This window comes from Salminus brasiliensis, chromosome 22, assembly GCF_030463535.1.
Source record: "Salminus brasiliensis chromosome 22, fSalBra1.hap2, whole genome shotgun sequence".
In the NCBI taxonomy this organism is placed as follows: domain Eukaryota; kingdom Metazoa; phylum Chordata; class Actinopteri; order Characiformes; family Bryconidae; genus Salminus; species Salminus brasiliensis.
Genome location: NC_132899.1, coordinates 19,671,890 through 19,793,785, shown reverse-complemented (window position 1 = coordinate 19,793,785; position 121,896 = coordinate 19,671,890). Strand labels below are relative to the sequence as shown.

At 39.1% G+C, this 121,896-nt stretch overlaps 9 protein-coding genes across 9 annotated transcripts; 8 read left to right on the top strand and 1 right to left on the bottom strand.

Annotated features, from left to right (window-relative positions):
• Positions 1–1,163: 1,163 nt before the first annotated feature.
• On the top strand, positions 1,164–18,334 carry hoxb5b (homeobox B5b). The gene is made up of 4 exons (XM_072667439.1): positions 1,164–1,257; positions 14,519–14,571; positions 16,208–16,722; positions 17,462–18,334. Exons 3-4 carry the CDS (start codon positions 16,290–16,292, stop codon positions 17,983–17,985), a joined length of 957 nt encoding a protein of 318 aa, XP_072523540.1. The 5' UTR covers positions 1,164–1,257; positions 14,519–14,571; positions 16,208–16,289; the 3' UTR covers positions 17,986–18,334.
• hoxb6b (homeobox B6b) lies at positions 4,061–5,199 on the top strand. Its single transcript, XM_072667438.1, has 2 exons — positions 4,061–4,457; positions 4,936–5,199. The coding sequence occupies exons 1-2, from the start codon at positions 4,061–4,063 to the stop codon at positions 5,187–5,189; spliced, it is 651 nt and encodes a 216-aa protein (XP_072523539.1). The 3' UTR covers positions 5,190–5,199.
• Positions 6,579–7,984, top strand: LOC140544033 (homeobox protein Hox-B5b-like). The gene is made up of 3 exons (XM_072667381.1): positions 6,579–6,910; positions 6,956–7,182; positions 7,659–7,984. The coding sequence occupies exons 1-3, from the start codon at positions 6,579–6,581 to the stop codon at positions 7,904–7,906; spliced, it is 807 nt and encodes a 268-aa protein (XP_072523482.1). The 3' UTR covers positions 7,907–7,984.
• Positions 18,335–18,353: 19 nt separating the features above from the next.
• hoxb1b (homeobox B1b) lies at positions 18,354–20,926 on the top strand. The gene is made up of 2 exons (XM_072667437.1): positions 18,354–20,110; positions 20,230–20,926. The coding sequence occupies exons 1-2, from the start codon at positions 19,522–19,524 to the stop codon at positions 20,562–20,564; spliced, it is 924 nt and encodes a 307-aa protein (XP_072523538.1). The 5' UTR covers positions 18,354–19,521; the 3' UTR covers positions 20,565–20,926.
• A 5,045-nt stretch (positions 20,927–25,971) lies between these two features.
• Positions 25,972–68,855, top strand: skap1 (src kinase associated phosphoprotein 1). Its single transcript, XM_072667110.1, has 12 exons — positions 25,972–26,177; positions 27,362–27,467; positions 28,290–28,315; positions 31,900–32,016; positions 48,077–48,157; positions 48,246–48,329; positions 48,995–49,119; positions 49,305–49,368; positions 51,787–52,023; positions 54,103–54,156; positions 55,828–55,937; positions 67,863–68,855. Exons 1-12 carry the CDS (start codon positions 26,138–26,140, stop codon positions 67,953–67,955), a joined length of 1,137 nt encoding a protein of 378 aa, XP_072523211.1. The 5' UTR covers positions 25,972–26,137; the 3' UTR covers positions 67,956–68,855.
• Positions 68,856–69,475: 620 nt separating this feature from the next.
• Positions 69,476–73,692, bottom strand: psme3 (proteasome activator subunit 3). The gene is made up of 11 exons (XM_072667134.1): positions 73,545–73,692; positions 72,876–72,908; positions 72,721–72,783; positions 72,478–72,582; positions 72,229–72,277; positions 72,031–72,149; positions 71,855–71,923; positions 71,548–71,615; positions 71,187–71,241; positions 70,425–70,511; positions 69,476–70,321 (listed from the first exon to the last, which is right to left on the bottom strand). The coding sequence occupies exons 1-11, from the start codon at positions 73,584–73,586 to the stop codon at positions 70,241–70,243; spliced, it is 771 nt and encodes a 256-aa protein (XP_072523235.1). The 5' UTR covers positions 73,587–73,692; the 3' UTR covers positions 69,476–70,240.
• A 202-nt stretch (positions 73,693–73,894) lies between these two features.
• On the top strand, positions 73,895–84,869 carry nbr1a (NBR1 autophagy cargo receptor a). Its single transcript, XM_072667108.1, has 21 exons — positions 73,895–74,211; positions 74,576–74,638; positions 74,834–74,852; positions 74,980–75,002; positions 75,169–75,351; positions 75,477–75,554; positions 76,050–76,267; positions 76,377–76,496; positions 76,644–76,895; positions 77,154–77,313; positions 77,500–77,748; positions 78,898–79,026; positions 79,113–79,188; positions 79,291–79,401; positions 79,543–79,719; positions 79,812–79,946; positions 81,034–81,475; positions 81,607–81,689; positions 81,774–81,840; positions 83,407–83,509; positions 83,907–84,869. Exons 1-21 carry the CDS (start codon positions 74,110–74,112, stop codon positions 84,084–84,086), a joined length of 2,970 nt encoding a protein of 989 aa, XP_072523209.1. The 5' UTR covers positions 73,895–74,109; the 3' UTR covers positions 84,087–84,869.
• Positions 84,870–88,572: 3,703 nt separating this feature from the next.
• tmem106a (transmembrane protein 106A) lies at positions 88,573–93,743 on the top strand. The gene is made up of 8 exons (XM_072667128.1): positions 88,573–88,726; positions 89,542–89,717; positions 89,814–89,877; positions 90,255–90,408; positions 90,709–90,849; positions 91,639–91,682; positions 92,302–92,355; positions 93,250–93,743. The coding sequence occupies exons 2-8, from the start codon at positions 89,594–89,596 to the stop codon at positions 93,365–93,367; spliced, it is 699 nt and encodes a 232-aa protein (XP_072523229.1). The 5' UTR covers positions 88,573–88,726; positions 89,542–89,593; the 3' UTR covers positions 93,368–93,743.
• Positions 93,744–100,214: 6,471 nt separating this feature from the next.
• Positions 100,215–103,325, top strand: arl4d (ADP-ribosylation factor-like 4D). The gene is made up of 2 exons (XM_072666940.1): positions 100,215–100,350; positions 101,315–103,325. The coding sequence occupies exon 2, from the start codon at positions 101,446–101,448 to the stop codon at positions 102,046–102,048; it is 603 nt and encodes a 200-aa protein (XP_072523041.1). The 5' UTR covers positions 100,215–100,350; positions 101,315–101,445; the 3' UTR covers positions 102,049–103,325.
• Positions 103,326–121,896: the final 18,571 nt, after the last annotated feature.

Genomic DNA, 121,896 nt, shown 5'->3' with positions numbered 1-121,896 from the left:
AAGACAGAAAAACACAATTTTTATAAATTGTGACGGGTATTTCTTTTCAGTGTCTGCAGTTTAAACAGAGGACCGATTGAGCTGTTGGTCGCAATCCGAAAATATAAATTACAAACGTTGCGATTTTCGATCAAATTGTGTTTTATTGTTATGCTCTAGGAATAACATTTCTCTAGAAAACACACTTCATGAGCCGGTTACAGTCTACGTGTCTTAGTTTTACGCTGGCCTGCACATTTGTGCCGGCAGATTGCCTTATTTTGGGAGTTTCTGTGATAACCTGTGGGTCGCTTTTGGGTTATTTGGTTTTATTGCCCCAATAAATGTCGGAAATAAGTGTTTACTCTTACAGGAAGTCATTGTTTCCGCCAAGCATGTTTAGTGCTATAAAAGGTTTTACACTGTCCGTTTGTCTGTATCTGTTGTGTACCAGTCTGCTCATCCGGCTAAACAAGACAATGAAGAGGATAAACCAGCACTTCCTTTCTTTTTCATTCAGTGCTCGTTTTCCTTCTTAAATTAAGCCTAGTCTAAATTTTAGTCTTAATGGTATAATCTTGCACCCCGTCAAAGAGGTCTAAACAGGAGCTAAGAGACACTTTATGCGTGGTGCCAATGTCCCAAGTCCTTTTACTGAAACATTACAGAATATGAACATTGTCTAAAAAGGGGGGAAAAAATGTTGAACCAGTTTCCAGATTTAACCAGAATCGTTTTATCCTTTCATTTTAACGGAAAAAGATGGCGGCTACCAAGCTACTGCTGGGGAAAAGCAATAAACTCCCAGTTGTTTATGAAAATTTACAACTTTGTGATAGAAGTTTATGTGTGGCTGCGGCCTGGGATTGGCTGGGCGCGGTCACGTGACCAGCTCCCTGTGAACATGAACTTTTTATGATTTCCCAAGTGGTTATAATGCAGCATTCTTTTGGTCAGGGCGCAGTCAGTAACACCTCTGTCTTCCTCTGCGTTGTTAACATTGAGCACCAGACATTTTTAACTTTTAACTGGTCGAGTTGTGTGTGTAAAGATGGCTGGAGACACACCATCTCCAACGCAGTGCTAGTAAGGATTCTCCCTCAGAGAAGAGGACATGGGTCAAAACTCACAGGCTCTGGGCTTTCCTTTTCCGTTTCGTTTACTTGCCGTCTTTGCTCGTCGTACTGGATCATTCGTTTACACACCAGGAATCGGAGAATTGATGAAATCGCCTAATTCATGTGGAAAATCCTCCAAACTGCTGAAGAACGCAAAAAGGTAGGGCCCCCTGTGTTTCTTGTGATGCTAACCAGTGCGTGTGTGTTTTATGTAACCCAGGAGAAGGATTGGCCTGCTATCTTGGGGAGGCATGTTTAGTGTAAAACATTGTCATATTGGAGAATAACATATCTTACTCTTTAAAGCTGAATCGAAGTGCAATTTTGGATCCCGCTGAATGCTAGTATGTGTTTCTCAGATCATTAGATGTTCGAGCTGTAATGTGTACTGTGTATTGCTCAGATGTTGCTCAGAGATTGCTCACGAATCGTTAGAAACGAAGCTAACGAAGGTAAAGTGATAATCATTCTAAATGGAACATTTGTGATTGTAGACACATAAAGACCTTCTTACAGTTTGGATACCGCAGTGATAAGTGGCTAGACATCAATTCTAGAAGTAAGAATATTGTAAAGGTAAAGCTGAGTCAGATCGGTAGTCTGTACAACTGACTTGTTTTCTGGAAATAAAAATCCACTGAATTCACTGGCGTTTTCCAACAAATCATTGATGATTTATAATCTGAATGACTGAGACAATGCTGAACAGTCCCTAGTTTGAGGGACATTTGTCTTTTCTGGGTGCTATTGAACTTTGTATTGTTTGTTATTAAGATTTTTGGTTGAATTGCATGTCATTGTGATCTCTTTATGCATTAATTAGTGTTGCTTCGTAATGCATATTTTTAGCAGTCCTTCATCATGAACCAATCGCAGTGGTGGCTTCAGGCATCTGGGAATAATGACAGTATTTCAGAAAGTAATCAAAGCATCTTACTGTTTTGGTAGCATTTTAAAGATGTCCTGTTTTATTATTAGGAACAGCTTCGAATGTTTTTATTTTTGCTCCACTGAATAATCTATTAATTCATTATCCAATTTAGGATATTTTATAAACTGAAGCACTGATCAGTGGTTGTTAGATTTTGACATTTGAAACTGATCTACATTTCTAGGCTTCGATTACTTTAATATGTGTGTTAACACAAACAAGAAAAAGACGGTGTCGTAATGGCGCAGTGTATCTGATTTCTTGCTCTGGGATGCCATCTAGTGACGAAGAAGCCCTTAACGAAGCTGATAGTGCCCATTGCCTTTGAATATATGAAGGTTTTTTAGGAAAATCCTTGTGTCTATTGCCCATTATTTTCTGTACCCCTGTAAGGGTATTTTGTGTGGCCGTGGTCTGAAGATCAGACAACACCAAGAGAAGCCTGTGCTAACGTTTCTTTCAAATAAAATCTTATCGGCCTGTGTTTTTTTGTGGTCTGATTTTAGGCATCATTTCAAAGACCTGAAGTACATCCTCTGTATGTGCAGCTATATGTAGTGGCATTCAGCTGTAGGTAGTGGAATTTAGATGGATGTTAGGACAACTGTAATTTCCTTCGTTTCCAGTTAGCTGACCTTGCACAAGGCTGTCTTGCTTTGATTGCTTAGGCTGCAGGAGAATACGCCAGTAAGGTGTTGTTTGATTTGGCGTTGGCTAGTCTTAGCCTCTGTGTGTCTGTTAAACAAATACACCCTTATGGGGTCTTAGTCACAGTCTACATTGTAAAAATGAAAAGCTACAGTAATGAAGGGGGCAAGACTTTAGTGGGGAGACTTGTATTATTTGAAAAGCACAGGCCTATAAACTGTGAATTTCAAAACCATATTCATAACCCACTTAACCTCTCGTGAGAAAAAAATAAGCTCATATAACAAAATAAAAGTGAAAAAGCCAGATCGGATATGTGGAAGGTCATTTTTTGTCATTTTTGTCATCAATGATTAACGCTGTGTGACCGACTATATGCAATATTTGTTTGAATGGGATGTTTAAAGCAAATATATGAACTTTAATTTTCTCTACGTGTATGGTGGGACAACTAATTTGATGGTGGATGGTGCATTATTCTTAATGACCCTTAAACAGATTAGGCTATCGAATTCCAATGCTAGTCCTCTTAGCTGGCTCTTCATTCTGCTGTACATCCAGTTTCTAAATTCTGTTTGAATTCTTCAGTATATAAACATTTATTTGCAGTTTCGTTTGAGGCACATTTTTAATCTGAATTTGGCGTTTCTTCCCCACAAGTTTTTTGTAGTTGTTTTTTGTGCAGTTTTTGTTAAGAATTACCCCATTTAAAGGAATGTGGTGTATATATATATATATATATATATATATATATATATATATATATATATATATCGATGTGTAATAAATTCTAATGTAACTATACTGTAAACCTAAAGGCTGTTGGTAAATTGGGTTTGTGCTTTACAACGTAAATGTCCACGCGTGGGTTCGAATTTTGAGCACCACGCGATTGGGTTAAATGGTTATCAACAGCCCTTTACATATACCATTGTTCATTTTTTTTCACTTTTTAAGATATACATAACTGAATTGTAATAGATTTTTGGCGAACTTTTGAGGGACTCAAAACTCAGAATAGTAGATGATAGTAGATAATCTAAACAGACGAAAATAAAGCGTATAAAATGATAAACCATCGTATCTACATTTTCTCTATATTAGTTTAAACGACAACAATCTCTTAAATCTGAGAGATTTTATACGCCTTGGGGATTCCATCCAACGCAACAAGAGCTCCCCCCTCCCTAAAATGCTCTTCTGCCAGAGATGCTCACGATTGGCCAGACCTTGATCAGCTGGTGCGTCTCCGTGAGCACTCACATTGGCACCTCGCCACCCCCCTCCGGCTAAAAGCAAACCACAGATAAAGTAATGGCAAAGCACACTTGGACTATAAAACACAACAAATCATAAACCCTCGGACAAGAACCGTGGCCACCCAATGAGTTCCTACTTCGTCAACTCAACTTTTCCTGTGTCTCTGCCCGGGGGACAGGAGTCTTTCTTGGGCCAGATCCCGTTATATTCATCAGGATATACGGACTCTTTAAGGCACTACCCGAGTGCTGCGTTCGGAGCCACCAATGTTCAGGAGAAGGTGTACACGCCCTCGTACTACCAGCAGGCTGCGGGTGTGTTCGGGAGGAATGGCACGGGTGCGTGCGACTACACCGCTGACCGCGCGTGTGCTCTCGGAGGGCTGGAGGACTCGCTGGTGCTGAGCCAGGAGCACTGCAAGACGGACTGCACAGAGCAAAGCTCAGACAGATACTCTTACAGTGAGGACAAGCCGTGCGCCCCGGTCTACCCGTGGATGCAGAGGATGAACTCATGTAACGGTAAGACCTCAGCTTGAAATTTGCGTTACACTTTTTGAGCGTAACAAAGATACGATGTAGACACACTAAAACACTGGAAAACTAGCGTTGATGGACAAAATAAAGGTTACATTTAGAACATTTGAGAAACGACATTATTAACATTTGTAACTGCTGGTGTGGTATAGTGATTGTGTTTTGCCATGCTCTTTAATGTTCACATTACAAAGTAGCATATAGTCTGTACAATATCTGATCCCTTTTCTTTTCTATGCTTCTGTTGTCAATAAAATCTGTTAGCATTTCCAGTCAATATTGGAATTAAGAATGCGCAAAAAGTTCCTAGCCAATAAGACGCAGCTAAATAATGGCAATACTACTGCAACCATCAGTTCTACTTCTGTTTCTATTACTGCTAATAGTAATAATAATAATGGAATTAATTTCACGTCTAATCTGTACATTTCTAAACCTGTTTATCTTTCCCCTGTTTTGACAGGCATGCCTGGAAACACTGGCCGCAGGGGTCGTCAGACTTACACTCGCTTTCAGACTCTCGAGCTGGAGAAGGAGTTTCATTTCAACAGATATTTGACCAGAAGACGCAGAATCGAGATCTCGCATGCACTGTGTCTGACTGAGCGGCAAATAAAGATCTGGTTCCAGAACCGCAGGATGAAGTGGAAGAAGGAGAATAAAGTAATGAACTCTGCAAAGGCCAGCGAAGAAGAGGATGATGGCAAGGCGGGATAGACGCTTATATATGTGCAGATCATATAAGCGAGTTCAGCATTTTTACCCCCCACACAGTGTGTAGCCTGTAGTATTCCATGTAGATGTATAAAACGTACCCAACAGAAAGGAGCTACCTGTTTAAGGTTTTGTTAAAACGCGAAAGCTACAAACAGAGTCCTTCAGACGGCTTTGTGGTTCTAAACCAGGCATCTTTTTAATTCTCACTAAGGGTCGCGATAGGAACAGAACAGGGCAGTTTGATCACCATTGTGTATTTTCTGCAGCTGGGCCTGTTTCATCACCTGACAGAAAACGAATGGCTGCATTACCTGCACCGTTGTTTTTACCTTCTAGCTTTCATAGCGACCTATTGAGGTGAAGGGGGGAGTTAAGGCTGAAGGGGGATATGGCGTGGTTTAAAACTGGTGTGTTTAAATGCTCTTATGCTTAATTTATTTTGTTCGTCACGTTTTGTGTATGTGGTTGCACTAAGAACAATGCATTAGTGAACTTTGTAAGCAATGCCATTTTTGTCAATAAAATAAATGTTTGACCACATTTATCTCCTCGTGTGTGCGTTTAATGCACAACAGTGCTGCAAAAGATTAATGAAATATTGTTTTTAAGGATATATTATACCTAACATATTTTATTTGTATGAATGCAGCAAACCTATTATTCAACCTCTATCAATATCTAAGGCCTGCGATCTGTTTACTGGCTCGAATGAAAATCAGTGTAATGAACACATTAGGAATTGTCTATACAGGCTAAGGAAAACAAATGCAAAAACAACATACGTATACATTTTACTGTTTAATAAACTCTTGAATAAATAGAGCTTAGTTTTCTACTTCTGTCAGGTTTGGCGCCTAAACGTGGCTTCTGATACGTGTTCTATATCCAATAATTTCACGAAGGATAAATAACCTCGTACGTACACAATTTAACTTCCATTTCTCACCATAAAACTAAACATATGCTAATATTTCACGCGCACAATTTAAATAACACAATTGTATCTAGTCCTAAAGCAGTGTGAGACTGGGAAATGCACAGGGCTGTGCAGGTGTTTGGGCAGTTTGCAGTTCTCCCAGTAGGTGACGCCCTCTGCTAACATGGGATGCGGCGCGCAACGGGGAGGCACTGCTGAGTTGAATCTAACGATCATCATTTCGTCATCATTTGTAAGCACGGAGCATGAATTACCTCTTGAAGTCATCAGAGAGAATTTACGACTGGTCAACAAAGGCACGTGACGCCCTAACGCGCTCCCATATTTGGCCGCATACATGGCAAAAACGAAGTACAGTGCATTGCTATAATTCATTTTTCCATCATAAATTGTGCTGCGCGGGATTTTAACGACCGAGATCTGCTCATCAAGACCTTTTTAGAAATCTCCAAATGAGCTCTTATTTTCTAAACTCCTTCTCAGGGCGCTATCCAAATGGGTCCGACTATCAGTTACTAAATTATGGGACTAACGGCGCTATGAACGGCTCTTACAGGGACTCCACGGGCATGCACCCCGGCTCTTTCGGGTACACCTACAATGGAATAGACCTCAGCGTCAACCGCTCCAACAACAGCGACCATTTCGGTGTTGGAGAGAACGGCCGCGCTTTCCAGAGCCCCGGAGCGGACGCACGTTACAGGCAGACGAGCTGCTCGTTGGCGTCACCGGAGCAGTTGTCCTGTGCCAACGAGAGCCTGAGCATCAAAGGCTCCTCTCCTGTGTCTGAGCAGAGCACAACCGGGGGCAACAACAGGCTCTCTGGCAGCAGCGCCAGCGGTGGCGGCGGCAGTCTTGCGAGCACCAACAGCACACACTTCGTGGAAACGGACGTAGAGACGAACGTGGTCTCGGAGTCAGAAGAAGGCACACAGGCGAGCAACCCGAACCCGCGCGCGCAGAAACAAGAAACAGTGGCCACCTCTACCACGGCGCCTGGAGACGGGCAAACGCCGCAGATATTCCCGTGGATGAGGAAACTTCACATTAGTCACGGTAGTAAATATTTCTGCTGCTCTGATTTACACTCAGCGAAAGGGTCCAGGATAAATCTGCACTCCAATCGAAAAGTCGTAAAACGAGAGTCATAAATTGATCGTTAAAATCACTGATGCGAAATGATGTTAAAGATGTGGATTAGATAAACAATCCGATGCAGCAGTGAAATAATTGAGTAATTTGGGCTTTTTTGACATTTACCTTTACATTCAATAGGACATCAATCTGTCGAGGATTGGAGAAGAGAATACTTTCAACTCAGATCAGGTCAAATGTCTTATTTAGATCCATTTCAGATAACCTGTGCAGAGGTGAGATGATGGCACATAGAAACGTTAGGGCGAAATAAGATAATCGTCGTGATGGTGCTGTAGATGTAGTGACCAAAGTCTAGCTATCTCAGCTAATTTATATATATTTTTAAATACCTTTACGGTGTTTACTTAACTTTTCCACCCCTGTCTATGCTATAGATATGACTGGACCTGATGGGAAACGAGCCCGAACTGCCTACACTCGCTATCAGACGCTAGAGCTGGAGAAAGAATTTCATTTCAATAGGTATCTGACCCGGAGGAGGAGGATAGAGATAGCCCACGCGCTGTGCCTCACTGAGAGGCAGATTAAAATCTGGTTCCAGAATCGGAGGATGAAGTGGAAAAAGGACAATAAACTGAAAAGTATGAGTTTGGCCACGGCGGGTAGCGCTTTCCAAAACTGACGATAGTTGAAAATACCCGACTACTGTTGTAGCACTGCACCTTTTTCCCTGCTTGGCATTATCAGGCATCCGATTTCTTCTGTGTATCTGGTGTAAAAACGAAACTTGTCAGCCGTTTATTATCGTTATCCTATAGGCTACTGGTAGCCTTGTTACAGCTGCCAATAAAATAAATGTAAATGCTACGTATCAAGTTTATACTTTCGTGGATAAAAGCATGTTCCATGTAAGCTCTCTGTGTGCAACTCCACACATGTAACAGGAATTGTACAGTAACAACGCGCACTACCTATAACGGAGGCGATAGATCAGAAAAAATACAACTTTGTTGTACTCTTATGAACTTGTATAGAAACGTCAGTGTAGACCGTTTTCCAGTTTTGCAGGACATTTATGCTTGTGCCGCGTTTATTCATTTCGTGCATATAATAGAATAGTCGAATTGCGAAAAAAGTCCTCTATATTCGCACTTAGCCTACATTTGAGTACTTTATGTTGCATCTAAACATTTTGGGGCTTGTAAAAAATGTTCCATAAACGATGAAACTATGTTTGATGTCCAGTCGTGACCAATATTTTATTTGTACAATGTGAGTGGTGTAAGTTCCGTATTAAAAGATGAGGAATTGTTCAACATTTGTTGGGAAATTTGTCAGTTTTTTCTATCTGTGTCTCGACTGAAATAAATGATCTGCTATTCGAACGTGAAAAAATAAAGTTTCTTTCAGTCTTAATACGTGTGAGTGTCTGCTTTCCCAGTAGACCTGTAGAACCAGTGACCAGCGGTGGGTCAAGTTTACAACCACTTTCTTTTTTCAGTGTCCACGTCTGGCTCACAATTACATCGTTTTACAATTATGACATACAGGTCATTCCGAAATACACTAGGTTAAATACACCTAACCTTGAAATGAGCTTCAGGATCGCCTTATTGCGCCTGCACCTGCTTTTTGGTGTGATATCCTAATTTAAATTATTATAAAGATATCTCAAACATTCACAGGAAAAAAAACTCTTTCCACAGTACTGTACTTTTACTTTACAATTGTACTTTAACAATTACTAAACCTATAATAACTTACCTCGTACTGGTCAAATCAGAGGAAGTGCCGCTCTTAGGAACTGTCTATACAATATTCTCTAAATAATCTTACATCAGAAATATCAGACTCGACAACCTTCAGTGATTTCCTCGCGAAGTCCAGTATATAATCTAGCCTTGTAGTTCTCTGTTGCGTTTAAAAAAAAAGTCACGTGAGGTCCATAAAGTTAGTTTTATGGTTTTGGGGGTTGACAATGTGCGACATAATTCACATTCTTGAATGAAAGTGACGGTTTGACTGCTTCAGCGGGATTCTAAAGGTTTTGGACGGCGTGTGGGGTGATCTTGTAGTCAGCCACCTTGGGCAGTCAAAATATTGTACGCACTGGCATGGCTGGTCACTGTTATTTTTCTCTCTTGGCTTTGGACGAGATCGAGAAACAGACCCACAACTCTGAGTAAGTTTTCCATTTATCTGTTTGCAATTCGTTATCACTTATCATGTGGGACGATCATAATTAGGCCCACACATTTTCAGGAGGTGTGATGGTACAAACTCTCCGTTCTGTTATGTTTTAGCGTTGTATACGGTACCTATTTTCACAATGGTTCAGTGTGTTGAGTGGGAAAACACGAATAATTTCGTTTATTCTGTTATTCCCTCATTTGTGAATAAAGCGTTGAATGAATTTTAATATAGTTATTAAATATATGATTTTAATATGAGTGACATCCTTTCTCTAAACCAACCGCTAACTTTTCACTCATCAAAACAGAGTGAAAAAATATGACATTGAAATCACTTGTGTTCGTTTAGACTGTATCAATGGGTTTGCAGAGGACATTGGTAGAGGATTATATGTAGCCTAATGTTCCTGTCTGTATTTTGGTAAAAGCTGATGAAAGTGAATGGAAGTAAAAACATGAAGTAATTGCAACAAATTCGTGCAATACACACGTTTCCACGATTCATGACTATTAAAGTCTCATTGTACTACTATAATGTGTTTTGCATATTGATAGGGGTAATCTGTGCGCTGTTCTCATCAATTATTCATTGGGAAGGGATCACTGCGAGGTCAGGAGACTAGTACTGAACACATGCCTTACCAGAGAGCCACAAGCTCCGTGCCAAGCTGCCAAGACGAGCTATGCAGCCTTCAGAATGCACAGTCCCACTTTAACGCATACTGATCCTGACGGTCATTATGGACCTCAGATTTCTTGTATTGTAATACTGTCTCTATTTAAATATATTTAAACATATTTTGTCGAGACAGGTGAAATGTATATTATTTTTTGGAGATTCGTTTTCTGTGAACAAAACACATTTAGATCTTGATGAATAAATTCATCTTTGACATGACATGTCCTACATAACGATATCAACTGAAGATGTATAAATGTTTAAGCTCTTGTGACGCAGTCTAGACTAGGCTGGTGGTCGTGCTTGTTGTAACGCTGCTTCGTGACCAGCAGAGCCCGCCTTACTCCGAGCTCCTAAGCCGATTGTCCTTCATCTGCCCAGCGCAGATGAAGCCCCTAGATACGGCTGGGTTCAAAATTTTAACAATGGTCGAGCAGTATTCATACGATAAAAAAACAACAGATTTGAATTAAACATATATAAAATATAGAACTATCCTAAATGTTTAAATATTAAACTGCCCTGTAGTTTTCTTTTAAATTCGTTTAGGCTAATGAAGTAGGCTGAGCCAAGCTACTCGGCGCATGCTTAATGGGACCTGAGTTCATTCTGAGGTCACCCAACGACGGTATGATTCTCGTTTTATGGCAGGTCACAACACAGATGCCCACATGGAGTGGGGGGCTTTGAGAGCAGTAAAGTCGTAGCAAAATATTGTCCATAGTAGAGAAATGTTGTCATATGAATTTAACACTTTTACAATATTATATGATTTTGCATATTGATATATAATTATTTCTGTATCTATGATTTGCTCTACAATATATAGTATTCATATATATATATATATATATATATATATATATATATATATATATATATATATATACAATAAATAAGTATTTCGTCTTACAAATTTACCTCGTTTAGCTAGAATTGTATTGATGTACCAGGTGTCACTCATGTACAACGAGCTAAAATGTAAAAGCACCGTATGTTTTTCGTGTTGCCTGTGCAACCAAAGGCAATCTTCCTCATGAAGAACTGTTATCTTAGGTTATGTGTATGTATGTTAGCTACTACTACTACTACTACTGCTTCTAATAAATATAATAAAAATGTATTATGTAGATTTAACACGGCGTATAGAACAAATGGAAGGGTGCGGCAGCACGATGCCTAATGCTGTTGATCAATGATGTCGCGCTTAGGGTTATCTTTAATTTTTCATTCGCTATCGATTGTAATGCGTCCAAACGCGTCTCTGCTATCTCAAAAGCAGCTTGGTTTGTATCCCTGTTGCGGCGATCACGAAACGGCACATCAAGGAAGAAATCCCAGCCTATAAGACACTGCATTCACAAATGGATTTACGGTTTGAACAGGGATATCCCTAAAGATAATATGGATAAAAACAAAATCGCATGGATCAAGAGCGCAGAAACAGTGAAAGGGAAAAAGCAGTAAGTTTGATTGAGTTCCTATTATGATCTATAATTTAATGTTTTATATATGAACAATAAAAACGGCAGTGTATATTGATTAGAATGACGAAACGCGCCGATGTGGAATATGTAGGAAAATTAATTTTAAATAACGCATGCTGCATTGCGTTTTGACTAAGGCCCGGTAATATAGCATGTCATTTTAAGAGAATCATTATCGTTGTTTAGATAGGCTTAGATGCACTCCGATGCAGTATAACAAAAGGCTGTTTTTGTATTCACTTATCTTATCATAGAAGGGCATTAATTGATCAGAACAGTCTTGTTTTCCCGTCTAATGGTTGGTGACATCTGTCATCTATATATACCCTGTAGATCCGAATTTGTGTGAAAAAAAATATTCGCAAATTCGTGTCTTGGGGAGTATGTAGTTGATGTATACGCAGCGTCGATTGGGAAGACTGAAAGTAGATTGTTGGCATCTTATGGTCTTTTCTCAGTTTCCTTCTGCACCTTTTTACCCAAGGCCTATACAGGCTGGCTCTATGGGATCTTTCAGTCTAGTGGCAAACAACTGGATACCATATTTGAACTTCAGTGAAATGCAAATGCTCCATTTTAAGATTTTGGTGTAGTAATTCGTCTTACAAATATGGCTTGAAATGAAGACTTCTTTAGTCTCTGCAAGAAAAACGCTTAAGTGTACTGAAATGCCCGTAAAGGAGATGATACAGCTGGACGAACCCTTTTCACACAGAGGTTTTGTTTTTACGTGACTGATTTTACTCTAACAACGTGACAGATGAAGGATGGGAGTTTTAGTGAGAGCTCATCCACATAAAACTGAGCTGTTGTATGACCTGCTCTCTATCTGAGACATGCTTCAGTAGTTTGACTTGTACGCTGGTTGGCATCGACCTTTTTCTTGTTCAGATAAAGAACTGCTGGAGAAACATGCAGAGAAGCTGGAGTTTCCATAATCTCTATTATTCCGGAACTCATTATCTCACTTTCATTTACATAGATCCATCTTTTTCAAGCATTTGCCTTTCTGTAAAAAATAAGATTTTAGTTCGAATAGGGTTGTGCAACTGGAAGCTTATAAGCTGAATTACGGTTAAAATATATATATTTATGTACCACATATTTCATGCAGCAGCTAATGCTTTACCTGCTTGTCATATTACCACTCAGGTGGCAACATTACAGCTGCTGAGTCTTCCTTTGGTGGGCTATGCAACAGGAAACGCTGAAACGTATATCCTCTCAAACTTTTCAACTTACAAAGCCGAAAAAGGAGCACATGTCCTAGGTCTTAGAGGACAGTGGAATAATTTGAGGACATGACTTTAGTTTAACATACAGGCTAGACACTGTCTACAGTTTCTCCGCTAATTAATTTTTAATTAAAACGCGACATTTTTACAATTATTACAACTGTTTGGACTTTATTCCACATGTGTGTAAACTCTCTTGATGGACGGTGTCTATATGTGTATGACATGGACACGTGTCTGTACATGACAGCAGTGAAGTGTTGAAGTCTTATCGAATTACAGAGTTATGGCCCGCAACCTAATCATCTGCCCATCTTTGATACCTGGGTAATCAGTTCAATCTCAGATTTGTCCACTTTTCTTGTTTTGCGAAGGTCCAAGACTACCTGTAGGCCAGTGCTCGAGACTGGTTGGCCTAGTTAGATATTAACCTTTCTGTAAAAAGCGTGCACGAGCAATAGAACAGATGATCAACTCGAAAGATCAAAGGCCTCTAGGACAATAAGGAATTGATCTGAAACCAGCACTAGACAGCGGCACTCTCTCATCTTCATCCTCAGTAATTACAGTACACTACCAGGCACAGAAAATTTAAGATAGATGATGGCTGAAGACCTTAACACAGTATTGACTGTTTTCTTCATGATGACGAGTTAGTTGTGCAAAAACTACAGATTGTCATTTAAGGAAAACGTAACGATAAGCGTAAGTGAGAGAGGATACGTTTAACTAAGAGATGACCAGTCTTTTAATACATCCAGACCCTTCAGTTGTGTTTGTCAGCTGCTGTATGTTAGAGATTACATGTATTACATTGGTGCATTAATCAATTACCGTCAAACGATGATTGTGAAACGACGGTTAATAATTTAAGAAGATATACTGGATGTTAAATTTATAAGTCAGAATCAACAAAATGGAAATTTAACGATGAATAAAATTAGTATATAGAATAGAACAATATTTAGAACAACCTGTTACATTACTATTTCTACTACTAATAATAATAGTAACAACAACAACAACAACAACAATATACTTTATTTTTAATATAAGCACGTAAACCTTTTTGTTAATTTTTATTAACTATATATATATATATATATATATATATATATATATATATATATATATATATATATATATATATGCTTGCCTATGGATTCCAGAGGCAATAGGGTCAGAATGACTGCCATTCCCTTGTCAAAGGGTTTGCTTGGGTTGGTTAAAGTCGACGCTTAGTCGTTTCGTTATTTTGTCCAGAACGTCGATACTGCTTTAGAAGAACATCCTGATCTAGCTTAATTTTTGTTTAATTCGCAGTTCAATTTATATCGATTGCTTACTCTGAGACACAGCACCATTTGCCTCGCTCAGCTTTTACGTTGCAGCCCTCTCCTTCTTCTCGGTTGCCCTGCAGTCTAACGGGCTAGTATTTCAGCCTGGGCTTCCAGTGATGTGGAGTTTTAATTCGGGTGCACAGTTTATAATATACTTCCATCCCCCATGCGCTTGGTGCATCTTTGATTTGGGGTTTATATGATTTTGATTTAGGCCTTAGGTAATGTATTTTAAAGTGTTTTTGTCTGTTTATTCTTTTTGATTGAAGTCTGTCATACAGGTTTTGATAAAATAGGACAATGTTTGATGCTGATATTACATGCGGCCATTTTTGATTAACTCTTTTTTTTCTTTCTCCAGGCTTTTGTTCTGTGTGGGCCTTTGCAGAAGGTCTCCAAAGGACAGTTTTGCTGGTGAGTAGCAGAAATACACAGCGCTTTGGGGAGCATATTTTTTCCGGGATGAATTACTAAACTAAGTCACTAAGTACTCTCTGTAGCTTTGATCAGGTGAGAGATTAAACGCTTGTCGAATTAAACCTAGTGTATTTGCAAGATACAGTTACGCCACTTCTTTGTGTATCCTAATCGCTGAAATCAAGGGTTGTACTAAAACGTCGCAGGGCTCATACGGCATAATTATGCAACACCAGGCTTCAGAAACACTGTTGCAACCAGAACCGCTATAGAATCATTAGTTAATTCAAAATCCTTTTAATGGCATATATATACATATATATTATCATATTAAATTGTGTCTTTTGGTCATGTTGAGTACCGCGTTTAAACAGAACAATAGATAATTTGAACTAAACTGTAAATGAAAATATGTCTGATAAAAACAGATACTCTTAGATTTTCATCCAAAGCACAATTTTACCATTTACATAAATAAAAACAGGCTCGTATTAATAGTGAATGTAATTATTGGACACAAAAGAGTTTTGATTAAAAAAATAAAAGGAGACATATAATGGGTGCTCAGTGATCTTTCCGGTTATGTGAAGAAGCAGAAGATTGTCTCACTGCACTCACTGGTCTGTGGTCTGGTGTGATTCCAAACGACAAGCTCTCTGTAGCCCTCTCTGATAGGGAAGCTGCACGCAATGAAATAGACTAAGTTTGTGAATGGCGGATATGTCTGGGTGATTTATCACCGTATTACTTCAGCAAGAGTTCACCACGAGTTCAGCAGCCTTTGTTCTTACTTCAGAGTTGCCGTTTCTTTTCCTCTTTTTCTGTCCTTGTGTATTTTTCGCCTCTTTCTCTTCATCTCTTCACTACTTCATTATATTGCCGTAATTATTGCAAGGAACTTAAATCTGAACTATCAACTAATTATTGTTTTATTAATAATGACAGGTGAGTTATTTTTTTCTTGTTATTGTCTTTTCCTCGTTATTCCTTGCGCTATATGAAAATATGCAACGCTTATTAACATTCACGACAAAAAGGCATTAATTATGAGGTGTGAGGTTTATTCATATTTTCTTCTATCCAAATGAATGCTTTTAATCATATTTCAATATTTTGTCAGTAAAACCCCAAGTCAGTAAAACTAAACTTAAGTAATTATATCATTTATGATTAACTTGTGAGAAATATAAGGAATTAAGTAATTTTTTTCGCTTTTGGATACACTACCTTTATTTTGGAAAATTTAATAAAAGCTCTTTTCCAGTGTAATAACAAGTCAACAGAGGAGCATTTGTGAGACACATTTGGGAAGCAAGACATTTTCGCTAGAACATTAACGCGTTTTTAAATCATTTTAGACTGAAATAATAATGCATTGAATTTACCTGAAATACAAATAAACATATTTGTAGGCTATATACTAAGCTATATAACATCAGAACAATTATTTTCAAAGATAAAGAACACAAGATAGAACTTATATACAATTGTGAATCATGCTATATTAATGCATTTTTTTTCAGTGTGTTAAAATATTTTGTGTTGAAGGCACGCTCCTCGCCATGTGCTCTTCCAGTTGTGCAGATGAATTTATGTCTTCCCATTCATACTGTGTGGTACTCTGACCTTTTAGGTCGCCTGTCAAGAGGCCTCTGGAAGGAAGCTGTCACGTGACCTGAGATATCAGTGTTTTGTCAGAAGCTCGAACAGCCCCGATGAAAACCTCACAGGCAATGCAGAACGAGTCATACACCATGAGCTTCAATGACTCGTTTCAGGGTGACAGCACATTAGGACATAGTGACACGACACAATCTTCCCTGTTCATAGTGCCCAGGGAAAACCACCAACAGAAGAATGTTTGCTCATTACTGTACCTTGGAAATGACATCCCGAATCACCTAAAGAAAAACAATAAGGACTGTACTCGACACAGCATTCCCAGTCAGTTTTTCCAAAGCTGCACAGCATCACCCCTTCAGCTCTCCGCACCAGCACCAAACAGCTCCTCTCTGCACACCGACAGTATGAGCACTGCTTTAAAACTCAACTTCACTTTTGACGGCAAGCAGATCTTCCCTTGGATGGCAGGATCCAAGAAAAAATCTAGACAGAAAAATCCATTGTTCTGCGACGCGTCTGTTGATGGTGGGTAAACCAGTTTATTGTAGCCTAGCATTATTAGCATTATTTAATACTTTTAAAACTGACTTGCTTTTTAAAATGCTGTTCGATTTCAGTCACTAAACTGGAAGTACACATTCTTAAAATGAGTTCCAAATAAGGTTCTGTGAAGCAACGCCGTTGGAGAACCACTTCTGATTTATTTAGTTCTTTCAGGAGATGCGTAGAAAATGAAGAAAGATCTTTTAAAATATGTAAAAAAATTCCAGATAATGTAAATATTCTGTAGCTAACGAATGAAAGGTGTTTTCAAGAACCGTACGCCCAAGCAAAAAAAACAAAAACAAAAAAAAACTCCACGAACCTTCATTTTTTAGTGTTTGCTGTTGTTGAGAAGCTGCACTCTAAAAAGGTGGCTTTCATGGCTTCTTTCATACGTTCAGTGGTTCTGTAACTCAAATAACCATTTGAATGTTCGTCACTTGGTTAAATAGTTCTTTATGATGGAAAACCTCTTGTATATGACTCTTTAAAGATCGATAAAAGGGTCCCACTAGCGTTTGAAGTGAAATAAGCATTGTCATGTACTATGTAGAATCCTTTTTGCTGAGAGAACAGATAACAGAGTCTACTATAAAATGTACAGTATTTGTGTAGACGAGGTGCAAATGGAGAAAAGTGTAATACATCAGTTGGTTTATTTTTTGTCTTTTGTCTGTTTCCCAGTGGTGATTGATACGGTGTGCTGGTTATATCTGTGCAGCAGGTGGCTCCAAAAGGATTCGTACTGCGTACACAAGTGCCCAGTTAGTGGAGCTGGAGAAGGAGTTCCACTTCAACCGCTACCTGTGCAGGCCGCGACGCCTGGAAATGGCCAATCTGCTAAACCTCAGTGAGAAGCAAATCAAGATCTGGTTTCAAAATCGAAGGATGAAGCATAAAAAAGCCAACAAACTGAAAAGCCCACATTTTTCACCTAGAACGAACGTTAGAGATACACTTGAGTCACCTAATGATCAATTTTGTATGAGCCAGGTTCTCCAAAATCACGTGGGATCTTGGTGTCACGCGCAGAATCGTGGACCTACAAATGACCCATGCTCTCCGTTCGTGAATAGTCAACATGGTGTGGTCTTCAGGGATCGCGACTGCTCTAGCTATATGGAAGGTCACCGCGGGGCTTTTTTGACTCCCCCTGCGCTCCCGATACATAGGTTTAGTTATTGTACACACATTGTGTCTCATAATCCAGGTAATCAACACAAATTAGCTCTAAATCACAAATAATTGTGCTTTCCTCACTATAGTGGACAGTAAACACAGTCACGAAGGCAGAAATATGCGTTTAATCTTTGTTTTACTTTATATATTAAATTCAGAAAATAAACAAGAATTATTCAAAATGCAAAAAAAACAATGTCACATGGAAATATTTACGTTTGTTTCATCTAGAGGATTGAATACTTATTTTTACTTCTACAAAATCTACAAAATGTGTTATTTGACCAGGGGTGCCCAAACTTATAATATAAAAACGATTCATCCCTTCAGCTAAACTGTTGTTTCGTTGACCATGCTTCTATTCTGGTAAAAATAACAATTAACAATTAGTTTTAATACAACTGCATTTAATATTTCCTCCTGCCAGTTGATTAATTTGTTCATTCATGTAAAATTAATCTCTGATTAATACATTCATAATTTCGTTTAGTTTATATTTCTACTCAGATTGCAGCTTTTTTGTCGTGTCTTTCAAAGTCATTTCACTGTCAGTTGAAAGATGGATCATCACTCAGCAGGCTCTGCACTTCTCTATAAACAGGGAACGCTTAACAGGGTTAAACTAGCCTCTTCTAATTGTTTCAGACTTCGTTTCACAAGCAGCCTACAATAGAATTTATACATGTATAAAATATATCACAACAACACATCTTTTTACTTTTGTCATTAACTATGTTGATTTAATATATTTTACGTATGTAGAAATGATTCAAATACTGCAATTAAATTTAATCAGTGCATCACTTGTTTCGACCTATGACTAAAATAAATTATTACTTTTTGTAAAAAAAAATCGCAGTCATCTGAAATTATCCACAGGAAGCATGACGTGTGTCCGTTGGTCAGTTTCAGTGTCACGTAGGCGAACAGAACCCACTTAAAATGGCCCTTTAATGTACATGATTTAAACGTGAGAAGTCGTTGCAAATGACATAAATGTGTTACATCAACACAATCCCTGCCTGAACTAGGGGACATAAAGACAGCACGTGTGTCGATGTAACACATTTACAACCATTCGTCACATTTAAACCATACAATTCAATGGCCATCTTTTTCATTTTCATTTTCAGCAGCACTGGAGATGTAAAATAGCCCCTCTCGTTAAAAGTAAAGTGAACAGCCTGTAAACAAACTAGTTTAAATACACTCAGGAAACCGTGCGCTATTACCTGCTCTGCAACCAAATGAACAAAGAAAACGCAGTAAAGCCGTAAAACTGTTCTTTCTGCTGTGATAAGAGAGCTTCTCTTCATGTCCTGTTAACGTGTGCGTTTATCTGACTGATGGGTGGATGCCATTGATGTGTTTGTCATGTAAATACGTCTGCTTTGATGGACACTAGCTACGCCCAGGTTGCTGCTGTAGGTGGCACGCCATTGGCGCAGTTTTGGTCACATGACCTGTCACTTGGTTGATATGTAGCCGGATGGAAGTTTTGAGGTTTGACATACTGCTCAGAGGTTGGAGGGCAGTGGGGCAACACTCATATCGGCGTATATTGACCCAATTGAGTAAACCACTGTTTGACAATCATAAATAATGAACTCGTACTTAGACTACACAGTTTACAACCGCGGACCGAACCCTTTAAACGCAAAGGTTGGATGTTTCTCTTTGGATCAAGAATACATGCAGGGGGCCTGTGCTAGCGCCAACAGTTGCATAGCAGAGGGGCGGCCGGTTGGAGGGAACTCGTTTACTCCAGCGCTGCATGAAACTCAAGGCATGAGCTATGCGCACCAACCGTCCCAACCCTACCACATTAATTTGGACCTTGTTACAACGGGACAGACCAGCTACGGCAAGCAGAGCCGCGCGCACTTGGACTATGGTCATCAGAGCATGCTCGGTCAAGGAGAAGACCCCATGTACATGCAGTCCCCTGGCTTTCCTGTTGTAAACATGGGGCCCAACAGTGGAGCACCAGGCGAGGGTAACTGCAGGCCAGGAGCGCTTACCTTGAGCCAATATTCATCATATCCATACGGAGAGAAAGAACAGCATAGCTATGGGGCGTACAGCAAATACTCCAGTCTGATCCATACAGACAACGACTCAAAGAAGAGCCCCAACAACCAAGCACCAACTTTCGACTGGATGAAAGTAAAAAGGAATCCACCCAAAACTGGTCAGTAGCCTACATGTCCTTAATGCTAAACTTTAAAAGGTTGACTCGCGCGCGCGTGTGTGTGATGATATTCTGCAATCTTACAGTCTTCTAATTTTGATACTTTTTGTTTCTTACAGTCAAGGTCGCTGAATATGGAATCCACGGCCAGCAAAACATGATCCGCACGAACTTCACCACGAAGCAGCTCACTGAGCTGGAAAAGGAGTTTCACTTCAACAAGTACCTGACCAGAGCACGGCGAGTAGAAGTGGCCGCTACTCTAGAACTAAACGAAACCCAAGTTAAAATTTGGTTTCAGAATCGCAGAATGAAACAGAAGAAACGCGAGAAGGAAGGCACCATCCCAGTCATTAACCGCGCCTCAGACTCCAACACTGGTCAAAGCCCAAACACTTCCAGTTCCTCATCTCCTGCTGCCTCGCCAAACTCGGACCCTGCAACTCCCAACTGATCACAGCCAATATGGTTGCTTATAATGACTGTCAGTATTTTATGCTTGCATGGCATGGTTACATGTTCCAGTTTTATTGTTGAGGACATATACGTAACTTATTGTTCTTTTGTGGACCAAATGTAAAAGATCTCCTTGTTTTTGCTGCCACTGTTTCTGTATTGAGCAAAACCTCATATATAATCATCTTCTATTATAAAGCATGTTGCTACTTTAATTTGTTCCCAAATACTGAAACATTTGGGTTTAAAATGTGATGCAATAACTTTAAATCATACTGAAATCGTCTGCCACAGAAAGGCAGTTTTGTAATTTGCACTAGAAATGTACTTCGGAGAGAAGGGTTATGCGTTCAGTAATCATCTGGCTTGTGAAATAATAATAATTGAATAAAAGTTGTTTTATTTTTCTGAAATGAGTTCGTTTATCACTGTCATGAAACCAAATGGTTTAAAAATGTTTAGAATCTAGTGTCTGATGTTTGTTAGATTATGTGCTTTGTTAAGGGACATTACAATACAATGGGGTTCATTTAAATCAGTGTTACCCCAGTTTGTATAGTTTGACAAGAGGAATGTTGCAGTACACACCGGGTGGCTTCCTATGACCTTTTCACCTCCCCATGCCTCTAGGCTTTCTAAACATGTAAACACTCCTGCCTGCTCACTACCACAACACTGACTAGTTTTGCAGTTTTACTTGCTACTGCACCATTAAATTTAACCTGAGCTAAAGGAAATGGTTTTAAAATATAGTCCACAGGATTTTAGCATCTTATATTCTCAAGTAGAGACTGAATATGAGTTACATTGAGTTGTCTGTATACTGGCACATGATTTTGCTTAAAATGTGGTTTGATCTGTGTAATAGGTCTTTTTATTAATAATACACATAAGACACTTCAAAACCCAAGAGGAAATGCTAATGATATCCAGTAAATACACACCGATCAAGTGTATTTTGTGATACAGACATAGTTGTAGTTTTAGAAATATAGTTTTTTTCTGTTCCTTTAACCACCAAATATGTTAAAAGTATTTTACAATACATTTACATATTTATTAAACCAAAACTATTAGCATGTGCTGTGATCCTAGCACCATTGCATTGCTATATTTACTATATTACCACATTACTTCCCATATAATTGGTCAAAAAAATGATTTATTATTTATTATTAATTATTTATTATTAATTACAGGAGCACATTGCTTCCTGTGAAGGAATGTTCTTATTTCACAGTAATAATCACTACAGTGTCGCATTATTTGTTTTTTGTTATAAAAATGAAACATTCAGTGATTTGAAAAACAGCCAGTCCTGGAATGTTTTTTGGTCAGCCTCACGTCTGCTAAAAGTTTGCAAGGACTTGACAACCCTGTTTCATTCCCCTGATCATCTGATGGACTGCTCCAATATTTACCCAGGGTGTTGGGTTTGCACAGTTCTTGCCCCAGCAGCACTGCACTGTCAGCACCCTCTCCACTGACCAGGTTCATCCAGAGTTCAGGCCCAAATTAATTCACTGAAGCCATGTGTCTGTCCAGCAAGAGATAGAAGGGTGTCTGAACAAAGGCCACAGATGACTTTATCAACCTACACCTTTAGTCCCTCATCCAGTTTCAGTGTAGACTATAGAAACTAGTTGACATAGATATACAAATGAATTGTTATAAGACCAGGACTGTTATTCTTACCAATGCACAAGGAATGTAGACTGGTAGCGTGCTGTGGAATTTCTCACAAACATAGTCATTCTGAGTCTTTTATTCTACATAATAATATCGCTCAACTCATGTAAATTGTCAACATTGGGGACAAAATAATGATGACCACTGTCTCCTTTATTGTTCATGAAATCAGCTTTAATCCAATTTCCAATTTAAGAGCAGCAATTATCCCATTTTGTGTTGCATAATGGGAGAAATGATCTTCATGTAGATTCATTTGTTGACCAGCTAATTACAAATGGTACACAGGTAATGGAATATGTGATTCACTAGCATTTTGCAGTTTGACTGGATTTGGTCATTAGTGTGTTTTCCCTGCCCTTTTGGATGACTTAGCTTTGGGCTCCCACTGGGTCCCCATCTGCAGGAGTCAGAGCTAGAGCCACTGCTCTGTGGAGACAGATGTTGAGCTTGTCTGCAGGAGGAGGATGTTTTTCACCAGCCTGTCAGCACACAGGGAAACCTTGCACAACTGAAAGTAGGGTAAGAAGAGAAGAAAGACAATCAAGTGAAAATGAAGAGACCAATAGAGACAAGTTTAAAACAAAAAAAGGATGTCTGTTAAGACCAGAAACTTCTGTGGCTGTTACTACTAAATCATAAGTGTCAGAAGGAGCCATGGACTGTGCTGCATAGTTTCTTTTTTTTTGCTGCATCACCCCAAGGAGCAGCTCTAAGAGTATTCTGCGTGCATGCTGCATCCTGCTATCCTCCCTCACCAGGTAAGTAAAGCAGCAAGCCTCAATGTCCTCTGTGCCAGTGAGCCATCATTCATCACCAGCGCAGACAATCCACTTTCCAGCTCCGTAAGACACCAGGGAGGTCAGGAGTCAAGCTAGAAAAGCCACAGCAGAAGTAGTGTAAGTATGATATATGTTTTTGTATGCTACATACTGACAGGTGCAGAGTCAGTAATGTTGAGTCAGGTCGCACATCTCATGTGTGTCCTCTCTCTCTCATGCTGGGTACGGTTGTCACAAGGACTTTTACAAATCAAATGCCTGCCTGGCTTGACTTCCTGAGTCTTGTTCAAGTCCTTCTGAAGCATGTCACACCACAGGGGTACCTGAGCTCAAAGAGATAAAAAGAGGACTGTATACTCTATTCATTGGCTTTAAACATGGGGGTCAAAGGGGCATTTTGTATGTCCCTTTGCTTTTGACAGACACTGCTAAGAGCAAGGGCAGAGGCCTCATGCAAATAGCCTCCACCCCTTGCTGGAAATAGGCATAACAGGAAGGTTTCCTCCTCCACTCTCTGTAGTGTTCTTTCTCAGAGCTCTTCACAACCATCCCCCTCCCAAAAGGTTATGCCCATATAGTACTGCTGCAGTTCATTACTATAAACTGGGTAGGACAGGTTACATGCTTTGGATTCTCAGGGTTTCAGGGATTGCCCCCAAGACCCCTAAGTTGACAAACCAGATAAACCATTACTAAAGAGAACTTTACATGGTCCCATAGGCCAGAGCACAATGATCCAATATTCTGTAAAAAACACTAACAAATGAATGTTGGTGCTTGGCTTTACATAGTTCCAGAGTAAGAAGTGGCACACGTTGATACAGTTTAGTTTTTGTGTATTTTGTGTATTACTACAGGGAAATCCCAAACTATGCTGGATTCTGTCCTTCAGTTCCTGGCCTGTGTTTCATCCCAAAAAGTAGTCACAGGGGTGGCACACCAACCCAGTGTTTGTCAGAGTAATGTAATTTAAAGAAGTCAGTGATGTGCAGCAGTGAGAGAGACAAATGAAAGGTGTGATGTTATGACTTTTCTGTTTCCTCTTTAGACAGTGAAGGCTTAGTGTTTGTTCATGTGCCATACCTTACGACTGCTTCAGAAAAGCTACAAAATTTTACATGAGCATGTTTTGAGTGGAATTTCTGCATGTATTAATAAAAAAGTAACCGTTAATTATGTTTTAAAATATGTGTATCATTTTCATATTTACATAAATGACAACATTGAAAAACATTTATGAAAAGTTTTTACACTGATCTATTGATGTTGCTTCATTTTAAACCACACATATGTACAACCCTTGTTTGGAGGTAACTGCTGATACCTTGAAAATCATCTAGATAAACTGTAATATATTTTCTCCTTTTGGAAATATTTACCACAACGCCTCTTTAGCACTCCCTCAAACCTTTTCTTAGCTATGCCTGCAGATTTATCTTGATGTGTAGGAGAGGAGGTTAGTTAGCAGCAAACAGCAGATTGGGGTTCAAAAGGTCAAGCCAGTAGCAAGAATGAGCCTTGGGCCTTGTATGGATCGAAAGGTGTGATATGTATCTATTTCTCTTCTCTTTATCCAAATTAAGTGAAAACTAAACACCAATTTGTTGATATCTGTATATTAATCGAATTTCATCTGTGAACTGGGCTAACCTTAAACTCTGGACGTGTTTCAGTGCCTTCAAACTGACCCTTTGCTCTCCAGAGGGGTGCAATGCCTGTGTTACAGTGTCATTTTTGTGGAGGGGGTTGATTTACTCAGATGAGAGAGTGGTGCCCCTCCCCCAAGTGAAACGCAAATGAAAAGGAATGCCAAGATGAAAAAGCCTGTGTCTCCAGATAAGCAAAGAGAAGAAAGGAGCCAGCGAATGGCAAAAGAGCTCTCTTGGGGAGATGAGAAGTGCTGATGGCAGTGTTGGTGGTGGGAGATCATAGCAGGTTCCTCTCATCAGCCCAAGACTGTGTTTGATACTGGGTCTTTGTCACCCTTTCAGCTGTGTATTGTTGGGCGGTGTAATCCTGGGCGGATTACAAAGGCTCCTTCCTTTCATATGACCATGCCCAGCAGGCAGGAGGCAGTGCTCATGGAGGGCTGGGAGGCCTTGCTCATTCCTTCTTTTACCTTCTACAGGGGCTGTAGCTACAGGGATAGAGAGGAAGAGGTCAAACGGTCATGTCCTCTTCTTGGAATGCTACCCCCTCTACTCAATGCAGATTTGTTTTTCTCTCAATACCATCCCTCAGTACCTGTCTAGAATTGGTACTGATAAGATAACCTGGGTGACTTTTTTGGAAACCATCTGATTGCTTTCAGTATTACTTAAATACTGAACTATTAACTAAATAGTGTAACAATACCTGTACTGTTATTAGGAATGCCTATAATCTTAATTAAATAAAATACAAAAAATTCCACTTACCAAATATATGGGTGTTTATGTGATAGATTTTCTGTGTTCAGTGCACAAAACTGTGAATTTGATCTGCAAAACATTAAAAATGGGGGGGGGGGGGTAAGAATAGTAAGAATAGACTACAAAATGTAGCTAAATCCAAGCAAAAGTTACTGAATGAGGATTTTGGAGTGACTTTTATACAAAGGACCACAACAATGAGCAGCAATGAAAAATAAATAAAAAAATTTAAATGTTTCCATGACATATGTATTACACAACAGCCAGATAAAAACTGAAAGCTCCCTTCTCCAGCAAACATGATTTAATGATCAAATTAGAAAATTAAACAGGAGTTGCATACAAGAACAAAGTTGTAATAAATGAATTGTGGATTACCCACCTGTAAATGATGACCTTTTTAACGCTAGGCACCACTCTTGTTCCACTGACTCTCACATTTGTTTAACCAAACTAGTTTCAGTTTCACGACACAGATAAAGTGCTGTGTTCTTCCTCTCACACTCATAGAAGAACGTGGATGTATACCATTACCTCACGCTTAGCATCAGTGAGCTAGACTATTGTGTTGAGAACATTCACTATCAAAAGACCTTAAGAAACTCAAAACGAAGACCTAAAAAACATACATAATATTAGAAGGCAGGATAAACAAAAGCTTGCAGTGGATTCTTACATTTATAGGACTAATGGGGACAATTTCTGGTGACATAAGAAGACTTCTCGAAGGTATTGATTCAAGTTACGTTTGCAGTGTTTTATGGAAATGTTTTATCTACTCAGTGAGGACAATATTTCTCTACAAAATGATGTTCAGTGTGGTTTAGAAATACCTATGATTTAAACTTAGTTAATAGGAACTGCTAACATTTAAAAAAGTGGATGCATGTAGAATCAATGGTAAATACACAGTCCAAACAACATTTTTCAGTAAGGCTAAAAATTGGCTAGACATATCAATCAGTTTGTCTTTAATTACCTAGTAGTTTACAATACAATAGCTAACAATGGGAATTTCACATATGTGCAGACAAATATACAACTTTGTCACACGCACATTCAATAACTGAGTGGTAGCATTCCCACACATTCATAAAAAAATAGTGTAAAAAGAATGTATGTAACAAGTATGTTGCAGGTAGTAGGGCAGGATAGACAAAAACACTGACTTGAATAAAATAAAAATGTTTTAATTGAAAGCAAATATTATACATCACTGATGAGCTCCCTAAGAAAATGTGCCATTTATATATATATATATATATATATATATATATATATATATATATAAATCTATATATAAATATAGATATAGCAAGAGATCTAGCAAAAAACACAGAAATAGAAACTGTATATATATATATATACAGTTTCTATTTCTGTGTTTTTTGCTAGATCTTTTGCTATATATATATATATATATATATATATATATATATATATATATATATATATATATATATATATATATATAGCAAGAGATCTATATTTATATGTATATATATATATATACTTATTTATAGATAGATTATATAAATGGCACATTTACAGCTACACTGAGTTTCTATTTCTGTGTTTTGTACTTTTTGTACCTCTTGCTTTTCCATCAGGGATGCCACCTTTAGATGTCTTTATTTGTCCAGACACAAAGGAAACCATTGTCAGTTGCACACATTGCCATTATCATTTGCATTCACCACCTTTTGCAACTTGATCTTTTGGAGAGTTTTTGCATATATATAATAGATATCATTTAAAAGGCAAATATCTGTACGTAGAAAACACATGGACGGCACTGCTGTTTTTTTTTTTACTTATGCATGTTTCCATTTTCCAATTTAGTTGCTCAACTTTGTTTTCTTGTTCTTGGTTGTTCAGTAGGTGTATATAAGTGTGTCACTGATCTTTTTCAGATTGTGAACTGTTTGTTTCAAACATTCTGCAAGATGAGAACCTCAGCAAGCATGCTCGCGAAACAAGGGAAATTCTCCTGAACAACTTTCGAGTCGTCCACAACAAGTACGTTTTAATCAGCCACATCCTCTCTCTGTGATCATATAATCATGATCAGAGTAAAGTGAAGTGCTTTTAATAAGTAAAAAGTTGAAGTGATCTCTTGTATATCATCTTATATCATATCATAAAATTCTAATGCTTGGTTAACCACAATATGAACATTAATTATAAATAAAAAATGCATTTAAAATGAAATGGTATGGTAAAATGTTTGAGTAACGGCAACTTTTGAGAAAAGCTAATGTTCTCCCCAAAATATAAATGAAACAGGATGAACAATGACACAGGAAGTTGCTTTGTTCTCCTTCTTGCAAAGTTAAAAAGAGTGCACTTGCTGTACCGGTTTGCTTGCCCTTGTGGCTTTGTGGTTATGTAGTGCTGAAGATGTTTTGTGCAGCAGTAAAGGCATTTAACTTTTTCCACTGCAGAACTGACTACATTAGGCCATAAACAGACAACAATTTAATGTCAATAGCCAAACCCAGGCCACAGGAGCAACTAAATATGACAATATTTATGTTATAAGGGGGAATGGGAATTCTAAACATAAATAATTCACAACAAATCCTAATCATTATATGATAGTCACATTAAATGTGTCATCTATTTATTTTATTGTCAAAAGCGAATTCATAAAGAATAAGGATAAAACAATGAAGAGTTAGTCGTCAAGCGATTGTGTCGTTAAGAAATAACATCAGATGCACACTATTCAGCAATTCTGCAGTGTGTAATTTAGAAGTTGTGTAATGTTTAAATAATTATTTGTTCTCATGACCTACTCTCTTAGTCATAATTCTATTTTTGTTCCATTTTGTTTTGTAGAAATCCACAGGAATTTCCCTATCGATGTAAGTAACTTCTTGTGTTGTTGGTCAATGTTTTTATTTTAATTGCCATCATGTTATGTTATTTAAAGTTTGTTCCTGGCATAATCATATGCATATCTTATGTAAAGGTTTTGACACCCTTGCTAAACCTTTTGTACCATTTATAATTTTTTTAATTGAGAAAAAGTAAAAACCTTTGTATCTAATTAAACACAAAATTATAAGCAAATCCTAATGCACAGGTACTACATCCTTCAGAACAATAAAAAATAAAAATCATCAGTGTGGTCTGTGTTAAAGGTTGTACACCTTAAGCATTGCATTAGGAAATCAGCTGTAACTAGAAACTTTCAGCTGAATCAAATCTCTGCGTTTTAGACATTTTCTTCTATTCAAACCTTGTACTAACTTTAATAAAACATGGAATCCTCTGAGCAACAGTCTAAAGGTCAGAATATGAATGCAATTGATGACTACAAGTTATAGGAAAGCTATGCAAAGAAGGTCAAGATGAGATCTGTAAGACCAATTAAATTGTCAATGAGAACTGCTCACTGGTAAGAAAGGCAAATCAAAACCTTGTATATGGCTGCCAAGAACTTGAGTGATGCAATGTTCCACTGCAGCATTGCTTATCCAAATATAATCTTCATGGAGGAAGAAGGAAACACTGTATGTGACATCATCACAAAACCCAACATTTAACGTATACTTCAAACTCTCATGTATTTGGAGAAGTATAGTTGGAGAAAAGAACTACCTTTTATGAAAACAACACCTTACATTTTTCCCCCATATGTAAAAAATGCACATTTTTATACACTTAAAATACTTTGTAAAAATAAATACATTTAATTCCAAAATAAATGTAATGGACTAATATAAAACACATATGTAGCATATCTTAAAGTTAAGTATTAGCTAATATTCATTTAACATAGATAGTTTTATAGGTATAGATAAAAAGTAAAGATGCAGTTGGATAATTTAAAATATATCTTGTTCAACCAAACTAAATAAATGTCTTTAAAATTTTTATTAAAAACTTTCATTGGCCAATTTCATACATGCCTAATTTGAATATATGGCTATTTACACACAATGCAAATATATATATATATATATATATATATATATATATATATATATATATATATATATATTTATATATAATGCTTAGTAGTATTGCACGGGTGTAGGAAAGAATGGATTCCATAAAAATACCAACAATTCCTGGATGCAAAAGTCAAACTATTTGTTCAAAGACTGAAGCAAAATGAGGATGTCTTCTACAACCTGATGATGAGGCAAAATGTAAATAAAATCCTAGTCCTTAGACCCTTACAGTCACCTGACCAAAACATCCTGACCTTAAACAAGCTGTGCAAACAGAAATAATATTCTAGAACAAGAGGTCTTCTGCCAAGAAGAGTGGGGGAAACCAACTACAAGAACTGAAAGACTTTTAGCTGGTTTAGCAAACTATGATTTCTGAACAAAGGAATGTTCTGATCCTGTATGGTACCCAAACGTTTGCACAGGCCACACTGATTTTGATTCTTTCATTTTTCATAGTATGCAAAACTCTGTCTGTACATTACAATTTGCTGAAGACATTGTATTTATATTTGATTAGTTACAGAGAACTAATAATAAAAAATAAAAAAATTAATTTGGCAACGGGTGCCCAAAATTATAAGACTGTAATTGACATCATAGGTAGACCTCAACTATGAGAGACAAAATGAGAAAAAAAAATCTGAAAATCACATTGTCTGATTTTTAAAGAATTTATTTGCAAATAATGGTGGAAAATAAGTATTTGGTGGTATGTTGGCCCATTCCTCCATGCAGATCTCCTCTAGAGCAGTGATGTTTTGGGGCTGTCGGCGGGCAACACGGACTTTCAACTCCCTCCAAAGGTTTTCTATGGGGTTGAGATCTGGAGACTGGCTAGGCCACTCCAGGATCTTGAAATGCTTCCTACGAAGCCACTCTTTTGTTGCCCTGGCAGTGTGCTTGGCATTGTCATGCTGAAAGACCCAGCCACGTTTCATCTTCAATGCCCTTGCTGATGGAAGGAGGTTTGCACCCAAAATCTCACAATACATGGCCCCATTCATTCTTTCATGTACACGGACCTAGTCCCTTTGCAGAGAAACAGCCCCAAAGCATGATGTTGCCACCCCCATGCTTCACAGTTGGTAGGGTGTTCTTTGGATGCAACTCAGCATTCACTCTCCTCCAAACACAACGAGTTGCGTCTGACCATACGACATTCTCCCAATACTCTTCCAGAACATCCAAATGCTCTCTAGGAAACTTCAGACGCGCCCGGATATGTACTGGCTTAAGCAGGGGAACACGTCTGGCACTGCAAGATCTGAGTCCCTGGTGGCGTAGTGTGTTACTGACAGTAGCCTTTGTAACGTTGGTCCCAGCTTTCTGCAGGTCATTCACTAGGTCCCCCCGTGTGGTTCTGGGATTTTTGCTCACCGTTCTTGTGATCATTTTGACCCCACAGGCTGAGATTTTGCTTGGAGCCCCTGACCGAGGGAAATTAGCAGTGGTCTTGTAGGTCTCCCATTTTCTGATTATTGCTCCCACAGTAGATTTCTTCACACCAAGCTGCTTGACTATTGCAGATTCAGTCTTCCCAGCCTGGTGCAGGTCTACAATTTTGTAGACAGCTCTTTGGTCTTCACCATAGTGGCGTTTGGAGTGTGACTGTTTGAGGTTGTGGGCAGGTGTCTTTTATACTGTTAACGGGTTCAAACAGGTGCCATTAATACAGGTAATGAGTGGAGGACAGAGAAGCCTCCTAAAGAAGAAGTTACAGGTCTGTGACAGCCAGAAATCTTGCTTGTTTGTAGGTGACCAAATACTTATTTTCCACCATTATTTGCAAATAAATTCTTTAAAAATCAGACAATGTGATTTTCAGAATAATTTTTCTCATTTTGTCTCTCATAGTTGAGGTCTACCAATGATGTCAATGATGTCTCTCATCTTTTTAAGTGGGAGAACTTGCACAATTGGTGACTGACTAAATACTTTTCCCCCCACTGTATATAGTTATGCCTTGAATGAACATGGACCTGTTTATGTGAAATGCTCATTGTTTTCACAATCTGATTTAAGCATTCAGTTGTGTTTTTATCTCATGTGGTAAAGTGGCAATTTAATATGAAAATAAACACTTTATTTGTAACCATTTGCTCAGATTTGTGCTCACACAGACACAAATTGAACAGATATAGATTTAAACATTCATGTGTTGAAAATAAAGTTTTAAAATGAGTGTGGATACATGTTTCTAAGAAAATACTTTAACCAGTATAAAACCTTTAGATTATATGGAGTTTTGAAACATTTTCCATAATCACATCTCATTTTTAAGCATAATGTTTAACAGAACCACCAATCAAATGATACTAAGATAACCAAAAGTCATTATTTGATAACATTGCTCCAAAGACTTTTTGCATATTTATTTATTTGTTTTGTAGTATACAGTACATAATTGTCCTCCATCATTAATATTTATACTTATCAGACTTCATTTGTAACTATCCAAAGATAACCTTTTTTTGTATATGACATAGCTGAATTCCGACATGAGGACAGTTCAGATGACAACCACAGCTCTAGCCTGGGACGCTCTGCTCCCTCTGATGATCTTTCTGTCGCCTCGGACTACCAGGAGGATGCTGCACCCGAATGTAAGTTTAAAACAAAATGTCTTGGACTGTATTTATGGATTGAAATGTGTGCACTGATGGTGTGAGATGGTGTGTGCAGCATGCGGTAAATGTGACAGCAAAAGCAGGTATTGCAGTATTATGAGAGCTGCATTAGTAGCAAACAGGTCAAGTTAAAGGTTATGCCATTCATTTACCCACTTTGTCTTTTCTGACATTTGAGTAAACTATCTCTGACATTAAAGACAGCTTTTCGTTACTGACATGCATGTATGTGGTAAGCTGTATATGTAACCAGGTCATATGAAAGTAGGCATGCAAGATGTACCTAGCCTCTTTAGCACATTAGGGAGCATTATCTTTGAAGGATGTGGAGGTTTTATTGGGCAGACTGATGATAAACTACAGTGTGGTGGAGGTGTTTGGTAACAGATCACCCTCTAGTGGATTCCCACGCCTGTGCTGTGTGCCAGTAGGATATGGAGAGGGAGAAGTGGGGGAGGGGATTGGGTGGTTGTCACTGTTGACGGGAAGCTTAAACAGAAAAGGAATGAAGAGCATCATCTAGTGGTTGGAAAACTGAATTGCTGTAATTACAGACCTTTTGTCTAGCTTTCTGAGTGTAAAAGCTACGGCTTTGGTGTTTGATTATAGTGTTTATTTGTATTTATTCATTGCCTTTATATTGAATCAGCATTTTAAGATGAATGGAACAGAAATAATCCATAATTACCAATTTAAATTCTGTTCCATGAGCATCTACAAAAAGCTTTCTCCTGGAATGTTACCTTTTTGGATAAGTTTTTTTTACAAAGCAATAATGGCATGTTTACAAATATAGTAAGCATGCTTTAATGTGAGATGCTTTAAATGGAGAGGGTACTAAAGACTGACACGGGTTACATGATATAAATCGAAATGTACAGGACTAGTTTTTTTATTTGCATCCAGCATAGTGCATTGACTGTTGTCCATCAGCAGAAACCAGTTTACAGAGACACTGGACTAGCTGTTGCTCCAGGCCAAAGCTATGACTGATCATTGTCCCTTTAGTTTCTCTCTTAGCAGCTGGGCCTGAAACACAAGCTTGTACCTGAGGGCCTGACCCCCCCCCCCCCCCACACACACACACACACTTCACTGATTCCTTATCTGCTACTTGTGTACTTGTGATAGCTAGTTTATAAAGCACCAACCAAATATATTATCTGCCACAAAAGGTAAAATAAAGTTTTGAGGTGAAATTCTGTTCAATCCTCTGAAAAGAACAACAGCATTAACTAGTTTTACACTGGTTACACTGGTATAATCAAAATGTTATGTTAATCTGCAGTGGAGTGGCCTTAACTGATGACCTTGTTACTTCAGTGGAATAATGAAGGTATATATACAATGAAACATGTAAACTTGAAAACTTGAAAAGTCCCAGTTAATTAATAATAAGTATTGACTAACTTTAAGTCTTAGTTTAAGTTTTCTAAGCACAACCAGCCTGTGTCAGCATTGGAACTGAAGTCAGGTGCTATGCTTTTCTTTTTCATTCACTTTGGTCTAAAACAGAAAATAGTAAAATGATAAATGACCAGAGTGATCAGTGTAACCAATCACAAAACACACTGAATGAAAGTAGTAAAAAAGTAAAAGAGCATAAGTGTGACTAGTTACTACCAACCTATATCACTTGCACATGCAGAAAAAAAGAGAGCAATGTAAGTAATAGGAGAGTTGCTCGTGTGGGATTCCACATCATGTCACTCTTTTAATAAATATAATGACCAGAGGGGGCAAGTGCAGTTCAGGGTTCATGTTTAGTTCATCAATGTTGAATCTCATGCCAGGACCTCTGAGAAACTGTTTATGGACGTTTTAGAATTTGAGCAGCGGAGATGAATATAGTTATGGAAATCATGTTCATTCACTTAAATGTGGGACCTTTTTTTTCAGCATTCAAATTCATTTTCCTACCCATTTCAGAAAGCCCATGCTGAGAGCTCCCTCTGGAAAAAGCTTGTTTTTTGGGGGGTTGATTGGAAGAGAATAAATAAATAAAAAGCAAATATGATTTCATATTGTTGTATGTGATATGAGTGAGGCTGAATGAGTCGATAATTTCCCCAGGCTGATATATTCAGAGCAAGTCTATCATAATGCGGGGTAAATATAGTTTAGACATTATTTAGTCTTTTTGTGATGTCACTGTGCCGCTTGTGTGAGCAGGAAGTCGAGTGTGTCTCTCCACGCTGTGTGGAGGACGAGGGCTCTTCTCTGGCTGGCAGGAGGAGTCAGTGTTATTACATTTAGCAAGGACTGCCTTCTCATCTCCAGAGAGAGCAGCCTGACACCAGATTTGTTATGGCTGACAGGAACAGATGGGTGCTCCATTGTCAGGGCCCCTGTCTGTATGGTAATGTGAACTGAGTTTCACCCACAGACCGCACGGTTGACCCGGCCATGCCTGCAGCCTCTCTGCACCACTGTCTGGGTGACAGCAGTCCTTCAGGAAGCCTTTGGTAAAGCAGATTTTTTGCTAGGGTTGAAGTTAGAAATTGGCACGTACTTGATATATCACCCTTACGTTCTCTGATATGATTCTTAAAGAAAAAACATTTAAATTTGATTTTTTAATTAATTACTCTATTATAATTATGCCACCGAGAGATCATTTACGGTTCCCTAAAAAAATCTTTATTGAATTTTGTTAATTGAAACTGTTTAAATGAAAGTTCTTGATAAAACCGAAGATGGTCCCTCCATTGTTTAAAATAATTCTGGGACCTTTGTTTTTTTTGTGTATTGTGTATTTTCTTACTGTAGGATGATTCCCTTGTTTTTTGCTCCATATTCCAGTCAGTATATTGCAAAAATTAAGTGTGTACAGTAAGTCAGATTGGTGGGGGAGTGTTACAGTGGCTGGGTGGTATCAGACGCTGCACATGGCTGGGCCCCTTTGTGCTCACTGACTGATTTATGCTTTGAAACAAAAGCTCCTTCCACTGCTGTTATCTCAGCTCACAGTGGCCCAACAGCAATACAGGAGAAACCAATCAGATTGCAGGAAAGAAATTCTGTTCTGTTGGATGTCTATTGTAAATTAGATCAAGATGTAAATTTGATTTTGTCAGAGGTTTACAGGGCCTTAATTAATGGGTGAGTTGGTTAGTGAATTGATTGCTATAATGAATCCCTGGAGAGTAGAAAAGAGGTTTCATCAATGATGTTTTTAGAAATACTGCCAATGTAGCCTATTTACAGTTGAATGCAAACATTTGGCCATCTCTTTCTCAAATGACCCATTCTCTTGATTTTCTAAGTAAAAATAAGTGCATAACATCGAGTACAGTGTCATCTTACCCAGACATTTTTTGTTTAATCCACTTTTAGTGTTTATTTGTTTAATTAAAAAAAATATGTCACAAAGATTGTGGCACATTTTATGTGTTATGGCTTATTGTTTCAAAATGTTAAATTAAGAAAATAGAAATTGTGCTATAAAATAAGCAGGCATCATATTTAAGTTTGTTGTTTATTGAAGTTTGCCGCTAATTTGTTAACACTTATTTTCAACTAGAAAATTAACAAAAATGTACTTTAAATAGGGCTGTCTCTGCTCTTGCATACAACTATCTGCCAGTATATGAACCTGTTATGTATTGTGTATTATTATGTATGTAAATGACTTCCTTTTTACTTACTTTAATTGTAATATGCAGTGATTGTGTTGGTGTACTATATTCTATTTATTCATAGATTTTGTATCAATTTGAAACAAGTACATTAAGGTGTTTTCTTTTAAATATGTGTGTTTGTCCAAAGCCATGCTGTGGTCTGTTGGTATTTACCATGTCAGCCTCTGTCATCACCATCTAAACCATACAGTTAAAGTCAGTCTCTGTGAGTGTCCAGACTCTAAGTGGAGCTTCTTCCCTGTTATGAACTTTTGACCTCTGAGTGTGCAATGGTCACTGAATGACCTGTCTGAACTCTGTCTGTGGCTGCATTATTGACCTCCACTCCTATAGAAACAGCACAGGTCAAATGAAGTTTCTTTGGGTAGGAAAGGACAATTCATTTGACAGGAAAATGTCCATATTGACTAGATGGGAGGTTTTGTTCTTGATCTGTTTTTGTTTTTATCCATCTATCCATTTTACCATCCATTCATTCATCATCTCCCATACCATGATTATACTCCCATCACTCTTATTTACATTTTGCACAATGCATTCAGTATTGCTTAAATATTGTTTTTTTGTGGCAGTGGCCCTGCTACTTTTCCCATTCCCTTTTTGTGCTCACATTAATGAATTAAAAAACATGTTTGAAAATGTAAACATCCCATGTGCATCACTTCTCTGTGGGTTCAAAAGTTCACTGGCATCCTGCAGTTTCTGAGTTGCTGAAAATGTGAATCTCTCTCTCTCTCCCACCCTCTTTTATTTAACATGCAGTCTTATTGCTTCTTTTTCCACACACATTTATACACACATTCCACACACAGAGGACTGGGATGACAGTTCTCCTTTAGCCACTCATGTATTATATATGAATGGATTTTGATGTACAAAAAGAGTTTTTAAGTGGTTATTGGCTTGGTTGTAAAACTAGGTAGTCTAGATAAAGCTTTGAGTTATTTTTATTTGATTTATCTTTTTTTTTAAGATCCATCCTTTGAAAGGTTCTTTTGAGCCACACATAGTTTATCAAAGAACCTTTTTGGCACCTTTATTTTTAAGAGTAAAGTTCATGTCTGTTTTCTTTCTTTTTGTGTACATTAAGCAATATGTCAAGGGCAAGTAAAATGCACTCTCTTTCATTGTAGATTGAGTTTAGTATTTTGAAGCTCCAGTCAACAGTCAGATTAGATGAGGAAGTGAAAGTCTTTAATGAGGCAGAATGTATACAACAGGCAGAGAAGGAAGTCCCAATCTGCAGTGTCTAATCTTCCTCGTTGGCTGTCAGTATTAAAGACGAATGGCAAAACAATTCAATGCTGTGGGTTCATGGAGAGGTTAGCCTACCCAGGTACCGTCAGCGCCCGCAACCCCCCTCCCCATCTTGCAAATGAGAATTTGATTTTTCTCTCCACTGGATTCCATTTCTCGAGATTGATGAAGTTTCAATGCGAGGCCCAGGTGGCCTGATGCTTTCTTAGGGAAATAAATGAAGACCGTGGAGGTGTGCGAGCCTGTACACACACCGGAAAGGCATTCTGTTTAAATGTCCTCACAGTGTCTGTTTTGAGTTTTAGCTCAGTGCCATTTTGGCAAATGCTACACTAGGCTGAGCCAGTTACATTATGGCTCTGCAGTGGAGGCTGTGAGTTTTTTTGTGCTGTTTGATGCTGCATTAAATAGTGTACATTAAAAGAACGTTATATGTTGTTGAGATACGTAAATAGTTTGCAAATTGAATGGCTTATATAATACTTGTTTATTGATAACAAAAGTAAAAATGTGATCAGTGCCTAACATAGATGTACATTTTGTATTATTATAATTTTGTTTTATTATAATGTTTAGCAGTGGTTCCTGCATTAATGTAGCTTTTTGAACATGTATGACTGTTTTAATTACATTTAGTAACTTGATCAGAGGAGGATTAAGGCCTAACCTTTTGTACAGAAGACAATGGTAAGCACTGCAGCATGTGATTAGCACTATGCCTGGGAGGGCCAGGACAACTGAGAGAGGCCAAGGTGAAAAAGTGATGAGGCTTTACGATGAAGTGATTCCTCATGCTGGGATAGATGCTGGCTGCTGTCCATGGCCAAGCAGAGCCAATACAAACACTGCACTGGGACTTCCCCTGTCCTCCTTCATTTCCACACAGCAGTGTGACTGGAAATACTCACTACAAAGCTTTCAGATTTGTACTTGAACCAGATAAGATATGTAGATATAACTAGAGTATGTGAATAAGTGGAAGATTAGCACCCAGTTGTTATCGTTTTTAGAAGAGCCCTTTCAGCAGAGCAGGATCTGCTAACTGGTTATATTTATGCTGGAAATACTTTAATTTTACAATATATCCAACATGCTGTGTACTGTAACAGAGACCTAGAGCCAATTCTGTTTTATAGTTTTGACCATCTTTTAAAATGACTTCTGAAGCAGCTAGTTATTTTTGCATTCATACATTTTGAACTGAACCTCATTCTGCATATTATATTTGATATAAAAGAGTTTAATAAAATTACTTGTGACTGGCTGTATTTTGTGACAATCATTTAGTTTTTTAAATGGGCTATAATATACATAAATATGATTATTCTATGCAAATAAATATAAATAACGCTCAGGTTGCAGAGCACTGAATAAATTCATTTTCAACCACTGTTTAAATTCACTATATTAACAAATAAAGGCTCACCAAAACGCTTTATCATTACTTAGTTTTGGAATAGTTTAGGAAAAAACGTTAATAACAATAAAAATAAAAACAACAACACAACAATATCATCAACAACAACAACTATTAATAATAATAATAATAATAATAATAATGATAATAATAATAATAACAATAATAATAATAACAATAATAATAATATTCTAGTTTTACAAAACACATATAAACCTTAAACTAACATGACAAATAAAATACACAAGCGGTTTCAAAGTTAAATAATGATGTCTGACCAAACCAGTGAAGTGCGCCCATGCCAACATTATATAAACGACCACATTTAGCCCTTTAAAACAAATAAATGTATAAGCACATACATATATACACACGACCGTCTGGAATAAAATAGGAATTCTTATATAACTACTTTTTAGACTCCACTTGATAAAAGGCAGACTGTTTTCAGAAATAAGGCTTAATTGGAGATACGCTTTATTAGCATATCAAAGGTTTTACACACGCCTCTATAAGCAGTCCATTACGAAATTAATTAATTTACTTCTTAATTTATTCACTTTCCTTATGATGACAGAGAGTTAATGACACAAATCCCTTTCCTTTCCCTTCTGAAAACAGTCAGAACAGAGAAATGTTAAGAACAGAAGGCGAATAATGTTGTATTTCAAATAGTATTTAATCAGGGCAATACATTTAACTTGTTGCTGGAATACTTTTATTTATTTTATGTGAAGCGCTATTATTATTATTATTATTATTATTATTATTATTATTTACTGGCGCTTTTCAGTCTTCCGTGTTTTTTTAGACTGGCTGAAGCATGCAGCTCGCTAACGTTCATTTTCTATTTGGGTCTTGGTGTCTGTCGGTGTTAAAGGCCTTCTGACCCTTTCTGGACTTCAGCTCTGCTCAGACTTAACTCAGACGAAACTTCAGCTCAAAGAAAAGCACCGCGCTAACGAAGAGCCGAGTCACCTTCATTTCTTCTAATGATTATTATAACGTGTCTTCATTTCCTTCTCTCATCGTTTTCTTTATTTACCCACTCTGCGCTGTGGACGAAGTATAAATGCAGCGGGGCAAAGTCTGAAAGTGTGAGGATTCATTCACACACGGACATATCAGTTTAACACGAGACTACAGACAGCAGGACCCGAGTCCCTTCTCACCTTTTAAACAGCTTTCTCAACCTGCAAGAATAAACACTATGTCATCATAACGCGGAAAATACAGGTACTTTAGTTCAGTGACTTCGTTTTAATTTAATTATAATAAGCGATAGGCATAAGATATATTTTTATATTTACCTATATTTTTATTATTCAGTTTTGATGATTAAATTTGTTGGATTAGATTTGAAGACCGAAATCAAGACGTGAATAAAATGAATAAAATGAATTTTATGGTCTATCGTTATGGAGCCAAAAATAATAAAAATCATTATAAAAATCATACATTACAAATCTAACGTTATAAAGTCTTCAACTGTTTATAATTTTTTTTTAGATTTGGTGAATTTGGGATGTATTTGACTTCAGACACACGAAAGCCTTTGATTTTACAAATGAAGAAGTTTTATGTAAAAAAAAACCCAGTTTTTCTATGATCAAATTCATACTGGATGTTTCATCAAGTATTTTAGAAATGTTTACAGTTTGTCTTCTCTTTTACTCTATGGCAGTGTCTATGTTGCTCTGCAATCTCTCTCTCTATGTCTTATTTTCTCTTTCCCCCCCCCCCCCCCCCCCCCCCCCCACACACACACACACACACACACTCACAGTACTTGCAGTTAAACTTTTGACTGGATCTCATAAAGGCTTGAGGGTGAAATTTATAGTGCTTTTACAATCTCTTCACACTGCGTTCCTGTTCTTCAGCCTTCTTAATGCTCCACTATAAATTCTGGCCTTATTTTTGTGAACAAAAGCAGAAAATAATGCAGCAGCTTTGGTACTCGGCAGTGGTTCTCATACAGTGTGTGAGGACTTGCACCATTGCAGCCTTTCACAGACTCAGGGGTCTGGTTTAAACTGTTGCTGGACTGTGGACTGGGCTGGATGGCTGATCGCAGCATCTTTTAGTCTGCATCATATCCACACCATGCCTATGCACATTTGGTGAATAATGGATTTTTGGCAATCAAAACACATCAGCCCATGTTGATGTGGAAAACTGAAGGAATATGACCTCCCATTGTGGCTTCCATGCAGGCATCGCTCTCTCTGTCCAGTTGTATGGCTTTATTTCACTCTCTGTGTTCCCACTGCTGATGTGGAGGCGATGCACAGGGGCCAGTGCTTTGCCTTTAATGAGGAAAAATGTGTCAATTTGCTCTTTGCTGTATGCAGTTCCAGTATTGGTGTGGGTGTGTGTATGTGGGTGTTGGGGGGTGGGGGGGGGGTGGGTTAAGGATGCCCTGAGTAGACCCTTTTTCCTAATCAAGTGCAGCGCAGGAGAGTACGGCAATTCCACTCACTCTCGCCCTGATCAGCATTCCTCCCCAGCCTCTGCCTCAGCCCCCAGGGACCTCGATGCCTTCTGTTTCACCTCATCGTCAGGGTTCATCCTGAGGTCAGCCACCAGTCCAATGTTTGCCTCGCACGGCTAACTCACTTTGCCCATACCTAATTCAGAGCATAGAATTTATTTGGTCAAAATGCAACCAGCTGTTCTGTATATAGAATGTATGTATATAGATGCATCCATGTAGATCAGATTTGAAATTTCAATCACAGACAGTAGAAAGAAACCTGGCATTATAATAGACAAAATAAATTAACGTGTCATTCATGTTAATAATATGATTTTTTGTTCATTAACACTGAATTACCAGCAATTAGATATGACATTTCTGATTGTAGATGTACTTTGTTCATCTAATCATAATGAAAGTTCCAAAAAGGTTTGAAAAGAATGAAATAATCTCACATGACATATTTTCTAAATCTGCTTTTTTATTTTATTTTTTTATGACTGCCTGTCAATCTGAGAACCATATTGAAACCTTAATTGAAGGAAGCAGTGTTACATTTAAATTGCTGTATGTAGGCTAGGTTCTCGATTGTCACATGTTCCCTCTACACACACACTTCTCGCAGCATATTTCAACACCTGCATTTTATACAGGTTTGATTATGTATTGTGGAACTGCTCATAAACATTCAAGATGGGATTTAGTAAATATATCTATATGTCTCACACACTTGAAAATAATAAGTTAACCAGTTTCATTGACATTCCTTGAAAATTGAGATTAAAAACTCATGGGTTTGTTCAACAAATATTTAAAAAAAATATATTTTCAGGCGATAGAACTCATTTTTATACCATCATTTTATACCATTACACTCTAATAATCAAAACAATTACAACCAAAAATAATTTTAACTTGGATGTTAATGTAAAAATAAATAAAATGCATTTTGGAGCATTTCTATTGATGCATTCATCATGAAATTCTGAACCAATATAAATAACTACTGCCAGATTTAAACTGAGATACAATTTTGAATGCATACTGGATGTGATTTATTTAAAATTATTTAAAAAATTTAATTTATATTTTGTGAAAATAAGTAGTAAGTCCAATTTTGCCATTTTCCATGTAAAATTAAACACATAACATTACTTTTTACTTTGCAAATGAACAATACATGTAATTAAACTAGGGTCAGAGGTGGCCAAATATTTTTGGGTGTTTTTAAAACAATTATGCAACTGATTTGATTTAGCTCTATTTTCAAAAAATGTGCGTTCTATACAGCTAGCATAGACTGGACCACCCAAGAAGCCCCACAGCCTCTGGCTTGCTCTTGATCAGGTATTTCTCCTGGTCTCATTCGTCCCATGGCTGTTCCTATTGAGTAAACTCCCTGCTGAGGTTTCCAATAATCTGGCAGTATTACAACCTGCACAATCCTGAAAATAACACGCTCTGGAATGTTTCACCCAGCAGCTAAAGCTCTAAACCTGTACAGAATTTAATGCCTCTCTAACCATTGTTAACTCACTCCCTCCAATGTGGGCCACTTTCTATTGACTGCTATCATTTTATAGCACCTCGGTGCCATGCCATTAATATCTTCACGCTTGTCTCTTTTCATTCAATATGTCATAATATGTTTGTACAGCATTATAAAGTCATATTTACCATGTTATTGATGTCCCAAACATACAAAAGCAGTCCCACCTGACATGTCCTTTTTTGTGATTCAAAGCAGCCTCCTGATTGACTTGTAGCCAAACTAAAGTGGAATATAATGGCAGAGTATATTAACTCCCTCAGGTCATGATAACATCAATCACATTTTTATTGCAGAATCAACCGCTGAGCTCATAACACCTTGCTGAGAGTACAACAATAAGTAGGCTAGGTGAGGGAGTGCTGTCAAATTTACGGCTTCAGATCTTCTCAGTTAATGCAGCTCAGAGCTGCACCAAATAGCCTCTGTTTGATCTGTTGGCATTACGTATAACACCAAAGAATTATGCATCATAAATATATGTCATTCTTTGCCACTCATCACATCTGGCTTCGATACCACTGCAAGTTGACCTTCATTTTCCATGTGTAGAATGAGTTCCTTAAGAGCAATAACTGTAAACTAATGCGAACGTTTATTGTGAAAATGTCTTAGGCCACCTTTGAACACTGTTAAAAAATATGTATCTGGGCAGTAAGTGTGTTTTCTTTTGTGAACACATGTGAGGTAGGGAGTATCTAGTTGCATTCACTCAATTTAATGTACAGTAAAATTCTGCACTTTCCTGAAAATTTGCTTTTAATAATTATATAATACTTAACTCTTGTTTATTTGTGAGAAAAATAAAGTAGCACTACTAGTTTATAATTCCATTTTTTTCTTTTTAACTTGACACATCAGAGTTTTGAGCTTAAGAATTTGACTATTTTAAACTAAAATCCATAAAATTAAATGAAGATGCATAACAAAATTCAGATTCTATGCTGTTGTTAAAGATGCTAGATGTACCTTCAGCTACAATTTTATAAGGTATTCTGTAATCAAGCATATTTTGATCTAATGGTTCAGCATTTTTTTTTTTTTGAAAGGCACTTTTACTTTTACTAGTTGTTATTTTACTGTAGTCACAATACTTTAAATTAGTATGGGTTTGGGCTACTCTAAATATCATAGAAATTACACACTTATCATCTTTAACAATACAACCAATGACTGATGAAGAGAATACCATTGTTGTTATAATATGAGTTGTTATAACATAACACATTAACATATATACACTTGATGTTTATGACTGACCGAAAATATAACTCTTACTATTTGATTTGATTTCTAATACACACTTATATTTCCTTTTTTTATAGTTCTGTATTTAGTAATATAGGTTCTCTTTTAATTTTTTTCTATCTTCACAAAAAATGTAATGTACGAAAAGTTCTTGAGATACTAGGCATTTAATAAATATAAAAATCTTTCATTTTGACCTGACTTTATTGGAAGGTAACTGTAAAAACTGGCCCGTCTTGGGGGAAGGTCTGGATATGGCTCAGTTAACATGATGGCAGACATAAAATCACAATTCACTGCATTACTGTTAATTTGTATTTATTCTAAACACATTAATATTAGTTTTTGTCTGAGCAAATAACATCGTTGTGGCCAGATAAACAGTAGATAGGTTTAAAAATAACTTTCTCAGTTGACTTTTGCTCGGTTCTGTGTGCATTGGGGTAAAATGGCTGGCTCACAGGGTAGTGCATGTAGAGCCAGCAGAGCTACTCTAGTGGCATCACCCACCACTCCGCTGCTGCTATGGCATTGATGAACGCTGCCCTGCGTGGCCCACTCCAAGCCTCGCCCCAACCAATCTTGGCCTGCCACGACGCAGTGGTGGTGCCATACATCACCATGCTGTCTCTGGCAGCAACAGAGAGCGCCCGGGGGAAAGTCATTAGCTTTGTCTCACTCTCCCCATCTCTCTCACTCTTTTCTCCTCCTCATTGTGCAGCTCTGTGTACTCTGTGAGTCAATGAAAAAACAAACAAACAAACAAACAAATAAACAGAGTGAATTCAATATTAAATCCAACAGGATCTCACTTATGTGGCATGTTGTATTTTTTAACATACCTCTGTTATGTTGATTCTGTTCTGATATTTCTGATTATGTATTTATTTATTTATTTTTAGAGTACAGGTCACCCTTTAAAATCCTTTCCACTCCTTATGAACCAAGTCTCATTAAGATCTGAGATTAGATAATCTGTGTGCTGCCGTATCCATCTTAACAGACTCAGTCTGAGAGCATCTATTTGTGTCTTAAATGGGCCACTGATAACCATCTCTAAAATGACTCTAATGTATTGAGATGTGGATTTATTTCCAAATAATTGAATTGAGAAAACATTCTGGCCTTGCAGCCGTACAGTGCTGCTAGGAGCCATTGTGATGTAAGGTGCTGAAATATTCATAGACACCCTTAGCACATTTAAATGGAAATGATTAGCATGATGCTAATTAAAAGAGAGGAATGCTAGTGGTGAAAATTACAAAACCACACTGTTCTGAATAATTAAAAACACAATTTATTGTTAAAATGAAAATGTGAGTCACCATGATTGATTTCATTCTGCATTTTTATGAAGGCCTATTACTTAATTCTGCAGAGGACAGACATGGTTTGTACGTGTCTTTGAGAATTTTTTTAGGCTAATGGTTTTGATGTTTTTCTGCAGAAGAAAAATGTGGTTTCTTGAAGAAGGACTTTTTTGAAAGTTGACCTTTTTGAAAGGTCTGCTTTGGTAGTTCTTTGTTGCCCTATACTTCACAAAGGCCCATTCTGATTGGTCTGTAAAGACAAGATGGCTGAAGGTAAATGCTGTAGTTCTACCAATCAGAATCTTTCATGCATGGGGTGGGATCTGGAATAGAACAGTGTGTCTTTTTTCTTTGGGTCTGAAGGTGAAATTTTAGGTTACACTGCTACCCTGTGGAAGAATAATGGAACATAGTAGCTTTCCACAGTCAGCCCTTTGCCTTCGTCCACTAAAAAGAAGATGGATAATCTATGGGTGCTATAGCCCTATATCCATTCATTTAACAAGCAGTGTGGAATTGTAGGCTTATACCATACTGGGCACTGGGTTGCGTGTCAGTGTGTGTGAAGATGAGAAGAGTCCTCGGTGTCAGCTCATTTTTAGCAATTCTCACCTTTCCTCTGTTTATTCTATTTCCACCAAACTATTAGCAGGGCTCGACCTCTTAGATAAATGAAGAGAAGGGGGGCTGAGATGGATGAGAGGATTAAAAGGTGTCAGAACGAAGAGCAAGAGGAAAAAAATGAACAGAGTGGTGGATGGATCATTTGGTGGACTAAGGGCTCTTTTTGGTGTTGATATATCAAGCTGCACCTGACAAACAGCATGTAGTGCAGTCGTATTTATGACGACATAGTTATTGCTTTGTGTGTAAAACAGGCGGATGTGTCACTGGTGTGAGTGTTTGAAGGTGTCTGTGAGTGTACAAGGGTCAGAGAACTTCCTCCTCATCCATCTGAAGAACAAAGCAGGCAAAGAAGTCTTCCATAAGAGTGTGCTAGTGGTAGTGTCAAGCAAGGGCAACATTTTCAGTTGTGGCGTCAGTATGTAGTTTGATGGCTCAAAAGACTTTTGAACATCATTTATGGAAACAGTGAATACAGCTTGCCACCATCACAAATGCATAAGGTCAACAGCGCTGCATCATTTACAGTGGAACTCTCCATGCTCCACCCACAAAGACTTTCTTTCATTGCAGCATTCAGGTTTGCAGAGGGTTGGCAACCTCTCACTGTACCTATTGAGATGTATTCTTTAAATTGAGATCATTATTTCACCATAAACACATTTCTACATTTTACAAAAAAAAAAAAAACATTTTGTGATTTTGTCAAATTGTGAAGAAAGTAATTACTTCAACATCAAACATCAATCGCAGAGCAGAGTAATCAGAGTGGCACAGAACAGTGTTAGTATGTAAGCAGGCTACATCAAAAAGGAAAACAGTATTGTCTTATATGCATTATATGCATTATATGCATTGTCTTTCTAAAGGGAGGAACAGGACAGTAGACCAGCTTCCTGTGAACAAAGTATATGTTGGGTTGTGGGCCTAACTGTTGAGAGACTTTTAACAGGAGTATTTTATAATCAGTGCAAGGTTCTTTAGTAAAAACAATGGTCCTATACAAGACCATGACTTCTCAAAGAACCATTTGAATGCTTAATTAGTTATTTGCCTGATAAAATGGTTCTTTTTATTTATGAAAACCTCTTTTTATATGGTACCTTGGCACTACATACGCCTTTTGATTGCTGTATAGCAAATAGTTACTCAAAACTTTGCAGACTGGAAAAGACATTATATAGCTGCAAATAATGTACTTGGCTAATAAGAAAAGATTCTGATTATTTCAAAGTGCAAACTTGTTTAGGCCTTCCAGATTACTTGGTACAGTTCCTTATAAATTATACCACAAGTCCACAAGCGTGATGACAGCACATCTGTGCAATTTTAGCTTTGCAGTTACTCAGAGAGTGACTCAGTTCACAAGGTAGTATCCAATGTCATCAGTGAGCTAAAAAGGCATCTGAACATTTATAAATGAGTTTTAAATCAGTGTGGTGGGCTGCTCGGAATCCCACCTGTCTCCAACATAACTCTGTGGCCAGCGGGGGCTCAAAGCTGATGAAAAGTGAAGACGGGGAATTTCAGTATTGTTTACCTGCCCCCGTCATCTGGCCTTGAAAACATGACTTATGCTATACACATGTCTACGAGTTAAGATAGATTTTAGTCTGCTACGCCAAGCATGGCTTAATAAATAAACAAATCCAAATATACTGATTGACATATGGAAGTTTTTGCATATTGAATGCTAAAAGTGGGGGACACCTGCTTTCCAGATGTTTGATGTAAAATAGCTCTGCCAGACTCCTGCTTAATCCTGCTACTCTTCTGTTAACGGAATCGTACTGGACTAGGAATAATATGTTTCTCCTTTAACTTAAAAAAGTAAGCTCTGACCAATACTCTACATGGCTGTAACATGTTCATGACTGACTGGATAGTTTCATTTTTATTCTTAATAGGATTTTTTATTTTTTTATTTATATCACTCCATTTGTCTAAAAGCAGAAGGAGTAAGAGGGGGAGAACTCAGAGAAACATGGGCTCTGCTTGTGCTAGGAGGCCAGATCCTGCTCTGAAAAGTAAAGCTAGGACTGAGAGATATGACTGAGTTAAAGGGAGGAGATGGGGTGTTGGTGGGTCACAAAAACGTTTTCATGAACACAGACGGTCGAAATGGAATTTATAGGATGTTAGACTGGGAAGAGGAGGGGCTTCAGGCATGTTCCTCCTTTCAAAACTCTCTTATTTCATGACTCCAGGAAAAACTGTCAATAAACAATTCTACTAATCTGTCTCACTCTGCTGCATTGCTGGCCCAGTCCACACCACAGTGCAAGTATTGATCCGCCATTTTCCCAGAGCTGCTGTAAAATCTCTAATTCCTGATGAGAGATTAGTTTCATTACTCGACTTCAGTTTTACAGCTCACTTTTGGCCTAACCTGCGAATGAGTGTGTTTTAAAATCTGACACAGCAGTAGTTCAGGTGCATGTTATACAACAGTGTTCTAAACAGCATGTGAATATCTACTACAGCACTTGTAATGGATAAATCTCATTACAGATTTTGGAGATATTCCCACAGTGGCAGCACAAGACCTAAGTAACATCTTAAAGCAAGGATACCTGGAGAAGAAAAGACGCGGTAAGGATTTAGAAAAATCATCAACTTGCTATTGGAATAATACTATATGTGCTTTATATTTTTTTTTTCTTACTTTTACATTTACAAGATCATAGTTTCTTCAGCATGGAGTGGCAGAAAAGGTGGTGCGTCCTGAACAACACCATATTCTACTACTTTGGGAGTGAAAAAGGTTTGTTCATTTAGTTCAGTTTAGTTTAGTTTGTTTGCACAGTCTAAAATACTTTTCAAAAAAGCCTCCAAAACCCCCCCCAAAAAGAATGACATAACATACAGTGTGGGTAGAGGCAAAAATAAATAAATGAAGCCTCCACCTAAATAATATAAAAATTTTACAACATTCTACAAGAGATTAAGATTAATAAATATATTTATATATAAAGCCAATGTGCCCATGTGAACTCCTGTGCAAAAATATCACATTAAAAATAAGTAAACATAGATTTTACATTTTTTGCCAAATGTGAAAGCCCATTCAACAATTTAGATCTAAATCTTATCAGACATTGGCCTCTAGAAGGGAAAAATTTAAGAGGATGAAGATCTAAAGATTGACTGGTTGAATATGAATTAACCTCTGAATTTGTAATTCATAAACTGCTCTGGAATATTCCCCCTATTTTAGTATATCTTAAAAAAAACACATATTTGAAAAATATTTTATCATAAAAATAAAAATCAAAGTTTTGAAATAGAGGAGCAGCACAAGATAATACGCAAAGAGTTACACTGTTTTAGTTGCATGTTTAGTTTTTTTAACTGTTGTCACATAAAGTTCACTGATATGGATGATCACTCTGATGTTCATCACTGTGACTCGTGTTATCGTAATTCCAGACAAGCAGCAGAAAGGCTCCTTTTTTATCAATGGCTACAGTGCTGAGCTGGTATCTAACTTGCGCAAAGACTCCAAGAAAAACTGCTGCTTTGAGATGAGTGCCCCTGGAAGACGTTCTTACCAGGTTCAGTGAACACACACACACACACACACACACACACACACACACACACACACACACACACCATGTTGGTCTTCTTTGACTCATTGCTGTGGTTACTCAGAGTCGTGTTTGTATCGTTACAATGAAGAATGCTTGTTTTCACTGATCATAGCACCCAGTTCACAGATGATGGCTTTTCCCTGCAGTTCACAGCCAGCAGTCCTCGTGAGGCCAGAGAATGGGTGGACCAGATCAATTTTGTCTTAAAAGGTAGGTTAATTATGGTATACGGTGTGTATATCTGTATTTATATATATAGCTTATACACTCTATGTCTTTTTGATACACAATTGTACATGTTTCAGGATTCAGAATAATTCTACCTTCAAGTGCAGTGACTTCTTTCCACCTTGTGATCTAGGCATTCATACCAAGCCAGTTATGTCAAAACAGCAAAAAAAAAAAAAGAGATATGCCTTTGATTTATTTTCAAATTCTCATAAATATCTTTTTTGACCTCAGCCAATCAGACAGAGTGTAGACCTCCTCATGCAGCACGTCACGCAGCTCCTGAGTCCCACGCGCCTCGCTCTGCGTCCTCTTCCGCGTAGAGCAGTGCTCCTTACGGGAAATTGATTGGGAGGCACTCTGGTCATTCTTCAGGGCCATTGATCTGGCCCTGCTTGGCATCCAGGCAGTGAGGATGCGATAGCCTGTGTTACTGAGCTCAGTCACCTGCAATCAGGCACGAGCTCCATCTGAGACAGATCTGGAGCGTGCCCGCTGCTCTAAAATGGGCTCACTGTGAGCCTCCGATTTGCGGGAAGTAATGAACACTCCTGAGATTGTTTACACTCTTCCCATCCCCCTTACCATGACCATGTAAAACCATAATTTATATACTTTATCAAATTAAACATTTCTATTTATGCATTATGTTTTTTACAATAATTACATAACAGGCTCTATATTTGCACCATTCATAACGGATGCATTTATAATTAAAAACATAATAAAGAAATGTAGTCAAATATCAATAAAACTGATACACTGATATAGTTACACTATCAGTCACATGTTTGAACATACTTGATGGAATAGGGCATTATGTATTTCATGGATTTCATTATGGATGGATTTTTTCTTTAGTCATTAAAGCACAGTTTCTTTATATTAGATTAATTTAAAAATAGAAATATTGTGGCATCCCACAAGTTCAGACACCCAAGTTCAGACACCCAACTCAGTCAGTAATGTGAAGTTTAGCTGATACCACATCTAGAAAAAGCTTTTTCTAATCTTGTTAGAAGTGTTTTCACAGGTGTTTTAATTTCTGCGATGTTCATGCTGCACAGAATGATTAAGATATACTCACAGATTTTCAGTGATGTTCAAGTCTGTCACTGTGAAGGTTCAATACTTCTTTGTGCATTTCTCAAAACTGTTCATGTTGAATTCTAAAGTAGGTTTTGGATCATACTTATAGTTCATCTAGATTCTGTATCGTTTTTCACCCACCCCTCATTCGAGAACTATTACGATTTTATTTTTATTTGTATTTCCCTTTATTTGTATTCTTTTTTTGTGAAAATACAAGTGATATTAGACAGTTCTGGTGGTGTGATGAAGACAGGAGCATTACAGTTTGTGGTTTGGCTCTGGGGATCAGTGCTCCGGGGATCATAGCTTGTGTTTGGTGATTATATGATATGATTAATTACTGGTTTAAAAATAGTTGTCCAGACTGAGTCTGAATTTTTATTTTGTTTTTTTAATTGAGTCAGATAATCTTTCCATTTATATGTAATCCATTAGAAATACATTATTAGTAATGGTATTTTTAGACTACTAGTTCATAAAATAGTTTGGCAATGATTAGTGCTATAAAAGGCATAAAGTTGACAGTTATTTTGTCATATTAGTTGCTAATATGTCTAGCAAAAGTTTTATGTTTTCACACATTAATTTGACGTGATCTGCTGTTAATCTTGGTAATCTTCTGTTATATTTATTTATGTGAATACCTTACTGATAATATATATTATCTTTAGAATTTAGTTTTTCTATATTTTCTATACTTTTCTTTGAGTGACATCTTACTTGACTGAAACTCTAACAACTGCTAACATTGTCAACAATTCAAATGAGCTTACTAGCTCTAAAAAAGATGATACAGTTTTGAACATTTTGAAAAAGTGTCTAGACTTGAGCAAATTCCACAATTTCTATTTTATATATTGTTTTTTTTTTGTTATATTAGTTTACTGCAATGGTTGTGTTGTGCTTACTTATTTTTACTTTAAAAATCTTTCCATTTAACTGTATCTTGTGAGAAGCATCCTTAAAATGACAAGACTGTATAAATATACATCAAGATATAGAAGTGGTTGATTGGTTTAACCTGTTTTTGGTCACTGCATATGTGTTATTTTACAGTTTTCATTGCTATTAACTGTTAATCAAAATAAAGTAAGTTGACCTGAAAATTGGTAGTGTAGGTGCACAACAGGTTTACAAGTATGGGTAAACAAGTGGATATTGTGATATCAGGCACACCAGTGTTGATGTGCCCAGTATAATATAAAGTACAGAGTTTGAGTTCATACTTTATGAGTCGAAACTACTGTTACTGTCTTAGCATTACACTATGATGCATAACGTCCATTTGGAACCTCTACTTATGTCTAGATTTGAGCTCCAGCTTCATCCCCTTTGATGATGATGAGGAAGAGGAGGAGGAGGAAGAAGAGGAGACATACGATGACATTGAAAGAGCAGAGACTCCAACACTGCGTTCTGGCTCGGCCTCTGCAGCTCAGGCTGCAACACCAGCAGCTATTGTCCAGGAGGAAAGGAGGGACAGAACAGGGGCAGCTGCGGAGGAAGATGAAGAGGTGGAAGAGGATATATATGAAGTGCTGCCAGGTACAGAAAACAAAACGCACAAACTGTACATAAATATTAACTCCCAACTCTCCAACTTATGCAAATTGATAATGATAATGTTATATGCTTTAAAGAAGATGAGCGTTATTATTATTATATTTAACCATTTAAAGATAATGATATCAGACTCCACAAAACTGTCATCATTCCAGACTTTTCCCAGCATATTTGCTTTTTTCTAACTACTGAACAATAATCCATAGTATCTGGATAAGGAGTATAGGAAGTTAAAAGACCAACAACAGCACAATGTTTAATCCTTTTCCCCACATTGTATGCTCCAGTACAGACTGATTATCACTTCACCTTGATTTTGTAGGCAGTATATGAATATATATTTATGGTGTGATATTGCAACCATAAATTATTGAAAAGTGACTGTTTTTGCAGCTTTGTCTTTATATGTGGACTCCATGCACTGTTTTAAAGAAAATAACACTCTTTGAAATGTTATTTTCATTGATTTTATTTGTGGTCTGTAAACATATAACACTGTTTATATAGTCCACCAAACTCCTTTATTCCTCAAACAAATTCTGTTTTCCATAGAACAAGCTCTACATTCACCTTATTCAACACACCTGATTCTACTCAAGCTAATTTCCAAAGCCTTTACAATTTCAGAGTGTTAATAAAGGGGAAATACTAATCTCTGCCAGGACTTCAGTTTGACAACTCTGCCCTAGAACGAACACTGACCACTTGTTTGCAAAGCAGTTGATATATTAAACTCAAGACTGATTATAAGGATAGATCTTTAATTTAGTAAGGCTGACCAGGTGAAATGCTGATGGGGTAACTCCCAATGTCACAGCCGGTGTCACGCAATCAAGTGGAACAGATACATCAAGATCTGGTGCCCCAAAAATGAGTAGAGCAGCCTGAGAGCACTTAACGAGAGCAGAAACACATCAGTCCTGAGCGCTGTCATTTTCACCTTTCTCCGCCATGTGTGTGAGGCAGCTGAGCCGGCCACAGATGGTGGATCGGATGACCATCTCTCTCCTTTTCCCACCCTCAATCCATCTCTCTTTCTTCCTCCTCCTGCTCCTCTCTGTGTTTTGGAGTTGAAAAGTGCTGAGTATGATTTGCTGTAATAATGTATTCTACAAAAGGACAAAAGGGGTGAAGTGTGCTGAGGTATTAATTGATTTACTGTATATACTGTTAATGTTACACCACGTTTTATAATATGAAATGTCTTATATAATATTTCTGTGATTAACGCCAGGTGATGCACAAAGCATAGAAGGACAACAGTAACACAAAGTAAAGCTAGTCTTAGATGATTTATTTAGCTGAAAACATTTAATAGATGCTAAAGGGATTGTGCTCTGCAATCAATTTTCCTGTACAATATCAGGGGGCACTTTTATCGTTTTGGTGAAGTAGTGTACAATGCTGTATTTAAATAACACAGGTTATGATAAAACACCTAAAAGCACTGTGTTTGTCAGATCAAAATGATGTCAAACAAATTCTCTTTCTCATTCTGTTGAAAGGAAACTCTTAAACCTTATCATGAGTGGACATGAACTTTAAAGCAGGAGTACAGTAGTGTTTTTTTTTTTTTTTGCCCTTTTCCACGGTTCCTGGAAGCAGAGGGCCGGCCCGTGCCGTGGGAAGTATAAGGTTGCTGTGTGGTGGTTTTATCGGCAGGCTGACAGGGTGAGGATGGATGTGGGAGACAGAGAGCAAGGCTATCACTGTCACTTTACAGACCCTGAGGTGCCACACCCCGAATCAATGCCTAGTCTGCCCTGACACACTAACGACCAAATCCAGAATGGCACCTCTTCTATACATCTCCTATACATCAAAAACATTAGCTTTTCTGATAATGCCACCCCTGTTATATAATATCTATATTACAGGCTGCATTTGGTGCACGTGCGCTCTCTGTGCCATTCAAAAACTTTAACATTAATTGGCTTAATAGACTGAAAACAAGAAGGAACTTAAATGTTACTTAGGAGGTGTCGGATGGGGTCAGATTTTTTGAGTGCAGTAATGGTCCACCTTTCTTACCTGTTTTGTCTCAATCTCTGAATCTTTTAGAGGATGACTTCTCAGACCACTCTGAAGAGGTCAGCGAGAGGAGCCAAAAAACAGGTAAGGAAACAGTTGTCTGTATTTGGATGTTTACTGCCCTAATTAAGCTGGATTTTATCTTGGAAGGTACTGTAAAAAATACTGTAAACAAGGCCATAGACTTAATATAACCGCTAGGTAAGGTTGCTCTCCTTCAAAAAGCAGTCCATACTTTTTAAACGTTACAATGACTGGGCAAGGCTAAAATACTGTATGCTGCATAGATTTATGTAAAATGTACTCCACAAAAACATTGCATTGTTTTTTTGCAGCTTAGCTTTAAAATGTGCATTCTATGGACTACAGAGTGAAAAATATGTTTTAAAATGTAAATATATAAATTTACATACTATATCAAACTAGACAAAAAAAAATACAAGTGGGGCAATTTCTTTATATTGGTTCCTACACTCCACCAAACTGTCAACGATTTCAGCCCGAAATTACTCACTCCTATAACTTATAAGGTGCATTTCTTAAGTTTATTATGTATCATTTATAAATATTAAGTATTTATATTTATATATGTGGTTTTGTGTACAGCAAGAAATGCTTACATGCTGTTTAACCAGCCTATTTACAACCGTGTTTTATTAGCTTATTTTTCTTGTAGAAAAACACAAGAAGAACATCAAATACAGTGGATATAAAAAGTGTACACACAACTGTTAAAATGGCAGGTTTTGTGGTGTACAAAAATTAGACCACAATTTCAGACTTTTTTCCACCTTTATTGATACATGTAACCTGTATATCTCAATTGAAAAACAAACTGAAATCTTTAGGGGGAAGAGGTAAAAAATAAAAAACAAAAATAATGTGGTTACATAAGTGTGCACACCCTTAAAACTGGGGGTGTGGCTGTGTTCAACATGAACCAATCAGATTTAAACTCATGTTAAGTAGAAACCAGTAGACACCTGCCATGATTTAAAGTGCCTCTGATTAACCCCAAATAAGTTTACTTGGTGTAGTAGGCTTTTCCTGACATTTTCTTAGTCACCTTTACAGCAAAAGCCATGGTCTGCAGAGAATTCACAAAGCATCAGAGCCACTACTTTCCCTTCTGATATGAGTTTAACCCCAGTTTGGTAGTCAGCTGAGATAAAAACCAGTTTGCTGGTGCAGAGCAGACAATGGAGAGAAGAGATGGTAAAAGGCTAGCGTTAGCTTTTAGCCTAGCGCAGATTCCCGTTTGCTCCTAACTTTCTGCAGACACTAGCACAGGATCTGTTTCGTCCAGCAACTCATAATCACATAACTAGAGTCTGGAAGTGAGGGCTGCTCTTCAGTATCAAAACGCTATTTTTTTAACAAAGTTGTGTCACGTTTTATAATTTTGCCAGCTTTGTCTAGGGCTTTTGCTGGTGGGCTAAGTTTATGTTAAACTTGGACATGTGTACATCTTGTTATTGTTATTTAGGGGTGAGCTTTTAGAATAGCACTGGTGGGGGCACCTGAGCTTTGATGTTTCCATTCAAGAATTTCCAGAAATATATGGTAGGAATTCCCCAGACTTTAACCTGTACAAATCGACTAGTTAAATTCCTTGCAAATTAAATAAAAGAAACTCCCCTGGCAAAACTAATCCAACTCCAACAGTGCTTAAGTATCTTTAGTCAAATCATGATCTTTCCATGTCTCTATATTAAAAGGGACGCGGATTTGTGTGTGTGTGTGTTTCCTTATTAGACCCCTCATCAGATTATGCCAATTACTATCAAGGCCTGTGGGACTGTGAAGCAGAAGGGTCAGATGAGCTGGCATTTCGCAGAGGAGATGTCATCTATATTCTAAGCAAGGTTAGTGGACGACAGCATACAAACATGCAAACCAAGCCTGTTCTCTCCCACTCTCTCTGTCAATATCTATCTCGCTTTCTTCCCTCAGTTTGATGATTCAGGTGCATATTCATTTACCCTGGACTTTTTCTTCATCTGTCCACACAAATACTAAATAACGTACATGTTAAGTCTAATCTGTTGACATCCTCTGTAGACATCCAATCTTCCCAATTGCATTCTCACATTTTCTCACATTTTACACTCATTTTCCTTAATAAACATTTTCAACAGTCTTTGGCTACATAACTGACCTGAGAAATAATCATTTTGGCTGTGTCTGGTTTTCTGCATTTCCATTATTGTAAACTCTCCATTATAAAACACCCCATTTCTTGAATCAGGAATTTAATTTCTGAGGTTGACTGAGTTTTACTTTATGTTTTATTCAACACCAAGCAGAATTCCCCAAGCCATAACACTGTTTCATTCTTTGACTCTTAAACTTTATGATGTTAATATTTTTCATTTATATTTTTTGGTATTTTTGGCTTCCTTAGGTATTTTGTAACAGGCTTGTGCTATCCTAGGCCCATTATTATAATATTGTGCTTAACAAAGCTGTTTGAAACAAGATTACATATGTGATTGGGGAACACAGCAATGCCTAATCCAAAGATACTGGAACTTGAACACTTTGCAGTCTGCACATTCAGCCTCTTTTACATCTTGTCTTTTGACATGTTTTGTGGCACTGTGTGTGTGGGTGTGTTGTCACTGGAGAACACAGCTCAATGGCAAGATTCTCAGTAATGGGCTGTTAATTCATTACCAGGGTTGTATCACAGAGAATCGAGTGTTCAGCCATGCTCAACTGCTTATTTAGTGCCTCTTTCAGCTACCGCATTCACCAGCTTGTCCTCCTTTTTAAATCTATACCTCACATGTCTTACAAGCAGGAACCCTCAACAGCATACACACATGCTATCTGTCTTTTATAGATACCCAACTGGAAATCAATGTGCTTTAATTTTGCCTTAGACTTCCAACTAAGTCAGTATAATCCTTAACTAAACAATGTAGTACAATGTAGTACTGTAGAGTTAGGTTCATCATCATAACACACCTAACTTCACTGAAAATAGTGGTGCTTTGGGTTTACATAATTCAGATGTGTCATTTGGTAACTTCCAAAAGAAGTGAACCTGAAAGACAACAATAAATATTTCTGTAAATTTAACGTTGTTTAGTTGCTAATTACCAATGTATAGTTAGTTATTGTTGTTCAAATGTTTTCATCTTTAAGCTCAGTTAATATTTTGTGTATTTTATGTTTACATGGTGTTTATGCCTTTGGCAGCCATGAACTATTTATCTGAACAGTAAGTGTGCTGTGCCTGTAAAACCCTATATACTATAATTGTCCCACAATCTACTGTAATGAATTATTGATTCATTATAATACACATACAAACTGGCCTTTCTCAAGAGGAGATCTGGTGATGGTTAAGTTAACACATTCACAACATAAACACTTACTGCCCTGACAGAAAAATGCTTTAAATATCATTTTTCTCAGATCAGACTTTTGCATAGTTTAGGGGTATCATGTCACCTGATATGGTTAGCAGTTACCTTCTACTACCGGTCATTATAATTGTTAGTAAAAGCCTGTACAGATCAATTGTATTATTCATTTTATAACTTAAGCTGTCATTATAACTGTTGTAGTTCACAGTAGTTTGCCTGCAGACATTCTACAGACGTTTTTATTTATATAGATTTATTACATATTATCTTTAATTCCAATCCCTCCTCCATAATTGGAATAATTATTTTACTGAAGATCTGAATGCCTGCTATATTATTATGATTACTGAAGCATTTCTTCGCCATGTGAACGCTTGCTCCTTTGGATCATTTCAGACAATATAGGGCCGGTGCTTTTGTTTTACGGGTGCTTCCCTGGACCATTGACCCCACCAAATGAAATATGAGCCACTGGCTAGAACTCAAGCCTACCTCTAACAGTCTCCCTCATAAAACAGTGGTCATAAAATAAGAGCGCATAAATTTTGCTAGCCAGAGGCATGGAGGGGAGGCCTGGTGTATTTGTGTCAACACTGAGCATAATTACAAGGTGATAAAGACGTGTAAAGTGCTAAATCAATGGTGCTAACCAACAGGTTTTTAAAGCTGCGCTATGATTGAATGCTGAAAAGTAGCAAATCAAAGTGGTAGACAGGACTGTCACAGCAATGGAGTCCGCTGGCCTGCAGCTGAGCAGAGCATGCAGATTATATAAAGGTTTCTCAGCAGCTATTATTGATCCATCACTTACAGTAGTCTACATAAACACAGCTCACAGAAATACATATGCTGAATGAGTACATAAAGCGCATACAGAAGTTGTGTGTGTGTGTGTGTGTGTGTGTGTGTATAGTTTTTCATACATTTTCCAGACAAATACAGACGGTATTTTTTATAAAAGCTTCATGATCCATGTTTGAGCAAAAACAAAAATCCAAGGCAAGTCCATTCCTTTTAAGTCACTGAGATCAGGTTAAGGATTATGCTTTAAAAATTTGCTGTCCAATGAAAAACATTAAAATAGTGACTTTACAGCAAAAGAAAAAAAAAACTCTAGACATTGAATGGAAGTTTATTCCAAGTCATTTACACAGTGTACAGAGCAGCTACAGGGTTCAAATGAGGAAGAAATTAGGAGGACTATGTGTTTCATTTGACAGCAGCGATATACAGTTATATGTAAAAGTCAGTCACTATGAAATTTGTTTAAATAGTATAGTTCTGCCTGTAAAACCCTATATAACATTGAAATAAACTCAAACATGCATTACAACACAATAAAATATTCAATATTAATCAAGATCAAGATCACATGGATATATGTGTAAAGTGAACATACAGCAGTCCAGGCTGGTGGAGGTGGTGTAAAAGTGTAATGAACATTTTCTTGGTACACTTACAGCCCATTAATATCAGTCATTGCTGGAATGCTTTGGGATATGGCTCATCAGGAACGTGCTCCTGAAAAATCTGCAGGAATTGCATGACAGTGTCAGCATGACCCAGAATCTCCACAGAAATGTTTCCAACATCTCTTGGAGTGTCCAGGCTTGTATATATGACTGTGTACCTTCTCATTCACACAAAAACCTTCTCCATTCGAATTGTTTTTGACTTTTTGGCATATTTTGTCTCAAAATTGAACAATGGATGGTCCAATAAAAAACATAAAAATAAAATGGAATAAAATCTTATTATATTAACATCCAGTGAAAGATCAGAAGGTTTAAAAGGTTGTAAAAGGGTTGTCACTGATTAATTAGCCTACAGTAAATCTCTATTGTATATTTTTACCTGTGTGTGTGTGTGTGTGTATGTGTATGTGGTGTAAGTGTGTGTTTGTTTACCAGTGGGACAGTTGGAATCCATCAGTTCTCCTGTCTTCTCTCGCTTTCTCTCTGCTCTGTATGTGTGTGTTTGTGGGACACGTGGTGATATCAGGACTTTGTTTAAGCGTAGGTTTCTATCTCAGCACTTTGGTGTTGTAAAGAATATGAGCAGTGCGAGGCAGCGGGGGGTAAAATAAATAAAGCCGGCGGGCCTGCTCACTCATCTGCAGCCCAGCTTCATTTTCAATCTTGCCCTGATTAATTCAGAGGAGTTAATTTTGCGCAGCCTCCGCTCTCTGCTCTGCAGTGAGAGCCCCTGAGCTCCCTGCTCTGCGGCGCTGCCTCGCTGCTTCTGCACTCCAACATGAAATAGTGGATAATACCAACATCCATCTGGCAGCGTTACACAGCCTCCTCAATCCTCAGTGCAGGGGAGCCACTGATGGCAGCAGAGCAGGATGTTTGGGGCTGTTTTTCTCCCCACACTAATCACATCACGCTCGCTTTTGTAATCCACACATGCTCTTTTTATTTGTCCTAGTGTGGTTGGAGGTGATTATGAAGCCTAATGGTGGTTTGATTCCTGATTAAAAAGAAAAAAAAATGACTTGTTGTATCATATCCTCATCACTAGGTTTCTTTATGACTTGGTCTTAGCGGAAATATCAATATCAACATTTTTACACAAAATATCACATTAGCACTCATAAAATTAAAGGTGTGATAAAGGGTTATTTGGAACGATGCCACTGGAGAACCATTTATAATTTCCTACAGAGCCTTTGAGTGAATAGAAAATCACATGCAGGTGCAAACCCTTTTATACTTTAAAGAACTAAGACAACATACAGAACCTTTATATAATGTATAACACATGGTGTAAAGGTTCTGTAGCAATAAGAGTTTTTTTTCTTAGAACCAAACATGCCCCATACAAGAGCCATTTTATGTTTAAGAGTGCACTAAAATGAAGGTCATTTGGGGATGTGTGGAAGAGGGTCCAGTTTTCAGTTACAGAGCTCAGGAGGGCCCCCCGGACATTGCCTTTTAACCACGTTCTTTCTTCCACAGTCCAATACTCCTGCATTCCTGGATGCTAATTTATGTCCCTGAATTCAAAGTACATGACTCCATAGGTCAGACTCAACACATGCCTGAATTCCCAGTGGAATTCCCGTAAAAAAAAAAAAAAGCTGCAATGAGAAAGCGGAGAGATTTACGGCTCTAAAGACATGGGCCAAACTTTTCTGGGATCCTTTTAACATGCAGGCCCACTAACAGCACTCTCTTTCAGTCCTCCACAGCCTTTTGGAACATGCGCTGCTCCCTCAGTCGTAAAAGTGGGCTGGACACTGGTCTAGACACAAGCCAAACCCATTTAAGCAGCTGCCCAAAACAAGCCAACTTGGTTGGCAAGAGTGTGGACACTAGTGACACCTTCTGGCTGACCACTGAAGGTTTTTCAGTTTTTTTAAGAGGCTCATGGGATCAATTTCTTCCTGTTTTTAAAATAAATATCAGCTGATTTGTGATGAAAAAACTGACAGGTTTTAGTACATCTATTTTAACTTGAATTTTGTGGCCTGTGTTATTTTGTGAAGAGGATAAACAAATCAAAGCAAATCAAACAGCTTTTGAATGGCTGGTTAACATACAAAGCATACATGTTGATGAATTACGCTCCTGAAAATAAAGGTACCAAAAGGCTATTTGGAGTAAAGCCATAGAATAACCACTTTTGGATTCCCACAGAAACCTTTAAGGAGATGGTTTTATAAATGTTTATTGTGTTAAGAATTACAGAACTTCCCCCTAGAATGTAAAGGTTCTTTTTCAATTTTCTAAAGTTTTGTAGTACCATACATTCAAGCCCCGACCATTTAGGAATCTCTTTTTAAGAGTGTAGGCTTGTGAGTCTCACTATACAGCTTCATTTTTAGATATGGCCAACCCATATATGACATATTTGTGTGTGAGTGGTCAGTTCTCATGGACAGTGTGTGTGTGTGTGTGTGTGTGTGTGTGTGCTTTCTCTTCCCAAGTGGGTCACATCCTCACAACTCTCAGACAAATGAAGGCCCTCGTTGCCCTAGTACCCAGGGGGTCACTCTGCCGCAAAATGCCTGAAGAAAAGGAAAAGGGTGTAATAAAAGGGAAGGAAAAGCAAAGGGAGACTGACAGAGGGCAGCCTTTAAGACCTCAGTTGTCTTCACACCCACCTCTTGTTCTTTCTTGCTCTCTCTTGCACGCCTCTCTCTCTTTCTCACATACACACACATCAGAAGACCTGCCTTCATTATTGCAATAGACACCAAGGCGCTATATGGACGCATTGGGCATTCTATTTACCAGCAGCATCAGCAGGGGGGGTGAGTCTGGGGTTCTGGGGTCATGCAGAAGGCAGCGGTCATCTCCCGGTCAACTACAGTAGGTCATTATTCAGCCTAAGCCAATAGTCCAGAACTGCACGGCGACCGCCCCCTCCTGCTCTGCCTAATTATTATAAATGAGAGGCCACGTAAACAGCCATCATTACAGGCACTCAGCAGCATACACAATCCACTTTAAATGCCTATTAAGTTAAAGAGCCATCAGTAATCCCCCAGCGTACTTTTACACCGGCAGCTAGTTTATTTGCTCTTCCACATTTTTGGTCATCATCTCACACTCTCCCTGGCCGAATAGCCACCATTGTGACGGATCATCAAGAGCATGGGGGGCTGTGTCTTGAAGATGCATTATTCGTTTGCTTGTTTCCTATCAGACCTCATCTTGCGCTGCTTTCTTATCAGCTGAAACGGCGTCTACACACATAACGTTAATTTGCTAAAGGATAGCAGTCCACTAGGTAATTGAAACTGAGCATAAACAACTTGCATTGATTACTGGTTGCATTGATCAGGGTGTAATCATGTGATGGATGTCTTTAGAAACAGTTACAGATGCTGCCGCTGTGTATTCATATTTTCCCCTTCTGAAGAATAACATGGTGTAGTTGTTTGTGATCCTTTGTAGTGATAGCTAGAGATGCTCAGCAGCAGGAGCAGCAGCAGCAGCAGGGTGTGTGTGTGTGTGTGTACTGCTGATACACTCCAGCGCATGACAGTGAGAGAGAAAGGAGAGGGAGGGCTGGAGGGAGAGAGAGAGAGAGAGAGAGAGAGAAAGAGAGAGAGAGAGCGGGTTCAGTGGCGGGGCAATGAGAGACTTCCTGCGCTCCATCACTCCCAAGGCCTACCTCAGTCAGCTGGTGGCCTGCGGCACAGGCCTCATGCCTCATTCTTATTAGCGTCTCTCCTGCCTTCACAGAAGGGGTGTGTGTGTATGTGTGTGTGTGTATGTGTGTATATTGCTGTGAGCAACAGCGAAAAAAATAGGCAGGATGAAAAAGAGGGAGACGGCGAATGAGGTAAATGATTAAAACATGAGCGAAAGGAAGTAACATGTTGGGCATGAGGAGTTTGAGACTTGTAGGGGAAGTAAGAGGACAGGAGTGAAAGCGAGAGAAAAAGACATGAGGAGGATGGCTATATTAAATAGCTATAAGGGGGTAGAGGGCATGGTACACTCTCAAAAATAATGGTTCCTAAATAGTTCTTGACTTAGAGTCATAGCTATAGCACCCTTACAATATGGCGAAATTCTGTAAATGTGAAAAAGTCTCTTCACCCTTACAGAGCTCCTTACGCTCTATTGAAAGGTTCTCTACAGTTCTTAATGAGCCAGTAGCAGTTATTCTGTGGTATCGCTCAAAAGAACAGTTATGAAAAACATTTGTTTCAGATTTTACATTTATTATAAAGTATAAAATAAAAAATTATTTAAACATTTTATTAAAATTTATTAAATTAGTTCTTGTGATGTCACAAAAACAAACCTGCCACACTTCCCAATTTCTGCCTCTTCAGCTTACAGCAGTGTAACTCCATCCATTCACCCTGAAGTTGTAAGGAGTGTTGTAGGCTGAACTGCTTTTCTAATGTGGCACAATACAGGGCATCCAAACAGGTCAGGGCTCATTTACATGTATCAGTCCTAAAATCACAGTAACAAATTAATTAAAAGGGATTACCAGAGGTTGGAAAATGGTCACATAGCCAACCAACATGTCACTGGCGGAAGACACATAAATACAGAATGTGGTTTTAGCAAATAAAAGAGAAAGACAGTGAGGAGCTGGCAGTGTCAGCATTTGGTTGCCTGGCATCACCGCTGCTGCCTTTTCTTGTAGACACGAGCCACTCCTCACCCTGTCATGTGCCATATGACATTCTCCAGTTAAGCCGCTCCTTTTCTGAAGGCATCATTAGCTGCCAGTCTGTCCCCCGGCCGCTCCAGACTGATGGACCCATTTGAATACCAGCGCTAGCCAGCCCCCCTGAGTGAGAAATAAATGATATCAGTGGCATGCTGCAGACTGCAGGTGTTGTCATGGCAACACACACTCTCAGTCTCGCTCTGTGCCAACCCCACCCGTCTCCAAAAGAGGAGTCATACGGAGGTCAGCGGCAACGCTGCGCAGTTTCAGTCACACAGCTCAGCCTTAGCGACACACACTGTCACTTTACAGCCTCCACCAGCATCTATACAAACACACACACACACACACACACACTCAAAACCAAGTGAAACACACCTGTACTCCTCCATCCACTGACAGGAGAGGCCAGGAGAGATACAGTAATGATCCTTAACTTACATTCATCATCTCTTTTTGATTTTTATTGGATGTTAAATAGCAGTAACATTATTAGACACAACATTATTGGCAAACACTTGCAAAAACGCTTTGTAAAAAAAACCTACTTTGTAACTTTACAGACGGGAGGTTAATCCATCCTTTTAAAACTATAGTTAATTAATAGTACTTCTTAAGATTAATTACTGATTAATACGTCCAAAGTAGTGTTCAGGTTAATACGCTGTTTGTAAGTGTGCAGTTTGTGTAATTAAGCTCTATTTTCTTCTGCTGCAGTTGCACCAAAATGTCCCCATTGGGATCAATCCAGTACCAGTGGAACACAAAAGTCTAAGACAATCTGTGAAAATGCTTTAATTTAGCATTCTTTTGTAATGAAATACAAATCGTTTCATTACAAATTACATTCCCAGGACATCAATTTGAGTGCTATCAAGAATCTTTTCAGAATTGGTCAGTATTTGTTATGCACCACATTTGCTTTGATGACACTGTGCACTCAAGCTACATGGACTTTGCTTAAATTTGCGTTATTAGTGCAGAATGTCATAACTTACAAGTTTTTGTTCAAATTTCTGAAACATGCATTTCCAGATTTTTTATTGTGATCTCTGTCTATTTAACCTAGTATCTAATAATGCCCCTTAAAAAGTGTATTAGAGTTCATTTAAATTTGGTCAGTTGTAATTTAAAAATGTAGAAAATATAAAAAATAATAAGCATTTTACCTTAGAATATCAGCTTTAAAATCATTATGTTGCAAATTTGTATAAAAACACTTCAGATGCTAGTTCTGTATTTCTCAGCTTGTCCAGAAATGCGTGTGTAAAGCCTGTCCTTTACAGGGTGACTAAAAATGCAAATAAAGCCCAGGATCAAGAAATACCAATTACTGCCTTAAGTTGGGCCCATCTCATTATACCCCCCCCCCCCCCCCCAACACACACACACACACTCTCTGTCTTTCTTACTAGAACCTCTGAATCTTAGATGTGTGTGGTAATTAAATGTGCATTTTGAGCAGATGAGAGAAAAACGGAAGAGGCTGACTAAACAAAGAATTAGGAACAGGGTGACTGAGAAGGGACAGCTGTCATGGGAATGTGATGTGTGTCACATCAGTTTGAGTCTGTTGTTCCTTTTTTAATGGTTGACTTGAAGAGCAGAAGATCAATGTGCTTTGTCATTTAGACCTGGTTTAGGTTTGAGAGGCATATTGGTTGAAGGATGAGGATAAATCAACTTGATTACATTCGTTCTTTTGAGTGCTGCTAAAAAGTGTACTTTGGAAAAAGCCAAGAAGAACCATTTTTGGTTCCTTACAGAACCTTTCAACTGATGGTGCTTTAAGGAGCTATTTATTTGCAGTCGCTGAAATGTTGGTTGATTTTTCCCCAAAATCTTCTTCCCAATTTATCCCACCCACACTTTGGGGCAAACGATCACATAATGCTACCAGTCCTGGGAAGGCGGCCAACCACATATTTTCAAACCTGAAACGCAACATCATTGGATAGCTGGACTCACTTAAACTAAAGCTATTTGCTAATCCTGTAATGTCAGCTAACAGATGCCCAAACTGGCTAGCTTGGCGCTGAGTGATGGGGGAGAAGGAGGGCTGTTATGCTGTCTGGAGCTCCTGGCTATGGATGGCAATGGCATCACCAGGGCTTGAACTAAGAATCGACTGCTCAGTCCAATGCCCTGATGTCTGTGCCACACGACAGCTCACTGAGCCCCTTTTAAAGGCTTCAGACACCTCCACACTTGATAAGGGTTCGGTACAACAGTTGACAACAGTCAAAGGCATTTTCTAGAACTGTACATCCAAACCAAGAACATTGAGGAGACTTTTTTCATTCAGTCAACAATAGATGGTGGCTCTGTAATGAGACCACAGTTCAAGTTCATAGAAGTCTGATGTGTAATGGCAGTGTGGATGCTGGCGGCCCCATTCCATTCTTCCCCCGCCTGGAATTCATTCCTCATTGCATCATTAGAGCAGCTCGTCTGCATGGGCTGAAGACTACATTAGGCTTGCAGCGCTGTGTGTGAGGAGAAGGTAATTAGTTCCCACTCTCTTCTTCTGCAGGCACAGGATGGATGACAGGTTCATCACATCTAAATGCACTTGTGTGTGCTTGTGGAATACTAACGTACTTTGAACACTTCAGCCTCTCGCCATCGCTCCATCTCGGCATTCTCTGGCAGTCTCGTTGATAATACCACTCTGCCCTGTGTCCATTTGTCAAAGGCCAGGTCTGGGGCTCTCTCTACTAGTTGCTCGTAAGTGCCAGGGCCATCGCCCAGCTGCTGTCTGATTGATAACTGGAGCCAACGGAGATTGCCTAGCTGGAGTAATGAGGACTTTCAAGCCAAAACTAATTAGGGAACAGGTCTGCTTTGATCAGAACCTGCTCCAGGGGAGGTGTCAAGGCCATCCAACAGAAGTGCTTGAAGTGCTATTTTAAAATCTCCATACCTGTATTCCTGCTTCCACTTGTCATTAATACCGCCATTAATACACTGATGCAAAATACCTACATCTCCATGATAATTTGTTGAGGAGAGGTTGTGTTCCCTGGAATCAGAATGTTATATTTTCCACTACATTCAAAGTAACAAAAATATGTATAATGGTACACACACAGTTTAAAGTGTTGAAGTCAAGCATAGTTATAAAGAGTCAATTTATCAATTTATTATATATATGTCACCACATACAGTATGTCTTCAGTCAAACTGAGCAACAGTGTTACTGGGAATGTGTGCTGCCGTAATGCTCAGATCTTACGTTTCACTCAGTGTTTTGTTGGTCTTAGCTCTGTATTGAATGCAGTATAGAAGAAATACCAGCAGTACCTGCTCTCTGTGATGCTGTGACTGCATAGGAGATGAAGGACAAAAGTTCTTCAGTTCTTTTTAATATATGTCACTGTTATGGATTTATTTTCATGTTCTATTGGACCTTTTTTTATTTGTCCATTTGCCATGTCTTATGTTTTTGACATGATGTTGATATGTTGTATTTTTATCATCCTAGTGATTTAATGACCTATGCATCATCAAACCAAGCAATGCTGTGCTGATCCATGGATTTATCTTACTGTTATAATCGCAAGTTATGCATTTGCTGCACTTTTTATTGCTCATTTCCTTTACAGTTATTTTTTTTAGATTACCATTGTGGAATTGTGGTTGATATCATCTATTCCTCTAATCATCTGTATGTCTGTCTCCACTGCTCATATCTTTAAACTATACATTGTCACTGTCTAAGAAAAAACATGTATCTCCAAATTGGTGAATTTACAGGAGAAGGCAAAACTGTTCTGCACTTTCAATAGAAGTCATTGTAAAAAAAAAGTAATTTAGAGCATTTTATTGGTCTGTTCATCCAAAATTATTTACACAGTGTACAGAGCAGCTACAGAGCACAAACCATGGAGAAAACTGAAAATGGAGATACATTTTTAATTCAATAGCAGTGATATACTGTATATATGTACAGTATATTTAGCTGTATATAAAAATAAATGTCTTTATATAGTATATTAGTCAATGTTGCATAAATGCCACATATCCTAAAAATGGCAACTTTACCAAAACCCAGAGGCAAAAACCCTTCTTAACATCTAGTAACAGTCAGTTTAAAGGGTTTAATTCCGAGTCATTTCTATTGGTTCATTCATAATAGCATTTGAGACACAATGTAAAGGGCAACTGTCAGATTCAATATTTGATATATAACTTTATATCATTCTTTTTTCTCCACTGTTTTTCTAATAGTCAGTCACTGACTGTCTTTGTATGTCTTTTTATGTTTTTTAGGAGTATAACATCCATGGCTGGTGGGTAGGGGAGCTGGATGGCACCATTGGCATTGTTCCCAAAGAATTCTTACACCCTGCATACATTCTTTAAGCCTCAACATCTTCTACTACCACAGAAATGTACCGTATAGTTGTCTGACAGACACCTGCCCTCACACCCAATTCACCACAGATCGATGTACTGTGCTGTGTGTTCTCCAAACCAATAGAGTTTACAATATAGTTTGTGCTACATGTGGAACCTGCAATAAACTGAAGACATACTATGCTGGGTGATCTGGTTCCTGAAGAACTATGTTATGGTTGGTACAATGAACAAAACCGTCCCTATAATGACACCTGCTGTATGAAAGTGTAACTACAGGGCAAACTACAGGTAAAACTGTCATCCAAATTTTGTTCTCATCTGATTAAAAATGTTTTAGGGGATTATATGAAATTGACTTTACTAATTCTGCTCAGAAAAATATGTAGCGTTGCTGTCATTCAAAAACAATAGCAACACAAATAGCAACTTTACAGGAGAAGAAACAAAAAACATCTTAACCTTAAATGGAAAATATTTTATTCCAAGACATTTTTGTATGTATTTCCTATTAAATTGTATACTTTGTTATTACATTTAATCATAACACGGTCAGATTCTGCCAGATTATTTGTCAAAATAGGTGGCATGGTGATACAGCGACAATATAATAATTCATAAATACATAAACATTTGTATTAGCCTTTACTTTTTTTTTACTATTTTTCTACAATGCAGGCTCCAAAATCCAGAGTCCACTGCTGACTACCCTTCCTTTTTGCACTATTTTGTAATTACAGATTTTTTTTTATGACTGTTTACTAAGGCTAACATGATAACACATTTGCTTAAATTTGAATGTTTACCTTTGCTTACAAATTCAGCAAAATCCTGTATTTCTCTTCCCGTTGCTGGTTGCAGCTCTTCTTTGCATTTAAAACGTTCATGTTCAATTAATAAACAAATCCCTGATTTTTAATGCACTCTCTTGGACTTTTTAAAAATATTTACTAGGCACTAGGCAACTTAAATATACTATTCTAAATAGCTGAACGTGGTATCATGGATAAGGATTATGGAACAATGATCAAAATATACTTTTAAGCTCAGTTCAGTGAGATCAGAGATGTACTGATGCTCATGTAAGTTTCCATTGTATCCCTGTCTGAATCCTCAGTATGGAGTTAATGGAGCCATCTGCTGGTCATTAGGAGAAGTGCTCTTGCCTGATCATTATGTAAAATAGTTCACCCCTCATAGTTTAATTCCTGTACACCGATTATTCTAACATTTGTAATGCTGAGCTCTTATGTGCTGTAGTAGTATTTGCCTAATTTGTACCCAACGGCTTTAACAGTGGGCAAAGAATAAACCATGGTTTTTACCAACATTTACAGAAAGAGAATTAACACGGGTAAGTACAATCAGCCTCAATTTTAAATGTAAAGACTGATCCTTAATACAGCCTTCACACTCATGGAGCTTCTAGCCATTTACTTATTTATCTTCATACAAACGCACTTTAGAAGCATAAATTTAATGGGATGCATAAAATCAGTGGGTTGCAAATTCATTGCTTCAACACATTGGAAAAAAAACACTTTTTATTCAGCAAAATGCATCACTCTTAAAAGAAACTGGACAAAAAAATAGCCATAAGAAGCTTTGGGAACTTGGTGGTTCTATCAATGAAGATGAAAATAAGAAAGTAAAATATTTGTATTTCATTGCCATGAAATAACTTCTAACTCAGTGAATGTAAAATGATGCACAAGTACGGCTTTTCATCTTAGACTACACCGATCTTAGATGGACAGAGTCAAGAGATTAAAATACAGCATCAATAAGACCTTCATAGTTCCTCAACTGAGCATCACCTGATGAGACTTTTCACATCTATCTCTTACATCACCATGAGTCTAAAACATGTAAAATGCCTTAGAACCATCCACAACAGTGCTACACTGCATTTGGTTTTGTGAAAGATAAAAAGAAACCCTGTTGTTAAGATAGTCTTTTAATTAAATAACGAGAAAAAAAAAAGGAAAAAAAAGAAGAAGGAAAAAAAAAAAAAAAAAAAAAAAAAAAACAGACCTCCTCAAGATGCATACTCAAACTGTCTCCATACATTAACACTGTCCACTAGGAAATCAAAATGGGTTCTTTAAAGGGTTTAAAACAGTGACCATATATTACAGTTCTATCATTAGCGGCATGTTGCACCAGGTCTGGTGGAGCTTGCGGGTCTTGGCCTGGTTTTAATGTTTTCGTAATTGCATTAGAACCAGTCCAAGGTTCCAGCTAGTCCTAGTGAAGATGGGGAAGGGCTACAGATGAGATGATGAGTGGTCTCAGTAGAGCGCGTCTGTATTGCTGCTCCTGGGCCGCTTTATCTTCTCAATGTTCTTCAGGATCATGTCATGTAAAGTTACCTGTAAAACAGGAAAGTAACAAAAAACATGGTACCATCTCTCATTAAAAACAAGAACTCTGTAAATGAAATGGAAACTTTCCATAATTTCACTGAAAACTTACATATTGATTTCTCAGTTCTGACACTATGATCTTCAGACTGATGTACTCTTTTTCATCAATCTCTGTAACTGTGCGTCGATAGTCTTCCTGTGAAAGTCAAACAACCCAAGTGTATTACATTTGTTTTTACTATTACAGAACTGAAGCTGGGGTTTCTGAATTTTTAATGAAGTAGAGACATTTAAGAGCTGTGGAAAGTCTGTTTGAATTTGATAATATTGGCATCGGTATTGAGGGAACTACATTGGACTGCCAGTTCTTTTTTTTTTATTTTTTTTTTTATACATAATTAACTTTCATTTCAGAAGACCATGAGGAATTGAACAAATAATCTTAAATTATTGATAGTTGGTCACTAATCATTTAAGTCAGCCAAGCCACAGACATCAGCACCTTGCTGTGCATCATACCCAGTGAAGTTCAGTAACGCCATTTTCCATTTTTGCTCATTTCAGGAGGTTTTTGCCCTTAGATTAGTTTTTAGTGGGGAAAATGCAAGCCTAGTGGGGTTTGCCTCAGATTGATTCATTCTGAAGGCCTGCAATACTGTTTGGTCCTGAAGTTTAAAACTTTTGTTAGCCATCTTGTGCATGTACTAACAATTCAATGTCAATTCAAACAAGTGACTCACAAATATCTGAACAGTCATCTCTCCCATTACTTAGAACTGCCTAAAATGGCCAACATACAGGAATAAGGGGTATTGAAGTTATTTTCAGACTACATTACAAATACGCATGCATTTTAAAACACTATACTTACCACATGTGGATATTTCGCTACTTTGGAAACCAGTTTTGCTCTTGTAATGTAGTATCTATACATTTGAAAGACAGAAAGCAAAAGATCATATACCCTGACTAACACAAAACACAACCATCTTTTTAGACATGCTATGAGTGGCTACATGTGGCTGTGAAAATCATCTGTTATGCATCATTTACCACAGCGAAGGAACAAGGAAACCTTCATGATAATGCAGAATCTGTATTACTACAACAATTGTTGTAACAACTGTGCCTGTTCTCATCTGACCCATATCAAAATAAAAACATTATTAAACATCAGAACTAAAGTGCATTTCCACATCTGACTGCAAACAGAATGAAGATGATAGCAGTACCTTGATATCTGGTCTAGGTAAGATGCTGCCTCTCCCTCCACTGTTCTGAGCTCAGCCACCGTCTCCTCCTGCAAGAGACAGAGACAGTTTACAGTAAACTCCAACTTTACGATACATCAACTGTGTAAAACTGAAAATCAAGTTTAATATATAAATGACGGGCAAAACTCCCAGATTGTCCTGGAAAAAAATAAGTGACTGAACTAGTTAACTAACCGATATGTGACCATCCACTATACTAGATAACTTTTAAATGTGCTGTAACTCCAGGTGTTAAATAAAAGGATGTGATCAAAACGTATTGTACCTGGATTGAAACACCAAAGTTGTTACCATCTTCTATTCTTGGAATTAACAACTGGACCCACATTTTGACCTAGAAAACACACACAAACATGAAAGACGGCACAATATACAAAATGTCCCATAACCAAGTGCCACTGAGTGGGACTATGTATGCTGAGAAGACAAATGTAGACCTACAGTGTTGCATTTCTCTATGAGGGTTCTGATCTCAGGTTTAACCTTCTCGATAAGGTCTACCAGTTTGCCGTTGCTTTTCATCATTCCACCAGGCATGACATAGACCTTGGTCCCACCAACTATGTATGAGAAAATGACAGTGTGACAACAGACACTTATCCAACAAAAAACACTAACTTTACATTTAGCAGAACTCACCCTTGTCATCTCCTGGACCATCCTCAAGTTTTCTTTTTTTGGCATTTTGCTGTTGATTGAATGAATCATGATTATTTACTATGCTACCCACCAACAGGTTAACCCTAGGAGGATGTAACACATTTTCCTATTATTTAAATAAAATAAAAACAGTGACAGAAATTCTGAGTAGAAACACATTTTAAATCCATCACTTTGGAAAAAAAAGAAATCCTAATGACTCTAAAACACCAGTACTGGATTTCTTACCCCCTCAAGCCCATCATGGATGTCTGTAAGTAGAATTGGGTCTGGCACAGTCAGATTGATCTCGGAGTGGATTTCTTTCAGTTCACGGATATTTATAAGAGGATCCTGAAATTTGGGACACAATCATATTACCGGTACGGCAAAAATTAAAAGCAAACACATGGTGTGATTACAATAGCAATGTTTGAAGGGTGTCTCCAACCATTACCGTATCATTAACATTTATCTTTCAGATAAAAGTACCTTCAGAAACTGGTCCAGTTCTAATAACTTCTTAGGGAAAAAGTTTGCCACCAGATCTTCCGCCTAAACATAAAATTTAGAGTCAAAGGAGATGAATCAAACAGTACAGGACTACAGGTTATCTTCTCAGGTGATGTAGCGGGACCGAAACTCACCTCTCCTGTGATTCTTTCTCTGAAAACATCAACCTACAGCGAGAAAACAAACATCAGCACCTCTAACACGAGTGACAACCAAACAGCTAGTGAATTTATCGGGGGCGCAACCCGTGGGCTTCAGTTAGCTGCACTGTTTAACATCTACTATCAGATTAGCTAGCTAAACGACTCATTAGGTAAACCAGCGTTTCTTCGTAGCTGGTTAACATTGGCTTTATCCGATAACTTGTTTACGAGCGATATGGCAAGCTAGCCTGTTTTCGACCCCCTGATTTCGGGTATGAGTAAGGCTAAGGAGCTAACGGCTAACTGAATGCAGCCGGCAGGCAGGCAGGCAGGCTGAGAGGCAGATCAGAGCACATGCTGGATTCACAGACACAGCGGTGAGCTCACTGACTCACCACAGCGCCGAGACAGCGCGTACAAGCAGAAAACACCCGAAACGCGTCCGAAAAATAGACAACTGATAGATGAGAAAGGAAGCAACCCACACAGACTGCGTGTAAACAGAGAGCTGCTCGGCTAAGGCGCGGGAAAGTTAGCCAGCTCTCCCGCTACACCGGCTCTGCTGCTCCACACTCAGCTAGCTAACATGCTAGCTAGCTAACACGGGGCCTAACGATCCTCTTCCACGCCGTGTTTGATAAAGGAGAGGGACACACGTACCTTTGACTTGATTTCACTGTCCACTTTTAAGAGCGAAGACATGTTTCTAGATCAGTAACGGTGAAAAGCCGCGGATTGTCCTAACAGCACTAACCGACAGTGTGGCTTTTACTGCTGACTGTCAGCCACAAGGTGCTCGCGCGCTCCGAGATGACGTTCAGAAATCAGCGACCGAGCGACGAGACACCGCTGCACACGCATGCGCACGCCCCGCCCCGCCCCTCAACATATCGAATTTAATTAAATATTAATAAATTGTACATACAAGGTTTAAATTGTGTTACGTTGGTCTTTTTAGGTAAGTTATTTCCAGATAGTTTAAGCGACACACAAAACAACGAACGATAACACGAGTTACAGCGCTGAAGCTCTTCCTGTTACGTGGATGTGGGGGAGTGTACGAGTTAAACGATGTAAACAAGAACGGGCAGACGGAGAGACAGAGAGAGAGACAGACAGTTAGACAGACAGGATCAGAGAGAGGGAGATAACGCTGGATCCGCCACCTTAAATCACAGCGTCCCTATCCTGCAGATCATTTTCAACCCAATCCTGGCTAAAGACAATGAATCATCCTGTCACCGTTAAAGTGAATTTCCGAGGGAGCGTGAAGAAGTTGCCCGTGGTGGACGCGGAGAAAGCGCAGTGGGAGACGGTGGAGGCCTGGGTAAGGCCGAGGCGCAGGCCGACATAAACAAACCCAGACAGGAGGACGTTCGCCCGCTAACTTCGCTTCAAAACACCGCCACTGCTGGATGTTTAATCTCTTATTTTCATTAACAGACTCTAATGTAAATGGGCAGTCTTAAAGTGTTAGCCAGCAACGGGAAATGCGACTGTGTCGTTATTGTCATATGGCCTCAGTCGCACTTGTCTAATGACATGTTAAAGACTGAATCTCAGTAGTTGAGCTTGTTTTCTATGTAACGTGTTGTCGTTTAGTCGTTTAGTCTTCGCTGTTTCGTGCCTACCCTTTGTGCTGTCATTTCCCCATGCTTGGCTAATTCCCTTAATTCTCTAATTGCCTTTAGATTAAAACGACTTTCGGATTATGCCATTTTCAAGTGAAGTATTTTGACGAGGACAACGAAGAGGTAAGCAGGACGTTAGCTAGAGCTTTGCTAGCTACCTCGGTACAGTTTGACCTTATTGGTTTCACCAATAAACCCCACATTTTACCTGATTCTGTCATCATGGTAATGTTTTTACTATAATTAAATTGAAGAATAATTACTGTCAATTCAAAATAATGGTGATTTTTAACTTTCTTTCCTATCTTTATTTCATAGATATCCATAAACAGTCAAGGTATGTGACATATGTTGCTATATTGCATCTATGTGTGTAATTACTAATCCTGTTTAACCCAAAATATAGGATGTCTTTAAATGCTGTCTAAAGATTTTCATAAAGACACATTTTCTTTTTTCATCAGATGAGTATACGGAGGCTCTAAAGGTAAGGACTCATGTCATGGTCTCTAAATGTACACTTTGCAGAGCTGTTGGGATTATGTAGGACTTTGCCTAATATATGATTATAATTGTGGTTAATGCATTTTAGGTGTGTTCACCATAAATACACTAAAACATCACAATGTTTTGAATCTTAATGTTCCCTTTAGAGTGCACTTAAGCAAGCCAACCAGCTTCACATGAACGTGTATAAGATGAAGGGCCAGGCTGAAGGTGGGGCCGTTAAGGCTGAAGGTAAAGAAATCAAAATAGACCCCAGACCTGCGCCGCCGTATCGGGCCAGAGTAAAAGTGGCCGACAAGGAGACGCAAGTGACCCCTGAGCGGGACTCAGTAAGGCCTAATGATTTCTAATTAAAATCTTCCTTGGCAGATGTTGAGTGTGAAAATGTACAGAAGTCTATTCTCATTTTCTGTAATGTATATGTGGTTTGATGGTGGTTATTCTTTGTTCGTAGGTGGTTGTGAAGGAAAACAAAGTGACGAAAGTTGAAGAGGAGGCAGTGCCTGCATGGTTCAAATCTTACATGGACAGAGTACGTATGCATACGATTTAATATATCATTTACTGTGGATTTCATTGTCAAGAATACACTAGATCAGCTTTATAGGTGTTTATATGTGTCATGAGATGATGCAATACAAAATGTGTTTAGTTTACCTGTTACCTGTGAAAAAAGTTATACAATACAATTAAAAATATATAAATATTAAATAAAATAGTTAATATATTATTACTAATAATTGTAGTAAAGTATTCTTCTGTCAAGCAGTGTAGTTGGTTAATAGTATGCTATAGTTGTCAAGCAATATAAGTGTCTGAGATTGTACCATGAACAGCACAATGCTTTTTAATTACATGGTTATTAATACAGTATTCAGTGTGTGTGTGTGTGTGTGTGTGTGTGTGGTCATATGTTTGTATATTGATTATTTTACAATGACTTAGCCAATCAGATTTTAGAAATTGAACTATCCAGTTTGAACTCTGAATATTAGCTATATAAATCTTATCTCATTTGTCTTCACAGTTCAAAGATCAGGTAGTCAGGGAGGTGGTAGACAGGATGTGTAGTGAGTTTTCTGGCCAGTGCTGCACACACAGAGCCTCTGACCATCCCTCAGAGGAGCCAAGCACTTCTGGTGCTCAAATGGCCACAGTCAGTTCTACAACACCAAGGACATCGAACCCAGCACCCAACTGCACCAGCTGCAAGGGACCAGCCACTGGAGGAGGCTATCATTGCAGGTCAGTAAGGGTAAACATTTCTTCAGCAATTTCTCTTGAAGTTTGTAAAATAAAAATATTTTCTTCTGCTTTGAACCGAAAAATAAATAATGTATTTTTATCTACCTAGTGTTTGTCCCTCTTGCATCTTGTGCGAGCCATGTAGTCACAAACATGACCCTAGTCACAACTTGAAGAGAACAAGGACCCCCTTGTCTGTTCCGGAGCGTGGAGTGACTCCAGAACCCAGGCAAGTCCAATTAAATTTAACAGGTCTGGAATAGTTTATGTAAGCAGTTGATTATCCCCAAACCTTGTTGTGGTTTGCTCTTTCCAAAATGATAAATGTCAGATGTGTATCTTGTTTTGAGGTATTTGTGATTTGTTGTGCTCTCAGGTTCTTGAGGCGTGGGGACCGGACTGTGCGTAAGGCTGAGAGACAGCGTCTGAAAGCTGAGCGGAGACAGCTGAAGGCTGAGGTAAAGGAAATCAAGAAGAAGCTGCGGCTGGAGAAGAGAGGTCTGCTGTGGAGTGGAGCCACGAATGGCACTAGCAGCACAGGTCTTGGCCCTGCTTCTGTTCCTGCTCCTGCCCCTGCTCCTGGTCCAGTTCCAGCCCCGGGCCCAGACCCTCAGGCCTCCAGTCCAGAGTAAGGGCCATAGTGAGAGGGGTCAGGGCTGGGTGACCTACCTACCCAGCCCAGAACAATCATTATCAAGATTATCTCATTGTCTGTTATAGTTGCGTTTATCGCTGGCAAGTGGATGGAACTACCTCAAATGCACCTGCTGCCTTTATTGTATAGCGTCCTTTTTTAAAAACCTTTTTTTTTTTTGCTTTGAGCTTCAAGAAAAAGACAGAAGCTGAATCAAAGCTGTACTCACAATGCTCTGTGCACTCAAACCAGGGGTCCCAAGGTCTCCTGCTCCACCTTGGTGCCCACAATGACTGCCTTGTTTCTGGATGAGAATCTACCAGACGGCACATGTCTGGAGCCTGGCACCAAGTTCATCAAGTACTGGAAGATGAGGAATACTGGCAACATCAACTGGACTTCTGAAACCAAGGTATATAACACTGGCATATCTACATTTAGTAGAAGGTTTGTTTGTTTTGTTTTTAACATTGCAACCTGAAATAGTTAGCTTTCATATTGTAATCTGAGAGGCTTAAGCCTGCATCCACATGTCCTTGTATGAATTATTACTTTGCTGCTATGTTTGCATGTGGACTCTCTGTATTTCTCTATAAAGCTGAAGTTCATGTGGGGGAACCTGGCGCTGGAGTCTCGGGAGCAGAAGGAGGTGGCAGTGCCCTTCCTGAAGCCAGGAGAGGTTGGTGTGGTGAGTGTGGCTTTCGTGGCACCGATACTGGAAGGCACCTACACCTCCCACTGGCGTCTGGCACACTGCGGAGTGCAGTTTGGCCCCCGAGTGTGGTGCAGCATTGTGGTGGTGCCCAGTTCAGGCCAGAAACCCAGTTCCCACTGCAGCAAATCACTGGTAAGTAGGTGCGCTATATGAACAAAAGTATTGGGACACCAGCGTCATTCATTGTTTATTTAGAAATCAGTATTATTAAATAGTTTATCCTGATTTTGTCACATTTTTGGAGCATTGCGATGAGGATTTGAATGCATTAGTGACAAGTGTGTTCGTGAGGTGAGGATGTTGGATGATCCTCATCCCCAACTCACCCAAAAAGTATTGGGTAGAGCACTGTCAACCAGAGAACACAATTGCACTGCTCCACAGCTCAGTGTTTACAGCGGGACTTTATAACCCTGTAGCCCATGCTTGGTATTGGGCATGGTGCCAATTGGTTTATGTTTATATTCTCCAGAGAGTCCTATTCTACTAGCAGTACGTCTCTACAGGAACTAGAAAAGCTGTGAGTGTGTGCATTTGCACGTCTTTGTCAGCAATGGGTGCAAGCTAAAATAGCTGAATGCATTTATTAGAAGGAGTGTCCACAAACATTTGTGTTTGCAAAGTTGGTCAGTACTCAAGAGCCTTAATTGATGTTTACATTAAAATTTATCACAGTTCTGTGAATTTATTTAGCTTTTGAGTAGTCAAAGTTAACATGATAAATTAATAACGCTAGCTTCTATTTATATTACTCTTAATAAAACATTGAGAGACATTTGTTTATGACCAAAATACATTAAGTCTGAAGTATCATTTATAAGCCAAACACACTGCTGATGCCACAAAGATCAGTAATGTTAGCACTGGACCTACCTAGTGCTAGATTACACAAGCTGAATAAGAGTGAGAGGCTGCAATCAAAGAGGAGCTAAGACCAGTGACCGTAAAACAGCTGCCGGAAGTAGTTGGAAAACCTGGTGAAATCATTCATTTTCATGTTCAGTTCATGTAAACTCTGTATTCACACGATGAATGTAATGTTACTGATTTGTTGAACATAATAAGTAGCTTTATTCTTTTCTTTTGTAGCTATAAAAAATATACTGCTTTTCAAAGGAAAAAAAAAATGAACAAAAAAGACTGATGCAATAAATCATAATTAACTTTTTTTAAAATATTGTGATTAATCATGAATAAATATTTTAAAAATAATTTCAGGCCGTGTTTTATTTTATTTTATTTTATTTATTTATTAATTTGTTTATTTATTTTCCTGTGCAGATTAATAAACCCAATATGATAGGAATGGAAGGCATGTGCTGGTCCAGCTCCAGAAATTGTGAAACTCAGGTGTCCTCCAGCTGTCAGAGAGAATACTACATTCCCTCTGTGGACCTGCTCACTGCACAGGTGTGTGTTCATAAACAGACAGGCTTTAATCACTACACATATTATGTGAAAACATACAGTTAAGAGCTGTTTTTCTTTTTTTAAAGGATCTGCTGTCATTTGAGTTGCTGGACATAAATATCGTCCAAGAGTTGGAGAAAGTCCCAGCTAACACTCCAGTTGGTAAGTTTTGTATTCTGGTCCACTTGGCCTAGTCCACTTGGATTTCTTAAAATAAGTCAATAGATTATTTTGACCACAATTCTATTTTGGGTTTTTACTCAGATATGACCCCATGCATGTCCCCAGTTCCTCATTATGGACCAGTGTTTGGAAAGCATGGATTGGGTTCAGTGAAACAGGACACTGAACACACAGGGGTGAAAAAACTTCAAGGTAAGAAATGCAGTACATGGTTTACAGGTGTGCCTTCATTGTAGTCTGCTGTAATTAACAAGAGGCATCTGTATTCTGCTCAGCTTGTGATAGGTGGATATAGACTGGGCACATTCTTAGTCTTTGCATGTGTTGTGTTAGTGGTGCAGCCTCAGAGACATGTGGAGAACACTGATGCACAAGCGCATGAAGAGGGTGATGATGATATCAGCGGGACCCAGTTTGTGTGCGAGACTGTGATTAGGTCTCTCACTCTAGAGGAGGAACCTGAGCACAAACCTCGACGCCGGGTTCGAACAAGCCACAGTAAGCCTGAAGGTGAGGGCCTTTAGTTGCTTAGTCAATGAATGCTCTGTATTTAGCACCAAAATAGGAATGCATGTGTCTCATATTCAGACTTTTTTTTTTAGTTCATGACCCACCTGCCTTTAATGAGAGATACTTGATGGAGAGGATTGACAGACCTTTCCTGCCAATCATTAAGCGTCCAGAGGCTCCACCCCCTGTCCAACCACCAGCTATTTTGGAGGAGCCTGTTCTCCCAGGTGAAAAAGCTCAGTACTCAGGTCAAAAATGAATTACATAAGAGGGGTTTCTGATAATTTTTAAACATTAATTTTAATAATGCCATCTATAAAAGAGCATAGTGCGCGTGTTTAATTTAATTCTTAGAGCTGCAGTCTATTCAGTCTAATGCAAAAGTTTGGGTACTTATTGGCCAGCTTTTGTAGCTAATCAATCATAAAACATTGTTTTTACTTTTATAAAATTTGGGTACCATTGTCCAAGGGGCATGAATTGTTTAATTTTTCCTTTCTCAAAATGAGCAGTAAACACAACCTCTGCTGCTAATCAATCATAAAACACAAATTTTCAGCGAATCTTAATGTACAGTTAGTCTTTAAAGCGGTAAAAATTATTTATGCAGCCAGTGCAAGCTCAACTGTTTTTCGCCAAGATCTCAGACCTTGATTAGCAAAAGAAGCTTGAGGCTTCTCACCAGTTGTAATCAGCTGAAACAAATGCTCAAGGTATATACGTTTCTGAGTCAAGAAGGCAGTGCACCATTGCAAAGTGAAGAACACCTTGCCAGCTGTGAAGCAAAGGGGTGGATCTGTTCTGCTCTGGTGTCATAGCAATGTTGCATTGGTAGAAGAAAAAAATAATTCCACAGAATACCGGCAAATCCTGGATGCATATCTCAAACCCATCTGTTTGAAGGCTGAAGCCAATGAGGAATTGCTACTACAACAGGATAATGATCTAAAATATACCTCAAAACCATCATGAACTGCTTTCAAAAACACAACCTGAAGCTTTTGGGATGGCCCACACACTCCCCTGACCTACACATAATAGAAAATGTGTGGATAGACATTGAAAAAAGCTGTGCAGCAAGATGACCGTGTATATCAGAACTAGTGACCTTCTGCAAAAAAGGGTGGGAAAACTGCCAACTACAAGCACTGAAAGACTTTTAGCTGCTAAAGAAATTGTTTGCCAGCTGGGATTTCTACCATTTCTAGTGGTATGATCGTTCTTAGCATTTAAAGATTTAAGCAGGATGGTAGTAATTCCTCACTTTATTATGCTGCTTTTTGTAGTCACTAAACACTGCTGTTCTATGTTCAGTCTTTTCAGAAGCATTGATTGGCTCTAATGAAAACCTTTACACTGATCCTGCTGCACTGGATGAGGAGGAAGGAAAAAAAGAGGACCAGGATAAGGATGAAGAGGCAGGAGAGTGGGATGAAGTGAGCAGCCAGGCGTCCTCATCCTCCTCTGAGGAATACATAGTTGTCTTGCCAGACTGCTTTGATACCTCCAAACCTCTGGCAGATTCCATGTACAGCTCTGCCATGTCCCAACCTGGGACTGCCTGCACTGGAGAACCTGAAGGAGCGCTGGACCAAAGCACTGCAGAGGGAGAGACTTCAGAACCAGCGGCCTCCATCCAAAACAGTGTGAACAGACTACTGTGCACTTCTCAAATTCTGAGCACCCCTGCCCTCATTCCTGAGGTGGCTCCTGCACCTGTCTCTCTCTCGCCACCCCCAACCCTTCGTACACACAGGTCAGAGCCCTGAGAAACAGCTGTTAAAAGATTTGTCTCAATTCAGAATTTTAGTCTGCTGGTCTAGGAATAAGGATAGGAAGAAGTGACCGTGTTGATTGTTGCATGTTATGTTTTTTTCCTATTCTTAGGTCCATAAAACCTTGTGAGACTGAGAGTAGACCACAAGAAATGGAAGAGAACAACTCTTGTCCACCTGAGGACAACCCAGATGGTGAGGAAACGAAATTAAATCTGCTTTGTTTCACTTTTAATGATATGATTATTTCCTAACTGTGTTGTATCTGTGGTGTCTTAGGGTTCACATCAACACATACGGAGGCCCCTGCCAGTGCCTTTGACACATGCAACTCTGAAGATCCTAGGTAAAAGTTTTCACCACTCTGTCGTTTTATGTACGTTTGTTGGCTCTTTTTCTGAACTGAATTTTCCCTTCCTCTTTTTTTAAAAGGAAGGAAGTATTTCTTATAGTTTGTAAACAGTGTCATGGTTTAAAAATGTACCATTCACTCCCTAGTCTATGTTGGGAACCAAGCTGCAAAAAATCTTTGTTTTTATAATGTTGAGAAAGCTAACATCCCTTGCATATATCCACTTTTTCAGCCTTCAGCAGTTTAGCACCACACTTTCATGTGTATGATGTGAGAAGATTTAAAGCATTTAACACCAATGTGACCAGGGTTGGGCTGTGTTATGCAGTTGTCGTGAGCATTGTCCTGCCCACTTCTCCAAAATTTCTTACTGCGTGCCAAGCCTGGGGTAGCACTTGTTGTTGTTTTAATGTAAACATGCTACAAAGTGCTGCTTTAAGGCTTGGAAAATTTTGAGAAGTAAATTATTTAACATTTTGCAATATTGCTAGGTGCATGTAAAGATCAGCTTCACAGCATGACTCTCAGCAGGATTTGATTTGCTCATCGAAGACTTATACACAAACTTGTGGAGTCCGTGCAACACAAATATATGGGAAATATTAAGGAATTTTATAAGGTTATTTATTTAAAAAAATAACAAATACAATTTGTTATGCTGGTAAAACCATTTTTACAGGCACAAATGGGTTTAATTAGAAAATGGTTAAAAATCTAAGCATGTTCTGCGTGGATCTTTAAAAATCACTGTACCAGTGTGCATCAGAGGCTTACAACAAAAACGTTTCCTTAAAGCACCAAGTGCAGAAGAAAGGCATTTGCGTGAATCTGCCATAGGATGGTGCCACGTGCACGTCCATGTTAGCTATGGCGCTTTTTCAAATCTCGAATCTGTAGATTCTAAACTGTGCTGTGTTTTTTTTTTTTTGGGGGGTTTTTTTATGTCTACAAACAACACACACGTATATGAATGTATACAAGTGACCCTCAAGGGAAAAATGTTGGATATGATGCATTTCAAGGAGCTTCATGTTATGGTTATGAATTAATTTAAATTGTGCATCTGGGTTGTGTGTAGAGTTTGATTGTTGTTGTTGTGCAGAGATCTTCATAAATGTGGAGAAAAATCAATTAAAATAATTAAAAACTTAATAGGCTTTTTTTTTCCTCTGTAAGGATTGTAGCTAGTGCATGATGAATACTGTGGAAGTGTTCTTTTAGTATAAAGTTATTAGTGACCCACATGCTGTTTATCAGTGCTGATTTAAAATAATTGGTGAACCCTGTGCTGTGTATCGTTGCTGATTCAAAAAAAAAAAAAAAAAACAAGGGCTGCAAGGAGGAAGTATCTGTAGATGCTAGTTGTGCTGTTTCTGTGGTTGACCAGAATTGTGAAAAGTTGTGGTCACGCCTGAGCTGTACCACCACAGAGCTTTTTTTTTTATATAAAACACAGCTAAACTTAAGAAGTTTTTCATTATGTAAAGGAGTAGTCCTCCAAAAACGACTGTATCTTCTCTCGTTACTTACAGCTGACTTGACTTTTGTTTTTGCCTACAGGTTACGTCATGGTGGTCTAACTGAAGGGCTGGTGAAGGGGGCGCTTTCGGTGGCAGCGTCTGCCTACAAAGCTCTGTTCACAGGCCAGAGCAGCTCCACACAGGTGCTTACGCTCACAGCAGCATGACTCACACCTGCTGCTGTTTTCACTTCACCCTTGTCTCACCTCCTCCGCCCCCACATGTCCACGAATAAGCAGAGCACAGGGCTTGCTGACTAATGAGAGTCGTATTACTCCTACGTTGTCACAAACTCACAAACAGCACTGAAGAAAACTCCTACCAGCTATAGCAATGGCTTTGTCCACAAGAGAATCAAAGTAAATAAAAGGGTTATGCATTGATGTGGAGTTTAGATTAGAGAGTTTAGAGAGTCACAACTTTGTGTTCTTCAGCGGAATATTAGTTCTGCCAGCTTGGGTTGACTCTGGTAGACTCTGTACTGTTCCTGAGATTAACCTTTGACGTGTCCCTTTTTGTTTTGTCCCCCCCCCCCCCCAGCGACCCAGTGTGGACCCAGCGTGTGAAGAGGCCTCGTTGATAGCTGTGCTACAGGAAATGGGCTTCAGTGATAAGCTGCTAAACCAGAAACTACTGAGGAAGCATCAATACAACCTGCTGGATGTGGTCAATGAGCTGGTGCAGATGACCGACAATGAGTGGTACACAACAAGGCATTGAAGAGCACCATGGCAGCCTTCTCTGTAACAGTAGTAACCTCGATTGAAATTGATCTAGGACGTGTCTGTAATATAGGAAGTTGGGAACATCACTCTCTTTGAATATTAAATGAAATCTGATGTCAAGGGTTTGTAGTGTGTTGTAGGCACACATTGGACTCTTTGAAAAGAGCACTAAGGCCACTCTCAGCTGACAACGGATCAGCGGAGTGGTCACTCGATTGTATCGTTTTCAGTTGTATGTTTTAGGACCTTATGAATGGGAAAGCTAAGTAATGGGTTTATTTATCTGATCTATCTATTTTTCTTCAAGCATAGTAATGTTCTACACAGGAAAACAAGCTGTTTATTGGATGATATAATGTGTTTGGCGCAGGTAATAAGATGCAAAGACCAGAGCAAAAAAACAAAAAAAGCCTCGGTTGGTATGACTGGTTTCTCGAAACGCTCACATTTGACAGTCGGATGTAAGATATGTAAGAATACCTTCGGTATGTGGATTGCTCTTTGTCACAGTGACCTCTATAATCTCTTATTCTGAATCACACTAATTGCCGTAATGTTTAACCATGTAACACTAAGGTGTTGGTTTTTCCAAACCATTAGGAATGTGCAATGAGTTATTGAATCATGCTTAATATAGCCAGTGATTGGTAAAGGTATTGCTAGGCACCAATTGTTGGTTGTCCTCTGTGTACTAACAGTGTGATCATGGAGCTAATGGCTTAAGTAAACGTGGCTCTTGGTGTCCAATACAGCAAATAAAACATTCCATATAAGTGGGTCCTGGGATGATTGTCTCTTTTTTTTGGGTCAGTCATTGTATTCATAACAGATGTGGTGTCTAAAACAAACACTTGTTGTCCTGTGCCTCTAGACACAAAATACACTTGTAGTGTTCTTCATTATGAGCGCACGTTGTTCCCACAGGTAGACCTGATATAGCTGGACAGACGATGAAGATCCAGTTCTAGGTTTCGGATTATACATTTAATAACAAATCATTGAATGTCTTTGCTGAGTCAAGCTTTTTTCTTCCTTAGTCAGCTTCCTCTTTTTGAAAGACGGGAAATGGACTTTCGTGCTATTTGTGTTCTGGATTTGAGGCTTGCAAGTATTATTGCATCGTTAGCAGGTTTGGATGCTGCTTTGAATCCTTTTCATTTACTTTCACCAGGAAATTTGAAAAAGGACAATCCTTGTTGTTTTAATGACCTGAAAAGGGGGAGGGGGTGATTTTGTGGTTGTAGCTAATAACACAATGCTGCAGTGGAAAAACAAAGGTAAAATAGAAATGTTAAGTGGTATTATGAGTATGAGTACATGTACATGTACATGAGTATGACAAGGCCACAATCCTGAGTTTGAGTTCTGTGGATAGAACCGTATTATTACGTTTGACCACAGCAAATAGAGTTGTAATATAGAGTTTGGCTACTGATAAAACTGTAAGATGGTTAAGCCACTTCTGATGGAGCAGTGCTGTGTGGTGTGGGTTCTACAGATTGTATAACTGAGCTAAACAATTCTGATAAAGCAGTTTTACAGATTGTATAATTGGGTTCAGACACTTCTGATAAAGCAGTACTACAGAGTGTGGGGTCTACAGATTGTATAATTGGGTTCAGACACTTCTGATAAAGCAGTACTACAGAGTGTGGGGTCTACAGATTGTATAATTGGGTTCAGACACTTCTGATAAAGCAGTACTACAGAGTGTGGGTCTACAGATTGTATAATTGGGTTCTTCTGATGGAGCAGTGCTACAGAGTGTGGGTCTACAGATTGTATAACTGGGTTCAGACACTTCTGATAAAGCAGTACTACAGAGTGTGGGTCTACAGATTGTATAACTGGGTTCAGACACTTCTGATAAAGCAGTACTACAGAGTGTGGGTCTACAGATTGTATAATTGGGTTCTTCTGATGGAGCAGTGCTACAGAGTGTGGGTCTACAGATTGTATAATTGGGTTCAGACACTTCTGATGGAGCAGTACTACAGAGTGTGGGTCTACAGATTGTATAATTGGGTTCAGACACTTCTGATGGAGCAGTACTACAGAGTGTGGGTCTACAGATTGTATACTTGGGTTCAGACACTTCTGATGGAGCAGTACTAGAGTGTGGGTCTACAGATTGTATAATTGGGTTCAGACACTTCTGATGGAGCAGTACTACAGAGTGTGGGTCTACAGATTGTATAACTGGGTTCAGACACTTCTGATAAAGCAGTACTACAGAGTGTGGGTCTACAGATTGTATACTTGGGTTCAGACACTTCTGATGGGGCAGTTCTTCAGAGTGTGGGTTCTCCAGATTGTATAATTGGGTTCAGACACTTCTGATGGGGCAGTACTACAGAGTGTGGATTGTCCAGATTGTATAACTGGGTTCAGACACTTCTGATAAAGCAGTACTACAGAGTGTGGGGTCTACAGATTGTATAATTGGGTTCTTCTGATGGAGCAGTGCTACAGAGTGTGGGTCTACAGATTGTATAATTGGGTTCAGACACTTCTGATGGAGCAGTACTACAGAGTGTGGGTCTACAGATTGTATAATTGGGTTCAGACACTTCTGATGGAGCAGTACTACAGAGTGTGGGTCTACAGATTGTATAACTGGGTTCAGACACTTCTGATAAAGCAGTACTACAGAGTGTGGGTCTACAGATTGTATAATTGGGTTCTTCTGATGGAGCAGTACTAGAGTGTGGGTCTACAGATTGTATAATTGGGTTCAGACACTTCTGATGGAGCAGTACTACAGAGTGTGGGTCTACAGATTGTATAACTGGGTTCAGACACTTCTGATAAAGCAGTACTACAGAGTGTGGGTCTACAGATTGTATACTTGGGTTCAGACACTTCTGATGGGGCAGTTCTTCAGAGTGTGGGTTCTCCAGATTGTATAATTGGGTTCAGACACTTCTGATGGGGCAGTACTACAGAGTGTGGGTTGTCCAGATTGTATAATTGGGTTCAGACACTTCTGATGGAGCAGTGCTACAGAGTGTGGGTCTACAGATTGTATAATTGGGTTCAGACACTTCTGATAAAGCAGTACTACAGAGTGTGGGTCTACAGATTGTATAATTGGGTTCTTCTGATGGAGCAGTGCTACAGAGTGTGGGTTGTCCAGATTGTATAACTGGGTTCAGACACTTCTGATGGAGCAGTGCTACAGAGTGTGGGTTGTCCAGATTGTATAACTGGGTTCAGACACTTCTGATGGAGCAGTGCTACAGAGTGTGGGTCTACAGATTGTATAACTGGGTTCAGACACTTCTGATGGAGCAGTGCTACAGAGTGTGGGTCTACAGATTGTATAATTGGGTTCAGACACTTCTGATAAAGCAGTACTACAGAGTGTGGGGTCTACAGATTGTATAATTGGGTTCTTCTGATGGAGCAGTGCTACAGAGTGTGGGTTGTCCAGATTGTATAACTGGGTTTTGACACTTCTGATGGAGCAGTACTACAGAGTGTGGGTTGTCCAGATTGTATACTTGGGTTCAGACACTTCTGATGGAGCAGTACTACAGAGTGTGGGTCTACAGATTGTATAATTGGGTTCAGACACTTCTGATAAAGCAGTACTACAGAGTGTGGGTCTACAGATTGTATACTTGGGTTCAGACACTTCTGATGGGGCAGTTCTTCAGAGTGTGGGTTCTCCAGATTGTATAATTGGGTTCAGACACTTCTGATGGGGCAGTACTACAGAGTGTGGGTTGTCCAGATTGTATAATTGGGTTCAGACACTTCTGATGGAGCAGTGCTACAGAGTGTGGGTCTACAGATTGTATAATTGGGTTCAGACACTTCTGATAAAGCAGTACTACAGAGTGTGGGTCTACAGATTGTATAATTGGGTTCTTCTGATGGAGCAGTGCTACAGAGTGTGGGTTGTCCAGATTGTATAACTGGGTTCAGACACTTCTGATGGAGCAGTGCTACAGAGTGTGGGTCTACAGATTGTATAACTGGGTTCAGACACTTCTGATGGAGCAGTGCTACAGAGTGTGGGTCTACAGATTGTATAATTGGGTTCAGACACTTCTGATAAAGCAGTACTACAGAGTGTGGGGTCTACAGATTGTATAATTGGGTTCTTCTGATGGAGCAGTGCTACAGAGTGTGGGTTGTCCAGATTGTATAACTGGGTTCAGACACTTCTGATGGAGCAGTGCTACAGAGTGTGGGTCTACAGATTGTATAACTGGGTTCAGACACTTCTGATGGAGCAGTGCTACAGAGTGTGGGTCTACAGATTGTATACTTGGGTTCAGACACTTCTGATGTGGCAGTTCTTCAGAGTGTGGGTTCTCCAGATTGTATAATTTGGTTCAGACACTTCTGATGGGGCAGTACTACAGAGTGTGGGTTGTCCAGATTGTATAACTGAGTTTGGCCTCGGCTGACAGCTGTAATACCGAGTCTGGCCGCTGCGCGGCAGCAAACCGCGCACAGTCATTAGTGAACTGCAAAAGAAGGAAGTGATTGCGCACTCCAGTCCATGCGCTGGGAAAGAAAGCGAGGTTATTTGTGTTTGGCCTGTTAAGAAAAATCAGAATTTGTTCACAAATGTGACTAAAATTAAAGCTGGATCTTATGGGATTGGGCCGCAATGATGTCACGGTAGGTGGAAAACTTTTGTGCGCATGTGAATTTCATCTGTGAATCCTGAAGTTACATATTACATTAGCTAAGGCTTTGTTTAATGCTTTTAAAAACACTGACATGTTCAAAACCTTCAGCGAATGATTGTCTGAGTTGGTGAAAACTGTGCCGGGTAGGTTCCGGCCTGTCTGTCTGTCTGTGCGAAGCTTTACGATGACAAATAAACAAACCTGCTGGCGAGGAAATGCTCAGCGGGCTGGAGACGTTTGACCGACAGGAGTCAGTTTTCTGACGGACTTCTTTACTCAGACTGCGTTAAAACTGGTCTGTGATTACACTGAAACTGGAATCACACACTTTGGGTGATTTCTTGGGAACTGAAACCTCTAGCTTTGTAATACTCAGTAATTCAGCAGTGCATCAGTGCAAGTCTATATAATCAGTCATATAAACAGGCCAATGTATGTTAACCCCAAGTTGCCAAATATTGGGCCTGTCTGAAACCTGTTTAACCCTGTAGTGTTGGTTTAATATGTGAGAATCTGACAACTTAATGCCTTTCTCTTAGTCTAAACTCAGTGATCCAGTCAAATAACCCGCCACATCCATGTTGTGTAATCTGAGGATAAAAAAAAAAAAATCTCCCACCTACTCCCACTATGCTATTAAACTTTAGAATTTGACCCATCCAGTGCTCGTGGTCATTTTACAGTTGGTTGATGGCTAAATTATTATATTGCATGACTAGAAAGCGTGTCACCAGGAAGTGTATAGGCTTGGTGGCTTACTTTCTGTAGATAAACCCTTCTCAGTTCAGTTCTCTCTTTGTGTAGACTGGTGCTTTCTGAGTTATGATGAAAGAAGCCAGTCAGTACAGTTGTCATCATGAACCAAAACAAAGACAAAGGGAAGCGGAGGCTCTCCAAGTGGCTGGACTATGGCACAATCAACGGAGAGGGCGAGTGGGACCTGTGCCCTACCTGCCAAGGGACAGGACGGATACCTAGAGGTACATCTCCTCCTACTGTCTCTTTTCACAATGCAAAACAATGCTACATTATCGTAGTAATGCACTGTCTCATACTTCTACATGTAATCTCTTTAGGTCAGGAGGCTCAACTGGTAGCAGTTATTCCATGCAGTGACCAAAGGCTGAAGCCCCGTCACACGTGAGTGTCTCATGATGACCTGCAATTTCAGGCTTTAAACCATTTCACTGAATTGCACAATTACAGTGCACTCAAACGTAAATCCATAACAGGAGGATAAAAAGCTTTAGCACGTCAGATCAGCAGAGGTGAAATAAAGCTCATTATGTAAGGTACACAATGTTGGTTTATGTAATGGTTTATGTTTCATAGTTTCAGTTTTATACATAATCTGGACGAGTTGTTTATGTATATAATGCAGCATCATACACTGGTAAATGATCCCATGAATACAAATCAAAATGTTGTCTTAGACAGGTAAATATGGCAGTAGCACATATTTACTGCTGGACAAATAATAATAATCATATTAATAAGAATGTTTCATGTTCTTACAGGAAGCTGTATGTGAGCATATCAGTTTTTTTGTGTCTCCTGACCTGTTCCCTGATCCTCTTCTTCCTGTTCCCTCGGAGTGTGGAGGTGTCCCCTATGACCCTCCAGTCCTCTATGGTCTATTTCACACCCAATAATGTTGAGATGATCATCACAGTAAGTGATTTCACATAGTTACCTATGTCAGGATGTACACACTGTACAAACCTCCACTTTTAGCAAAATGAGGTGTATAAAATGTAATTCTTCATCATTTTGGGAAGAAAAACATTAGTTCTTATTTTGGATTACAGCTTAGTATTGGATGCTCCATCTTACAAAAATGAACCTGTATTCTTTGCATTCAGTTTAAATCCAGTGCGGATTTTGAGTTTTGGGCTTTTCAGAATCCTGTGCAGTTTTGCAGTGTAAGCTCTTTTTGACTGACAGTGTGTGTGTTTGTCATCCACTCTGTAGAACAAACTAAACCTCAGCAATCAAAACTTTGTCTCAATCCAAGTTCATGATCTTGATCTGCAAGCCCTTATTTATGAGACAGTGGTTGGGAAAAACAAGACCGCCAATGTGACTTCGATCCTCCCACGCTCTGAGAAAACGGTGAGTCATAAAAGGTCAGGTTTATTTATTGATTTATTTTTAAAAATATGGAAATATGGAACCAGTTACAAAATGGGGAAAAAGGTATGAAAACACAAATTGCAGCTAAACATGTGCACTGAGTTACCAGTTTTTGGCAGTGCCTACCTTGTACTTACACTTGTGTTCAGCTCAGCGGTTCAGCTATCAGTGGTCAGTTTCTGACCACAGGACCACTGTTGTTTGGATGTGTTTGGCTGTGACATTGAGGTGTGCTTGATAGCACCCATACCAGTACAACAGTACCATGTTTGATGTTGTTGATGTTTGTTTGTTATTTGTTGCCAAGAATGGTTCATCGTCCAAATAATTTTGGATCCTATGGTGGTCTGTTTCCATTGCTGAGTGTGGTCAAGGGGGGCTGATTGATTGATTGATTGATTGCACAGTAAAAAAAAAAAAAATTAACTAAAGGTAAACATAACTAAACATACCAAATGCACATGCATTGGGGATATGGTACCTGGTGATGAACAATGAGTACACGTGCAAGCAGGCATGATATTGAAATAGGATGCCACTAAAGTTACAGAATAGGATCTGAGGTGCATAAAAGTCTCCAACGCTGTGCAGACTCAATAAATGCAAAGTTCCAAACCTCCTGTTAGAGAAGCAAAGTAGGGGCCAGCTCCATATTAATGCCTATGGGTTTAGAATGGCGTGTCATAGCTCCTATAGATGTAATGTGAAGCTTTCCCAATACTTCTGTCCATATAGTGTACATATGTCCTTTTCTTTTATCTTCTGCAGTTGACTGTTGTGACTACAATCCACATTGTTGATCCTGGCCTAAAGTAAGTAAAATATTGTGTCTGTCCTGCAAAAACCTTGTATCTACAAAATGGCGACTTCACACCACTTTCAGTGGTAGTCAGTGGTAGTCAGTTTAAAAGTTTTTTAAAAGTAATTATGAGCTGTTTCTATTGGTCAATTCAGTTTTAATACAATGTAAAGAACAACTGCAACTTCAAATTCTGTCAAAAGCATAAAGGGGTATACATTTTCTTTGCATGACTGTGACCATATACAAAAGATTCTCATTATTTGTTTGCTCCTATAGAAGTTTTTAACAGTAGATGTTTTATTCATTTTCTTTTTGTTCTATTTGACTATAGACAGTTGTCAGTAGAGCCTCTCTTCTTGCTCAGCACCACTCACATCAGTGCACCAAAAGCTACTCTAAACATAATACCCTCGATTTCAAAATAAACAATCATTTTGTCCATATATTATACAGCCCTATACTTTTTGTCTGGTCTGTTGACTATTTCATGAACTACAAGCAAAGATCACTGAGAACAGTTGCTGAAACTCAGATTTTGTGTTTACATTCTAAAACAATAGTCTTACAGGTAGAATTTGCAATGTTAACATTTGATAATGATGTTACTAAAATGTGCGCTGTTTACACAGTACTTACTGCAAGTCAACTTCCATCCGGATTCACACCTTGTTTTTGCATTTGCAGTAAGTATCAGTTTCCTCTTCGTGCACATATACAGTAATCACTGTCAGAACAAGACATTGTGTTTCCAAAATGGCAACCAAATTCCAAAGCGCTGCTTCGGTTCATGATAATTGTTTATGAAATATAAAAGAAAGCAGGCATTTTCAGATGATAAAAATAGTATCCTCTAAAAAAAGCAAAGTACAAACAGGTTTTGTTTTAACATATTTTAACTATAAATAGTGTCATACACAGTTCATTCATTTGTACATTTGTACTACATCCATCCAAGTGTGGGCACTCTGGTCCAATGACATGGTCTGTTGATTTTCTATGTGTAAATACGTTCTCATCCACTACAGAGAAGACACTTATTATAATTTTACTGCACAGAAATTGAAACTGTGCTTGAAGATGGAAAGAAAATGCCTTAGATTTTACATATTTCTGCAGAAGATTTGTATTTTTCACTTATAAAATCCACTTCTGAACATGTAAACTTTTACGGATGACTGCAGCTGTGTGTATGTGATTGTGTAGATCAGTGTTTCTCAACCTGCACATGTTTGCGTTTTCCCTGCTCCCAATACACCTGATTCAACTAATCAGCTCCCTAACAAGCCCTTTCAGAGTCGCAGGGGATGTGTTAAATCGGGGAATCCACTAAAATGTGCAGGGCAGATTGCCTTCAGGACCAGGGTTGAGAAACACTGGAGAATATCATAGCTGTTGTACCAAAACTTTGCATTTCTAAAATGATATCTTTATAAGAGAAGAACATTTTAACTTTAATGTCTTGTTTTCTTCATGAAATGTAATACTTATCATTTTGGGCTACAACACAGTTCTTATAATTTTGTGGGGAAGACACATAAAAGCATAAGTCATGTGATCCTGTTCTCTAATCTCCACAGAATGACTATTAAGGTGTCGTACCTGTCCCATGCAGAACAGCTGTCTACGGATACCTATGAGTACATTGATTGTGGAACAAACTCCACAGTTCCTCATACCTTTCCACAGCTTCACTGACATGCTATAAAAGAAAGCCTTCTGCATACCAAACCAAAGGAAGGACTGAACACAAATACCAAAAACAGTACAAGCATTTACAATGTATCTTATGTCTCTGGTCTTTCCTGTTTTAATCAGTCTTATACTCTGCAGCTCATTAATGGTTCAGGATAGATTCGGTTTCCTCTCTTAACTCTTAACTGGACTGCTGACTGTCTTTATGCTTCACAAGTTAAGTATCAGCTTAGAGAAAGTGCCTGCTGCCTGTTGCACATGTCCGTGAACAGGGTATGTTCTGTCTTAATAGTTTTACTCCTAAATATGAAGTCAAACTGTTGTTTATGTTGATTTATTTTTGCACTTTACAATAAATTGTGTCTTTAAGTAACTTTCAGTGCATAGTTCTTTGTAGTTTTTTTTTTAACCCACAGTAACTTAAATAAATAAAAAAACCCACCAGATGCATCCACCATTCCTGTTTACATTTTTAAGTAGACTCATAGGACGGTTTGTGGTTAAATTCCTTTTATTTATTATGATGTTGTTTACAGTGTCATTTTCATATGCAATGTGAAAGGAGCAACTGCAGCATGTACGTTGGGCTGTGGAGCTGCAGTAAGATCTGTAGCCCTCATCTTCACCATTGCTGGGAATACTGTGTAGACTGAAACAAAGTGTAAAGTATGTGTTAGGAAATGTTTTTGTTTTCATATTAACAATATAAGAACGTTTAGAGGAAAGTTTAGAAGAGATTTTACTGGATAAATGATCTATGAAGAACACAACAACAACAAAAAAAAACAAACATGCATACATGCATCATTTCTTATCTAATACTTAAACTTCCTAATACTTCCTAAGATTGTCATGTAAGGATTACACCTTTTGGGAGAGTTCCTGTATATATTTTAGACTGCTCTGATACAAATGTTGTGCTTCATGTCCAAACACACTCTTCTTTGTAAAGAATGGAAGTTCGGCTGTTACACTGCAGCTAGATTGTTTGTGAACCCTTACATTTATTTATTTATTTACCCAACATTGTTGGAAAAAATCATGTGAATCTTTGCTTTCAATAACTGGTGTGACCGCATTTAGCAGCAACTTACTTCATGGTATTTTAGTAACTGGTCAGCTATCCTGCACCAAAGGCTGGAGGGATTTTGGTCCATTGCTGCTTCAACACAATGACACTGGTGGGCTTCCAGAAAAGAACTGCAATTTTTAGCCCTTTCCACTACATTCTATCGTGCTGAGGTCTAGACTTATGATTTGGCCCCTCCAATATGTTTAATTTCTTATGCTTTTACTATTTCTTCCTTGGGTTGCTGTTTTGACTACTTACTGATTAAGTGTCAGTTCAGCACGGGTAGATAGCATGACATTCTTCTGAAGATACAACCCAGAATTCATATATCCATCAATAGTGGCAAGCTGTATTTGACCTGAGGCAGCAAAGCAGCCCCAAACCATGATACTGATGATACTGCCACCGCCATGCTTAACAGTTTTGATTATCTACTCATTTAAGAATACATACAATTTCATACAGTTCTATTTAGAATTAATTTATCTTCCAATAGTCTTTTGGCTTATTCACTTGGTGCTGAGCAAATGTTAGATAGGAAGCAGTGTTCCTTTTTTAAAAGTAGTGATTTCCTTCTTGCCATCCTGCCATGCACACAATTCTTGTTCAGTGTGTGCTTGATGGTGGACTCATGAACACTGACATGACTCTTTTGAATGCAAAAGAGGACTGTATGCTAGTTCTTACCCTGGCATTCTGTGTAATAGTAATATCATGTATAGTTATATATTTATTTGCAATGAGTGATATTTGCAGGACGTCCACAACGATTTCTTATGGGAATTTCCACCATCTGCCTTATACTAGATGGCCAAACCATTTAGAAATGGCTTTGCAACCTTTTTCCAGTCTGGTGAGCTTTAATAGCTCTTTCCCAGAGGAATCTCCTTTAAATAAGGAATGGTACACTATCATAAACCTGTGTTTTGAAGACCACACTGGAATAGTGACGACCTAAACTTTATTCCTTAAAAGGAATGCTATTCTTGCACTAATCATTTTCATTTCAGGTTATTCAGAGGTTTACTTGAAATAAATCACAAAACAAATACTCCTCTTTAGAACTAACATCCATTACAATAACAATAAACTCTCAAATCGTAATTACAAACACAATTATCAACATATTTGCGTCCCTGGAACATAAATTGGATCTGATATGGCTTACAAAAACCCCCAATAGCAACCTGGGAGGTTACATTTCTCATGCTGCCAAGTAACATATGGGCAAAGTCAAGCCTGTCCAAAAGGCTCCATTTCTACTGGACAGCCCTAACTCTGGGGTTAAGATACCCAGCTTTACTGATAAATCATGCTTTGTGAAATACCCCCTTGCTGCCCTGAAAGTGGCAAGCAAAAGTAACACACTCACTGTGTATCGGTTTTCAATCTTGCCGCTATATTGCTCTCTCCTTTCAAGTTGACAGCGGCAGAGGATCTTCTTATCAATCACTGCGGGTATGAAAACATCAGCATACTGAAATGCTTTTATTCATTTGGATTTTTACTGTGTATTGTAAATCTGTGCATGGTCACCTGATGAGAGAAGCTGTGCTTGTTTGAGCATACTTGAGAAGCCAAACCAGACTAGTTTTAAAGAAAGGGTGCTCTACAGTAGAGGTCGACCAATATATCGCTCTGCTGATATATCGGGCCGATATTTGCCATTTTTTAATATATGGGCATCAGCCAATATCCGATTTAAAGTCAGGCATGTCCACGGGTACCCCCATGTTGCTGGTGTGCTGCTGCCGCATGTGGAGGACCCCAGGCCAAAACTTTTGGAAGATAACAGCAACAACCATCCTTGTAGATAAAGGTAAGGCCTAAATTGTAATATTTCAGAGTTCTATGGCCATGTATTTACTATATGTTACTAGTAAACTATGAAGTGTTGCTTCACACACATAATAGTTTTTTTTTTTATTTATAAAGATGGTTCAAGTCAGTGTTCAATAAAAGAGGATGTTAAGTTCTGAAAGGTTGTGCATCCACTGGTTGTTATTAGTGTGACGTTTTAGCATGCAAATAGGCAGAAAACTTCTAGATATCGGCCAAAAAAATTGGCACCACATATCGGCCATAGCCTGACCCTGACCTCTAAACATCAGCATCGGTAATCGAAAAATCTGTTTCGGTCGATCTCTTCTCTATAGTACTGAGCAAAAATCAGAGACCACCCCTGTATTTATTGGATTTCTGGTCAAAAGTGCCATTGTGTATGTTAGGTAAGTAAGCATGTTAATTTTCAGTGTCCGGCAGAAAATGGTCATACATGTCCCTCAACTATGCTTTACCTTTTGCAGAATCAAAGAGTCATTACTTGTGTATGCGACCTGGGAGAACAATATGCTACAAAGGGTTCTTTGACTAATGCCAGGGATGGACCGCTTTTGGCTTCATTAAGAACCATGTTTGTAAAAGAGATGCGTGTGTAGAACTTTCAAAGGTTTAAAGAGCCTTTACCTGATGTAAAAGTTCCTCACATTCACAAACCTTCAAACAACACAAAGAAATCTACAAACTTTTTTTATGGAACCACTAATAGTTCTTCAATGCATTGCTTAAAGAAACTATTTTAAGCGTGTATACAAAGTGAATATATGAAGCGCTTTCAAACTGAAGAGCACCAGTCATGTTACAGCTTTCACTAAACTCCGCCCCCCTGAGTCAATAATAATCAAGCGCCACATGTGCAGTAGAACACTGAAACCTGACACCTGAGATGTGGAGTAAGGTTCTATGGATGACATGGATGATATCTGAGATATTAATACTTAATGTACAGTAAGTACAAAAACAATTGCCACTGGCTTCCCTGCACTCGCATTTGAACAAGTGACTGTAATGTAAATCAGTTATTTTTTACATGGTGTCAAAATGTCAAGATGGACCAAGAAAAATGCTCCTAAATAAGTTGCTATTTGAAGATAGATGAAACAGTGACGATGCTGACAGTGATTGTTGCCGCTTCATGGGTTCTACAAAATATCAATGCTGACAAGTCTAAATCTTTCACTGAAGCAATGGAGTACTCTACATCAGGCAATACCCTCTGGAGGACATCTAGACTTCAAGCATACTGTTGGGTTTAAGATGTACTTATAAAACCAATGAGCTACTGATGTTCTTAGAACAATGGACTGGCCACCCCAGAATATAACTGCTTTGTGTAAATGTCCATTAAAGATATGTCTTCTGTTTTTTTTTAACACTAAAACTGTACTTAACGATCATTTCGACCAGAAATGAAAATAAATTAAAAAAGTGGTGTCTGACAGCCTATGGCAAACCCATAAACGACCACTTGGATGTCTACAGTTTGCCTTCAGCAGCAGGGTAAATATATATATATATATATATATATATGGCTAAGAAAGCCAAACAACAATTAGAAACCATACCCGTTCTAGTGTTCGAACTCAGTGCATAACATACCCAGAGGTTCACCGGACACTGTGGGTGTTACAGGTGTCTCATTCTGGCCCTCCACCATGGTCCTTTGCGTCTGTCTGTCTGCCTACAGCACCACCAAAATCAGAGGGCACCATGTACATCAAATACAAACATGTGGCATGTGCTTTTCCACAGGGCAGTTGACACAACAGCAACACATGCAACATTAATGAGACAAAGGATGGCATGAGCTCCAGAGACCAAATCTGCCCTGAATTAAACACATACGCTCGCTGTGAGACCCTGCTTAGTTTTGCTGGCCATCCTGCGGTCCAACACATTCTGGCGACGGCGGGCCTCCCAGTGCATTGCTGACATCTTACACCGCCTGGTGAAGGACCTGAGAGGGAGATGGATTTATGTGACTATTCAGCGGAACGTAACATGAGAGTCTCCATTTCCTGACTAAAGTAATTCAAGCTCAAATGCTGAGAGGTGTCCTTTGTTATTGCACACATGTTAGGAAAAACCCCACTGAACGGATTTATTAGCTGCTTATGAATGCATGCTCTCTTAATGCTCTTAATGCAGGACGTTCAGACGGTTACTAAACAAAGTTTTGGCAAACTACTGAACATTAAGTAAACAACTAAATGCAGTAACATTAAGTCTGGTAATGGTAGAAAAAACTACTGCACTGAAGTGCTTGTAAGAGTGTGTAAGTTTTCATTATTACAAACACCTGCGACAGATGGACACTCCAAACAAACAGCACTATTATCTGTATTGGACTCACCAGCTTCAGCCCTTTGAAGAGTCTGCGCACGCCAATGGCCACATTGACCCTACTCTGCGGGAGTTTGACGGCTCGCGCGTTTCTTAGCAACGCCCTGAAACAACAAGAGGACAGAAGCCCAAGCCAAAGGCAACGTGCTTGTGACATCACAATGCCAGTTACTGCGTCATAAACAAAAACTGCCACTGGCTTCCATGGGGCATTTATCCAACACTTCAAACAACATCTTTTACATTTCAGTAGCTGATATTTGGAAAACAAAGATTTCCCATTTTTTACATAATATAAATCTATATTGTGCCCTAATGTCGAGATGAATGAACAAATGGAAATGCTTCAAAATAAAAAAAGTAGTTAGGTTAAGACATTAAGTTAAGACGGGGTTTCCCTTCTCCTGTAAAGTTGCTATTTGAAGCTGGATGAAACAACATCAGTGCTGACAGTGTTTGCGGTCGCTTTATGGGTTATGGGTATGGGTAAGCCCAAGCTTTGTGTTTAGGCTAGATCGGTGGGTTTCAAGAGTGATCACAGCCTTGCAAAGTTTCATCTGCCCCAGCACACTTGATCCAGCTCATGAATAGCCTGATAAATAGCAATTAGTCGAGATAGAGAGCAGGTGTGGATCAGGTGTGTTGGCGAGGGAATAGAATAGAAATCATAAGAAGAAGTTGGTCCTCAGGACTTAAAAAACACTGGGCTGAAAAAACACCAATATTTCCCCCAAATCTACGTGTAGAATGACGTATTCCATGATATCTGCCTACGAAAGATGCAGGCTGCAGTTGCCCTCCTGTTATGTAACTCCTGACAGTAAACACTGCTGAAGAACTGCTGATCTGGAGACAGTGTATGCATTTTACATAACACTCACTCAGATCTGTGGGAGCTGATGGGACCTGATGTTAGATAACTCCTTACTTTGAGATTCTTCATAAACATGAGGAGGAGATGTCATCTAATTGTCAGATTGCTCCTCTGACGAGTGCTGGTGTGTTTTGTATACTCTCGTACAAGTAAGGCTCTTCAGTGGTGGTTCAGTAAAGGCAATGGTTCTGTACTGTTATACGAGAAGCCTCCTTTTAAGAGTCAAAGAATATTTTTGGAAGCTTAAATTGCGTGCTTTTAAATAAAAAAAAACACCAAACTGTGTTCTTCTGTTGCAACGAGTTGAAGAACCACCTATAATCCTTTTAGTTTGCCTTCTGTGTGAAGCTGCTTACATTTATCGGCTAGTTTCGTTTTCCCAAAAAGCCATTTCTCCCCTAATCACACTAATCGGCCACCAGATGGCGCTGCAAGGGCGCACATGGCCCTCTCCACCCGTCCTCAGACAGACGCCGTGTTCCACGCCAGGTCTGGACCGTGTTGTCTGCTAGCCAATCCGAACGCAGCACGGGAACAATTCCAACCAATCCTAGCGCAGAATACGCAGGAGGGGGTACTAGTAGCCAATCATAGATCAAACGAGGCGGGCTCTGTCGGAATACGGGTGGTCAATGAAATGACGCCGTTGCGCCGGGAGAAGTGAAGCGTGCTGGTGACGTCACATGCAGGTTGTTGTTGGATGTAGCGCGCGTGCCTCCTTCCTATTGCCTTCTATCGGGGAGAGCGGCAGCACGGTGGACTCGGCGGACACGGCGGACACGGAAAATGACGATCGTTTGGAGACGAAGAGTCAACTGGACGTTATCGTTTGCCCTTCACGGCATAAAAGTCCATTAGGTAAGTAGTTTTGAGCCGCTGTGATTTTCAGTGTCTCTTCTATAGGTGTCCTGTAATGGAGCACTGCGCGTGTCCCGTTTTCAGATTATACTGAATGCACTTTTTTCGACAGCTTCGTGATGTGTGTGTGTGTGTGTGTGTGTGTGTGTGTGTGTGTGTCAGGGGCTTCAGGGCTTTTTTAGTACACGGAGGATGGTTCAAAAAACTTCAGCTAGTCTATCAGGCTATCCCATATAGCTACTGAGTACTGACCAAGCAGAGGCTATTTTCTAATCCACTAGCTAGTATTACTTACCAGTATCTCCCTCGCAGGACAAGACTAATTAACATTTTAAAAGAATAGCCTACTTTTATTAATTTGAGCTTTGTACATGTCATTATTTGAGGATATAATGTTACTTTCCCTGTTCCTTTTTAAATAAACAACAAGTCTTTGTCGTTTGTAGACAAAAGTAAGTGTAAGTCATGGATAAACAAGGCCTACTCATTGAATTTATCCCACAGACAGCATTAACGTGGCGTGTAGATTGCTGTAAGAAATCTATTTCTGCTCAGCAGTCTTAAGAGGATTAGGCATGGAGAACCCTCACCACCCAGTTACAGTCTGAGAATTACACCGCCGCTCTTAGAATGACCTGTATTCCTTTCGTTGTTTTTTTCCCAGACGCCTTAGTGTACTGATAGAGTCAATCTGTGATCCAGGACCCTTCATTTTAATGGCTATTCCACAAACCCACGTACTGCGACTGACGTACAGCAGTCAGGACGTTGTTCTGTGAACTGTAGAAGTGCTAGTGGGTTCTTGTGCTCTCCTGGTTCTAAAATAAGAAAGCAGAAATCATGTCCAATTGATTTTTATCCCAGAGGAGGCTGATTAAAGGGGCAACCCCTCTAGCTGAGCACTGTTACTGCTGTCTCTTAGGCATCTTTGATAGTAACCAGCTGTTGTGTTTGCTTTGATTAGGCTCAACCCTGTGGTCTCATTGCCCCTCCGTCTGCCTGCAGTACCTTTGAAGTAGGTGCAAATGCCAAACACTTAAAACAGCACAGACGAGCCTGCTGCCTCTCACAGGAGAGTGAGAAAACCAGATTGCCATGGGAAACCAACTGACTGAGATTGCCCCCAACACACCCTTCCTGCCTAACTTCCAGTCTCTCCATGTGGTGGTCATCGGGCTGGACTCTGCTGGCAAGACGTCCCTTCTCTACAGACTCAAGCTGAAGGAGTTTGTCAAGACCATTCCGACCAAGGGCTTCAACACGGAGAAGATCAAAGTGCCGGTGGGCAACGGCCGAGCCATCACTTTCCAGGTGTGGGACGTTGGCGGTCAGGATAAGCTGCGGCCCTTGTGGAAGTCGTACACACGGCGTACAGACGGCATGGTCTTTGTGGTGGACTCCACTGAAGCCGAACGCATGGAGGAGGCCAAGGTGGAGCTGCATAAAATCACGCGCACGTCAGAGAACCAGGGTGTGCCAGTGCTAGTGTTGGCCAACAAACAGGATCTTCCGGTTGCGCTGGCTGTCAGCGAGGTGGAGAAAGTCCTGGCAGTGCACGAACTGAGCGCCAACACCCTTCATCATGTACAAGGCTGTAGCGCAGTGGATGGCCAAGGCCTTCAGCCAGGCCTGGAGAAACTGTATGAGATGATCCTTAAAAGGAAAAAGATGGTGAGGCACAGCAAGAAAAAGAGATGAGCGTCTTCAGGGCCCTTTCAAGACGCGGCTTTCTCACTAGAACCTCCATAATGGACTTTGTGTTATTGTAGGATTTTTTTCGCCGGTGAATCTCTGAACAAAGGAATCGTTCCAGATGGCCACGGGGTCAGGAGAAAATGGATTTGACCTTTATGTGTCACACAGTATTGAATTGCTTCTTCCATACTTAGTATTTGCTGTGCAGCTGCCCTTTGTGTCTGAGGAATATGTGATAGATCTGATAGGCTGTAGTATCAACAGAATCCAAGCCTACGGAAACCTATGCCTTTTGTTCATGTGGTTCCTCCAGTATAAGGGAAGAGACTGAAAAGGAGGACCATTGCTTGGCACCACTTTGCTTTTCTTGCAGCAGCACCTCACGAAAGCCTTTGATTTCAGTTTTCCTAGACCGATTGTCCGTGCGATATAATAAGAGGCTATATAAATGTTAATGTTAAGCTAGTAGTGGAGTTAACGTTTGAACCCGGAACCTATATTCACACTTCTAAGGTCAAGTTTTAGTTGGGAAACCTGATTGTTTCTACGCACTGTACATAGTTTTTTGTATTGCTAAGGAATGAATAAATTATAGATGACTTTGACACAAATAATGCCTAAAAGCCACCTCTTATCTTGAAAATCTATATATTTATGTGGAAAAATGCCTAATTGATCTTCTAGCAAGGAGGAATTTTAGGAGATGAGTTTCAGTGTGCGAAAATACCAATATGGCTATCCTATCCAGAGGCAGTCCAGTGAGACCTGATCCTCCTTCTTGCAGATGGTTTTGTTGGGGAGCCAGTAGGCCTCTTGTTATTCAGAGGTGTCATATGTATCAGAGCTTCGCTGCCTTCAGCTAGGAATTCTACCTTATTTAACATGTCTTCTAGATTAGATATACATACGCTGTCCTTGGGTGATGAAACATTAAACCAAAACAGCAGTCGTCACAGATCTATTTATAGATGCAGTGCTTGTGGTGATGTCACTGTTGGCCCATCAGCATGTTCCAAGAGAATGCTTCATCTGGCGAGGAAAGGAGGTTCGGTGCCACTTTGTGTCCAGCTGGAGACACTGAGAAACTGAAGACTAAATATTAAACTTATGCTGAATTTTGATGCAATCATTTTGTTACACTATATGAAGTTTGTGAGGGTTTATGTAGCGATTTACACAACCGTTTTTCAAACTCACTTTATCCCTTAGATATCCCATTAAACAGGCAGAATCATTGCTATGGAAAACAGTATGTAGTTTGTATATGTTTATAATTTTAGACTGCCTTGAGCTCTTGTTGTAAACAGTGTTTAAGGTCATGTTTTTGGGCCAACATGCTGTACCTTTCTGACGCTATAGGTCTGAGCTAACTTACAGCTAACAAGTTTAATTTAGTCATTTTTGCATGTGCAAGATATGTGATTTGCTTTTGTTCCAAGTAGCTGCATTGGTGCTGCAGACTAGGGTTAAATTGCCTTTTTGGCTCCAAGCAGACCCCGTTACATCAATAAGAGTCCTTTGGTTGCTCTAAATAAGAGTGTCAGCCAAATGCCATGTATTTTAAGTGTGTATTGTACCTCACTGAAAAAGCCATCCAGACAGGAGCACTCCGTATAACTTCATCGCAAATAGGCGGAGCTAAACTACTGTAGATTGAATGGATTGGTTTTTGTGACGTCTCACAAACACTGAATTCAGGCAAAGTCAGGCAAAAGCCTTGTATCTCTACTTTTGAATGAACTGAATGTGACAGTTGTTCTTTACACTGTCTCCAAATCTCATGATGAATGGACCAATAGAGATTTTCCGAAAATGACTTCCATCGGAAGTTAAGATGTTTTTTCCTTCTCCTGTAAAGTTGGCATTTTGGAGATTTTGAGGTTTTTGCTGTTATGGTTATTCATATTCTTGCTGGAAAATGAATATAGGGATAAATATCTAAACATGCCTTGATGCCTGAAAGATCAGGACATGATTAGCTTTTTATGGGTGAGATGTTACTGTGTTCCGGTTCATTGTCTATCAGTGTTACAGCAAATGGTGTGAGCCCCAACCCCCCACCAGAGCACAGTGAGACACCAAATCCATTTACTATACTCTCAACTTCCCAGTGTGGCAGCTGCTTCAGGCCTGATTGGATTAATTAGTAATGTGGTTTTGGGCTAAGCCAAACTGCACTGAGGAAATAAAGCAAGATTGATTTATTGGAGCAGGATTTTGGTAAGGTTATGGAGGTAATGTCAAGGGACCTCTTGGACCAGCAAAAGGATGAAATGTGACTTGCCAGATGGATTATTTTTTTTCTCCAGTTAATGTCTAAAGATAATTACAAATGCATTCACAAACTGTCTTGAGTCATCAGCTACCATTTTAATGACATACAGGTGTTTTGTACAACGCTCTACAGAAACAGTGTTTTAAAAAAATCCTGGGAATCAGGAAGAATAAATGAACACAGCTGACCACAGTTTGTACCACTGCAGCATCACATCTGTCTATACCCAATACTCATCAGCTTGGCTGAAAGGGACACCACCATCCGCTGCTAAGGGCTAATGATTTTATTGATTGCTGCAGTCTTTACTCAGCCTTCGACATTGATAATTCTCCTCAATCATTGTGACCTCTGGCTGTCAGTAGGATTTGTGAAGAGAATAGAAATGCAAAGCTAAATGACTGCGCTAGACCTGTAAACAATGGCATTTCACCTAACCAGTTCTCTCAATGTTATCTGAAGAATGCAGGATAAGAAGCAGGGCACCCTGCTGAGCTGCCTAATTAAGAAGAGGCACTGTACTCTCAAGCTGAAAACACAGTCTTCCTTCTTTCACCCTGAGAATCCAAGCTTGTACCTAATATCAAACATACATTTGACTTATTATTGCTGTATAACACTTGTATTTCCAGAGTGGTTGCAGTATAGGAAAATGGAAAAGGGTTAATGTAACAAGATGTTATTACAGGTTATTGTAGACTATTACTATTCATTAAAAAATGCTCACAGATTTTTAAAGATGCCTTAGAATGGCAAACTACATTTAATTTGTCATTGTTAAAAATGAGAACTCGCAGACCATGAATAGCAAATGCTTTTGTGTCCTCCTTCAAAAGAAAACCTGGCACAAGCAAAACAGTGGTAGAAAACAGGCCAATTCCAAAAGCCAAGCCGTTTTTGTGGCAGTCTTGACTATATTGACTATATTTACTCTCCCAAAATGTACATGAACCCAGCCTACAAGCAAAAGCCCAAGTAGAAAACACTCTGGAAACTTTGGGAGAATATTGTGTTGTTGATACTGCAAAGCACACATGACCTCCAGCCTCTGCTAGTTAAGAGAATATGGGTTGCTAGACATACTAGGCCTTGCGATCAAGGTTGTGTCCATGATGAAGTGAGGATGAGCAAATGGTGATCTGCGCTAGGCTAAAAGCTAACATTGGCCAAGTGACTTTTATCATTTATCTTTAACATCCACTTCTTTGAAAACAAACTGGACTACCTCACCTGACTACCAACTTAGCTAACATATCCATGTGGGGCCTGTATGGGCAGCCCGGCTGGGATCCAGAAAGTTTTGTCCTCGGGTTCCACGTTGGCCTCACATATGGATGCCCACCAGGGTCAGTGATGGGACCAGGAAGGATTAAATGTGGGCCCCATCTAGGTTGTACACTGCATACGGGTCCTGTATGGGTCCCATGTGAGATTACCGTGGGCTGTAACAATGGGGCCCATTTGTGAAGCCAACTGGGTCCCAGTAAAAAAACAAGTACAAACCTGCTCAGAGCCCATGCCCACCTGGAACCCACCTAGCCTAGCCCACATTTCACTCAAGTGAGCCCCACATGAGCATGTTGGCTGGGAAAGTGGAGTTAAACACATTTCAAAAGGGAAAGCAATTTTTTCCCCCTAGTAAGACTCGATAAAGCCAAACTAGGGAAAGCGAGTGGGGAGTAAAAGCTAACCAACTGCAAACTTTTCAGCTTGTTAACAGCATATCTTACAGAGAAGACAAAAACATTATCTCAGGAATTTCATAAGACTCAGTGCAACAGTGTTACAGTGTTAAACCTATGCTATAATATGTGAGAACCCACCTACTACCTAAAATATTCTATAAATGCATTCTTTGGCATCTTAAACTGAGGTAAAAACAAGGATAAATACAGAATAAGAGTTTCGATATGTCATTGTGATACTGCAATTCTAGCATATTTTTCAGGACACTGTTCCAAACAAGTCATACTTCATAACAACTTCAAACAAGAGCCGTGAAGTTATGTAACAATAGGCACTCCAAAATGCTCTCAGTCGTTCCTGCTCCCCCAGGTCAGTCTAGCGCGATGAGAAGGGTTAAGCTGAGATGAGAGGAACTATTGGTAGAACACTAATGTACTAAAAGAGCCCTGGGGAGTATTTCCACTCATACACACCCAGCCTGACCTAGGCTGTCCAGCATCTAACATGGAACGCCCAGCAATCTGACCATTATAAACGTTGTATAAACACTTTCCAGACACGTTAGCCATGGAATTTTAACAGCACAGCTGATAACTTTGACTAATTACTATACAGCGAGGGCTTTGTGTATTAGCAGCGGGAGCTGGAATGCCTGTGAAGCTTTCGCACTTCTGCCTCAGTGCAGGGATGGAAGTACGGTGGCAGGAAAACGGGCCAGATGAAAAAAACAAACAAACACTACACTGATAGGTGCAGTCATTTTCGCCGAACAAAATAAACTTCATTGGATGAGGTAGAACCAAAACAGGACTCCAGAGAATATCTCCTCTGATGTTTCACACCTTCTCTGCAATTGCATTTTAGTGGAATTAGTTGGCACTATCATGATGACTGGAAAGAAAACAAGAGAGGAAGAGCCTGAGGGATTATGTAGGATTAAGGTAGGGAATCACAAGCTGTCAGGTGCAGCCTTCAAATCGAGTTACATGTGAACAAGAGTGGGTTCCCCTGGCATTCCCAGCCCTCTTGTCAGTATGCTTTGGTTTTGCTTCATCATACAGTGAAGAGCCTCATAATATCATAACGACATGCCCTTCTTCATAGGTGTCCATCACAACTCCCATTTTTTTTTATAATGGTTTCAACTGGAAAAGTTATCAAGTAATGTTTTTGCTAAAACATAACATGAGAATCAGTTTAAGATTACAGAAGACAAGAGCATCAGAAACCACAATTCCAGGATGCAGTCCTGGCTTTATTCAGGCTACAATTTACCACATTAAAAAGAGCACATGAGTAGTAGGGAGACCCCTTCTGTAGAATAGCCAGTTACTAAGTCAAAATGGCCTAGACGTTTTAATTTATCACCGGAGCAACTGTGAGCTTGTAACCATGGGTGACCTCTAAAAGCTCTCCAAGAGCTTTTAATTGCCTTTGTGGCTCTGTGTGCATTTCATGTGGGGTGACAGAGGGGACAGAGGAGGACACAGGCAGTGCAGGTAAATTCTGAAAACTGCACCAAGCACATACAAAAGGTTCTTGATCCTGGAGAAAATTAACCATGCAAAAGAACCCTTTTCATTTAAATGATTTATTGGGTTACCATGTTTCTATGTGTGACCCCTGCCTGGACAAAAGAACCCTCAAAGGAAACTCCCCTTCAGAGTGCACAACGAGCTCTATGAAGCCAAGCTGACTGTGATTTGCTTTATTGTGGTGGGTGCTGGTTTTATATTCAGAATACCATCAAAAACTGAAGGCCTCCAGATGTTTCTGCTGGAAGTAGTCAGGCTCTGCCTTTCTGACTTCATGTGTGTAATGAAGGTTCTGAGTGTGGGTGAGGTCAGCGTGTTATCGTGCAGCATGCGATGTCACAAGGCAGGGATTTGTCTACCCAGCATTATTTTCCCTAGGCCCATAAAGCTGCCAAGGCTGCTAAAATGGGAGTTTGGTCTGGGGGGCTGGGGATGGACGGAGAAGGGCAATCAGTGAGAGTCCCAGAGCCAGATAGCGTGGGTCATAAATCTGTGTGTTTATTCAAAGTGTTTTCCTGAGGAGCACACTGCAGTGCAGTCTTACACTCCCTGGAGGCCCAGGACAACACCCTGATCCAGTAGCGCCATGCTAGCCAGGACATGCTGGCCGACACAGCCAAGCTGTGAAAAGGCTTTCCTTAGAGCTTTAACAATGAGGTGGTGCTTAAAAGTGTTTGAGGAGAATCGTTCTTCAAATCAAATACATGGTTTTCTGCTCTGATGAGGGGAGATGCCTTGTGGAGAAGTGTTTGTGTTAAGGGCTCATGATTCAACATTTCTTCATGAACATAATGAAGCAAATCTCAAAAACAAAGAGCTCATTTGCTGTTAAATGCAGTATTTATTCTTTGATTGTTGTTAAAATAATGTGAACAATAGTCTTAGGGCATGTCCTATAAATGAATCGGGACCTTTGGAACTATGGCTGGAGCTCAAATGCGCTCACCATCCAGCTAATTGTTGTGCACTACTTCTTACTATTTCACTATTTGAATATACTATTTACTATATAATATAATATATGATATACTATATACTATTTAAAATTTCTCTGTTTGAATATTTACTTGCGTGTTTATTTGTTGGTTATCTGTAAACAAGAATTGCAGTAAAGTCTTTTTCAGTGGAGAACAAAAGTGTGTGGTACAACCACCAGCAAAACTGAACATTTTAAACAGCCATAATTGAATAGTAAAAGGCATGGCAGGGCTGTTTTTCCTACAGGGTGTCAGTCGCACAGCCAAAACAGCCGAAAAGAAACATTTTCAAAGAAATAATGTGCTTGCTTACATTATACACATCAGGGTCTGCACTGCAGATATTATGTTACATTTTAGGTTTCCCTGTTAAATAGTTCTACAAAGAAACAAAGAAACAATGTTCTGTAATGGCACCTATACAACTTCATGGGGTGCTGTGTTTAGAACACAGTAGCACAGTGGTAAAAACACAGGATCATCTTGTTGATGATCCTGCATCTTGTTTGAAAAAAATAGCTAATACTTGGTCTGTTCAAATTTGCCCAAGACTGCCCTGGTCCTAATCCACTGGGTCAAATTGTGACATCCTTAGTACATAGTCTTTTACATGGTAAAAAACATATTCTCTTTGATGGAAACCCACTTAAATATGGCTCTGTAAAGAACTGTCTAAAACTTGATTTCATGTAGCATCAAGAAGTGTTCTGCTATTATAAGTATTAATCTTTTTTGGTCTTGTATAGATTATTTATCGTATGTAGATTATATATATACAATATATGTATCATATAGTTCATAACTGTATCGTTCATTAGCACAGTTCAACACTGTGTAGCTCACTACCATTAGATATGAGCGATGGGTTTTGAAGAATTGTCTTGTACTATATCCTTATTGTGAGCTGATCTCTAAGCCTTGTGACAAGGCCAGAAGCTTGGTAGAGATGGATGAATACACCATAAATAGGAATTCCCATGATAATGCCAATGTTTTGCACTGTAATTGAATTGTTCCTACCCCTCACCGCCCCCCACCCCAACCCTCCTGAGGATTCTGCCTTGTATCTTCAGGTTCTATAAAAATAGAACATTTGGCAGGTTTGTGTGTTTTGACTTTACCTCACATTCAAACCAGCAGGCTTTTTTAAGGGCCTTTGTTTGTTGCTGTCCTTGCGGTGCATGTTTAAGCCCATGCCCACTCTCTGACGAGCCCAGGCAGGCGTAATGTTTTTCATTTGTGTTGCTTTGCAGTCATACTCTACCACATCTCGTGATCTCATGCCAGGATTATCCAGCACCCCATCTGCCCCATCATCTCTGGGAGTTGTGCTGGGGGTGGATTAATGCACCGTCGTGGATATGAGATGCTTCCCAATCCCTAAGCTTAGTCAGAGCCTTGCCCTGGAAATGCTTGCCAGCTGATTCCAGCTGATTTGCCACTATTTTTAAACATTTTGTTGCTGTTGTTGAGGAGGAGGAGCCAGAAATGTGGAATGAAAACACCAAGCACGGCATCACCACCAACCTCAAACAGGACTGAGGATCACTGGGGTACAGGGGAATTGTGGCGTAGGCTAGGATGAATTTTTCATGAATGCTTTAAAAGATAAAGACAGATAAAGACACTCTTCTGCACAAGGATCTGTGCGTTCACTAGAGACAGAGTCATTTTAATGAGCGTACAATTGTAAATCCTGCAAAAGCTCTAGGACCAGTATTGGCTTCATTAAGGTAATGACACCAACTCGATTTTGGCTGGGGGGCCATAAAATTGAGAATCCTCTGACTCAGCAGATCCTAAGAAGCCTTAATGAGGTAAACGCATTAAAGCTTAGCGTAGCTTTCCACTTAGCCACACACCCACTGTGCCGATAAACAAAGAACACCTCAGCTGCGCTCTATGAAAACCCAATTACACTTTTAAAAATGAAGACACATTAAGGATTAATGATAAATGGTTCTTGGTTTGGACATACAGTTGTAGGGAGAATAAATATTACATTGTTTGGGGGTTCCTCAAAGATTCTTCACACTGACAGATCTCATTTACCAAACTGATTTTTCAAAGAACTATTTATTTAAAGGTCCTTTAGGGAGCTAGAAGTTGTTCTTTTAAGACATTGCTCCAAAGAGAGTATACACGCTTTAAAGCTACATGATCTTTATGTACATCTTCTTTAATGCAAAGAAAATGGTCTAAACTCTCAAAGAACCATTTGTATGCATAAATGTTTGCTTTTTATGTTTTTTTTTTCTATGTGATGGAACACCGGTTATAGGTTATATGGTTCTTTATACATGGTTCTATATATTACCAACAATGGTTCTGCTATCAAAGAATATCAAACAACACATCTTACTTCAGCATTCAGACAGATGACATTATCTTAATATGATTTAGCTTTTAACAGATTTGACCTAAGTGACTGTAATGACAGTGTAACTGAGTTACCTTGGAGTGCAACACAATCTGCTAATTGGAGGTTCAAGTGAAGTGTGTGGAGTACTATGAGGTTAGCTTTGCAGAAAAACAAGGACTCCATTTCTTGAAGATGAAAAGAATCTATTACTCCACTCATACACTGCCTGCCCACACTCAGGGCACTATCTCTCTCTCTCTCTCTAGGCACTGTTTATGATCAGATAGTAGAGCAGTTTTTAGTGTGGGTGGGTGATCTCTTGTTCTTCTCCATTGCTCTCAGCAGAATGCTCCATGTGGATGAATATGAGCCTCTGTAGGAGGGTGGAACATCCCTCTCTGGCAGCCCATCCCATCCACCCATGCAGTGAGTGCCCTGGCTTTGCAGGCTCACTGTACGCTGTATCAAATCTGCCTTTATTGCTCAACCAGCCATGGGGATGGCTAAGTGGGGCCATGTTGAGAGAGAGTGTAATGCACGTGTGAAGCCAAGGCCACGTGAGCACGAGTGCTCATGCAGCATATCTACCCAAAAGCATGTATAGATAGGACCTCCTCACCAAGAGAGTGGGGAACATTAGCCTGTCACTTAACAGACCCTCTAGGACACTCATTCTTTATTTTAGTGCCCTTACAATACAAATCACAGCAATCTCAGAGACGTTCATACCCCACATTAAGCAATTCCGATAAGTATCTTGCTCGAAAGGCCTCATTTATTTATTACAGCTTTCATTGCAGATAGACTGCTTGCTATTGCTGGGAAACACAGCTAAATTACTGTCCATGATAACCAACCTTATTCTGTTGGAGTATTCCTTGAACTGCTATGGATTCAGACCATGGGTGCAAAGGACAGTGAGTTAGAGCCTTCCATTCAAGAAGCTATTTAGTGTACTCTTTTCTGACCTGAATAGGGCACTTTTTGCTAAGCTCTCCTCTTCACGGTCTTCACACCCTTACCCTTTTTAAAGGTCTGGCTTCGAAAAAGAACCACCCTCCCTTCAAGCCTGGCAGCCGTAACCTTTTCATGCTAGCAGCTGGCAGCTTCTCCAGGTAAGTGTTCAGGTAGCTGTTAATCATGTGCTGTGTGGGTCAGCCTTAAGCCTAAGGCTGGGAACCAAGCAGGGTTCCTCACATGACTGCGGGGAGGAGCCCATGCGGAGCTGATCTGGTATTTACTCCCTGGCCTCAAATGGACACCTCCATAGAGCTGCCTTTGTTCATCACAGCAGTGTCCTGTCCTTTCAAGAGCCTTTGTAGCCTTTATTTCCTGGTCCTCCATTTTGGTTGCCCAGTTCATGTGTCCTGAACTGAATTTACTGAGGCAGTCATCTGCTTTGGTTTAAGTCTTAGAGAGCTGACATCACGCTTTGGATCCAAAGCATGCCGTTCGCCAGCTGTAGAGAAAACAGTGGAAAGTTATGGCCATACAGTGTGTAATTCCCTTCTTGCAACAAAAAGTCACATGCTGTTCACGTTTCCCTCAAGCTAGGTCCCTCCCAAAGATGGCGAAAGGATTTACAAGGGGCAGCCAAAGATGGATGACAGCAGGTACTTTTTCCATTTCTTCATCACTTGGCCCGAATGCTCTCCGACAGACACAAACCAGTAGACTCAACCGCCTGCTGCTCATTACCATTTTTGGGGGTAAACTAATCTCTGCCTCCTTCAACAAGAACCCACAAGTGAAACTCTGAAAGCTGCCATGACTCACATAATTGTTTCGTTTGCGGGAGCAGCTGCAGGATTCATGTTCAAGTGGGGCACAGGGTGTGTAGTTTTATTGTCTCCATTAAAGATGTGCATCAGGTATTATTCAAGTTCAAATCTCATCAAGGAGAATATTTTGCACAAAGCATAAAAAAGGCGTCCCAATTCCCAGCAAGAGCGTGGCACAGAGGAAAACCCACATTGTTCATGTGTGCCCTCCGGTGCTAAATTGGCCTCCAATGTAATTTTTAGGTTACACCAGCCAGCGATGTGCAGAGTTGTTTTTAATTTTACATTTGGGATTTTCATACGCGCACATCCTTCACAGATGCTTTAATATGAGGGCACGTTAGAGCAATGCTTCAGTGAAAATTTTTATTTACATAATTCCCCACTTATCCTCGGTGTAGTCAATAAACAAGTTTTTGTTTCTCCAACTTTTTCTTCTTAGTTTAGCGATAGAGCCATGAGGCTAGAAAACCTTAGAAAACCTTTTTGTATGAAAATACTTTTTCATACATTTATGCCCAAAACCTTTCTTAACGCACGTAAATCACATGCAGGTTTTTAAATTAAGATTCCTGAGACTTTTGGGGCCTGTTTACAGCTGGCATTAACATGTGTTTTGTATCTGGATAGTATCTGGATCTACTCCTGTTTATACTTATCATTAAAATGCGTCCCAAGTGTGACCAGATAAGATCCGATTTTACTTTCCCACATAAAAAGCACACCAACACCTGCTCCGGGAGAACAGTAGAGGTTCTACAACATGATAGAACAATAGATGTAATGGCTCAATCAGAAAATGTGACAGACTTTTTAAACCGCAAGGCCACAAACACTGTAATACTGCTCTCATCTACTAGTAAATAAGCATGAGCGTGAGCATACACACACAAACACACACACAAGAGAAAGTGTGAGAAAAGCCAAATTCCCCAGTAATAATTACTCGTATTAACAATGTTTTGACTTATCCGATGGTCCGATCTGATCACAGAAAACGCTTTACATTTACACTCGTATTAAATGTGGATGAGATCCGTGTCTGATCACCTCCAATGGGATTTGAGTGATCTGATCGTAATCCAATCACAATGCGTCTTGGGGTTGATTCCACCTAGCTTTGCAAGCGCACAAGTGAAATCAAATGTGATCTGATGACCAAAAATACATGTTACTTTTAGCTGTAAACAGGTTTTTAAACAGGTGTGGGGCAAAATGTGTTCTCTTGGGAAAAAAATAAAAATAAATATATATATATATATATATATATATATATATATATATATATATATATATATATATATATATGTGTGTGTTTGACTGACTCACAAATTCCAACTTCCTCTGACTGACAAAGGACAACTAACTAACTGACTAAAGCTAACCTCCATAATTGTATCAATGCAATAACAATATGAATAACATTACATAGCATAACAACACGTTCATGAACAGTGTCAGTGTTGAGTGTTTTAAAACTTTTAAGGCCTCAATGACATCTCTGTTCAGATCGCAAATTCTGAACTCTGAGCATCAAATTCTAGCTTAGCAAAGGAGTTCAGCCATTTAATAAAACCTACCAAATCTACCATTCACGCAACACTACATGACATGACCATTCGGATTCTGTGGAGTCAAAATTTAACATAACAGCTACTTTACAAAATTGCTGCCCCCCAGAGTTCATCTACACAGTGAAGTTTTAATTAACTTTGATACTTCACAGTAAATCAAACTGTGCCCTAAATCATAATGATGAGAATGCAAGACCTTAATCAAGACAAGTATGTGGCTTGAGCTGTTTGAGTGAAGTGTTTGAGCATGTAAGATTTTGGTGACTAATAATTTCTAGTGTTTGTTATCAATGTTAAATATGCATAATTTGCATTTTTTGCCATTAATTTAAATATGTACAGTAACACAACTCTAGCTCAAAAGTACTGTCAACGGTCAGGAAGGAAGCTCATCAAATGAGGGAACTTATTTAACATCAGACATCAGAGGTGTTTTATCAGTGTCAGACCAAAGCCTTATATCTCCAAAAAGTCAACTTTACAGGAGAAGGAAAAGCCCTTGGTCCATTCCTCATGAAATTGATGGAAAGATTGCAGTACACAAAATGTAAACTGCCAGATTCACGTCATGTCAAAAAGTTAAAAAGACAAAAAAGTTTTATCGAGACAGCGTGGATGGGAGTGTTTGAGCTGAAACAAGGTTTAGCTCAATATCTCATCTCATTTCTATTCTGTCTGTCTACGGATAGTGAAAGCATGGTCGGTATTTGACCTTCCTATTTATCTGTGACAAAGGTGGTGTGCTCGAAATCTGTTTAAATGCAATGTAACTGGGTAAAGCAGAGCATTGGCAGGAAGTCCTTTGATAATGTCAGCCAGAGGAGCACAGGTCAGTGCTCACTATTAATCTTGCATGGCAGTGAAGTTCCACAGAAATGCAGGACAATTGCAGACTCGCGATGGTGATTTTTTGTGTGAGTGTGTCCATGTGTGTGTGATCCATTTACAGTGGCTGGCTGCCCATACGTGCCGAGTAAGCCGTGCCCGAGGGCCACTGTTTCCCCTTTCTGCACCTTTCCCTCATTAGAGCCTCATTAAGCTGGTGTGGAAAGTCTGCAGGCGGCAGGGAGAGAGCCTCACACTAACAAACGAGCAAAATGGCTCTTTATTTCCAGGTAAGAGACTTCAGAGGATGATCATGGACTGCATCTTTCTAGTAGTTATCATGGACTTCTAATGAATACATGAAAGAACTGACTATATGAAGGGAGGGGGTAGTATAAAACCCTTGAAAATGTGTTTAAGGAATGATAATTGACCAATGATGAATTGTTTTGTTCTAGAAGAGAAATGAAATGTCTGGAATAAGGGTTATGTGAACACTACAGCATCCAAACAGAAAAGGGAACAGTGATTATAAAAGTAATCGACAGAAATAAAATAGATACATTATACAATAAATTATACAATAAATTACACCCTTAAAATTGTTCTTCAAGGGTTCTTTAGTACATTAGTTCTCAAACCATTTCTACAAAATTCCATGGACGCACACATTTGTGAATACAATCCAACTTTTTTCCTATTTACCAATTTGTAGGACAATTACACATATATGCACCATTTTTTGAGTGTATGGGCTCTATTCAAACCAGCTTGGTTTGCATTCTGCATTTGCGAAATTCTCTAAATAAGCTACAAAAGAGCTACTAAAGAAAAACACTCCCCCTGGACACTCCCCTTTTGGAATGTCACTATATGATATTCCTCGTTCTGGCATTTTACAAAGGTCTGCTGTTAAGGGTCCTTTGCAACTAAATGTTGCTGTAGTTTAGCAAGCATCACGGCCTTGTTTACTAGGACCTTTAGATAACTTTCATTTTGATCTGCTGTTATTAGTCTTAACAAAACTGAACTACTTACTAAAATTTGGTGTAGTTTATAAGTTATATGTTTCTCCTCTTTTTACATTTTTTGTAAGTTCAGACCATGCCATCAGCATAAGATAATGTGGGAGGAGACAGTAAAAAAGGAGGAATTCAGAGCACTTTGGGGTTGAGTTGAGGTGGCTTCTAGGCCATCTAGTTTCTGATAAGTGGAGCTAGGACTGTGAGATATCACTGAGTTAAAGAAATGTGAAGGGGTGGTGGTCGGATGTGAAAACGTAATTGTGGACATGGAAGGTGGAAGCAACCAGTTCCCTCATATAAAGTATTAGGCACATTAAACAGATTAAGTTGAATGTACTTAAAACACTAAACATTGTATGTTCAAAAGCACTAAACATTGTACTCACATTCATTAGGTTAGAATAACTCCTAAAGTCCAAATACTTTATCTGAATCTTTTGAGTTAACGCAATCTAAAATCTCAACTGAAGTCTCAACTTGAAATCTCAATTTTAAATGGCCATTCATTCCTTAACTTGACCTTTATGATTCTGTCCAAAAACACTGACAAGACATTCTTGTAGTAATACAAGAGTGAACACTGTAGAATCAGCAAATAGTCAAACTCAGTTGTACAGAAATTGGTAACTTGCTCTTATAACCTACAACATTGAGGCCAGGCAGTCAACAATCATATACAATGTAAATGTACACCCAGGAGCAGGTAGGCTGGAGATGACTTCACACTGACTGTAAGTCAGGGGGGAGGACATGCCCAGTATGCAAATAGATGGTGTCAGGGGCCAAAGGGAAAGGTGTGAGCAGAGGCACCATATGGGGGGAAGGTTAGGCGTATTCTAGGGCCTGTGACTGACAGGGGCCCTAAACATGTATTGGGTATTTGTATTAAGTAAGTAAGTAAGTATTTTGGCAGAATTGTTAGAGTTGTGGCAGTGCCCCTGGGTATGAATTTTACTTATTAAGGTTGCACTGTGAAGCAACTCAGTTCACCCAGTCAAATAGAACTCAATTAAATATTTTCAGTTTAACTCAAACTTCATCAAAACCTTGTGTGTATCTCAACTACTTATTTTTCAGTTTGTTTGGCTTAATCAGATTAAGTGATGCCAAATTTCTGTACTTATTTATTTCACTACTAACGTAATTATTTCATGAAGACGTTTTATAGTTTTACAGTGTAGGAGTGATGGGATATGTTTGTTATGGATGTACAAATCTGCAAAAAAAAGGCATATCTACACACACACACACACACACACACACACACACTGGTCTATGAACTATGAACTACATTTAGATCTTATGTTGATTACAACTATGCTATTTAAATGTTATGAATTGTATAAATTTTATATTTTCTTATATTTTGTCTAATTTAACATTATTTAACATTATTTAAATACACTATTTATTATTTATTTATTTATTTATTTATTACAAGTAAAGACTAATATCTCTGATAAAACAAGAACATTGTTTTCTCAAGTGCTGTGTTTTAGAGTAAATGCTGGAATATGAGTGCAGTGTTTTGCTCTCACACTAGTGTGTAGGAGTTGATGGCTATCCACCTCCTTCATCCCACTCCTCCTGCTAATATAGTCCTGTACAGTATGTAGGTCAGCATTAATGTATGCAGCACCTGAGCTAGCAAGAGCATCCTCCGTCTGCCAGGCGGGCCTCTATCAGAGAGAGAAACGGCGTGACTATTAGAGGACATGATCGTTAATCACATGTCCTGCATCAAAGTATCCACGGCTTCAAAAAAGTCACTGTATTCCTGTGTGCTTGCACAGATGGATGGGCAAACACAAAGTCACAGTGACACTAGCTGTGTGTGACGGGGCTGACAGCTCGCAGCTTTGTCACAGCGGTGGTGCTGTCAGAGGGGTGAATACAAAGGACGCGGGGGGACTGTGAGATATTACTGAGGTAAAACACAGAGCCGTATGGCATGGTGGAAAAAGAGGAGAAAGAGGAGCAGCTCTAAAGCCTGCAGCTGGACTCCCCAGGCAGCCTCACACACTTTACTGCATTGCAGGGAAAAGGGGGGAGGATCATACACACACACACACACACTCTCTCTCTCTGAGAGGCACTCAAAGTCAGCACATCTTCCACATTCTTGCTCTGCTCTTGTAGACCAGCGAAGGGTTATGCTGCAGATGAATTATTCACACTAAGAGTCTTTGGAGCTTAATTATGAATGCTCTCAGCTTTAAACAATCAAATTAAATCAAGAGGGTTTAATTATTCAAAAGCGCTTTAAGACTTTACACAGGAAATAGATGAAAAGTAAATAGGTTGGGCCAACTTCTAAACATTTCCCCGTTCATGTGCAAGACACTGGCAGGCATGCATATATGCAAGCATATATACACTCTAACACTGACATAGGCCCTTAGAAACAAAAGTTGCTGCTACTTTTAGTTTTCTACAGAAAAGCATTTCAGTGGTTGCTTCCTTAAAGGAGTGTATGTGAGTGTGAAGAACCTTTGGAAGTTTAAACTTTCCAATATAACAGAACTTTTTCTCCCCAAGGCAAAGTGTGTTCCCAAGCCTAAAGCCGGCAGTATGGCATTACAGAGGATGAAAGTCCACTAGAAAGGAAATCCTAACTGCACTGTTTTGACCCTGACCTGACCTCTGGGATTCTCTGTGGAACCAGAATTCTCCTCAGAATGTGGATAACTCCATTGATCCCCCTCAGAAGCCTAAGCATGGCTTCTTTTGGCAGGACAGGCTGACCTCATTTGATCCTGTAAAGCATGGTTAAGCTAATGCAGGCCTGCACTGTGTGGGAAGAGACACTTCCCTGCCAGACAAAGCTAACTGGCTTATTGACTTTAGATTAGCTAAATGTACCAGTCTCAACCATCTCCCTCAATCAAGCATTGACTTCTTCCATTTGCATGTGTATGTGTATTCCTGGCTACAGGAGCACTACAGGCTACAGAACACTAATATACAGAACCAAATTTGTGACCCAAAGTAAAAGATTTCATACACAGAAGTCTAGTGCTAGCTGTGGTTTGTGCTGTCGCTACTGTAAAGTTGTGTAAGTTTGACCACTGCTTAGAAAGGTTTTGTCTGAATCTTTAAAGCAAATGATGCAGTACATTAACAGTACTTAACAGTACAGCTGTGTTATGATGCTGTATTTCACAGTGGAGTCCAGCAGCAGTCAGGCAGAAGTGTGCATGTGCAGTGACTGAGGCAGAGCAGTGCAGAGCAGCGTGGAGGCGTGTGTGCATCACCTCCAGCTGACAACTCCCTTCTGGCTGGAATCAAGGGCAGCTGAGTGTCGAGTCATTCACTCTCAAACAAAAACATGTGACACATGTTTCTCAGAGTAGGTTTCCAACTAATCTGCCCAGTAACAGTAGTGTGTGGTGGGCGAGTGAACGGGCAGCCCGGAGACATGGCAATGGCAGAGGAGGAGGCCACTAGTAAAAGCACCCATCAAAAGCTAAAGATAGCTACCGCTCTTAGGCATGCCAAGCCTGGGCTTTCTCAAGGTTAGCATATGCATTTGGGGTTCTCTCGCTCCCTCTCTCTCTCTCTCTCTCTCTCTCGCTCCAACACACACACACACACACACACACACACACACACACATACATACCTGACAATTACAGCCATTTCTTGTACATAGTCCATCCATTCTCACAAGTAGTTGCATTAACTAACAAAATTACATATATAAGTGGTATATTTATATCCTGCTCCATCAGTGGCCATCTGAAGTGTGTTTAAGGTCTTTATCCATCTGTAAAGTGAAGGACCATCCTTTCAGTTTTGCAGCATTCAAATCTGAATCTACCCATGACAGTGCCTCCCTCATGTTTGACAGATAATGTGGTATGCTTTAGACCATGAGCCTTCCCTTCTTTCACCTTTCACTCGTTGATCTTGGCTTCAGAGAAGCTTGTTCCAGAACTAGGCGGTATTTTGGAGAGGTTTTCTATCAGTGTAATCTGACTTTTCTGTTTTAAAAAAAAAGTAAACTTTTTGTATTTATAGTCAGGAGTAAGTCTCTTGATTGTAACTTTGACAATAATACAATGCTGGCCTTACACCTTTTCAATTTCACTGTCGCCGACAATGTTCCAATGTAAAATGAAATCATGGGAAAATCCCTTGCAGGAGTTGCAGCATGCTCCTCTCACCTTGATCGTTTGGTAGCTCAGTCTTTTTCTGGTCTCGTGTTTAATATTATCAGCAGTTTTCTTTGGACATTGTGGACATTATGAATGACCTATAGGTGAGCTCTCTCCAGCACCAAACAGGAAGCATCTTGCTGTCCCCATTCATTTAACCCTGGTCAGGTCCACATTCTGCAGCGTTTATGCAACATACTACTACACACATGGCTTCTGTTTCTGCTCCATCGTTCAGTTTCTCACCTTGTAAATTTCCACCCAAGGCATGATGGGAAATCTTAAAAGGAAAAAAGGAAAAGAAAAATCATCTGTGAGAAAACGTCAGACTTGAGTCTTTTAAACATTTTGTAGTCTTTTAATTCTTCTAGTGTATGTTTAGCACAAGAATGCTGACGCTCACCAATGCATCTCTTTTATTATAAGAATATATTGATTTGTTATTTGGCCACTGATAACTAATTTTGATATCTCTCTGAGAGGCCTGTTTTTACCCTAATTATGACCTCCTTTACTTGTATTGACACCAGCTGTTCTTGGAAGGGTTTCTATGAACATCCACAAAATGCAAATGCACTTGAATCAGTTTCAGATTGTTTATCTTTTTAGTTTGTCATAAATAATAATGAAGGAACACCTGGCCATGAAACTGTTGGACAATTATTTTTGAGCCTGTGACCCTAATTGTTGATTGAAACCCTTTCAATGAAAGCTTGTCAACACTTCAACCACATGTTGATTTTTTTTTACTTAAAGATCTTTGAGGTGGTGTACAGAGGCATAAATTATAAAAAGTGTGTCACTGCCCAAATACTTGTGGACCTGACAGTAACAAGTTCTTGTTGAAAAGAAACACTCCAGTATTTTTATCTGGAGAATTTGTAACACATAATTTGCCTGCACATCTTGTATTATAAGTGTTGAGTCACAAGGTTTTCTGTTCATTTCTAAGCACATGTTTATATGTGGTGGTTATGGAGCATACAGTACAGATATGGCAAAGATAAGGTTAGTAAAAACACTTGACCAAAATATCCATCAGAGCTATAAGATGGCAATGAAAAGTTAAGAACTTACGGACTATTTTTTTGTGCAGCACAAGTGTTTCTAAACTGACTAACTAACATATCTAACAGAAATATGACAGAAATTGTGTTCTCCTCCAAATGTGTTGAACTGTCCAGTGATGTTGTGTTAAACTTATGTGGTTGACTGGCTTCATATGTCTCAGAGGAAGCATTCTTCCTCAGTGCTTGTACTGTAATTGGGGAGGCCTAATTAGTGAGTGTGGGAATTAGCACTGACAAAATTGGGGGGAACCTTGTAGAACAACAACAACAACAAAACAAATACACAAAATGTGCTATTAAATTCTATAAAAACTGTAAAATATAAAAAATCTAATTAGGCAAATCATTTACACTGTAAATGGCCTTTGTCTGTGACCCAGTCAAGAATAAAGAGACCAGACTGCCCTTGTTTAAATCAGGTTATATAAAAACTTGTCTGGGTTGGTCATTAGCTGAGTGAGTCTGCTCAGGTTACTTTTATGAGTTCAGCATGTATGCCAAGGCCTGGCTTTAGAGCAATCCAACCACAGACCGCAAGCAGGCGAGGCTTAGGGAAAGCGTCGCAACACTCCATTTTCTTCCAT

Bases quoted from the DNA above. Each gene is read 5' to 3' on its own strand.
- hoxb6b (XM_072667438.1), top strand. From the start codon at position 4,061: ATGAGTTCCTACTTCGTCAACTCAACTTTTCCTGTGTCTCTGCCCGGG. The intron at 4,458-4,935 runs GTAAGACCTCAG...CTGTTTTGACAG, and splicing joins GAGGATGAACTCATGTAACG to GCATGCCTGGAAACACTGGC.
- LOC140544033 (XM_072667381.1), top strand. From the start codon at position 6,579: ATGAGCTCTTATTTTCTAAACTCCTTCTCAGGGCGCTATCCAAATGGG. The intron at 6,911-6,955 runs GTCTGAGCAGAG...GCTCTCTGGCAG, and splicing joins ATCAAAGGCTCCTCTCCTGT to CAGCGCCAGCGGTGGCGGCG. The intron at 7,183-7,658 runs GTAGTAAATATT...TCTATGCTATAG, and splicing joins GAAACTTCACATTAGTCACG to ATATGACTGGACCTGATGGG.
- hoxb5b (XM_072667439.1), top strand. From the start codon at position 16,290: ATGAAAACCTCACAGGCAATGCAGAACGAGTCATACACCATGAGCTTC. The intron at 16,723-17,461 runs GTGGGTAAACCA...ATATCTGTGCAG, and splicing joins CTGCGACGCGTCTGTTGATG to CAGGTGGCTCCAAAAGGATT.
- hoxb1b (XM_072667437.1), top strand. From the start codon at position 19,522: ATGAACTCGTACTTAGACTACACAGTTTACAACCGCGGACCGAACCCT. The intron at 20,111-20,229 runs GTCAGTAGCCTA...TGTTTCTTACAG, and splicing joins AAGGAATCCACCCAAAACTG to TCAAGGTCGCTGAATATGGA.
- skap1 (XM_072667110.1), top strand. From the start codon at position 26,138: ATGGGGACAATTTCTGGTGACATAAGAAGACTTCTCGAAG. The intron at 32,017-48,076 runs GTAAGTTTAAAA...ATCTCATTACAG, and splicing joins GGAGGATGCTGCACCCGAAT to ATTTTGGAGATATTCCCACA. The intron at 52,024-54,102 runs GTACAGAAAACA...TGAATCTTTTAG, and splicing joins TATATATGAAGTGCTGCCAG to AGGATGACTTCTCAGACCAC.
- psme3 (XM_072667134.1), bottom strand. From the start codon at position 73,586: ATGTCTTCGCTCTTAAAAGTGGACAGTGAAATCAAGTCAAAG. The intron at 71,924-72,030 runs GTAGGTCTACAT...TGTGTTTTCTAG, and splicing joins TCATAGAGAAATGCAACACT to GTCAAAATGTGGGTCCAGTT. The intron at 71,242-71,547 runs GTACTGCTATCA...TCAAATGTATAG, and splicing joins TACCTAGACCAGATATCAAG to ATACTACATTACAAGAGCAA.
- nbr1a (XM_072667108.1), top strand. From the start codon at position 74,110: ATGAATCATCCTGTCACCGTTAAAGTGAATTTCCGAGGGAGCGTGAAG. The intron at 77,749-78,897 runs GTAAGTAGGTGC...TTTCCTGTGCAG, and splicing joins CCCACTGCAGCAAATCACTG to ATTAATAAACCCAATATGAT. The intron at 79,720-79,811 runs GTGAGGGCCTTT...TTTTTTTTTTAG, and splicing joins AAGCCACAGTAAGCCTGAAG to TTCATGACCCACCTGCCTTT.
- tmem106a (XM_072667128.1), top strand. From the start codon at position 89,594: ATGAACCAAAACAAAGACAAAGGGAAGCGGAGGCTCTCCAAGTGGCTG. The intron at 89,718-89,813 runs GTACATCTCCTC...TAATCTCTTTAG, and splicing joins GACAGGACGGATACCTAGAG to GTCAGGAGGCTCAACTGGTA. The intron at 92,356-93,249 runs GTAAGTATCAGT...TAATCTCCACAG, and splicing joins ACCTTGTTTTTGCATTTGCA to AATGACTATTAAGGTGTCGT.
- arl4d (XM_072666940.1), top strand. From the start codon at position 101,446: ATGGGAAACCAACTGACTGAGATTGCCCCCAACACACCCTTCCTGCCT.